General features: G+C 36.3%; 21 protein-coding genes and 1 pseudogene across 21 annotated transcripts; 18 read left to right on the plus strand and 4 right to left on the minus strand.

Moving 5' to 3' along the window:
- The first annotated feature begins 9523 nt into the window (after nucleotides 1–9523).
- On the plus strand, nucleotides 9524–12029 carry LOC148929492 (uncharacterized). The gene is made up of 5 exons (XM_089056867.1): nucleotides 9524–9610; nucleotides 9706–9833; nucleotides 10083–10709; nucleotides 10803–11493; nucleotides 11988–12029. Exons 1-5 carry the CDS (start codon nucleotides 9524–9526, stop codon nucleotides 12027–12029), a joined length of 1575 nt encoding a protein of 524 aa, XP_088912993.1.
- Nucleotides 12030–12252: 223 nt separating this feature from the next.
- LOC148929493 (secreted RxLR effector protein 161 pseudogene) lies at nucleotides 12253–12948 on the plus strand (annotated as a pseudogene).
- A 4038-nt stretch (nucleotides 12949–16986) lies between these two features.
- Nucleotides 16987–20163, minus strand: LOC125192256 (putative late blight resistance protein homolog R1B-16). Its single transcript, XM_089069936.1, has 2 exons — nucleotides 17452–20163; nucleotides 16987–17315 (listed from the first exon to the last, which is right to left on the minus strand). The coding sequence occupies exon 1, from the start codon at nucleotides 20091–20093 to the stop codon at nucleotides 17472–17474; it is 2622 nt and encodes an 873-aa protein (XP_088926062.1). The 5' UTR covers nucleotides 20094–20163; the 3' UTR covers nucleotides 16987–17315; nucleotides 17452–17471.
- An 8537-nt stretch (nucleotides 20164–28700) lies between these two features.
- LOC125193721 (tyrosine decarboxylase-like) lies at nucleotides 28701–30430 on the plus strand. The gene has a single exon (XM_048091586.2). It carries the CDS (start codon nucleotides 28745–28747, stop codon nucleotides 30278–30280), a length of 1536 nt encoding a protein of 511 aa, XP_047947543.2. The 5' UTR covers nucleotides 28701–28744; the 3' UTR covers nucleotides 30281–30430.
- Nucleotides 30431–37689: 7259 nt separating this feature from the next.
- Nucleotides 37690–42640, plus strand: LOC125195468 (protein BREAST CANCER SUSCEPTIBILITY 1 homolog). The gene is made up of 14 exons (XM_089069999.1): nucleotides 37690–37834; nucleotides 37932–37985; nucleotides 38092–38162; nucleotides 38555–38668; nucleotides 38810–39198; nucleotides 39359–39469; nucleotides 39539–40498; nucleotides 40596–40690; nucleotides 40933–41119; nucleotides 41204–41304; nucleotides 41389–41521; nucleotides 41602–41767; nucleotides 41881–41999; nucleotides 42097–42640. Exons 1-14 carry the CDS (start codon nucleotides 37779–37781, stop codon nucleotides 42415–42417), a joined length of 2877 nt encoding a protein of 958 aa, XP_088926125.1. The 5' UTR covers nucleotides 37690–37778; the 3' UTR covers nucleotides 42418–42640.
- Nucleotides 42641–47215: 4575 nt separating this feature from the next.
- Nucleotides 47216–48719, plus strand: LOC148929494 (putative F-box/LRR-repeat protein 9). Its single transcript, XM_089056868.1, has 2 exons — nucleotides 47216–47604; nucleotides 48203–48719. Exons 1-2 carry the CDS (start codon nucleotides 47216–47218, stop codon nucleotides 48717–48719), a joined length of 906 nt encoding a protein of 301 aa, XP_088912994.1.
- Nucleotides 48720–49389: 670 nt separating this feature from the next.
- On the plus strand, nucleotides 49390–50184 carry LOC148929495 (F-box protein SKIP19-like). The gene is made up of 3 exons (XM_089056869.1): nucleotides 49390–49564; nucleotides 49670–49754; nucleotides 49893–50184. Exons 1-3 carry the CDS (start codon nucleotides 49390–49392, stop codon nucleotides 50182–50184), a joined length of 552 nt encoding a protein of 183 aa, XP_088912995.1.
- A 2569-nt stretch (nucleotides 50185–52753) lies between these two features.
- Nucleotides 52754–53907, plus strand: LOC125195469 (F-box protein SKIP19-like). Its single transcript, XM_048093616.2, has 2 exons — nucleotides 52754–53115; nucleotides 53766–53907. Exons 1-2 carry the CDS (start codon nucleotides 52754–52756, stop codon nucleotides 53905–53907), a joined length of 504 nt encoding a protein of 167 aa, XP_047949573.2.
- A 5873-nt stretch (nucleotides 53908–59780) lies between these two features.
- LOC148929496 (putative F-box/LRR-repeat protein 22) lies at nucleotides 59781–60982 on the minus strand. Its single transcript, XM_089056870.1, has 2 exons — nucleotides 60633–60982; nucleotides 59781–60307 (listed from the first exon to the last, which is right to left on the minus strand). The coding sequence occupies exons 1-2, from the start codon at nucleotides 60980–60982 to the stop codon at nucleotides 59800–59802; spliced, it is 858 nt and encodes a 285-aa protein (XP_088912996.1). The 3' UTR covers nucleotides 59781–59799.
- A 614-nt stretch (nucleotides 60983–61596) lies between these two features.
- LOC148929497 (F-box protein SKIP19-like) lies at nucleotides 61597–62765 on the plus strand. Its single transcript, XM_089056871.1, has 2 exons — nucleotides 61597–61895; nucleotides 62218–62765. Exons 1-2 carry the CDS (start codon nucleotides 61597–61599, stop codon nucleotides 62726–62728), a joined length of 810 nt encoding a protein of 269 aa, XP_088912997.1. The 3' UTR covers nucleotides 62729–62765.
- Nucleotides 62766–66689: 3924 nt separating this feature from the next.
- Nucleotides 66690–68519, minus strand: LOC148929498 (putative F-box/LRR-repeat protein 22). The gene is made up of 2 exons (XM_089056872.1): nucleotides 68172–68519; nucleotides 66690–67287 (listed from the first exon to the last, which is right to left on the minus strand). Exons 1-2 carry the CDS (start codon nucleotides 68517–68519, stop codon nucleotides 66718–66720), a joined length of 918 nt encoding a protein of 305 aa, XP_088912998.1. The 3' UTR covers nucleotides 66690–66717.
- Nucleotides 68520–69185: 666 nt separating this feature from the next.
- Nucleotides 69186–69905, plus strand: LOC148929499 (putative F-box/LRR-repeat protein 22). The gene is made up of 2 exons (XM_089056873.1): nucleotides 69186–69310; nucleotides 69443–69905. Exons 1-2 carry the CDS (start codon nucleotides 69186–69188, stop codon nucleotides 69903–69905), a joined length of 588 nt encoding a protein of 195 aa, XP_088912999.1.
- A 1915-nt stretch (nucleotides 69906–71820) lies between these two features.
- LOC148929500 (F-box protein SKIP19-like) lies at nucleotides 71821–72842 on the plus strand. The gene is made up of 2 exons (XM_089056874.1): nucleotides 71821–72218; nucleotides 72299–72842. The coding sequence occupies exons 1-2, from the start codon at nucleotides 71821–71823 to the stop codon at nucleotides 72840–72842; spliced, it is 942 nt and encodes a 313-aa protein (XP_088913000.1).
- Nucleotides 72843–80308: 7466 nt separating this feature from the next.
- LOC148929501 (F-box protein SKIP19-like) lies at nucleotides 80309–80683 on the plus strand. Its single transcript, XM_089056875.1, has one exon. It carries the CDS (start codon nucleotides 80309–80311, stop codon nucleotides 80681–80683), a length of 375 nt encoding a protein of 124 aa, XP_088913001.1.
- An 853-nt stretch (nucleotides 80684–81536) lies between these two features.
- On the plus strand, nucleotides 81537–82729 carry LOC148929502 (putative F-box/LRR-repeat protein 9). The gene is made up of 2 exons (XM_089056876.1): nucleotides 81537–81907; nucleotides 82204–82729. The coding sequence occupies exons 1-2, from the start codon at nucleotides 81537–81539 to the stop codon at nucleotides 82727–82729; spliced, it is 897 nt and encodes a 298-aa protein (XP_088913002.1).
- A 4193-nt stretch (nucleotides 82730–86922) lies between these two features.
- Nucleotides 86923–88366, plus strand: LOC148929503 (putative F-box/LRR-repeat protein 9). The gene is made up of 2 exons (XM_089056877.1): nucleotides 86923–87311; nucleotides 87907–88366. The coding sequence occupies exons 1-2, from the start codon at nucleotides 86923–86925 to the stop codon at nucleotides 88364–88366; spliced, it is 849 nt and encodes a 282-aa protein (XP_088913003.1).
- Nucleotides 88367–88991: 625 nt separating this feature from the next.
- LOC148929504 (putative F-box/LRR-repeat protein 23) lies at nucleotides 88992–89930 on the plus strand. Its single transcript, XM_089056878.1, has 2 exons — nucleotides 88992–89356; nucleotides 89495–89930. The coding sequence occupies exons 1-2, from the start codon at nucleotides 88992–88994 to the stop codon at nucleotides 89928–89930; spliced, it is 801 nt and encodes a 266-aa protein (XP_088913004.1).
- Nucleotides 89931–97681: 7751 nt separating this feature from the next.
- Nucleotides 97682–99138, plus strand: LOC148929505 (putative F-box/LRR-repeat protein 22). The gene is made up of 2 exons (XM_089056879.1): nucleotides 97682–98082; nucleotides 98544–99138. The coding sequence occupies exons 1-2, from the start codon at nucleotides 97682–97684 to the stop codon at nucleotides 99136–99138; spliced, it is 996 nt and encodes a 331-aa protein (XP_088913005.1).
- A 1078-nt stretch (nucleotides 99139–100216) lies between these two features.
- Nucleotides 100217–101470, plus strand: LOC148929506 (F-box protein SKIP19-like). The gene is made up of 2 exons (XM_089069855.1): nucleotides 100217–100526; nucleotides 100899–101470. The coding sequence occupies exons 1-2, from the start codon at nucleotides 100219–100221 to the stop codon at nucleotides 101407–101409; spliced, it is 819 nt and encodes a 272-aa protein (XP_088925981.1). The 5' UTR covers nucleotides 100217–100218; the 3' UTR covers nucleotides 101410–101470.
- A 1122-nt stretch (nucleotides 101471–102592) lies between these two features.
- Nucleotides 102593–104404, minus strand: LOC148929507 (putative F-box/LRR-repeat protein 22). The gene is made up of 2 exons (XM_089056880.1): nucleotides 104063–104404; nucleotides 102593–103198 (listed from the first exon to the last, which is right to left on the minus strand). The coding sequence occupies exons 1-2, from the start codon at nucleotides 104402–104404 to the stop codon at nucleotides 102629–102631; spliced, it is 912 nt and encodes a 303-aa protein (XP_088913006.1). The 3' UTR covers nucleotides 102593–102628.
- A 4077-nt stretch (nucleotides 104405–108481) lies between these two features.
- LOC148929508 (E3 ubiquitin-protein ligase ORTHRUS 2-like) lies at nucleotides 108482–112852 on the plus strand. The gene is made up of 9 exons (XM_089057692.1): nucleotides 108482–108907; nucleotides 110428–110963; nucleotides 111103–111228; nucleotides 111413–111512; nucleotides 111592–111653; nucleotides 111756–111858; nucleotides 111983–112118; nucleotides 112247–112461; nucleotides 112577–112852. Exons 1-9 carry the CDS (start codon nucleotides 108482–108484, stop codon nucleotides 112835–112837), a joined length of 1965 nt encoding a protein of 654 aa, XP_088913818.1. The 3' UTR covers nucleotides 112838–112852.
- A 10219-nt stretch (nucleotides 112853–123071) lies between these two features.
- Nucleotides 123072–124360, plus strand: LOC148929509 (putative F-box/LRR-repeat protein 9). The gene is made up of 2 exons (XM_089056881.1): nucleotides 123072–123454; nucleotides 123658–124360. Exons 1-2 carry the CDS (start codon nucleotides 123072–123074, stop codon nucleotides 124358–124360), a joined length of 1086 nt encoding a protein of 361 aa, XP_088913007.1.
- The last annotated feature ends 2349 nt before the right edge of the window (nucleotides 124361–126709 follow it).

The raw sequence follows: 126709 nt of genomic DNA on the forward strand, positions 1-126709 counted from the left end.
ACAAGAGGTTTGACAAGAGCTATCTTATCCTGTTATTATATGTTGATGATATGTTGATCGCAGGAGGTGATCCAAAGGAAATGGATAAGTTGAAAAAGCAATTGTCTGAACGATTCTCCATGAAAGATCTTGGAGAGGCTAATCAAATTTTGGGCATGAGAATCGAGCGTGACAAGGCGGCAGGAAAATTGTATCTTTCGCAAGCTGCTTACATTGGTAAGGTTTTGGAAAGATTCAACATGGATAATTCGAAGCCAGTAAGTGTGCCTTTGGGCAGTCACTTCAAGCTATCGAAGAAGGAGTCGCCGAGTACAAAAGAAGAACGTGCTGAGATGAAGAAAGTTCCTTATGCTTCAGCAATTGGCAGTATTATGTATGCAATGGTGTGTACGAGGCCGGATATTGCACAAGCAGTTGGAGTAGTGAGTCGGTTCATGGGTGATCCGGGCAAGCAACATTGGGAAGCAGTTAAATGGATCCTTAGATACTTGAGAGGTACTACAGAAAGAGTCTTATGTTTCAATGGCAAGAATGTCGAGTTGGCAGGTTATGTGGATGCAGACTTGGCGTCCAATGATCTTGATGGGAGAAGAAGCACAACCGGGTATGTATTTACTTATGGTGGTACTGCTATTTCATGGACTTCTAAGTTGCAGAAGACCGTTGCTTTGTCTACTACGGAGGCTGAATATGTAGCCGCGACGGAGGCAAGCAAGGAGATGGTGTGGTTGCAAAGTTTCTTAGATGAACTTGGTAAGGAGAACAAGAGTAGCAGACTCTACAGTGATAGTCAGAGTGCTATTTTCTTGGCAAAGAATCCAGCGTTTCATTCTAGGACAAAGCATGTGGAGTTGAAGTATCATTACATTCGACACCTAGTGGAGATGAAAATCCTGCAACTTGAGAAGATACTTGGAAGTGAGATCCAGCAGACATGTTTACTAAGGTGGTGACCTTAGAGAAATTGAAGCTATGCATAGCTTCAATTGGCCTTGAAACTTGAAGAGAAGGTTAGGCGATGCTAAGCGGATGCAGGGATGACATCACGAGGATATGGTGGCGTAGGAGTTGTTAGTCTCCAAGTGGGAGATTGTTAATTATGGAGTCTAATCTCCTACCATATTTAGGATTTGTTTCCTAGAAGTATATTTCCTTGTGATAGATTTATTCCATAGAAGATATTTCCTTATGGAATATGTTTCCTATTTTGACTAGAATTAGGGTTCTCTATTTTGCTTATAAATAGAGGTGTCCCCTCATTGTAAAATCATCCTGAAATTTTATAGTGAAATCCCTGGCTTGGCATCGCCCCCAGACGTAGATACACTTTGTATCGAACTGGGTAATCAATTCGTTGTGTTCATTCTCCTTTTATATTCGTGATTGCCCGTGTTTATTTCCCAACACCAGTAACTCCGTCGGGTTACATACCTGTCCGGTTTTTAAAACATTAACGGCAGTACTACCTACCAATACGTTAACTGCAACAATTCCCACCCCTACAAAACGTGGGTGAAGAAGAATTATTAAACTTCGTATTCCACTTTAGAAATCCATTTCGTAATCCTAACTATTCAATTCCACTCTATTCTAAATAAAAGAGTGAAGTGGATCGTATTCATTTTTTTTGTTTCTTTCACTATAAGTACTCCTTCCGTTCCATAGTTATGGATGCATTTCTTTTCAGCACAGAGATTAAGAAAAATTGTGTTAGGTGAGTTAAATAAAGAGAGAATAAAGTGGAAAATGAAAAAGGTAGAATAATTGGAATAATAGAAACGGAAATGAAATAATAGCATTGAGGAAGAATAATATAGTTGGGCCTTTGAGGAAGAATAATATGTTAACAGATTTAAGAATTGATGAAACAACAAATAACGATACAATAAAATTAATTCGTTTAGTTCAAAGAATTATACTCCATATCGACCATTAAAAGTTTGCCAAATTCAGAAAATAATTATATTTCAACCCACCCAAATACCCGGCTATATTTCAATGAAGTCGCGCAATGCTAAACCACGTATGAAATACAGTCTGACTAGAATTAATTCTTTGTCTTTTAAGTTATTTTGGCTTCTATATTTCTTAATTAAGTTATATTAGTATCATATTTAAATTTTATGTATAAATATGAATGTCCTTATTAATTTTACATTTTACTAGTTACATAATGTTAATTTTTATATAAAAATAGATATTATAAATTTATAACAATTAAATTTGTTATTTAATTTTAAAAAATAATGTGATGCATAAAATTTATAACTTGTTAGCAACCAATAAATGGAAAAAGGCTATTTCATTAATTGTCAATAGTAGTAATTACACATTGAATGGAAATCCATACATTTCAACAAAAGAAAGACATTCAAACTAAGAGAGAATCAAAATCACTTAAACGCCGGAACTTTACAGAGGGGGCAGAAGTTTTCGCCGCAGACGAGCCACCGCCGTATGCAGTCGGGATGAAATTCGTGGCGGCAATCCAATGTAGTCACCGATCCCCGGTACAGATCATCGAGACATATGCAACAAACTTCTTCTTCATCTTGATTCGTGTCGTCGCAGCGACGTGTCCTGAAACAGGAGAGAACGTCGTCTTCGGACGAATCCACGTGGCCGCCGGATTGAGGCGACCAGACCCTGACCACGACGTCGTAGCCTTGAAAGTGCAAGACCTTAAGAGTAACTCCATCATGTGCCGCTGCTTGATCCCAACCGTACATCATCGTCGCATACTCCTCTAACTCCTCCACGCCCACTGGCCACCGTAAAATCGCCACCGGCTCAACCTCAAGAGTATATGTCTGTTCCATCGCCATTGGTTTTGGTATGAAATTTGATAGAGAAAGAGAAGCTTTAGGGTTTTGAGAAGTGTGACAAATGGCGTGAGCTTTGAAGATAATATAAGCTTTCTTTAGCTCAAATTAATATTTTGGGAAAAATATCTGATTTTGTGTTTCATTATGGAAATTTTAATTACTGAGACTCACATGGAAAGTAACTTTTGTTTCGATAATTGAAATTGAAATTTGATTTTTCAGGTAGATTCTATCTAATGGAGATACTTTCCTTATTTATAATAATATTAAGAATAATTTATTCAAGTGTGACAATTTAATTGAAGGCCATATCTTACAAAACAAATTTTGGAATAAAAAATTGAAACTTTTTTAATATGGAAGGAAATTTACAATAGCCAAGTCAAGGAGAGAGAGGATATGTGTCGATCGAAAAGATTGCATATAACTAAATCATTGACATTACCATAACTGAAAGTGTTTTCTATTAAATTCGTACTAAATTTTTGTTACTAAGTGGCGTCTTTTACTCAATTTTGACCTTTTGGGATAATTGGCGTCTCCACTATTATTGACATGGTAGATGATGCTATGTTGTTTAGTTGGGTTTGGGTTTGGGTTTGGATTTGGATTTGTTAATGTCAAAGTCGATATAATTTTACCTATTTATTATATCAAGATCAATTTAATCAAACCGTCAACTTATCTTAAGGCCATAATGCCATAGTAGTATTTATTCTACTAAAACAAATTATAACTACATAGTGTTTTATGTTTTATTTTTAATAATTATATTTATTCAAAAATTAAACTACTTTTCAATTCCATCAAACATAGAAATTCTATGAAAATATACTCAAGAATAACGGAGAGCTAGGATTTTGACATTGAAAATTTAAGCAAAAGAGACGTGGTAAGGATCCTTTATATTTTTCCTCATTCTTTTTTTACATAATTTGATTAATATATAGAGTATCAAACATATGCATTGTTGGATAAAATCATGACTTTGATCGAAGCGCATATAATTGTATTAATACATCTCTCAACAAATCCAAGAATCGATGAAACAATAAGATTAAATCGTTTAGTTCAAAGAATTACTATTACATTAGCAATAACAGTTCCCAAATTAAAACAAAAAAAAAAAAAAAAAAGTTGCTATTATAACTAGTTCGTCAATTGATACTAAGAGAATCTAGCATTAAGTGAAGTGGCTCCTTGATTGCTGTGGCTTTGCAGAGGGGGCAGAAGTTCTTGCCGCGGACGAGCCACCTCCGTATGCAGTCCGGATGGAACTTGTGCCCGCAATCCAAACTAGTCACCAATTCTCGGTACAGATCGTCTAGACATATGCAACAAACTTCTTCTTCATCTTGGTCGGTTTCGTCGCAGCAACGTGTCTTGAAACTGGAAAGGACGTCGTCTTCGGGCGAATCCACGTGGTCGTCGGTGTTGGTTACAGTCCAGACGCGGATATGCAAACCGTAGCAATTGGGAAGAAAGGAAGAGAAGCCGGGAGGAGGGGTGGCTTCAAAGGGCAAGATCTCAACGGTAGTTCCTTCATATTGGGCTAATTCATTAAACCTCGTCGCTGTCGTTTCGTATTCCTCCATGCTCCATGGCCACCATAAAATTGTTTCCGATTCAAGAGCGCGTGTCTCTGTCTGTGTCGCATCCATCGCCTTTGATCTTCGGGAGAAATTTGTGAGCTGGAGAATTTGGTGTTTAGAGAAGTATGAGTAATGAGGCGAGAGGTTGATAAGTTATATAGGGTTGCTTCAGCCTAAATATTTTGGTAAGTATCTGATTTTGTGCGTTTTGATTATGGATAATTTCATTATCGAGACATGGAGAGTAGCTTTAGATTAGCTTTGGGAAATTAAACAAACAAAATAAACGAGATCTTATATTTCGATATGATTACTATCCAAGAAATAGTAGTACTACATAAACTACTTATAATTCGAAGTATTTACCAAAAATGTGCTCTTCTTTGCGATATTGATACATTTCAAATTTGCGTTGTGGTTGCACTCTGGCTAATTAGATAAATATTGATTATTTGTCAACTCGATTCTAACTAAGGCGATTAATTCCTTATTTATTATATTAAGATTATTTATTTAATCATAGCGTGACAAACCCAAAATTTTATTTTAAGGCCATGTTTTATAATTTACGCTACTAAAACAAATTCAGAAATAAAAAATTTGGAACTTTTACTCTTATGAAAGGAACTTTATCAATAGCCAGATATTTACCCTAACTACATTTTGCATAGTAAAAACGTTAAAAGATTATTTATTTGGGAGGTAATCAACATCATACTACACAAATCGAATAAATCAAGTGATAATAGAACAAATGTTAGTTTTACAAAAGAAATTTACGTGCCTTGGTACCAGACTTACGGCCGGATGTGGCCCCACATGTACAACCTCGTAGCAATATCGTTGCTCTTGTATCAAGCCATGATGGTGGGCTACTTTGGTGCAAAGAGTTCGTCTACACTCCGGTTCTGATCCCACTTCCTATTTTGAGCCTCCTCTTTATATACTTCTACACGAAGAAGTACTACCGCTTTTTCCAGTCGACAACGCTGGACGTTGCCTGCCGGGAACTGAAGGAGACTCCCAATATGGATGGCGTGTTCAGGTCTTACGTAGCATTTAGCTTGAGTACGGAGAAGACGGCCGAAGTGTGACAAACACGGATTTTGCATGTATTTAAGGATTAGATTTGACTCGTTTTAAATGTCAATCGTGCAAATTATGTTCTTAAATTGCATATGTTATACATTTGGTATTTTTGATGTGTTTGTTAATAAATGATAGAAAAAGATAGAAAAAAGGTGCAAAAAGGCCAAGGTGCAACAGCCTCTGTTCGAGCCCATTCTGCCATCAGATTTGGAGTCCAATCAGTGATTTATGCATACCATTATCTTCCTCTTCGAAAGAGCTTCGTGTGGATATATCGCACGTCTCAATTGGAGTTCTGTGGAGAAAGTTATGTCTATTCTACGAACGTTGCACAGTGCAGTCAAAGCTGGCGGAAATTTAGGCGGAAATTCATGGAAGAAAAGAAATTATTATATTGGGAAGCCAAATCTCTTCTATTTCTTGTAGGCCACGAAATTTATCAAGCTAAACCTTTTCCCACCCTATAAATACCTCTTAACCTAATTTATATTCTCGATCTCGGAGTCTCCAATGCTTCCCCCTCTCTACACTTTCATCCATCCATCCATCTCATATTCCACACATAACGATCCATCTTCCATTGGAGCGGAGCTCTGCAGATCCAGGCAAGAGAAGACTGGAGATTGGAGATTCAACCTTTTGTTTCATCTATTTCTTTCATGTCTTGTACTTTATTTGTAGTTTTTACTTGTCTATGAGTAGAACAACTTTTATGGATTTTTTGGTGAAGATATTAAATTGATTTTCCTTGTTAGCTCTTGCAGTTATTTGTTTATCCTTATGCCTCCTATATTCAATTGATTAGATACCTCTTGAATACATATTAGAGTTGATTAGAGTACTCGAGAGATGAAATAGTTGACTTGGAAAAGGGATAACTCACACTTTAATTCAATAGAACTCGGGAGAGTTGAGGTTTCACGTGAGGTCATTGGTTTTAACGATCTTTTAGGAGTTAGGTCTAAGAATTAGAAGGGGACTTCAATTATTACATCTAATCTACAGATTTCTCACCTCGGGAGGGGGTTTATGAAAGGATATGGGCTAGAATTAGATTAATATGGATTAATTAATTATAGTTGGGCTACAATTATATTAGTCCATAAGCCCAACAATCATGAAACCCTAGTGACTCTTCATCTATATAATGGTTATTTATTCTCCATTGTGGAAGAACAGAAATAGCGTAACATTAGAGAGAAAATACGTAAAGCTTTGTAGAGAGAATTCCTAGCATTCTTCTACGGAGCAATTGTACCGGGATAGTTCCTGCATCGGATTGGATTACACGTGGACCTCGATAGTGGTGGATTCAACTTGCAGGATTCAATCACAGAAGAAAACAACACAACAAGTAAGATTTAGTTTCGTTGTGTTTTACGTGCTCAACTTGCAATATAATTATGAATCTAGATCTGTATTCTTGTATGCAATTTCCGCTGCGCTCATTAGATGAATACAAGAATTCCCAACAGTGGTATCAGAGCCCTGGTTCAGGGCTGGGCCTGTGTCGCTCGGGGTTCGGTGGTTGCGCTTGCAAGTTCTCCGATGTGACGAGCTCGACCAAGACCTGTGGTGACCTGGTGACCTGTAACATGGGGTAGACATGTGGTCTGTGGTCTGGTGGTCTTGGTTTGAGGGGGGGATTGAAAGGGAGCAAACCATATCCCACATCGGAGAATGAACAAGACTTGCAAGTGTATAAATGGGCTACCCCTACTCCATTAGTATGAGGCCTTTTGGGGAGATCCCCAAGAGCAAAACCGTGAGGGCTTTGCCCAAAGCGGACAATATCATACTAATGTGGAGTTCGGGTGTGCGCCACCGAGACCCAACAGTGGTATCAGAGCCCGGGGCTCGATTCATAATTAATTTTGTATTTGCTAATTACTTGTGGATTAATTACATAATTGTGTTGGAATGAGAAATTAAATTTCTTATTTCGTTTCTGGAAATCTACGATCCGAAAACTTTTGGAGTTTCATAATGAAATTTGATTTCATTTAAGTTTTGAACAAGTACATGATGAAAATTACTTGAGTTTTGCAAAATCAAATCATGGAATTAGATTTCTCCTTTCTCGTTTCGAACATGATAGGATATTATGGAAAACATTGTTTATTAGAATTGAGATTTGTTTCTTGATTCCTAAGTATTTCCAAAGAAAATTATATTCTGTCAAAAGGAAACTTTATTATGTTTCAAAAAATTTTCAGTATTAAAATTTGATTCAAAGTTTATAGTTTTTCCAAGCAAGTTGGTTTTGTGAGTAATTATTTCGGATAATTAAAATGACAGAGACATATAATTAATTAGACTAATTATATAAAACCTGTTACAGAAACATAGTTTATTAATTAGATTAATAAATTATTGTATAGTTTTATTAATTTAGAATTAATATTAAATATGCAATTATATTAATTTGGAGTTAATATAATCGATTAATCCACATTTAATTTGAGAATAAAAATTTGATTTTATTTGTTGAGCATTATTTGATGTCTTATTTGATAAGCATGCTATTTGATTTATGCTTATTTATTGTAACTATAGTAGTTAGAGACCGTGTTATACTATGTCTGGGTAGGCGGCGCCCAGTATGTGTAGTCCGTGTTATACTATGTCTGGGTAGGCGGCGCCCAGTATTTGTAGTCCGTGTTATACTATGTCTGGGTAGGCGGCGCCCAGTAATTGTTTGAAATTTAATATTGGATATTATATTCACATAACTAGTATCACACTTTTTCCCCATAAAATATAAGTCTTGTTTTGAAACAAACGCATCGTCCATCACAATTGTTTGATTTTTCTAGCCTTTTTGACCACGAGTTTTACGCCAAAGCGTTTACTCTAAATCCACAAGGCCTAGGTTCATTCATAGATGCATAGTTAGCATCGTGTGATGGGGTTGACTTGCTTAAATTGTTTAGTAAAGCCAAAGCGACCTAAATAGTTTATGGATGCATATTAATTAGATTAATAAACCAAGAATTGCAAAATAGTTGTTGCAATTGGCTTAGAGGCCTACCTTGTAATATTATTGTAGTGATCAGCCAAAGCAGGGGCTGCGATGATATGGACTTGGATCTTGGACCACTAAAATTTATATTTGATATAAATTCGTATTTTATGTTTGGGGGACATAATATATGTTAAAATTAGTGGGAGCTAATCAATACAAAATAAACCCTTGTTTGATTAGAGATACGAATGTGATCTTTATATGCTTTTCTAATTTACTTTTCATTGTATTTTTCTGTTCAGATAAAATGTCAAACTTGACCTACAAGTGTTTGATGGAAACACACAAATTGACTGGGTCAAATTTCACGGATTGGCTCCGTTGTTTGCGCTTGGTGCTAAGGCATGACAAAATTGATTATGTCTTGGACAAACCAATTGGTGTCGTTCCCAGTAAGGAATCTTCTGAGTTTGCTACGTTTGACGCAGCTGCTCATGAGAAACATGTTGAAAATGCAAATGATGCTCAGTGCATCATGCTGTCATCCATGAGTTTGGAACTTCAAAGACAACATGAGCACATGCTTCCATATGAGATGGTGAAACACTTGGAGAGTTTGTATGCTTCACAAGCTCAAACTATGGAGTATGAGATACTTCGCGATCTCTTCAAGTGCAAGCTTCATGATGGAGGCAAGGTTTCTGAGCATGTGCTGAAAATGATTGGTTTGATTGAAAGGTTAGCATCGATTGGAACGGTGCTCCCCGCAAATGTCTCAACAAACCTAATTCTGCAGTCTCTTCCTAGTAGTTTTGAGAATTTCATTGTGAATTTCAACATGAACAACACGAAGGTTGGGCTGCCAGAGTTGCACAACATGCTTAAGACTTATGAGTCTTCCACTACTAAGGTAAAATCTGTGCTCATGGTGAGCTCTTCTGCGAAGTCTTCCAAAGGGAAGAATAAGCAGCAACAGAAGAAGAAAGCATCTAAGGATGCTGTTCTAAAGCCTAAGAGTGGAGGGGCTAAGAAGAAGTCGAAGTTATCAAAGGATGAGTGTCTTTTCTGTCATGAGAAGGGACACTGGAAGAGAGACTGCCCAAAATTCAAGGCACAAGGTGCAGAAAGTGGGAGCTCAGGTATGTTTGTCATTGAGATAAATATGTCTATGAATAACTCACAATCTTGGGTATTAGATACAGCTTGTGGCTCACACATTTGTAATAATGTGCAGGGTCTAAGTGATTGCAGGAAAGTGAGGCCTGGGGAAGTTGATTTGCGTGTTGGGAATGGAGCAAGAGTTGCTGCCGAATGCGTGGGGACTTACAGATTGGATCTTCCCTCAGGACATAGACTAGAATTGTTCAATTGTTATTTCGTTCCAGTTATTTCTAAGAATATTATTTCCATTCCGATGTTAGACATTGAAGGTTTTTCCTTCCATTTTGCAAACAGCAAATGCTCGTTTTCTTTTAATGGATTGTTTTATGGAAACGCCACTCTTGAAAATGGATTATACATGCTTGAATACAAACGAAATATTCTCAATGTGCAAAACAAAAGACCTAAGCTATGTAATACGAATAATACAACTTATCTTTGGCATTGCAGACTTGGTCATATTAATGAGAAAAGAATAGCAAGATTGAGAAAGTTAGACTATCTCACTTCATTTGATTTAGAATCATATGGAGCTTGTGAATTCTGTCTCAAAGGAAAAATGACAAGTAAACCATTTTCCGGGAAAGGGGTACGTGCTAAAGATTTGCTAGAGTTAATTCACACAGATGTGTGTGGACCGTTTCCAACTCAAGCAAGAGGTGGTTATTCGTACTTCATAACTTTTACTGATGATTTATCAAGGTATGGATATGTGTATCTTATGAAACATAAATCTGAAGCCTTTGAGAAATTTAAAGAGTTTAAGTGTGAAGTTGAGAAACAACTTGGGAAAAGTATCAAGACTCTTCGATCAGATCGAGGAGGGGAATACTTGAGCCGAGAATTTCTTGATTACTTGAAGTCACATGGAATCCAGTCAGACTGGACACCTCCTGGTACACCTCAAATGAATGGAGTATCTGAAAGGAGAAATCGAACATTATTAGATATGGTTCGATCCATGATGAGCTTCGCCAGTCTCCCTTTATTCCTATGGGGTCATGCCTTACTAACGGCTATTTACATTCTAAATAGGGTTCCCTCTAAATCAGTCGAGAAAACACCATATGAGTTATGGTGTGGCAAGAAAGCAAGTCTTAACCATATCCGGACCTGGGGTTGTCCAGCTTTTGTTAAGAAAATGATGACTGATAAATTGGAAACTAAAAGTGAGAAATGTTATTTTGTGGGATATCCTAAAGAAACTAAAGGATATGAATTCTACTACCCTGGAGATCACAAGGTGATAATCTCTAGAAATGTGACGTTTCTTGAAGACAATTATGTCTTAAAGGAACAAGGTCACAATATTGTAGATCTTGAAGAAATTCAAGAACCACAAGATAACACTGAGGATGAGGTATTGTCAAATGGTTTGAACAATAACTCAGTGGGAGTTTTTGATGATCTATTGGGAGGGGAAATTACTCTTAGAGAGGACCTTAGAGAGACTCTCGAAGGACCACCTCAAGACAATGAGATGCATCACCTTAGAGAGACTCTCGAAGGACCACCTCAAGACAATGAGATGCATCAAAGACAAGATGATGCAATAGTTGCATCACCTCCACCTCAAGAAAATCATGGGGATATTCCTGAACCTTCTCACATACAGAATGAACAGCTTGAACCAGAGCAAAACCAACTCAATAGGCCTAGAAGGACTCGTCGTCCACCTGAGAGACTGAATCTAATGGTTGAGAACCAAGATGATGAAGTTGATTTAGATGATGATGAGCCTAAGACCTATACCGAGGCGGTGTCAGACACCGATCGAGAGAAGTGGCTTGAAGCCTTGATATCTGAAATGGACTCGATGTACTTCAACTTAGTCTGGGAACTAATTGACTTGCCAGATGGGGTTTACCCTATAGGCTGCAAATGGATCTTCAAAAAGAAGAGAGATGCAGATGGCAAAGTACAAACCTACAAGGCTAGGTTAGTGGCAAAGGGTTATAGTCAGCGCGAAGGCATTGACTATGATGAAACCTTCTCGCCAGTTGCTAAGATCAAGTCCATTAGGATATTACTTGCAATTGCTGCATACTACAATTTTGATATTTGGCAAATGGATGTCAAAACCGCATTTCTCAATGGAGAATTAGAAGGCGATGTCTATATGACACAGCCTGAAGGTTTTGTATCGAAAGAAAGGCCGAATGCAGTGTGCAAGCTAAAGAAGTCCATTTATGGACTTAAGCAAGCTTCCAGGAGTTGGAATATTTGTTTTGACAGAACAATCAAATCGTTTGGTTTTGTCAGAAGCAAAGAGGATCCATGTGTTTATAGTAAACGTGAAAATGGAAACGTCGTATACCTTATCATATATGTTGATGACATCTTGATTATGGGAAGCGATCGTTCCATGATGCAATCCGTGAAAGAGTGGTTGTCTAGATCCTTTATGATGAAGGATCTGGGTGATGCTTCTTATATCCTTGGAATTAAGATCTATCGAGATAGACCAAACAGGATGTTAGGATTATCACAATCCACTTACATAGACAAGTTGTTAAGGCGCTTCTCAATGGAGAATTCTAAGAAAGGTTTTCTTCCTATGGGACATGGCATTGTATTGTCAAAGAAGGATTGTCCTTCTAATGACAAAGAAAGAGACAACATGAAGAGGATCCCATATGCTTCGGCTATAGGATCTATTATGTATGCCATGATATCTACTAGGCCAGATGTGGCCTATGCGCTTAGCATGACAGGCAGATTTCAGCAAAATCCCGGTGAGGAACATTGGAAAACTGTTAAGACTATTCTTAAGTACCTTAGAAGGACTAAAGAATATTTCTTAGTCTATGGTGGACAACCAGAGTTATCAGTTACTGGGTATACTGATGCTAGTTTCCAAACAGACCATGACGACTATAAGTCTCAGTCTGGATATGTTTTTATCCTCAATGGTGGAGCAGTGAGTTGGAATAGTTCCAAACAAGGTACAACTGCCGATTCCACCACCGAAGCCGAGTATATTGCTGCATCTGAAGCTGCCAAAGAAGCTGTTGCTTTGTTAGAGTTCGTTAAGGAACTGGGTGTCGTTCCGAATGCCAGTAGTGCAATACCTTTGTACTGTGACAACACTGGTGTTGTTGCACAAGCAAAAGAACCCAGAGCTACGAACAGGAACAAGCATGTTCCCAGAAGATATCATCTGATCAGAGAAATAATTGAAAGAGGCGACATAAAATTAGAAAGAGTACCCACTGATGATAATTTGGCTGATCCTTTCACCAAACCGTTATGTATAGCAAAACACAACAAGCACTTTGAGAGCTTAGGTGTTAAGCATGTTGGTAGATGGCTTTGAATCAGTGGGAGTTAAAGTTTTATGTGTCTTAGAAACATTTTGTGTTGAGACAATATTACTTGATCACATTCTATGAAATTTAATTTTCTATGGGTTTTGTGCTCTTATTAGAATAATTGTTTTAAATGTTTGTCTTTATTCTAAATATCTGTTCCCTTGAATTATGACTGTCGTTAATGGAGTGAGACATTAATGATATAGTATAATTCTAAAATAGCCCTAACCAATGATCATCAAGAATGGGATATTGATGATATGTTACAGGTTAGCATGGGGTTTGCATCACATTCTTCGAGAATATAGTTGTTCTCACAACTATGAGATATCAGATACTCGTGATGGACACATGGTATACTTTGGAGAGTATTGGTATACCCTACTATTAAACTGTTTTGTTAAGTGTCTACAGTTTATTAGTGCATGAAGTATGTAATAGTCCTTGGATCTGAGGTCATTACACATTTTGTTTGTCGAGTGGTGTGCTTTAATCTTGTCCAACGCTTTGCCTCCCAAAGGAGGATAGAGACACGGACCTGTGTTGGGTATATCATAAGATAAATGAAAATGGTAGTTGAGCCAAGAATGAGATTCATTCCTCGATTAGAATTTCAAGAGAACATTCAAATTCTCTATATTACTTGACCACTAAGTCATTGGCCAATGCAAAGATATATTCGATTAAAGTAATTGAATATGATCGAATGAGTCATTTAATAAAGATGAGATAAAGTGATTGAGCTATTTGGATGACACATAGCAAATCTTAGGCTCAATCGGGTGGTTCGTGAATGAAAGGATATTACTATAAACTTTATGTAGAGGCTTGTTTACCGAATTCACGTAAACGTCCTTCATATATCGAGCTACGCTGCCAACGCAGTCTAGGAGTTTTGTGCAGACTTCGATTAGATCGTCGTCGATAATGAGGGCCTAAAGGGTCACACTATAAGTGTATTTTGATCCGCTCAAGGGTACAAAGTTGGAACTGCGTATTATATCTAATGCTAGTCCAAGTGGGAGATTGAAAGGATATGGGCTAGAATTAGATTAATATGGATTAATTAATTATAGTTGGGCTACAATTATATTAGTCCATAAGCCCAACAATCATGAAACCCTAGTGACTCTTCATCTATATAATGGTTATTTATTCTCCATTGTGGAAGAACAGAAATAGCGTAACATTAGAGAGAAAATACGTAAAGCTTTGTAGAGAGAATTCCTAGCATTCTTCTACGGAGCAATTGTACCGGGATAGTTCCTGCATCGGATTGGATTACACGTGGACCTCGATAGTGGTGGATTCAACTTGCAGGATTCAATCACAGAAGAAAACAACACAACAAGTAAGATTTAGTTTCGTTGTGTTTTACGTGCTCAACTTGCAATATAATTATGAATCTAGATCTGTATTCTTGTATGCAATTTCCGCTGCGCTCATTAGATGAATACAAGAATTCCCAACAGTTTAATCTAGTTAAGTGACCGACTTAATAACTCTAGAGACGGTAATTCAAGGAGGTCGATTGTGTTTTGGATCCTAAAATTCTACATCATTAGCCTGTTTTGTATCATATGTTTTTATGTTTCTTGTTATTTGTTTATTTATTTTATGTCTAGTTTATAAAATCAAACTAAAAACTATGTGTCTCTAGATAGTATGTGATGCTTAATACTCCCTCCGTCCCAGATAATTCGACCCAGTATTTCATTTCGGGTCGTCCCACATAATTTGTCTCACTTCACTTTTACCATTTTTGGTAGTGGACCCCATATTCCACTAACTCATTCGTACTCACATTTTATTATAAAACTAATACTTTAAAAGTAGGACCCACATCCCACCAACTTTTTCAACTCACTTTCCATTACATTTCTTAAAACCCGTGCTGGGTCAAAGTGTGTCAAATTATCTGGGACGGAGGGAGTATATGGCAGTCAGTTGCAACATTATTCCACGTGTTCGATATCCCGTTACTGATCTTTAGCTATACTAGATCTACCATGTATGCTTGCAGGTATTTTTAGTGCTAATAAATAGTACATCAAAGTGGTTCAGATGATTTGGCTCACGTTACCAGACCAGGTTCTACGGTCTGATGTAAGTTATCTTAATTTATTGGGTAATACTACCTCCGTCCCTCAAATTTTGACACAGTTTATCATTTCAGTCCGTCCCTGAAAATTTGACACACTTCACTTCTACCATTTTTGGTAGTGGACCTCATATTCCACTAACTCATCCTACTCATATTTTATTATAAAACTAATACTTTAAAAGTAGGACCCACATCCCACTAACTTTTTCAACTCACTTTTCATTACATTTCTTAAAACCCGTGCCGGGTCAAATCGTGTCAAAATTTGGGGGACGGGGTAGTAGGATTTTGTTTATAGTTTCCACAAAGTTTGTTGTTGAGAGATTCTGTGGTATATATATATCTAGTGGTAGGAAATTTGTATGCCACAATATGGTGTGTATTGTAGGATTTTGAGAAAAAAAAAATGTTATCTACCTTTCTCTTGATTATTATAATGTGTTTTTTTTTGGTTCACAAGTCCAAGATGGTTGAAGTTCATATTACCAGCTAATATTGTAATATACTCTGTGTCTTCTATGTAATATACTCTCTTTATTTTGAATAGTGCCAACTTAATAGACTGATTTCATTTGATCACTTTACAAACTTAAAAATCATCTTTCACTTGGAATAACTATATTAAGTTATGACTGTGGAGTAATGGGGTATGTAAGTCCATCGTTATCCATCATGAAAGTTGGGCCTCATGACCCATCTTTATTCCTAAAGGCTCATTGGACCACCTTTACCAATGTTTTTAAACCCAGCATTACCAAGTCCAAGATGTTTTTATTTTGGTACACAAGTCTAAGATGCTTTAAGGTCATATTTCCAGCTACTAACTCTACCTACTCTCTTTATCATAATTTATTCAGCTCTTTTTGTCCCAACTTAATAGACTGATTCATTTGAATACTATAAAAACAAATACAAACTTAGAAACTTATCTTTCACTATCGCCATTGAAATAATTGTTTTAAGTTAAGACTTTGGAGGGGAAAAAATATGACTTTCAAGGAAGAAAGAAAGACTTTGGATGAATGGAGTATGTACACCCCAATCATTTTATGTTGGATCTAAGGAAATTCAATAAACCAAAAAATGTAGTTGGGCCTCATGAAGTCCATCGTTATTCCTAAAGGCTCATTCGACCACCTTTACCAATGTTTTTAAGCCCAGCACAACAAGATGAATTTTCATATGCTACTAATTTAAGATGATTGTTAAGTGTTAACTCAAGGGGTGTGGTCGAGTGGTATGAGACTCGTTTATTCTTAATTAAATGTTCAGAGTCACTGAATCCGCCGGTGGATACCCTTGGTAATTACTAAAAAAAATAAATTATTATTACTCTCAGTCTTAAGAAAGAAGTGAATAAAGTAGAAATAAAATAATTTCTATTTATAAAAATAATGATAAAATTGTAAGTTATTATAACTATTATCCTTATAATTATAACAATTACTCCCTCCGTCCCAGTTTTATAGTCACATTTTGCCATAAAAGTCCGTCACACATTTATAGTCACATTTAGAATTTTCCATATTTAGACATAAAATTTTACCCCATTATTCACTAAATTTACACCCAAATGCCATTATCAACACAAAAATAAACCAAAACAAAAATAAAAAACCAAAAAGTCAAAAAGGGACCCACCTTCAACCAACTCACTTCATTTATTACACACTCCATCATCTCACTTCATTTATTACACACTTCTCCATCTCACTTCATTTATTACACACTCCACCAATTCCTTAAAACTCGTGTCATAACTAAATGTGACTATAAATCTGGGACGGAGGGAGTATTATTTATTATTACTATAAGTAATTATAATTCATGATATTTAGAGTACAATAAGATTTTCCTAAAATAATAATTAATGATACAAAAAGATTAATTCTCGTAGATTAACGAATTACTAAATTGAACAAATAAAAGTTTTTCCAAATACATAGAAAGCACTATTTCATTCAATAGTTAACACATGAAAATTCATACATCTCAACATAAGCTTAACATTCAAACAAAGAGTGAAATCACTGTCAAATGATCGCCAGTGCTTTTGCTTGAGAGGGCAGAAGTTCTGGCCGCGGCCAATCAATCCACCGTTTGCAATCGGGGTGAAATTGTGGCGTCGTTGCGGCAGCAAATGGGAAGAGAGGAAGAGAGTCGATCAGGCAAGAACTCAACAGTAACTCCTTCATGGCCACCAACTTCATTCACAATCATCATTGTCCTTTGCTCCATAATATTTCTTGAGATTGAACAGCACGGGTCCTAGGCACGACCGAAATGAAATACAACGACTTAAATAACTCGGGACAAATGGAGTAATATTAATAATTTTATAATTAAACTAAGGCACAATAAATTTGAAATGAAGGTCGAAAGAAAGTTAAGTGGAATAGAAGACCTTGAGATGATGAATGGAAGTTATTTGTAACTGAAGAGACGCAGAGACAGATTGCTACTGCTGGTGAGGCCCTCTTCTCGAATCGCGTTATTGAAGCTCTCCATTGTTTCCTCGTCACCCCGAAAATGTATTGTAAGTCGAAGGCTCTCATTACCAAGCTCCTCTTGCTCTACCAATGTTCTCATTGCGGAAATGCTGGAAGATGCGCTGCAAAATCTCAACTCAATATCTTCGAGCGTTGCTATTTCTCCTATGTCTGAAGGGAACTCAACCAGTTTACACAAATCTTCTAGATGAAGATCTTCGAGGACTGGAAAATGGGAGTTGTCTGCATCCCAACAAACTAAATCACCACAACCATCAATAGTCAAGCTTTTCAAGTGACAGAATTTTCCCTCAACAGGGGTCCAAACAGATCCAATGACTGAATTTTGTAGCAATGTAAGCTTTTCAAGATGGGGCAATGATTCAACCATCATAGTCAACTCTTCCCAATCAACACCACATCCAATTAAAGTCAGCGATAGGAGAGAACTTGGGAAAGTGAGGTTCATAGCGAACTTACGCCACTTGGAATTGCCATCGAACTTCAATTCTAGGTATTGCAGATGATGGAGGCAGCCAAGATTACGGGGACAGTAATTCCAACTTACTTCATCACAATAGGATAACTCTAGTTCTCTCACATTCGGGATTCTTTTGCAAACCTCTTCACTAAGCCTTAAATTCTGCACTTTCAAAAGTGTGTATAATTTTCTCATAACCATGCGATTTGCTTTATCCACAGGAAGAGGATCAATGAGACAAATCATGTCGACCTCAATCTGCCTAAGCTGTAGCATCTCCCAAATCCCATAAGGTGCAATTACTTTTGATTGATTTGGTACAAAAATTGTTAATATTTGCAGATTCCAAAGCAATGATATCGATGAGGGAAGATAATAAAGAAACCGGCGAGGGATATAAACAAGATTCACATTAAGATACCGCAAGTTAACTTGCTGAAAAATAGACTCACTTATGAATGTCGTAGCAACGTTACTCAACGTTCTCAACAATTTCAAGTCATACAGATTGTTTATACCGTAACGACCTTCGTTGCATATCAGACAACGGACTGGGGCATTCGAGGTTATTGTTTCATGATTCACCTCTCCATTGATTAAAACCCGACGCTCTCTAGTTATGCCTCCTGAAGTTTCAAATACTGATAAAAACTCCTCTTTCTTGGCAGTTTGTAGGCACAATTCTCTTACTAGATCATGTACTTTAAATTTATATACGTCTCCCTTATAGTCCCAATCATCCACTAATATGAGATTTCTCATATCAAGATCCCATAAATAACCCGCTGCAACCTTTTCCAATATGCGATTATCAAAATGCTCTATAAATCCTTCAGCGATCCAAAGTTTAAAAACATCCTGCGCGTAAATCTCTTCATCTTCTGGAAATGCTCCAAGCAGTAGGAAACATGGCTTTAGACGAGCAGGCAAGTATCTATAACTCAAAGATAACACATTCAAGCAATGCTCATCGTTCCCCGTAGAATACAAAATTGATTGTGCAACATTCTCCCAGTAGGCTAGAGCCGTTGGGGACGTCCTGAGATGGCCTCCGACAACAACAATTGCGAGGGGAAGTCCTTTGCACCGTGCAACTATCTTTCTTGCAGTCTCCTCCAACTCATGAGGGCAACCTTGTTGCTCTGCAAATGCATTTTGACAAAATAGATGCCAACTATTGTCGTCATCCAGAAAATCCATTTCAACACGATCGCCTAAGTGATTGGCTACATTCGCATTCCTAGTAGTCACAACAACTCGACTTCCATTGTTTGTATCCGGAAAAAGGGATTTCACATTCATATCATCCCAGGCTTTGAGGTTCCACATATCATCTAGAACAATCAAGTACCTTAGCCCGAATAAACTCTTGTATAACCTTTCTCGCAGCTCATCAACAGTTCCACTAGTGGATCCCCTCACACAAGACAAGAGTTGTGACAAAATTTTGTGAATGCTATACTCTAGAGATATTGTAGCCCAAAGGCAAACATCAAAGTGTTGCACGATATATGGATGTTTAAATGCATTTATGGCAAGAGTAGTCTTACCGATTCCCCCCATGCCTTCGATGGGGATGACTCGTCGACTCAAGGGGCCTCTGGTGAGCAGATGCAGAAGTTGAAGTAAGATATCATCAAATCCGACCATGGAAGAGGTGAGAAGAGGCGTTGACTTTGTGGATGATGATGAATTTGTGGATGGCTCCAACAATCCACTTTGCGAACTCACGATTAATGCCTTTCTTTTCATGTAATCCATTCCTTGGGTTACTTTCTGTAGATCCAGTAGGAAACGAGATGATCGCGTCTTTCCACAACGGATCTGATCCACCATATGTGCTTCGATCACATCTTCTGCCACTTGAGCTGCACGCAAAATTCGCATCTCTAGAGCTTCTGCTGTTTCTCTTCTGGATCCATGAGAATCGTCGTAGCTTTCAATGAAATTGATCAGGAAACAGACACTATCCCAAAGGGATCCAATCTGTTCTAACTCAAAGGTATAGTTGGGGTGATCGTAGATAAGGCGTAGATTATTTTGAAGAGAAACTAGAGCTCCGAAAGCTGCTGCCATGGATGGATCTCTAAATTTCTGTTTTTTTTAGGGAAGATCAAGAAATGAGAAGGTCGCTTGTTTGATGAGATTATAAAATGACCTCAACATGGCTTGTAGTACAGCAAATAGCCAACTAATACTCCATTCATCCGCAATATTATACTCCCTCCGTCCACTTTAGGAATATCGGTTTACCATTTTTTAATGTCCCACTTTAGAAGTCCCAGTTTGAATACTTTACAAATGATATTAGGCTCCACATTCCACTAACTTATTTCCACTTATATTTTATTATAAAACTAAAATAAAAAAGTAGACTCACATTCCACTATTTTTTTTCACCAACTTTCCTTTATATTTCTTAAAACTCGTTTTGAACTCAACTGAGACTCCTAAAGTGGGACGGATGAAGTAATATTTTATCCATATCACACGGTTGACGGTAGTAAGTTTAGAATATTTTTGAAGAAGAAAACAACGTTTCTACTTCTTTTATTTTTAAGCAATATTGGCCCCTAATATAGAATTTTCTAAAAGTTGATTTTCCTACGAACTTTCAATTTGGTAAATAATATTATGAACTTTCCCTAATTTATTATTTCTCATCATCGAAAACACTTAGGCATTAATGGACTGAAGAACAATTTTAGAGGATGTGCTTCAAAAAAGCTATTCTCAAATATTAAAAAACTTGAAGTTCTCAAATGATTAATTAAAAAATTATTTAAATATACCCTCTAAAATAAATGTTTAAGCCAGACGATAAAATTACTTTATTGTATTACCGTCGTCTAGCAATAGTGATCTCTTTCGCAATTTCATTCGTCTATCAATAGAAATTTTAATTACATCACATTTTGTTGTAACTAATAAGTAAGTCTCAAATTTTATTAATGCTCAAGATTTACGGTTCGGACAGTTAACCGTGAAATCGTAACCATGAGATTTAAATAGAACTAAAACAGTCACTTTTGAAACAGTGATTCGGTTCAGGTTCTAAAGTTTTGGAACAAAAGCGTGCCGCAACCGCAAAAAACCATCAAAAAACCGTGAAATTGAGCCGAAATTGCAAAAAATTGCCAAAAACTCATAACCGTGAAAATCATAAAAAAAAATGGCTTCGGAACTGAAACCAAAACCGAAACCAACGGTTTGGAACCGGAACCATGGGCATCTCTACTATTAACCCATATATTCTATTCATATTTAATACTAAAACTAACATGCAAAACTTTGACCCCCAACCAATAATTTTACCAACTCACATTTAATTTTACATTTTTTAAAACAGGTAATAAGAAAGGGACTCATGATCGTCAACAAGGGAGCAATATTTTCTAAGATAATATTTAAATATTCCATTATATTTAGTATAATTGTACTTGATCCTACGCGTTTTAATTCCCGGATCCATCACCATGTTTAATCTGAAGAATAATAATAAAGTTGGGCCTCATAAAAGCCCATCATTGTTTCTAAAGGGTCATTGCGCCTATGTTTTTTAAGCCCAACAGTGTTCGTTGCAAATTTCAAGTGTTTCAAACTAGTAGGAAAAGAATGTGAAGTATGTAGATTGAGTATAAAATTTAATTTGGACGACAAAAATTCAGACGACTTTGATCAGAATAGCAACGAAAATTAAATGAAGACATAATCAGAATCTTGATCTATCAATAACGGAAAAGCAAATTGTTTTAAAAGAACCCTTACCGGATCTAAGAATTGATGAAACAATAAATAACGATACAATAGAAATAATTTATTAGTTCAAAGAATTATTATATAGACCAAAAAAGTTTGCCTTATTAAAAAAAAAAAGCTAAATGCCAGCCTACCCGAACCCGTATATTGGGTACCCAATACGGGGAAGGATCCCTTGCTGATGATGTCGTGCACAGCATAGCACTTTGTGAATAAAACGCAGGCATGCTTCCTTTTATCCTTTTTCTTTTTTCTTTTTCTTTTATTTATTATGTGTGTGGAAATGGCACAACACCTGTTGTGCAAGCAGGGGATCCATTTCCACCCAATACCTGACCTACGGTTTTCCGATATTCAATAGGGAAACCCTATATGTCAATGAAGGCACACAGTACCAAACCACGCACGAAATACATATCGAATTAGTTTTAAAGTTATTTGGCTTTTGAATTTCTTAAGTTATACTCCAACCGTCCAAAGATAAGTGACTCATATTCCTTTTTGGGACGTCACAAGATAAGTGACCCATTTTCTTTTTTGGTACTCTCTCTCTTATTTTTTCTCTCTACTGTATTAACCGTCTTACTTTATTCACTTTCCACTTTACTAACAAAACCTCATTTCCTTAAATCTCGTGCCGAAAAATTTGTGGTCACTTATCTTGGGACGGAGGGAGTATTAGTATCGTATAGTATTTAATTTTTATGTATAAATATGTGTATATGTGCTTATTAATAATACTCCCTCCATCCCTAAAAATTTGTCACCTATTTCCTTTTTCATTCGTCCCTAAAAATTTGTCAGCTTTCACTTTTACCATTTTTTGGTAGTGGACCTCATACTGCACTAACTCATTTCCACTCACATTTTATTATAAAACTAATATATAAAAGTAGGACTCACATGCCACCAACTTTTTCAACCCACTTTCTATTCGGAGCGGATCACCTCATTCAAATAATACACCATTTCATACTACACTAGTAAAATATTGACACGTGAATATTTTTTAAATTAATAAAATAAAAGAATAAAAGATTAATTATCATGATGAGTACATGTCATCATACACCAACATTAACCAATAAATAAACGTATAATCACACTTCCAATTCCATCTTGTTGGAGGAGAAACACCATATTACTTCAAGTCATGAATGCAAATTTTCGAGCTGCTCATTTTCTGATCAACCAGAACACAAACATCATCAGTTAAGGTGACATTATCGTTCTTGAAATTCCACCTTCACTTTGTTATTTATCATTCTTTTGTTTTTTCCCCTTTTTCTTCTGAACCAAGGTTTAACTTTAGAAGAATGACGGCACGTCGGCAACGCGGAGGATGAATTTGAAAAAAAAAAAAATCAAAGCCCTAATCCCCAAAAAACATTCATTTCAAAATTATGAATCCCATTCTTCCATCTCTGATTTCTTCCATCCCATCCATGCCATAAATTCAGACTTTGTCGAGCTACCGAAAATTGAAAAACTAGAAGCAGCAGCAGCAGAAGGCAGCGAGTGAAGAGAAAGAAATGATTCAGTTGCTTTTCAGCCTAATTTTCATGAGATAAGCTGATTAAAAAATATCCACATGTCATTATTTTACTAGTGTAGTATGAAATGGTGTATTATTTTGAATGAGGTGATCTGCTCCGCTTTCTATTATATTTCTTAAAATCCGTGCGGGTCAAATGGTGACAAATTATAGGGGACGGAGGAAGTATTACATTTTACTAGTTAAATTATGTTAATTGTCATATATTATGACCGTAGACATTTGTTATTTAATTCTACTTAAAAAATTACCACTTGGATGCATAAAATTAATTACTACTACTTGTTACTTGTTAGTAACCAACATATGGAAAAAGGCTATTTCATTGATCGTCAGTAATTACACATGACTATCCATACATCTTAACATAGGCTGACATTCAAACTAAGAGAGAATCACAATCACTTAATCGCCGGAGCTTTACAGAGGGGGCAGAAGTTCTCGCCACAGACGAGCCACCGCCGTATGCAGTCGGGATGAAATTCGTGGCGGCAATCCAATGTAGTCACCGATCCCCGATACAGATCATCGAGACATATGCAACAAACTTCTTCTTCATCTTGATCCGTATCGTCGCAGCGACGTGTCTTGAAACAGGAGAGAATGTCGTCTTGGGGCGAATCCACGTGGCAGTCAGATTGAGGCGACCAGACCCTGACCACGACGTCGTAGCCTTGAAAGTGCAAGACCTTAAGAGTAACTCCATCATGCGCCGCTGCTTCATCCCAACCGTACATCATCGTCGCGTACTCCTCTAACTCCTCCGCGCCCACTGGCCACCGTAAAATCGCTACCGGCTCAACAGTATATGTCTGCTCCATCGCCTTTGATTTTGGTATGAAATTTGACAGAAAGAGAAGCTTTAGGGTTTTGAGAAGTGTAACAATTTGAAGATATATAAAGTTGCTTTAGCTCAAATTAATATTTTTGGGAAGAATATCTGATTTTGAGTTTCATTATGGAAATTTTAATGATTGAGACTCGCATGGAAAGTAAAATTTTGTTTCGCTGACTGAAATTGAATTTTGATTTTTCAGGTGACTCTATCTAATGGAAATACTTTCCTTATTTATAATAATATTAAGAATAATTTATTATTCAAAGTGTGACAAAATTATTTGAAGGCCATATCTTACAAAACAAATTTTGAAATAAAAAATTGAAACTTTTTAAATGTGGAAGGAAATTACAATAACCAATGCAGATCAAGGAGAGAGAGATCAGGATATGTGTCGATCGAACAGATTGCATATAACTAATATTATTAAAATATTACTATGATGGAAAGCGTTTTCTCCAACTTAGTTAAATCTGTACTAAATTTTTGTTACTAATTTGCGTCTCTTACTTATTTTTGAAGTTTTCGGATAATTGGCGTCTCCAATATTATTGACGTAGTGGACCACATTGTGGATGATGATTTTGAAATTTTGGGATAGTTGGATTTGGATTTGGATTTGATGATGTCAAAGTCGATATACATTTTCCTTATTTATTGTATCAAGATTAATTTAATCAAACCATCAACTTATCTCAAGGCCATGATACCATAGTAGTATTTATTCTACTAAAACAAATCAGATAAAAAAAATGTATTAAGTAACTTCTAGTCGTAGATTGCCTTATTTTTTAAAAAACCAATTATAACTATACAGTATTTTATGTTTATTTTTAATACTCATATTTATTAAAAAAATAAACTAGTAGTATTTTTTAATTTCATCAAACATAGAAATTGTACAAAAATATATGCAAGAATAATGGAGAGCTAGTATTTTAACATTGAAAATTTAAGTAAACGAGACGTGGGATCAGAAGGATCCGTTATATTTTGCCTCATTAGTTTTTTTACATGATTTGATTAATCAATATATTGTTGTTGGATAAAAACATGACTTGGATGAAAGCGCATAAATTGTATTAATACATACCTCAACAAATCCAAGAATCGATGAAACAATAACATTAAATCGTTTAGCTCAAATAATTACATAGCAATAAAAGTTGGCAAATACAAAAAAAAAAAGTTGCGATTAATTCGTCAGTTGATACTAAGAGAGTCTAGCATTAAGTGAAGCGGCTCCTTGATTGCTGTAGCTTTGCAGAGTGGGCAGAAGTTCTTGCCGCGGACGAGCCACCTCCGTATGCAGTCGGGATGAAACCCATGCCCGCAATCCAAACTAATAACCGATCCTTGGTACAGATCGTCCAGACATATGCAACAAACTTCTTCTTCATCATGATCCGTATCGTCGCAGCGGCGTGTCTTGAAGCTGGAGAGAACGTCGTTTTCGGGGGAATCCACGTGGTCGTCGGTGTTGGTAACGGTCCAGATGCGGATATGCAAACCGTAGCAATTGGGAAGAAAGGAAGAGAAGCCGGGAGGAGGGGTGGCTTCAAAAGGCAACAGCTCAACGGTAGTTCCTTCATGTTGGGATAATTCATTAAACCACGTCGCTGTCGTTTGGTATTCCTCCATGCTCCATGGCCACCATAAAATTACTTCCGATTCAAGAGTGCGTGTCTCTGTCTGTGTCGCATCCATCGCCTTTGATCTTCCGGAGAAATTTGTTAGCGGGAGAATTTGGTGTTTAGAGAAGTATGAGAGAAGTTATATAGGGTCGCTTCAGCCTAATTATTTTGGTAAGTATCTGATTTTGCGTTTTGATTATGGAAATTTTTTTTATCGATTAGCTTTGGGAAATTAAACAAACAAAAGAAACGATGTCTTCGGTTTAGATTAGAAATATTAAATAAACTAGGAGTACTTATTTTATTTATTTGCCAAAAATAATGCCTCCTTTTCGATATTGATATAGAGTTTGATGGGTGTTGTAACTGCACTACGGACATGCATGTTGGCAGACATTCTCCATCTTGATAACATTGAATATGTGGGGATGTCGCTGATAGTCCACATCAGTGTTGCATGCAACTGGAAGTTTTGTTTTCTGTTTTGGATTTTTCAAACTTGGCACGGTCACAGTGAGATGCATGTATGGATCATTTATGCACATCCACGACGGCAAATTGTATGTACTTAAATTACAAGCCATAATGAGTATTCTGAACCACTTTGACCGAATGCTGAAATCCTTTCGTGCTAAGTGCCAACCTAATATTTCTTGATTCAGAAGCAAATAAGGGATGCTTGTGGAAAATTTTCCAAGCTCAGAATCTGTCGGATGACGCATCTCTCCTGGAGTCTGGGCATGCTTTACGTGCCACCACATGGATTGAGTTGTAACTCAGACAAATACAATTGTCTTAATCTTGGGATCCGAGGAAAATAATGCATCTCCTTAAATGGACTGCTGCTAGTATCCATAAATCTAGCCTAACCACAAACTTTGCATTCGGTCATATTCTTGTCTTGTGTCCAATAGATCATGCACCCTTTCTTGCAACAATGTATCTTCAGATGTGGCATATCTCTAAAGTCCGCATTTGTTTCTTGCACTTGTAGAAACTGTTAGGCATACAATTTGGTTTTGGCAGATGCTTATCTATAAACTGACACAATTCATCAACAGCTCACTGAGGCATTTGAAGTTCGGACTTCATAGTCATTATTCGAGCATTTGTTGACACCTCAGAATAATCACACTCCGCCCACAAATCAGACTTAGACGCTTCTAACAAATTGTAGAAATGTTGCGACTCATTAATGTGGGGCTCTGACATGTATATAGGCGGAACATATTACCAATGCTCTTGAGCACGTGATAGTCCTCACGCATTGTGCACTATATGTTGGTATGGATTCAATGGTGGATCACAATGCATGGATTCTATCCATCTTGAGTTGAACGACGCTTCAACATCGTAGTGAAATATTCGGTGGGATATTTTCTCTCATACATCCACTCTCTTCCCGAAATTTTATTCTTTCCACTATCTATCATATAAAAATAATATAAATCAAATCAAGTATAATACTAGTAATATTTTGAGTTATTTAGCCCATAAATTTCGAATAATATCCAACAAATAAGTATAATAATATTTTAAATTATTTAACCCACAAATATAGAAAAATAGCTAACGAATCAAGTATAATAATTCAGCCCACAAATTTAGAAGAATGACTAACAAATCAATTACAATAATTTAGTCAATAAACTTAGAAGAATAACTAATAAATGAAAGTTGTACCTTTCAATAATTGAAAAATATCAAGTTGGGCCAACCAGATGCAACGGAAACACTTCCAAATCATAGACAAGAAAATGGGAAGAATGAAAAAAATAGGAATTGGGGAATATGAGTTACATGGGTTGTAAAGAGGGTTTAGGGGTTAGGGCATAAAGTTGGGCGTGTGAGAATGGGGAAAATGAGAAAGAAGAAAGCAGGCCTTGATAAGAATTAAAGTGTTTGCAAGCACATGTACTTCTACTCGCAAATTCGCTAGCAAAATAGGGACCCCGGTGTGTATTCTCACAAACCAATGGCGGATAGTAATAAAATTTTCTTATGGCCAAGTGTTCGCAAAACGGAAGAAATTCGACTAGTTGTTTTTCATGGACGGATGGAGAGATGGAGAACAATATGAATATACTAAAAAAGTGTCTGAAGATTCGGATTTAGCACATCCCCATATCGGAGCTAGCTTCTAGCTTTTACCAAAGATCGCTAGTGTTCAAAAGAAAAGACACAAGTCTCTCTCCACCTTGAATCTCTAAACCTGACACCATGCCCGATCCCCACTTTGACAATGTTTTTGGTGCGAGCAAACGGGTCGACACGATTGGAGCGGGGTTTGACCGTCCGAGCGTAGCCATAGAGGTACCCACGGTTCAGGAACTGGCGGTTACGGTTCGGAACCACCGGTTCCGGTTTTGGAAATTGTTGAATCGGAACCGAACCGCGAGGGTGTTACGGTTTCGGTTCCGAACCGGCAGTTTTGTACGGTTTTGAACCGCCGGTTTATGCGGTTCCGGCTTGGTATCACGGTTTTCTAGCGGTTTTAGCGGTTCCGGTTTGGAACCGGCGGTTCGGCGAAGTTTCGGTTCGAAATTTTTTGAAACTGAACCGAACCACGGTTCATCAATTGACGGTTTCGGTTCGAAAAAATTCTCACAGTTTCGGTTTTAACCGCCGGTTCAATAAACCTTGGGCAGGTCTAGCGTAGGGTTTGGATCTTGGGTTTAAGTTGTTGGTGGAATAATCGATAATACCAACGATTAATCAACAAAAGAGAAAAAAAAAACACTAGTGAATAATAATCTATCCACCAAAGCACCAAGCCACCAACCCCCACTCGATTACGACCAAAATCAACCTCAACTTGCCTCATTCCACTCTCTCCTTGTCTCTATATATATCCAAGCATCTCATTACTCATTTAATATCCAACTCCAAATTATCTAACAAAGTGAAACTTCCATTAGTAGCAAAAAAAAAATTCAAATCCATGGGCAGTCTACTCAATCAGAAACCCGAAATCAAAACCGGCTTCCCCGGTTCAATCATCAAGCCCTTGGACCCGGAAGAGTTCCGGCGCCAAGGCCATCTAGTCATCGACTTTCTCGCAGACTACTACAACAACGTCGACAAATACCCCGTCCGCAGCCAGGTGGAGCCCGGCTACCTGAAGAAGCGGTTACCCGAATCCGCCCCTCACGACGCGGAGCCTATCGAGGAAATCCTCCGCGACGTCCAAAACGACATCGTCCCCGGCATCACCCACTGGCAGAGCCCCAACTACTTCGCCTACTTCCCCTCCAGCGGCAGCATTGCCGGATTTCTCGGAGAAATGCTGAGCACCGGTTTCAACGTCGTCGGATTCAACTGGATGTCGTCTCCGGCCGCCACCGAGCTCGAGAGCATCGTCATGGACTGGCTCGGCAAGATGCTCGAGCTTCCGTCGGAGTTTTTATTCTCCGGCGGGGGCGGCGGGGTTTTGCAGGGCACCACCTGCGAGGCCATCCTCTGCACGGTGGTCGCCGCCAGAGATCGGGTTTTGAGGAGGATCGGGAGAGAGAATATCAACAAATTGGTGGTGTACGGATCGGATCAGACGCACTCTGCTTTACAGAAAGCTGCTCAGATCGCCGGAATCAATCCTGGTAATTTTCGGGCGGTGGAGACGTCCAGATCCAGCGAATTCGGGCTCACGGCGGAGGCGTTTCGGGCTCAGATCGAATCCGATTTGAAATTGGGGCTGGTGCCTCTGTTTCTGTGCGCGACGATCGGAACGACGTCGTCTACCGCGGTAGATCCGCTCGCGCCTCTTTGCGCGGTGGCGAAGGAATTCAACGTTTGGGTGCACGTCGACGCCGCGTACGCCGGAAGCGCGTGCATCCTGCCGGAATATCGCCATTACCTCGACGGCGTCGAAAACGCCGATTCCTTCAGCTTCAACGCGCACAAATGGTTCCTCACAACGCTCGATTGCTGCTGCCTGTGGGTGAAGGATCCGAGCGCGCTCGTGAAAGCGCTCTCGACTTATCCGGAATATCTGAGAAACAGAGCCTCCGATTCGAAATCGGTGATCGATTACAAGGACTGGCAGATCACGCTCAGCCGTCGATTCCGGTCGATGAAGCTGTGGCTCGTACTCCGCAGCTACGGCGTCGCGAATCTGAGGAAATTCCTGCGGAGTCATGTGAAGATGGCGAAGAATTTCGAAGGATTGATCGCGATGGACAGGCGGTTCGAGGTGGTGGTGCCGAGGAACTTCGCCACCGTGTGTTTCCGGATTTCGCCGATTGAGATCGGCGGGAATAGGCAGATTGTGTCGAAGGAGGAGGCGGCGAACAATTTGAATGCGAAGTTGCTGGAGACGATAAACGAGTCGGGGAAGATATACATGACGCATGCGGTGATCGGAGGAGTTTATGTGATGCGGTTCGCCGTCGGAGCGAGCTTGACGGAAAATAGGCATGTGATTTTGGCGTGGAAAGTTGTTCAAGAACATGCAAACGCACTCTTGAATAGTTCCTCGTGATTTTTTTTTTTATATATTTCTAAAAAAATGTACGAATCTGACTATATGTGTTTTATTCTAAAATTTATAATATAATCAATATATATTGTGAATCATACGTAATTATATACTCCCTCGGTTCCCTAGTAATAGTATCATTTTTCCACACAACTTTATTTTCTTTTATTTTTTTTCTCTCTTCATCTCTCTGCCTTTTTCATTTTTCACTTTATTCTTCTTTTACTTAACTCACATAACACAAGTTTTCTTAATCTTTGTGCTGAAAAGAAACGCTTCCATTACTATGGAGCGGAGGGTATATATGTGATATATATGTGTGTTGTAACAATAGCGGATTCAAAACACAATTTTAGGGGCAGATATTGTGAACAGAAATGTATTAACGTTAGAAATTTTATGGATCTAGCTCGTTATAATAAAATTAATAACCAATCTAAAATTTTAATACTATACACTAAAATTATTATCAACATTATAGTAGTATATAATTTTATTAATACAGCATGCAGAAACAATTACCATTTGATCACAACCATTTTACAATATACGTAAAAACAACTTTAAAAATTCTTAAAACGACATTGCTTCGTAGACTTTTTAAAAGATATACATATGCAGATCGGAGCCGCCATTACTATTTCCAGCAGCCGCTTCACTCCTAAATCCGGCCCGCCACTAATTATTTATATTTCATGTCGCGTCTCAGCTAGAATAATGATGTAATTAAATAATTAATAGTGACGGTTTAAATTTTAGTTGTTGAAATTAGAGTTTTATTACGCTTAGGAACTTATGAGTTATGACAATAAATATCGATCAAAGATGAAAAAATAAAGTTATTTTAGTGAGTGAATGCCCTCATCCGATGTGGATAGGTCTGTAACCCAACAATCTATAATCAGGATTATATAATTGAAGTGAAGTAAAGCTTAATATTACATTAATTACGGTTTTAAAATTCATGTAAGTTAGGTATATATACAGTATACACATTGTCATGTTTAATAATTTTAATTAATGTTTAGGAGCTAAATCTCTATATCTAAACTATCAAAATTACATGAAACCCTTTGATTGGGTTGGGTTCATGTAGATAGGTTTTAGTAGGAGTAACTCATTCTCCGGATAAATTTAATACATGGTTTGCGGTAGTAGTATCAATTATGTGTGTTTTAATGGAATCCGTGACTTGAATACTTTTTTGTGTCAATGATTGAATTGAAGTGTGAGATTTAATAAATATGGTGGTGCGAATTCAACAAAAATTTAATTAAGGTAGGGACGATTAGTTATATAATTGATTGATGTATTATAATTAGAAACATTGTCGGGTGATAGGTATATACTTAAATTGATTTGATGGTCTTCGTTTTGATACATTAAAATCAAATTTAGTATTGTTTGATGAAAGTAAAATTAAATATAAAAACTACTCAGTTTTGATCAAGCAACATATGATTATGTTTAATTTGTAGGTAACAAAGTTTATGGAGTAGTAAATTTGGATAATATTGGTTCTTTCACATTAAAAAAAGAAGTTATTAATGGAGTAGCTTTAAGTCACTGCAAAATAAAAAATTGTTAAGAATATTTTTAAATGCAATTAAGGACATTAATTGTGTTTTTAAATATACCGTTTCAAAAAAACGTCTTTATTGTTAATGTCCCAACTGAAATTAGATGATGCAAATGGAATGGTCATAAAAAACAAAAGATTAAGTTAATTTGACTTTCATTTAGTAACGTTTTCTTTTGCATCCTAAATTGTTATTATTTTTTTAAAAAAATTAACGTGATTGCTTCTTAATTTTTGTTTCCCTAAAAAATAAGTTTTTAATTTGTAGTGAGTGTTAATCTTTTAATTGTAAATTAGTAATACCTAACTCCTTTTTGATTTCGACGATTGAATTATTTTTTATGAAGTGGAAATATAGTATATGTACACGATATATTGTGTATGTATACATAGAAATTAAATAGTCACCAAACCCATGTGTCATTTTTTTTCTTTTGTTTCGTGGAAACTTTCAACTGAAGGAAGTTGACTCTGAAATTAAATAGTCAGCACAAAGATTTAACTCATAGACTAGTATATAAATTTAGACGTAAACTACATAAATGAGTTTTGGTTTTAATTTATAGTTAGTGAGCACGATATTGCCTGTCAATTTTCGGGGTATTTTCTTTTATCCTTCAATTAAATAGTATCATAGTTTTTTTATTTATTGCTACCTAACATGACGACATTGTAGTATGAAAAGTACCTTTGATCGATTCTTGACTTTATACATATATGAATATAACAATGTCAGCATACGACGTGCCAATTGTTACGTAATTCAAATCGAAAATATTTTAGATTTTTAACAGAATTTATAGAATATCTGTTGTTAATTACTTAAAAATTTTTATACCATTGTATAATTCTGATGTATGCAATCGATATAAATATGTTCCAACGTAAATATAATATAACTGCAAAAAAATCAAACATTTCAACATATCATGTTCGTGTAAATATCAATATTTATCTCAATGTTCGAGCAAAACAACAAATACTTATACTGTAAGCATGCTTACAAATAGTTTTATATATGTTACTAGAAATCGTTGGGACGTTCCAACGATTTCGAATAAAAATTGAACACTAGGTTCAGGATTCAACAACGACAATACCCTCCTCATCCTTTGCGTAATCAACAAGAGCAACGAAGATTAGAAGAGCAAACATGTGATATTCTAGTGCAAGGACGTCGGGGTGTTTTGCATGGTTGTAGGGAGATTGTCGCACTTCCGGGCCAAACGATACGTAGCCAAGAGCGCAGGCTCAACAACCGCTTTGATTACGATTTTATTACTATGTTTATTTGTAATATAAACAAATCAACCAATTTCAATTTACTTGAAGTATATGTATAGTAGTTGACGTTCGAATTTCACCATATATTTATAAACAATTATAACTATACATTCTTGATTGATGAGACACTGAACATATATCAAAGTTAGTTGAACAACATATGTAGTAAATTCAAATATCGAATTGTTTGGAGGTTTGCTTGATAGCTCAAAGAAATGAAAAAGAACCAAGTGTTGAAAGTTAGTCGCATTTTATTTAAAGAGGTGGTATATATTGCTCAACTAACTCATAAAAGTGAGATATAGAAAAAGTCGTGCTTCCCTAATCAATATTCCAAACTATTTTCCAGCCAAGAATATATATACGGATATACTTAGATTGACGATGAGCAAAGCAATACGTCTTAATACGTGAGCACAATTCGATTTTTAGACAATAAAATAACTTCCATTATTTAATAAAAGTGTTCATTTGAGTTGCCTAGCTAGGGTCTTCAGTTGAATTTAAGGATGCAATTACCAACTCTTTTTTTTTTTACAAATTGATTTCCATATCTCATTTCTCAACGAGGTTGGCGTATAATGTAACTATGAGTGTTTTTTTTTTCTTAAGTTGATTTTCTAAAATAGTTTTGGTATATGGAAAAATCAAGTAAACTTTAACATTGACTTATAATTATTTTTAAAAAAAATTAATTTATATATTATGTATCTTTATAGTAGTAGAGCTGTTTGTGCTAGTTTGTGTGGGCTTGTGTGCCTGTGCATGGTATGTATATTATGTGTAGTGCATGTATTGTGTAACATGTGTTGTACTTGTGTACGATGTTTTGTATCGTGTGAGTTTGTATGCATTGTGTGTTGTGTACATGTTGCACGCACAGAGTGTGTAATACCCATTTTTATAACTACTTAGAATTCTAAACATTTACTTTATTATGAAATTCAGATTGTGGAATCAGACAGATTTTGAATTGCAATTTAATTCTATATTCGAAAAATTTTGTGGCACAATACAATGCATTTAGACTAAATGCTCTAAGGGCCGGCCGTCGGGCAGTTTTCGGTTGTTGATAGATGAATGATGGAAGTGAACTCTAACCCAAAGATTTGGATAAAATTGTCATATCTAGGGTTGGTAGCAAGTCAACTGACAAAATTTAAGCAGAATTTTTGTCCCTCCATGGGCTAGCTGCCAATGGAGTCGGTAGACCCCACCTTACCTAGATCAACAATTGAATCAAAGTTTGGAATTATAATTCGAAAGTCTATTAACTCTGCAAACAAACGCGATTTTGAACGAGTAAACCTGATCCATTTTTGAATCACCAACTCTACGAAGTTTCTCAAGTGTCGTTTACCCTTTGGATTTTACTATCAACATGTATTCTTTCCATTTAGACTTGTGGCACAATCCTTGATCAACTAATTTGACTAAAGGATATGTATCCACAATAATATAATTAAATGAAATTTGTAGTTTTCATACACCCGTTACAGTTGAAATATGTTGAAAACAAATCAGTAAATAGACATACATGCATCATTGCATGTATAAAGACAAGATTACTTATTTATTTATTTTTACACTAATGCTCTATATATATTTTAAACAAATAATTAACTAGATGAACTTGCGACTTAAATCTTGTTGTAATTAAATTGGAATGTTATTATATAATATCCTTAAAATTTGAGTTCGTCATACAAAACTCCCACATTAAATAATTTCTATCGCATTATTTTTTTTAGGCGAATTTCTATCTCATGATGATTAGGAGGCTGAAATTTGTGTAATGTCATATTTACAACTTTTTTTTATTGAAAAATCGATTATTTTTATTTTATTTTTGAAATGCCGACTAATTTTTGCAACTGATCACACCAAAAATTGCAGTTGGAGTATTTATTCTAGAATGCATGCACGACATTGCTAGATAATATCGTCACAAAAATAAAATAAAATAAAATAAAATAAATACACATGTTCACGCGGGGGAGTATTTATTCAAGTCATAGCTACTTCCACCAAACTCCCACAAAAATAATCACCATTAATTGCAGTGGAAATGTCATATATCAGTTAGGTTTATTCATATACTCATATAAAAAATTACTTCCTAATTCCTATCATCATTTTGAGATTAGAGATTTATTCTTAGTAGTATTATTTTTGTCAGCATACCTAATACTTTTGAGGGACCCTTTCATTGACATTAATAACATTAAAATTTGGCAATATTCAATTAGCACTTAGCAGCTAACCTTGAAACTTGAAAGGGGACCTTAGTTTCACATATACACAAAATAACACTACCAACAACAAACGACGAAGTCAAGAATAAGTTGGTGAAAAATAAAATACTATGTAAAACATGTTTAAAGTTGAAATATGGCATGATTCCTTTTGCAAGAAGTTTAAGAAGCTATGCTGGATCCATATGTAGCCCAACCAACCCAAAATGCTTTAATTAATTTTTGACATTTGGTTTTAATATAATTATTCACACCAACTTCTTGATGCGAGAGAGATGCAACGAATCCTTTGTTCAATGATGTCATAATTCAAGCTTTCAAAATATATTTAATACGGAGTACAATTCTTAGTTATATTGCTCAAGTCGATCTAACAGTCACGACTCACAAGTCAACACTAATGAAATAGAGGGAGTACATGTTATTTACTCGGTCCACTAATAATGTACAAGGAATTGCACGGTACTTAAGATTAGAGTCAAAACGTAAAAAAAAATTGATGGTTTTTATGTCCAATTTACTCTTCGAAAATTGTGTACAATGTAATGATTTATAAAATGAGATTTATAAAAAAATAAAGTCCAATGAAATACTAAGTAGTACTTCTTCCATCCGTCATTAATTGATTTGATTTGACTCTATTCGAGTTTTTAGAAATGTAATAACAAGTGGCTACAAAAGGAGTTAGTTTGAAGGTGAATTCTATTTTATAAAGTAATTTATGAAGTAATAAAATGTGATTCCACATAAAATTTAATGAAATATGAGATTTGAAAAAAACAATTGGGAGAATTATTCATGGACATGGAACAAAATGTGAGTACTAAAAATTTAAGCACGTGATGTAAAGCCTCCCACGTAAGCAAGTTGTAGAGCTAGTTTTTGACCTGTGGAGTCAATTCCGTACCTAATATAGTCAACGTTGAAAATTAAACACGTAATTTGTCGTAAAGACATCTTTTTTGCTTTCATACGAAAAAGGTCAAAAAATGAAACTTTTCTTAAATAAATTTTATAAGTATCTTTTTTTTTTTTTTTGCTACCAACCCACTGGTTTGTGGTCATGTGCGTAAAGCCGTAAATTTAATTTTAGTTTTAATTCAAATAAAACACATAAATATCTTTTACATTGATTACATTACATAGTTCAATAATGACTTCTCTTCCGGTCTTTGAAATTTTGTCACATTTTCCTATTTTCGTCCACCCTACAAAATTTTGTCACATTTCACATTTTTCCATTTTTAGTAATGGACTCCACATTCCACTAATTTATTCTTATTCACATTTTATTACAAACTAATACTACTTTAAAAGTAGGACTCACGTCCTACCAACTTTTTCAAATCACTTTCTATTACATTTCTTAAAACACGTGCTCGGTCAAACTGTGACAATGTTTAAGAGTCGGGGGAGTATTTTTGAATAAAATATTAATATAAAGAATTTAATCATAATATCGCATCGCAGCTATATACTCATGAAAGATAAAGTAAATAATGTAAGTTCCATACTCAATTAGTTTCTAAATGCTATCATTATGTGCAAACCCCAAGTCACCCTTACTCGAGCACTAGTTACAATCATCACGAGAAGGGGGTATTATTAGAATTTTTTTCTTTAGAACATGATTTAGTTACTCCCTAAAAATTACTATTAATTTCTTTTAAAAAAAAATGATTGAGTTTGCAAGTGCATTGGATTTTGTGGGCCATGGCTGCTTAATTGTGATATGATTAAGTAATTATCTATTACTCCATCTGTCCCATTAGAACTGAAACGTTTCCATCTTTAGGCTGTCCCAATAAAAATGAAACGTCTCCTAATAGAAATAACATTATCTCTATTTTTTCGTCTCTCTTACTTCGCTCTCTTTTCATTAACTCACAAAACAACACTACATAAAATCTCGTGCCGGAACTCAAATGTTGCATATTTATTGGGACGGAGCCCTTTCGGAAAATATTTTAGAAGAATTGTACAAGTAATTAATTACTACTATACTATATGTTGGAATTATGTACTCCACTAAACTGGGCTTGATAGTGGGCTGGGATGTTGCATTTATGTACTCCACTAAACTCCATATGTATAATTGGGCTTGATAGTGGGCTGATATAATAGTGGGCTTTGATAATAATTAATGGCCCATCTAGAAAAACATATGATTAAGAAACGTGCTATGGAATCTACTAGAATGAATTGAAAAATTGGCGGCGCGAAATCAAATTCTTTTTGGCGCGGCAAAGCAAATGATTCAAAAACAAGCATCAAATTCAAAGCAATTAACTTCTCAGCTACTCACAAACAACAGTGTTCATCACTCCCAAAGAAAAAATAGGGATAGAGATTAGAGAGAGAGATCCAAAATCGGAAGAGAATAATGGCGGACGCATCACATCTGGAGCGAATGGGAAGGGAGCTAAAATGCCCTATATGGTACGATTTCTCCATTATCAATGAAATTGTTGATTTTTTCGATTTGATGATCTGAAATTCCAGACCGTTAATTGATTATTGTTTCCTCTGTCGACAGTTTGAGTCTGTTTAATTCAGCCGCTTCACTCACCTGCAATCATGTGTTTTGCAAGTAAGCCGTTTAGTAAATTCATTGTGTAGATAATTTTGTTTTGATTTTAGGGATGATTTTGATATGTTTTTGCTGCCTACTGTGTTGTGTTTACTGATTGATGCAGTGTGTGTATCGAGAAATCCATGAAAGCATCATCGAGTTGTCCTGTTTGTAAAGTTCCATACAGGCGAAGAGGTATATATGTTTTACTTTTAATTGTCATGGCATTTTCCCAATTGTGTTAAACTAATATTAGCTGAGACTGATTCATATGTTAGACCATTCAAATGAGGCAGATTATTTTGTTTGTTTGATGGATAGAATTGTTAAGATTTATCATCGATTTCGTGTTAGGTTGGCGTTAGAATTTATCACTATTGTCTGTGGGGTGTATTTCTGTAATTGTGAGATATGATATTTTCTATACCTTGATACATTATGTATAATATACCTATTTCATAGCAGCTAAAACCTCTTACTTTGTCTGCAAATGGTGAAAATGATGTCTGTTTTGCTTTCCATTCATTAGCTTGTGGAATTCATGACTTATTATTGATTGCTTACATTTTTTTATTTTCATTTAGCAGAAATTAGGCCAGCTCCTCACATGGATAATTTGGTAAGTGTTTACAAAAGCATGGAAGTAGCATCTGGAGTCAGTATCTTCAACACTCAGACTGAAGCTTCAACTGGTCCTTTGGGTAAGGTTACTAGTTAGTTGGGTAATGCTTGATAATCTTCCATATTTTTACATTATACATCTGTTTGACAAACCTGCTTCTATATGTTGTCCTGTTGTAACTCATTGTTTGCCTCATTTTTCTGGTTTAATGTATTCGCAGTCCAAAATGATGGCCAAATTAAACCCGAAGCTTCAGAAACTGGGAATAAAAAACAACTTGGAAAGAGAGGATCAAAGAGTGCATCAGTTTTCCCTACAAATAAAAGGGTTCAGGTATCACCATATACAAGTGCAAGGACAGAAATGGTTCGAGAAAACCAGACTGATAGAACTGCTGAAATCAACAGAAATGAAACTAATAGCAGTCATGTTTTACAAAATAATATGCCTTCTACTTATGAAAGGGGGAAAGCCCATTTACCTCCATTTTTCTGGCTGAGAGATGAAGAGGACATGGAGAAGTCAAGTCAGCAGACGAATGACAATCTGGTTATGTATACACCACCAGAAGCTCCTTGCTTCAGTGACATAAAAGATTCAGATGATGAGGTTTGTTCTTTCTGAGATATAGCTTTTGATATCTTTCATTACGAATATAGTAATTAGGATTATAGAATTTGTTCATACTCAGTGACCTGATATTTCATGATTGGTTCATCTATTCTTCTTCGTGACACACTATTTTTATATTTCATGTTGCTTTATGCAGAGAGGAGATTGTAACTTATCAAAAAATGTGGATTTCTTTGATAGTGAAATGTTTGATTGGACACAGAGGCCTTGCTCTCCTGAACTTTGTTCAACTCCTACAACTATACAGGTAAGTTATGGTTTTAATAATTTCAACAATCCATTATTTACCTAGTTTGATCTAATTATGTTGGTGTAGATTGAAGAACAAGCTGCTGAGGAGGATGTAGCCTTAAAACGTGTAGATGCCACCTCAACAGAAACAGCTGGTCAAAAGAACAGACCTAATAGTGCAGTAGGCAAGCGTAAAAGGGAAAAAATCTCTGAAAGCAAAGGCAGAACGAGAGCTTCTAATAAGAAAGCCAATGCAAATGAGCCTGAAAAGGACAAGAAAGCTAAAAGCATTACTGAAGTAACTGCAGTCTGTGCTGAATTAGGCAATGTAATCTATCAAGATATGCAAGAGGGTACTAAAGACACTCCAATGATTCAAAAAGGAAAATCCAGAAAAGGCAAAAAGGTCCTCTCTGATGCTAGTGTTCATGAGAGAGATGTTCTATCTTTATCTGATGGGGTTGAGCCTCTAGCAAGCAGCAAGGGTGCAGCATTCACTCAAGTTTCAGCACCAGATATTTGTGGAAAGAGCAATGAAGGGCATACAAAGTCAAAAAAGAGTGGTGAACACAACAAAAACTCTAAGAAATCAACTCAGCTACCAACATCTGGTAGTAAAGAAAAAACTAAAAATTCTGAAATTGGAAAAAAGGTCTTAGATACTGAGCAAGACAAAGAGGGGTTGATTTCCCAGCTGCTTACTAATCCACCAGAAATTCATGAAGAAGCTGTGGATGAATGTGTCAAAAGGAAGAAAGGAAAAATCTGTAGAAAGTCACCAAGCTCTGCAAAGAAAGTCAAATTCTCTGTTCAGAGCATGTGTAAGGACAACCATGGTGGTAAAGCTTTAGGTGCTAATGAAAAGGATGTGACCACAGATAACTTATCTGAAGATATTCAAGTTCAAAGGGATCAATCAGACATGATAACTCCATCAAAAGTTGATAAATCATTTCCCTCCCTTTGCGGGCATGCTTTGCTAAAATGTAATACATCTCCCAGTACAATTTGTTGTGCTTTCTGTCAATCATCTGAAGAGTCTGAGGTATGTATGTCTTTTGAAATATTGGTTATACTTTGTATTTATGTTTTCATTGATTTATTCTATGATGTAGTTTGTTACTGAAACATAAAATTTCCAGGCTTCAGGGATCATGGTTCACTACGTTGGCGGGAAGCTGGCAATGGATGATGCAAGAAAGAATGCTATACACGTTCACAAGAACTGTGCTGAATGGTATGCCATTTGGAACAATTTCTGCACAATTATCAAGTTTGTGAACTACAATGGTGGTGGATTGATAAAAATTTATCTAGTGTACTTCATCAACTTGCTGTCTCAGGCTATATCTACTTGTTTATGATTTGTTAGGCTAGTCATAAGTCATGGAAGTTGTTGAGGTAGATTGATAGAGTTTAACTTGTTATTTTCATTGTTATAATAGTATATAGCATAATAAAGCTGGACATCTTTTGTAGGGCACCCAATGTGTATTTTGAAGATGATACTGTTGTCAACCTTGAAAATGAGTTGTCTAGAAGTCGAAGAATTAGATGCTGTTGCTGTGGCATCAAGGGAGCTGCTCTCGGGTGTTATGACAAGAGTTGTCGCAAGAGCTTTCACGTTCCTTGTGCTAGGTTGACTCCAGAATGCCAGTGGGATTCTGTAAGTACTACTCCATAAACTAACAACTTTCCTCGAAAATGAAAAAAAAATGTGATTAATGCTGTGGGTTTTAACACATGGCAGGAAAACTTTGTTATGCTATGTCCAGTTCATAAATCATCTCAACTGCCAAATGGTACGCCTCAATCTCAATCAAGGAAGAAAAGTAAATCTTCTGCTGAAAGGTTTGTTGCAATTTCCAGACTGGCTATTCATTTATTCGTGTAGGTTATATCATGAATCCCTTTTCATTTTTAACTTTCCCCCAGAAAATCTTGCATCCATCAAGATAAAGTGAAAACCAATGAAGAAGGCAAAGACAGATCACCGGTACAGTGGAAGTCTCGGAAGATGTTTAAAAATTTGGTTCTCTGCTGCTCAGCTCTCACCAATACAGAGAAAGTAAGTAAACCAGTAATCACCTTATTTACTATTCTCCATGAAAATATAATAATCTGATAATCACTATGGTTTAAATTCAGGAAACTGTTACAGAGTTTGAGAACTTGTCTGGAGTAACAATACTAAAGAACTGGGACCCTACCGTCACCCATGTAATTGCTTCGAAAGATGAAAATGGAGCATGCAGACGCACACTCAAATTTTTAATGGGTGTCTTGGAAGGAAAATGGATTTTGAGTGTTCAGTGTGAGTAGTTTTCTGTACACAAATGAATTTGAATTGACTCTATATCTTTGTTAGAAGTCCCAAAGAAACAAATTTCAAATATTCATTATATTTCATGTCATCCATGTATTCAGGGATTAGAGCTTGCATTGAAGCTGGAGAGATAGCTGATGAGGAACAGTTTGAGATCTCAGTCGACATTCATGGAATCGGGAATGGACCAAAGCTCGGACGATTAAGGCTTCTAAACAAGGTTGATCTTTTGCTTCTGATGAACCTACCCTCTTCATTATGTCTTCTTTCCAAGTTATTCACATGATTGATGATTCCCACTTTCCATGATTTTGCAGCAACCAAAACTGTTTGATGGCTACACATTTTATCTCATGGGAGATTTCACACCTTCATACAGAGGATTTCTCCATGATCTTGTGATTGCTGCTGGAGGAAAAGTTCTGAACAGGAAGCCCGTTGCTGGAAGCTCTGAGACAACCTTCATCATTTACAGCGTTGAGCTTCCCGAACAGTGCAAGCCATCCAACGGAAGCTCAGTCGTTGACCAGAGACGTGAGGGTGCAGAAGCTTTAGCCTCTTGTGCTGGAGCCCGGGTAGCGAGCAATTCTTGGATTATGAATTCTATTGCAGGCTACAAACTGCAAACAGTTAGTTAATAGTTGTGTTTGATCACCTATCACACTAATAACCGTGACAGGAATAGGTTATTTATGCACTATTATTTCCTTGTGAACTTTGGTAGGTTTTCATTTATATGTATGAGAAAAAGTTGCGAAAACAGAATACTCCCTCTGTCCCATTAGAAATGCAACGTTTTTCTTTTTGGGTTGTCACACTAAAAATGAAACGTTTCCTAAAATGGAAACATCACTCTCTCTACTTTTCCCCATCTCTTACTTTACTCTCTCTTCATTAACTCACAAAACAACACTTGCATAAATTCCTGTGCCAGAAACCAAATGTTTCATATTTATTGGGACGGAGGGAGTATCATCCTTGCCGGATATGTATATTCGCTTAAAAGTTAAAACTAAATATTTTATTCATCAAGTAAATATAGTTTGGTCTGGCAATAAAACAAAATTTTTGACATTCAACTATTATTATGAAGAGGTGATTGTCATTTTAAATCATAAGTTTTCAAATGTAACATCAAGGAACTCTTTCCGTCTTTTAAATATAGAAACATTTTTTTTAGGAAAATTTTCTAATGAGGTATAACTCATTTTCTACTAATTCATTTTTTTTTCTTTTATTTTATCAATTTTGCATTAAAAGTTTCAAAAAATTTTAATTTTAAGAGACAGAAAGAGAAATATCTTACCTTGTGAAGTTGTCTCACAATGATAATATAAAATACAAGTACGAAAGAGTCAAATATTATGTACTGTACCTATAAAATGTCATTGTATGTAAAAATGATAGTATCATAGGAGTATTATTTGGAGTCTTGATGAAAATGATATTGAGTTCATTTTGAGTATTATGGGACAATTAAAAATTAAAATTTTATACTACTTATTTCAATTTGAGAAGATGATTATTCCTATATGGCATTAAAAGGGAAACAACAGTCAACAGTGTTATATTATTAGGCCAAGTCCTCTGTCAACTTCAAACTATGAAATATAGAGCATCTCCAACTATTACATTAAACTCAAATCTATTTTAGTCGAAATATCACACTAAATATTAATTTTACTCCAATCATTTACATAAAACTTAAACTTAAAAGAATATTCTCTACTCATTTACTTTTTATTTTTTTTCAATCACACCTATATACTCTATTTGATCTAAATTACACACTAACCCCGTGACCCTTTGTCGATAACTTAAATTAAATATAATAAGATTTTGTTTAAAATGAAGATTCTGTCAATTTTTAATCTAATTAACAATTATTAATATTGAAAATTATGCATCTGTTGTATTATGAATAATAGTGTACGTGTAGTGGTAGAATGAATTTACTAACTTTTTTCAATTATGCACGGGTAGTGTTATTAATATTATTGATTATTAATACTATTAATTTAACTAGTCATTTTTAATATTATACTAATATGGCCCAGCCCACTAATTAAAAACGAATCAAATATTAGTAGAACTAATTAGGTTATTATTCATATCATCTTCTTCTTCATCACACATCCGCTTCTTCATGCAAGTTTTTCTGTATTTTAATTCTCTTCCTTTCCCTTTTCTATTTTGATAATATAAATTGATTTGGACTTGAATGCAATAAACCAAAATCTAAAATGTATTTTCGGTATATACCTTTAGTGTAGATATGTTTGATTGGTTTTGCAGTACTGTTGGTATTTTTCTAATGCATTTTAAGTTTAACAGTTCAAGAGATGGCCTGAGATAAACCAAAAATTTTCTTTCTTTCTGGAACTATTATAAATATTTTTTGATCAGACTATTTTTTGTTATAATTATTCACAGGGATATGAAGGGTAACGGAGGAGACGTTTATTCAAATGAACGACGACCCATGATATTCATCTTCGCAGAGAAAGCCGAATCCATCAACGCGATGATTCAAGCAAAACCTCCAATTCCCACGGCGGCCTCTTCATCCTCACTGTCGCCGCCATGGACCGAACTGCCCAGTGATTTGACGGCGAATATCCTCCAAAGATTGGACGCTAAAGAGATGCTGATGAGCGCGCAGAAAGTGTGTAGTACATGGCGGAGATTCTGCAAGAATCCTGCCTTGTGGCGTGTCATTGATTTGGATCGTCGAGATTTTGATTTTGCTCACGATTTTGAGTGCACTTTCCGTGGCGCAGTGGATTGTAGCCAGGGACAATTGCTCGAGCTAAAGCTTTCCGGCTTCGAAGGGGCTGCGTTGCTACACTACGCAGCCGAACGGTATAATTCTTCCATTACTAAATCTTGGTTAATTAATCCTCTCTTTTTGTGCTCTAATGTGTTCAAACACAATCTGGTTGATTATGTTTATATCTCCAGCCATTTACATTAAACTCAAACTCATTTCACATCAAATATGATTTATTCTAACCATTTACACTAAACTCAAACTTTAAAAAATATTCATTATTATGTCTTTTTACTCACAAAATTTAAAAAACTTTTAGGTTTTGGTTCAGTGTAAAGCTAAATATTGGTATTTTTTTTCTCAAAAACCAAAAATGGGATTGGTTTTTTTAGTACAGTTGGAGCTAAATACCTATCCCATTTTAGATTTTAGTGTACCTTGGAGATGGTACGATAACTTATCAACTCAACTTTTTGCATATTTGGTTATGCTAGTATAAATATTTCCATTATTGTTTCTAGGTTAACTAGAATTTTATGTGTCTATTAGTATTATCATGGTTAAAAGATCTATAAATTACAATTCTATTAATTGTTTCTTTGAAATTTTGACATTATGCTCATTTTATGTTGATTGTTTTGTTCTCAGTGTTGGTGTTTCTTACTTTGAGAACCTATATTTACTGATAGGGTATGTTTTACTCTTTTGACAGATCACCTCTGCTTCGATGCCTTACACTTGCTGAGTATGACAGAACACAAATTTGTTTGCGTGACAAATTTTTAAAACAACCCGTGCTTGGTATGGTATGGTCTGCATTCCAAAGACCAGACTTATACGATCAGATGCAACACTACACACAAGTAGAGTATGAAAAAGTAGGAAGGAATATAACCGAGGTGATAAAGAAACTCCCACAATTGGAAGAGTTGCACCTAATTAAGATGCCAGCTTTCATGCTCAAAGATTTTAAAACCATTGGCATCTCTTGTCCCGTGTTGAAATCATTTACCTATAGCGACTGTAAGGGTGATAATCTAGATTTTGAAGAGTATGGTGATGCAATTGGAAAGACCATGCCTAATCTGCGCCATCTCCGGCTTTGTAAGCATCGGATGGGAAATAGGGGACAGGAGGCGATTCGCGATGGCTGTCCTCACCTTGAATCACTTGACACTGGGAGTGGGGGATGCTCTAGTGTTGGTGTACGACGGTTTGGGCTCCGAAGATGATTTGAGCAAATAAAAAATCTGAGGACTGATCTAGTTTGTGGGAATGGAAGGATAACTATTTCTGCATTTAGTTCATGTGCATTTTGTTATGGCTTTTGGTGTAATAATTTATTGCTCTAGCACTATGGTTTTTATTTCCTGGACCTATTAGATTAGAAAAAACTCATTAATTCATTCACATTCCCGAACAATAAACCTTAAAATTCTAAGATCTTCGGCCTCTTCACTATCGCCTCCACTATCGCCGCCATGGACAGAACTGCCAGACGATTTGACAGAGGATATCCTGCGAAGAACTGTTTTAACTAAGGCAGTAAAAGAACTTCCACAATTGAAAGAGTTGCATCTTATCAGAAGTAAAAAAACTCATACAAAATATTTCCCTTTGTTCCATATTAGTATAAAAAGTTAAAAGTTTAGGTAAATCATACAAAAAGTAAGAATAGAGAATAATGGGTGGTCAATGATAGAAAATGTCTGGACCAGATTGTTCCATTAAAAATAAAACATTTCCTAAAATGGAAATAACACATTTTTTTATCTCTATTACTTATTTCTCTTTTTATTAACTTACAAAATAACACTGGATAAAATTTTGTGTCGGAAATCAAATGTTTCGTCTTTTTCATTAAATTATTGTCACTTTCAATCTCACAAATCTTCAATCGTTACAATCCCATGCTTGACGTTTGGCCAATGAAAGCCAAACACAATCCCAAATATTTTTTGAAAGAGTAATGATAAACAACCAAATTTTGTACAACCAAAATAAGATTATATTAGTAATTTTGATATGTTAATTAAATATTAAAATAATAGATATAGTTAGTTAACAAAATAAAACCAATTTATTAGTCTTTAGCCTCATTTTCAATTTTTTATTTTTATATTTGAATTATTTTTCTATTATTTTTAAATTTATATTAAAGTATGCATTAATTATATTTTATGGTTCAAAAAAATTTAAAAAATTATACACAAATACCATAATATTATGCACAGTCCCTATACTATATTTGTCTATACTTTTTAATTAACTACATAAATAAATTATTTTTTTATTCAAATAAACCAATTTTTGGTTGTAAAAAATTTGGTTGCATATATTTATTTTTTTTTGAAATTATTGGCTTCGCTTGCTCAATATTGAAATCAGTTGAATTATACCAACAGTTGGATTTCAAATCAAGAATATGTATCGTTTATATGATTCTTCACTTCATTCTATAAATAATCGTTTAATTAATCTTGAAAGCTCAAACTCATTTATTGAATTTGTCCATATTTAAAACAGGAATAAGAAGAGTCGTGGGCAGTTACCGAAGAGCCTCTTATTTCAGTTTTCAATACAATCATGTCAATTGTCATTAGCATGTGTATATATATAATAACATGATATACCTCCAAAATCAACCTAACCTATAATCATTGAAGATGTTGAGCAAGGGCGCAAAATCAGAATCGACCGAGCTGATGATCCAAACTGAGCTTCCAATTCAGACGGTGGCTGCCTCAGCCGCGCCTCCGCTTCCAGTGTCGCCGCCATGGATCGAGCTGCCCGAGGATTTGACAGTGAATATCTTGCAAAGGTTGGATACGGAAGAGATTCTGCAGAATGCGCAGCTAGTGTGCAGTACATGGTGGAGAGTCTGCAAGAATCCCGCCATGTGGCACGTTATTGATTTTGGTTATCTACGTAGTATGGTTGGCAAATCTGACATCTTTTGCCGTGGTCTAGTGGATCGTATCCAGGGACAATTGCTCGAGCTAAAGATTTCCGGTTTTGAAGTGGACAATGGCTGGTTGAACTACGTAGCTGACCGGTACTTTTGTGCTCACTATTTTTGGTGTTTGGTTTAGTTTTTGTGCTTTAATTGATTTTTAACTTCTAATCTAGCTATATTTGGAACAACTACCCTGTTTGGTCCTAGGCATAAGTTGAGTGAAATTTTGGTGTTATGATTGTCATTTTCATGCTTTGAAGCAATGGATGGATAGACCTAAAAGTTTTAAATCTAATTATATAGCCTTAGAGGAACTATTTTTGTGATTGCAAACCAACTTCTTGCAACTGCATTTAATTGAAATTGAGACAATACTTTTCAATTCACTTTTCTGTATATTGTTTAACAATTGCACTTTGTTTGTTTGATAAATTATATATACGCTAAATTATCTTGTTGGATGAATTATAAGTATGCTAAGTAATCATGTTGGATGTAGATTTTCTCATTTTGCTATTTCTTCGCTTCCTCTATGCTCATTATTTATCTTCTTTACTCATATTTCATTGTGGAGGTGGAGAAAAGCTTTATAAAATCTTAGCGTTGTTGCTTTGGTTCCCTTCCTTTCTTTTTACAAGTTTCCTTTGGTTTTTTCTGTTGATATTATTTTCGCATTCTTCTTTCCCACATTCAACAGATCAAGTCAGCTACGATGCCTTACAGTTGAAACGATATATTTAAAAGACAATAGTGTTTTGATTGCGGCGATAAAAAAACTTACACAATTGGAAGAGTTGCATCTTACGATGATGCCAAGTCTCAATCCGCAAGAGTTTGAAAGCATTGGCATCGCTCGTCCCTTGTTGAAATCATTTACATATTGCAATCTTTCTGGTGGTCCATCGGAAGTTACAGAGCATGCGATAGCCATTGGAAAGAACATGCCCAACTTGCGCCATCTCAGTCTTCTTTCACATTGTATTCGAAACCGTGGGCTGGAAGCGATTCTCGATGGCTGCCCCAACCTTGAATCACTTCATCTTCGGCATTTCTCTGGTCTAGATCTACAAGGGGGTCTAGGAAAACGATGTTCTGACCAAATAAAAGATCTTTCTATCCATGCCTGTGAGCCTATATTCTGGGGCCGTAGCTCTCTTGCTAGACGCGACTTATATGACGACAGTGATTTTGAATATGAAGAGTACGAGGATTGAAGATTTTGAAGGTTCTTACTATTTGTCTTGAAAATTCTAAGATTTTGATGGTTCACTTTTATGTTTTAGGCTGGTGAAGGATGATGCTACTACTTTGTTTTTTTCAAGTGGTTTTAGTTGGAACCATACTTGGACTTTGTTTTACCAGCTGTTTACATCAAATGTTATTCATATAATTTGGAGTTTGTTTTTACAGCTATTTACATCATTACTTGGTGATGAAATAATATTTTCAATATATATTGTAAAAGAATAGCCAGGCTCTAAAATCAAAGTCAAATTTACAATTACTACTACTATTAAATACTCTCTCCAGTCTCTTGAGAATTAGAACGGGTGAAGTCATACAATACAAGACTTGGTGCCTAAGCAAGCTATATTTTAGATTTTATTCACTTCCTATTTAGTAGAATTAGTGGATGAAAAATATTAAGAGTAACTGGTTTTCCTTTTATCAATTTAGGTTTTCCTTTTTTGTTTATTTTGTTTATAGTTATTTTCCTTTAAGTTTAGGAACTTCCTTTGCTTGGATAAAGGTTTCATTGTTGAACTAAAAAAAGGCAGATTTTGAACAATAATTTTAAATTTAGTTCTCATACTCATAAATTCTCAATTCATTGAGTTCTTGCGGTGAAGACAATTACTCCTAATGAAAAATCAATTCATAAGTATGGAGAATGAATACCATCATGGAAACCTAATCAACGAAAAATCAAAGATGTTCGCCTCTTCCTACTCAGACGCACCACCATCGCTGCCATGGACCGAACTGCCTGATGATTTGACAATGAATATCCTGCAAAGGCTGCGCATTGATGATATGATGAGAGCGCAGTTGGTGTGCAGTACATGGTGGAGAATCTGCAAGAATCCCTCCTTGTGACACGTGATTGATTTGGATTGTCAACAATGGGGGAACGAGGAATTCGATGACATATGCCGTTTTGCAGTGGATCGTAGCCAGGGACAATTGATCGACCTATTGGTTACTAGTTTCGCTGGAGACTATGGGTTTCTGAATTACGTTGCTGAGCGGTATAACACGATTCTCTTCTCTATATGCTTTGTTATTGCTAATAAACACTTGCTTTTTTTATATCTTGTTGGATGAATATGAACAACAATTTTATGTAATAAAAGCTTCATAATGAAATAGTAATGTGAATTTGCCAGATCAAGTCAGCTTCGAAGCCTTACACTCATAGGGTATGATGAAATAGGAGATGCTTTGAATGATGCATTAGAGAAACTCCCACAATTGGAAGAGTTACACCTTATCGAGATGCCAATGCTCAGTATCGAACAATTCGAGAGCATTGGCATCTCTTGCCCCATGTTGAAATCATTTGTTTATCACGAGTATCCAGAAGCAGTGGCGGATTTAGGGGGGGGGCAGGAGGGGGCGGTCGCCCCTTCCCGGCCGTTCGGAGAGCCTAAACTTTCCCTTGAATCGAGCCGAAAATAGCATATCCGCCCCCTCCGTGGAGTGTAGAAATATATTTTGTTTTCAATTAATGGCATATAAGATGGAGTGGTCTAATGGTTTGTGTGTTGATTTTTATCAAAGAGGTCTAAGGATCAATCCTCAACAAGAGCATATTATTTTCATTTTTTACTCTTTTAGTTTATCATCAAAATAATACCTTTAAATACTTTATAAAATCTATTCATATTTATTTTTTATCATCAAAATAATACCTTTAAATACTTTATAAAATCTAAACTTTTACTAATTTGCCTATATTAGGTTGTTATATTTGTTCTTTAGTTAAAATTGTTTTTAATCTTGTGTTAATGTTTTTTTTGTCCTAAAGTACTTATAATTTGTGATCCATGCATCTTAATTATTCTCTATGTAACTAAATAAACATTTAAATATTTTTGAAATCTAAATATTTACTCCTTTACTTATATCATTTTTGTATATAATATTTATGATGAATTTGAATGTATATAGTATTTACAATAATTTTATATTTTAAAATGAGTAATACATATTTGCAAGATGCATGTTTATATTTTATTAACGAAGCTAGTGCTATTTAAATATTAATACAATATTATTTATTTTATTATTAAAAATAATATTAAATTAAATATTAAATATTTAAATATTAAATTTTCGCCCCCGCCATTTTCGGGGTCTGGATCCGCCACTGTCCAGAAGATGTGGATGATGGAAGATTCAGCATTGAGTATGGTGTTGCGATTGGGGAAACCATGCCTAATTTGCGCCACCTCGGACTTGAGGGGCTACGAACCAAGAATGAGGGGCTGGAAGCAATTCTCGACGGCTGCCCCCTCCTTGAAACACTCCATCTTGAGAGATGCTATGGTCTTGATCTACAAGGCGGTCTAGGCAAAAGATGTTCTGACCAAATAAAAGATCTTATAATCAGTTCTTAGTCTTGTCAATCTGAACATGTTTCATCAAATGATGACTTATTGCAAGGCAACTTCTATGATACTACGTGGTTATGAATATGATCCAGCTGATTTTTATTAGGATTCAAGATTTTGATGGTTATTTCTATATGTCTTGAAAATGCTAAGATTTTGTTGCTTCGCTTTTATGTTAGGTTGGTGAAGGATGATGCTACTTTGTTTTTTAAAATGGCACCATATTTGGAGTTTGTTTTTCCAGCTATTTACATCTCATTGTTAGTTTCAGAATTGACATTGTTATCCTTTTTAATGTATTTAATATTTTTAAAATTTATAGTAATTTACTTGGCTTTTAAGATCAATCAAGCCGTGTGGTGTGTCATTGATTTTTATTTTGATCGTCGTTGTTATGCGGCCAACGAATTTAAGATCATTTTCCATCGCACAGTGGATTGCCGCCACGGACAAGTGCTCGAGCTAAAGCTTTTTGATTTTTAAGTGGCTATTTTGCTAATCTATTGGATGGAATAGGCTTAATTTTAAGGCAATAATAACATACTTTTTTTTGTTTTTAGTCCATTTCATAAGAATATGTATATTTTAAATTTAGAAACTTTTTCTTTAATGAGGCAGACTTTAATTGTTTTTTATTTTTTCTTATTTCTTACTTTATTAATTATACATTAAAAGTGTAAATTATAATGGGACGGAGTTACAATTTTTATTTTCTTGGTTCGTCAGTAGTAATTAGACTCTTCAGTTTCACTTTTAAATAGTAAAAATGGCTGAGTCGATCACTTCAATTTAAAATCTTTATTAATTAACCTTGAATATGCTCAAACTCATTATTCAATCGGTCCATATTTAATTACAATTAAACACATGAATCATAAGGGTCGTAGCCTCGTAGGAGTTACCGAAGAGCCTCTTAATTACTAATTGATGTTGCTTTATTTTTTCTCCCAGCAATTTATTCGACATTCCAATAATGATTTTAAGAATTCAAAAATAAATCTTCAATTTATATTTATAAAATATGGCTTAATGAATTAGAATATTATAAATTTTAAAAGATGTTTTTAATTTTAGTGAAAATTGTTTAATTTATATTTTATCTTAATTACTATATACTTAAATTAGTGTTTTTTTTTAGTGTTTTTAAAACAAGACCAATCATATTTGGTTTTCTATATTGATTCGATAATCTTAAATACATTAAATATTGCTACTACACAAGACCAATCATATTCTGTTTTCATTGTCCATTCAATGTGAAACTCTTACTCCATCCATTGTCCATTTTTCATTAATACAAAGTCAAACAATTTCTTAAAATTTGCCGGTCAATTTCAAATAAACTTTGGCCGAGTAATATTTATATGAGTGTGCTCCATCATTTAATTGATCTTGAAAGCTCAAACTCATGAATTGAATTTGTCCATATATAATTAATCCATAAAACAGGAATAAGAAGAGTCGTGGGCAGTTCCCGAAGAGTCTCTTATTTCAATTTTCAATACATTCATGTCAATTGTCATTAGCATGTGTATATATAAATATATATAACCATGGTATACCTCCAATATTAACCAAACCTATAATTATTAAAGATGTTGAACAAGGGAGCAAAATCGTAATCGAGCGAGCTGATGATTCAAACTGAGCTTCCAATTCCGACGGTGGCTTCTGCCTCTCCATCATCCTCAGCCCCGCCTCCGCTTCCACTATCGCCGCCATGGATCGAGCTTCCGGAGGATTTGACGGCGAACATCCTGCAAAGGTTGGATGCTGAGGAGATAATTATGAGTGCGATGCTAGTGTGTAGAACATGGTGTAGAGTCTGCAAGAATCCTGCCATGTGGCGCGTTATTGATTTGGGTCATCTAGGTTGTGCGGATGATAAATATGAGATCATTTGCCGCCGTGCAGTGGATCTTAGCCGGGGACAATTGCTCGAGCTAAAGCTTTCCGGTTATGAAGTGGATGGCTGGCTAAACTACATAGCTGACCGGTACTTTTGTGCTCACTATTTTTTGTGTTTGGTTTAGTTTTTGTGCTTTAATTCATTCTAACTTCTAACCTAGCTATATTGGGAACAACTTCCATGTTTGGTCCAAGGCATAATTAGTTGAGTGAATACTTTTGTGCTCACTGTTTAAAGTTTTGTCAAAAGTTGAGAGAGAATACTATAAAATGGCTTGCTATAAACATAGAAATTTTGGTGGTATGATTGTCATTTTCATGCTTTGAAGCAATGGATAGACCTAGAAGTTTTAAACTAATTATATAGCCTTAGAAGAACTATTTTTGTGATTGCAAGCCAACTTCTTGCAATTGGAATTTACTTTTCAGTATGTTTCAAAATGAATTTCATTGAGTAACAATAGCACTTTTTTTTTGGCTTTTGATGAATTATAAATATGCTAAATTTTCTTGTTGGATGAATTATAAATATGCTAAAATATCTTGTTGATGTAGATTTTCTCATATTGCTATTTCTTCCCTTCCTCTATGCTCATTATTTATCTTGTTTACTCATATTTCATTGTGGAGGTGGAGAAAAGCTTTATAAAATCTTCGCATTGTTGCTTTGGTTCCCTTGTTTCTATTTACAAATTCCTTTGGTTTTTGGTGTTGATATTCTTTTCCGACATTCAACAGATCAAGTCAGCTACGATGCCTTACAGTTCTTGTGTATTGTATAATGGACAATAGTGTTTTGACTGCAGCGATAAAAAAAACTTACACAATTGGAAGAGTTGCATCTTACGATGTTGCCAAGTCTCTATCCGAAAGATTTTGAAAGCATTGGCATCTCTTGCCCCATGTTGAAATCGTTTACATATAGTAACATTTGGGATCGTGTTCAAAGGGAATTTACAGCCCTAAACCTTAAACCCTAAACCCTAAAAAACATGCCTAACTTGCGTCATGTCGGGCTTTTTTCATATTGTATTGGAAACCAGGGGCTGGAAGCGATTCTTGATGGCTGCCCCAATCTAGAATCGCTTTATCTTCACCATTGCTCTGGTTTTGATCTAAAAGGGGGTCTAGGCGAACGATGTTCTGACCAAATAAAAGATCTTTCTATTATCGATGCCGCTGTGCCGTTTGAATTATCTTCCTTGCTAGGCGACTTATATGACGAGAGTAATTATGAGTATGAAATAAATAAATGGTACTAGGATAGAAGATTATCATGGTTCTTACTATTGTTCTTGAAAATTCTAAGATTTTGATGATTCACTTTTATGTTTTAGATTGGTGAAGTTTGATGCTACTTTGTTTTTTTCTAAGTGGTTTTAGTTGGAACCATACTTGTTCCTCTGAGAGTAAAAACTTTTGAAATGACTTGTATTTTATTGTCAGTGCTATGGTCTGCATTCAAAAGACCAGACTTATGCGATCAGTTTCAACACTACAAACAAGTAAAGTATGAAAAAGTAGGAAGGGATATAACTGAGGTGATATAATAGGTATGGTCCGTCATTGGTCTCATTTTACTATTTTTGTTCGTCAACAAAGATTGTCCCAATCAGAATCTTTTTGAAAATAGACATTAAATACATACCTCAAACTCCTTAATGTGAGACCCTTCTTCCAATACATGCTTTCATTTAATAAAAAGTTAAACAATTTCGTAAAATTCGCGCTGAATCAAACTGGGACAAACTTTACGGCTCTTCATTCTATAAATAATCCTTTAATTAATCTTGAAAGCTCAAACTCATTTATTGAATTTGTCCATATTTAAAACAGGAATAAGAAGAGTCGTGGGCAGTTACCGAAGAGCCTCTTATTTCAGTTTTCAATACATTCATGTCAATTGTCATTAGCATGTGTACATATATAACCATTATATACCTCCAATATTCACCAAACCCAATTTGATCAAGATGACTATACGCACAAAGAAAATAAATACTTAGCCGTTAGATTAATGACTAATAGTAAACAATCTATATATTGGTATCAAATGAAAACTCAGATCTTGTACAAATTAAATTCAAAACTATGATCTGGACCATTGAAAAATTTCAACAGAACAGGAAAATGTCAACAGAATTTTGATATTGTGTTGACATTAAAATCTTGAAATTTTACACTATTGTATTGAAACTGTGTTGAAGCAGTGTTGAGGAGTTTTGAATTTATACAATATATAAGTTTGCATTTTATCACTACCCTAATTTTGTAATTAGGGAATTAATCTCAATTTAGATCACCAAATAATTGTGAATTTGTAATTAATTTAAGTGTCATTAACCCTAAAAAAGATTACTCCATTAATTTCCCTTTGTATGTTGATTGAGAAAGCGAGTATCATGAAAACCCTAGTTAACAAAAAATCGAAGATGCTCGCTTCTTCCTCCTCAGCCAGCCGCACCACCATTGCCGCCATGGACCGAACTGCATGATGATTTGATAATGAATATTATGCAAAGGCTGCGTATTGAAGATATGATGAACTGCCTGATGATTTGTTTTAACAGCTATTTACAATTTTACATCTCTACTTGGTGATAAAATAATTTTTTCAATATATATAGTAAAAAAACAGTCAAGGCTCTAAAATCAAAATCAAATTTACAATTAATATTAATACTACTATTTAATACTTTCTCCAGTCTCTTGAGAATAAGAAGGGTTGAATTTATAGAAGACAAGACTTGATGGCTAAGTAAGTTTTATTTTAGATTTTATTTATTTCCTATTTAGTAGAATTTGTAGATGGAAAATATTAGTATTAATTATTTTTCCTTTTTTGTTTATTATTTCTTTAAATTTAGGATTTTCCCTTGTATGTATAAAGCTTCTTTGTTAAAATAAAAATACAGATTTTGAATAATAATTTTATATTGAGTTTTTATACTCTTAAATTATTGATTCATTGAGTTCTTTTAGCAGGGAAAACAAATACTCCTAATAAAAACTCAATGAAAAATCAATTCATACGTATGGAGAATACTATCATGGAGAGCCTAATCAACAAAAAATCGAAGATGTTTGCCTCTTCCTCCTCATACACACCATCATCGCCGCCATGGACCGAATTACCCGATGATTTGACAATGAATATCCTGCAAAGGCTGCGCATTGAAGATATGATGAGAGCGCAGTTGGTGTGCTGTACATGGTGGAGAATCTGCAAGAATCCCTCCTTGTGGCGCGTGATTGATTTGGATTGTCAACAATGGGGGAGCGAGGAATTCGATGGCATATGCCGTTTTGCAGTGGATCGTAGCCAGGGACAATTGGTCGACCTATCAGTTACTAGTTTTGCTGGAGGCTATAGGTTTCTAAATTACGCTTCTAAGCGGTATAACACGATTCTCTTCTCTATGTGCTTTGTTATTGCTAATATACACTTGCTTTTTTATATCTTGTTGGATGAATATGTTAACAACAATTTTATGTAACAAGTTGTGTTGTTTTTGTTATGGATGCTATGGTCTTGATCTACAAGGAGCCCTGGGTGATAAATGCCGCAAGCGAATAAAACATCTCATGCTCCCTTGATCTTCACTTTTATGTTAGGTTTGTGAAGGATGATGCTACTTTGTCTATTTTTATGGTTTAGTTGGCACCATATTTGGAGTTTGTGTTTCAAGCTGTTTATATCTCATTGTTGTTCATACTATTTCATATAGTTTGTTTTTCCAGCTACTTACATCTCTACTTATTGATAAAATCTCCAACACTTATGCTTTTAGAATATAAATAATTAAGTTATTAAATATGTTGATTTCACCATGTTCTATAAATTTTTCAATATACAGCCCAAGAACATGTAGGCTCCAAAATCAAAATAAAATTCACATTTAATACTATCAAAAATTAACATGCCTTACCTGGGCCATAAAAATATTAATTAGGTCTTTCACTTTCACACAGATTAAAAAAATTATGAGTCTTCTCTTCATTCTAAAATCATGCACTACCCATGCTCCCTATTCTTGGTTCTTTGTTTACTTTTTTATGCTTAAATTTGCATTTTGTTCACATTCAATTTACATACATATGTTCCTATTCTGTTGACAGATCAAGTCAGCTACGATGCCTTTCCGTTGAAGAGTGTGTTACAGCAGAAATTGATGTAACTGATGTGGTAAAAAGACTTCCACTATTGGAAGAGTTGCATCTTATCATGGATCCAATGCTCAGTCCCAAAGATTTTGAAACTATTAGTATCTCTTGCCCCATGTTGAAATCATTCACATATTTCAACAAGCGTAGAGGTTATCCAGGATTCTGATTGGGATGATGACGATGATTCATCAAATGATGACTTATCGCAAGGCAACTTCTATGATAGTGGTTATGAATATGATCTAGCTGATTTTGTTAAGATTCAAGATTTTGATGGTTATTACTAGATGTCTTGAAATGCTAAGATTTTGTTGCTTCACTTTTACGTTAGGTTGGTGGAGGATGATGCTCCTTTGTTTTTTCAAATGAGAATGGCACCACATTTGGATTTTGTTTTTCCTGCTATTTACGTCTCATTGTCAGTTTGTTACTCATATTTGGAGCTTGTTTTTTCAGCTATTTGCATCTCATTGTTAAATTAAGAATTGACATTGTTATCCCTTTTAATATTTTTAAAATTTTAGTATAATTTACTTGGCATTATTTTAAGAATCCAGCCGTGTGGTGTCATTGATTTTGATTTTGATCGTCGAGGCAACAAATTTGAGAGCATTTTCCGTCGCACAGTGGATTGCTAAACTATTGAGTGGATTGGCCTAATCTTAAGGCACAGTGGATAAAGGAACGTTGGCAATTTGCAAGAATATGTTAGGAGTACAGTATACTAGTATCTAATATAGATGGATCAATATAATGATATGTTAATGAGAAGCGACAATAGGAAAAAACAATACTAAAATTTTATGTGGAAAACTCTCTTAAACGTGAAGAGATATGCACTATCACCAAGGTGAGAATACAATAAAAAAGTTTACAATGATATCTTATACAGAAATTATTAGTACAATTTTTATTTTCTAGGTCCTTGAGTAGTAATTAGACCTTTCACTTTCAAATAGTAAAAATGGCATCTTATGAGTCATCTCTTCATTCTAGAATCAATATTAATTAATCTTGTAGTTGTTGAGTAAGGGAGCAAAATCGGAATCGAGCGAGCTGATGATCCAATTCGAACCTCCAATTCCCACTGTGGCTGCCTCTTCATCATCCTTAGCCGCGCCTGTGCCTACGCCTCCACCATCCCCGCCATGGTTCGAGCTGCCCGAGGATTTGAAGGTAAATATCTGAAAAGGTTGAATGTGGAAGAGATTCTGGAGATTGCGCAGCCAGTGTGTACTACATGGTGGAGAGTCTGCATGAATCCCGCAATGTGGCGCGTTATTCGATTTAATAGTTCTCGTTGCACTAGACATTATTGGTTATATTCATATACTATAAAGTATCAACACGATAAATCATAAAAATGAATCGAACAATATCAATACACTATTTTGTGTTCGACTTATAATGTGACTATGTATCCATATTATGTATGTATACACTTAAAGCCATGTTTGGTAGGGGTGATAACTCATCTAGCGATGGAAATCCATGAACAAAAATGTTATTTTTGTTCATGGATTTCCATCGCTAGATGAGTTATCACCCCTACCAAACATGTAAGTAATTAACACAATCTTGAATCTTTCTTCGATATATATGTACACGCGTATCAATACAATCATGCTTAGATATCAATGTACTCCCTCCGTCCACGACTTAACGACCCCTTTTGACTTGCAAGAGTTTCAATGTCTTCGTGTTGATATTCATAGCGTAGGTTGTTGACATAATTGTCAGTTATTAATTTAAGATGATTGTCAACCTAACATAACCCTTCCTAATATCAATAAATATACATCAAAATTATATAGAATCTGCTATCAATAAAATAGAATAATATTGAAACAATGAGAAATTTATGAGATCTACTAATTAAGAATTAACAAATTAAAATTACCTTTTTTCCATTAATTTATTAAATTTTAAAATTAGGCTTAATTATAGACCATTGTATCTTCAAATCTAATGGTTATTAATTTGTAGTAATAGTTGTTATTACCTAATTGTAGTAATTATTTGATTATATATCCATAACCATGATATACCTAGCTAGGAGTTCCTATATTCAAGATGTTGAGCAAGAGAACGAAATCAGAATCGATGATCCAAACTGAACTTCAATTCCGACGTTGGCTGCCTCTTCATGATCCTCAGCCGCACCTACGCTTCCATTATCGCCACCATGGATCGATCTGCCGGATGATTTGAGGGAGAATATCCTGCTAAGATTGGGTGTTGCAGATATTTTGTTGAGGGCGCAGTACGTGTGTGCTACAAGTTGGAGAGTGTGCAAGAATCCCGTCATTTGGCGCGTTATTAATCTGAATTGTCGAAATTACGACACGCCCAATGAATTAAACAGCATTTTCCGACGGTAGACTAAGTCTGAAGTGTTTCTATTGATACATTGGAAATTTAAAGTAGTATAAAGAGACAATACGGGTAAAACGGCCCCGTATCATAGTGTAACTAATTGACAAATTTTGTGAATTTAAATGTCAAGAAACTCAATCGAGATCCAAACAAAGGAATTAGAAGGAGAAAGATAGAATAAAATATGCTGCCAAATAAAGCATTTAAAAAAACAAAGTAGTAAGTAGTATCATAATTCATCAGGTATATTATCTTCATACGCAGGATATTTGATAACCCAATCACTAACACTGTAGTCAGAAGGAAGCCTCAGATGTTTTATTCGGTCAGAACATCTTTTACCCAGAGCTCCTTCCAGATCAAGACCAAGGCATCTCCGAAGATCGAGTGATACAAGATGGGGGCAGCCATCGAGAATCGCTTCCAGCCCTTCATTCGTCATTGGTTGCCCCCAAAGTTCGAGATGGTGCAGATTAGGCATGGTTTCTCCAATTGCAACAGCATGCTCAGTGTCAAAGCTTCCCTCAATAGGGTAATCCGTAAGCCAATGATCTATATATGTAAATGATTTCAACACAGGGCAAGACATGCCAATGCTTTCAAATTCTTCTACACTCAGTGATGGCATTCTGATAAGGTGCAACTCTTCCAACTGTGGGAGTTTTTCTATTGCATCAGTCAAACCAATTTCAATTTTCTCAAACCCTGCGAGTGTAAGGCATCGGAGCTGACTTGATCTGTCAAAAGAGAAATAGTAGAGGTAATCTATATAGTTCATCCAAAATTAGAATGTTTAGCAAGACCTATGCTAATTCAAAATATCCTTACTAGTTGCCCCCTCTGCATATTCCATTTCCTTTATTTAAGGGAAAACTTTATTATGTTTCAAATATTATTCTCTACACTCAACCTATCAATTCCTTAATTTCCATCAAAGCTGATTTAAACTAAATATTCATGAGATAAAGTACTAGTTCGACGGTTTTGTGTTATTAAAATAAATAAATTAAAGAACAAAAAGCAATCGCGAAGCAAGAAAGAGTACAGAATCATGAATTATACCGGTTGGCGATGTAGTTAAGAAACCCATAATCTTGGAAATAACTGAGAAGCTTTAAGTCGACCAATTGTCCCTGGCTACGATCCACTGTGCGATAGCATACGCTAAAGAATTTTCCATAAGCCCAATCTCGACAATCCAAGTGAATAACGCGCCACATCGTGGGATTTTTTATCACTCTCCACCATGTAGTACACACTTTCTGCGCACTAGTCAGTATCTCTCGAATGGGCAGCCTTTGCAGGATATTCTCCATCAAATAATCGGGCAGTTCGAGCCATGGCGGCGCGGCTGAGGAGGAGGCGGCGGCGTTGCTGAAAAGCTTTGATTTTTTGTTAATTAGGGCTGCCATGATTTTCGCCTTTGCAGTGCATACAGAGAGAATCGATTATTAATTTTCGGGTTTCCTCGTTTTTTTAACTATTAATTAATTTATTAGTTAAGTAATAAGTTAATGGCAGAGATTATTTAATTAGTATCGTGATTAATAATAAATAGATTATTATTTGTTTCAGTAAAATTGAATTTTATAATGTTAATTTGGGTGATTTAATATTGATTAATGCTTCTAATAACTGGAGATTTGGCTATGCTGGGTAACTCATTTCACCAGTTTTATGTTTTGTTTCCTTTAATTTATAACCAATGATTTTATAATTAATAACCAATGATTTATGATTTTATTTCCCAAATTAACATTATAAAATTCAATTTGGCTGAACAACTAATAATGAATTTAACTATAAATCACAAAATTAATTACAATTTAAATCAATAATCGTATCTTAATTTTTATTAGTCTAAGTAACTATGCCATTAACTTATTAATTAAACATCGATTCTTCTGTAAAGTTAACAAACTCCATAAAACGAGGAAACCAAGTCAATTATCGATTTTCTGTGTGGACTTATAAGGCGAAAATCATGACAGCCATAATTAACAAAAAAAAATCAAAGATATTGAGCATGGCCTTAGTCGCGCCACCATCGCCGCCATGGACTGAACTGCCCGATGATTTGACGGAAAATATCCTGCAAAGTGAAGAGATACTGAAGAGTGCGCAGAAAGTGTGTACTACATGGTGGAGAGTTTGCAAGAATCCCGCCATATGGCGCGTGATTAATTTGGATTTTCTAGATTGGAAGGACGAAGAATTCCATAAAAAATGCCGTTGCACAGTGGATCGTAGTCAGGGACAATTGGTCGACCTAAAGGTTACCAATTATTGTGAAGACTATGGGTTTCTAAACTACGTTGCCAACCGGTATAATTCCTTCCTTCGTCATCATTCTCTACTCTTGGCAATTGCGTACTTTAATCTTATCTATACTCCCTCGGTTTCAAGCTACTTATCATTTTTATAGACATGAGAATTGTCTCATATGCGTTAAAATGCTAACTAATTTTTAATACATTTTTCAATTTGGTGTATATTAAAATTATCAATACAAAAGACATAAGTATATATGAACACAAGACCTGTTGACATACTTATGTCTTTGTATCGATAATTTTAACACACTAAATTGAAATTGGAAATTAGTTAGCATTTGATTACAACCCATGTTGTATGTCCTCATTGACAGATCAAGTCGGCTCCGATGCCTTACACTCAAAGGGTATTATAGTAAGGAAAATGCTTTGACCGATGCAATCAAGAATCTCCCACAGATGGAAGAGTTACATCTTATCAAAGCGCCATCACTCAGTGTCGAACAAGTTGAAAGCATTGGCATCTCTTGCCCCAAGTTGAAATCATTTACATATGATGAAAATGGCATTGGAAGTGGAAATTTTTGGACCGAGCATGTTGTTGCAATTGGAAAAACCATGCCTAATCTGCGTCATCTCAGAATTAAGACGATGCGGATTGAGAATGAGGGACTAGAAGCGATTCTCAATGGCTGCCCCCACCTTGAGTCACTCGATCTTCGGAGATTGTATGATCTTGATCTAGAAGGAACTCTGGGTAAAAGATGTTCGGACCGAATCAAACATCTGAAGCTTTCTTTTAACTACAGTGAATATCCTGAATATGAAGATAGTGATTATGAACATGAACATGTTAGTGTTGACCTCCTTTGGCCGCCACCTTGATTGTGATCTGTGTTTACTTATTATTGGTAAACTATAACGCTACTATGTTTTTCTAAATGATATATTTGGCAGCATATTCTATTCTATCTGTCTTTCATTCTTTGTTTGGATCTACATTGAGTTTTTTGAGTTTAAATTCACTAATTTTGTCAATCAGTGGCTTTAACAGCCTTATACAAAATACTACTCCCTCCGTCCCGGCTAAGATGACACATTGCTTAGTCGGCACGGGGTTTTAGGAGTTATTGGTTAAAGTGTATAATTGGAGAGAGAGAAGGTGGGTGTAAGTATTAAAGTAGAGAGATAAAGAAAGATGAATATTTTAATAGGAGTGAGAAAAAGTGGTTGAGTGTATTAATTGGAGAGAGAAAGTTACCAAAAAAGGAAAACGTGTCATCTTAGTTGGGACAAACTAAAAAGGAAAACGTGTCATCTTAAGCGGGACGGAGGGAGTACTAGTAATTTTATAGTTGCGTCTTAACATGATGTCGGCTGTGTTCAATCCCAAAGATTTTGAAACCATTATATTCATATAGAGAAAAATATCAGCACAATAAATCATAAAAATGAATCGAACAATATCAACACACTATTTTGTGATCGACTTATATATAATGTGACTATCACTACAAAAAAATGCCAGTTTACCGACAGAATTACCGACGAAAAATTTTCGCTACGAATTACCGACGGAATTTTCCCCGGGTGAAATATTTACTTAGGGATATGATCAGTACTACAAAAAAAGCGGCTGTTTGTGACAACTATTTTTCGAGCACCGACTTGTGCTCGCAAACTTGCGAGCATAATATCGAGCATGCACGAAAACAACATCCGTTTACCCCTATTTTTTGCCAGCTGGAATAAAATGAGGGATTTTGCGAGCACACTTATAGTGCTCGAAAGTTTGCGAGCAAAGGGATCTCTCACAAAATATACATGTGCTCGCAAATTAGTGAGCAATAATAGCTGCTAGCAAATTAGTGAGCAAAAATAGGTGCTCGCAAACTTTAATTCTCCACACCCTCCTGCCATCAGCTTCCACTCATTGCAAAAACTTTGCAAGCTCATTAAAAGTTGGGAGTAGAGAAATATGGGAAGCAAGCTCATTAAATTTTGATATTTTCACATTATTGAAAGTTGGGGCAGAGAAATAACTATATAATAAAAATGATAACTATAATTATCATTTTTAAAATAAAATATTTCAAAAATGATAACAACAATTAATTAATGTTAGTAAAATTATAAAATGTAAATATACACTTAATTGTATTGGGAGAAAGCAATTGTGAAGTCCAATATATTGAAAATGCAATTCTGAAGTCTTGGAAATGAAAAAGACTTAAATTCCTTGAAAGTGGTATTCTCATAAATCTCTCGATATAATTCTCTCCTCTCCTCCCCCAATTCTCACAGATTCTCCTTCCCCAATTCTCACCTCCTGCCCCTAATTCTCACCGATTCTACCGTGATATGGAAAACGATACCGATAGTTTTCTGGTCTTCGATAGATTCTCACAGTCACGGAGCAGATTTCACTGACCTCGTTTCCCTGCTCGATCATCTGCAATAGGTGATTCCTCTCTTCCTTTTCACGGCTTGCTTACGGAATTCTCCACATTTTTCTGTTTTAATTGTTACAATTTCCGGAAAAGTGTTTGTCGGCATTTGCTTGCTTATTTTCTATTTGCAACTGTTTAACTTGAAAGAGGTTTTTGATTCTCTCACCGATTCACTGATCCTCACCAATACATAATAGTTGCTGAATTTGATTTTGCAGATCGTAATCAAACATTCATAGTTCTGTGTGATATTTTTAGTTAGGCTACCTGTTTAGCTTGAAAGCCATTAGCCTATAGATAAAAAACTAAAATGCAGCTGGAAATTTATTTCTGAATTGCATAAGTAAAAAATTATTGTTGTACTTACTACTGTTTTGCACAAGAGGGGGGCTGTTCAGGCAGGGAGAATCGATTGCTGCCTTTCGTTTAACATCTCAATCTCAGCTCAGCGTTTAACATAACTCAGGTAACAACTCATATATACTAATTTTAATTTTACATCTCTGCTTTCGTTTGTTTGTTAAGAATTTTACTAGATCTTGCTATTATTACCACAAGGCTTTGGGAAATGAAAATTTTGATTTCTTGTACATGCAAAATAAACGAGATTTTGAATAATTATCTGTATTAGACTCAACTCTAACATCATGCTTGTAGTAATTATGCTTTTCATCTTCTAAATGTGGTTGTATGTTAAGTTCCATTTTGACTTTTGTTTTCAAGTTTTTAATTTTTTCTTACTTGCTACATGTTTAAATATAGTGATGATGCTGTTTAGAATTAGAGGAGAATGGAAGTGGATCATTGCATATTGAGAAGGATGGGTAGTTTCTATATGCCTCTTGTAGTTTTTTGTTTGGTTGAAACTGAAGTAATTGAAATGGACCCTCAAGTTGTTGAAACAGCAGCTATAGAAGATTTCGTTTTAGGTTGCGTTCGAGTTTGAGATACGCAAAGGATATTATATCAACCAATTGTCATTTGGACTGTATAGATGTCTACCTGAAACGTACAGTGTTTGATGCTCTAGCTTGATGTTTTGCACCCATCTTCTTAGTTTTCTAGCTATGATCTTGATGAGTCATTTAATCAAGCTGATTATGGTTATTATGTCTTATATATTGCTGTTTCCTTTTTAATTTGCTCCTCACAAAGTGGATACAATCTTGTAATAATAAAAAAAGATAATCCTACATTGGCTGCTCTACTTGCCTTTTCTGTTGCCCTACTTTATATGCTTTATTTTCAAAAGTAGACAATAACATCCATTCAGAATAAGATATGAAATTTTCTCTGTTTATAGGGTACATCTGGTACTTTATATGAAATATTAATTTTGTTCTTTATTAATTGTCAATTTCATTATAATTTTTATTTAATAAATTATCCAGATAATAATTAGAAAAAAAAATATTAAAATTTTGTTCTTTCACTGGCACTTTTGCTAGCACAATGTTGCTAGCAGAAAGAGCTGAAATTAAATAGTCGAGCACAAGAGGTGCTAGAAAATTTGCGAGCAAAATGGAGTAGAAAATTTGCGAGCAAAATGGATGTGCTAGGAATATTGCGAGCACATACATAGTTTGGTCGACATCAACCATTAGCGAGCAAAAGGGTGGTCGCAAAGAACTTCTGCTCGCAAAAACTACTCAAAAATTTGCTACAAGCGCTATAGCTAGCAGGGATGGTGCTCGCAATCTGCTAGCAAAATTTACTTTTGCGAGCACTTTAATACAGTTTTGCTAGCACTGTTGTGCTCACAAATGGGCGCTTTTTTTGTAGTGGTCGTTGATTATCTTAAATTGATAACTGGCAACTGTGTAGATGTCAACTATATTTGATTGTCAACCTAATTGAACCCTACGCTTGGCTGCCTATCAATTGTCAGTCATCAATTTAAGATGATCCAAATTGAACCTCCAGTTTCGACATTGGCTGCCTCTTCATCATCCTCAGCTGCACCTAGGCTTCCATTATCGCTGCCATGGATCGAGCTGCCGGATGATTTGACAGCGAATAGCATGCTAAGGTTGGGTGTTGCAGAGATTTGTTGAGGGCGCAGTACGTGTGTGCCTGCAATGTAGACAGTCTGCAAGAATCTAGCCATTTGGTGCGTTATTAATCTGGATTGCCGAAATTACGATAAGCCAACGAATTTAACTGCATTTTCCAACGGTAGACTAAGTCGAAAGTGTTTCTATTGATACATAGGAAATTTAAAGTTGTATATAGAGACAATATGGGCATAATAGGGTCTCGGGCTCATATCATAATGTCACTAATTGAAAAATTTTGTAAATTTAAATGCCAAGAAACAAAGGAATTAGAAGGAGAAAGATAGAATAAAATGTGCTGCCAAATAATTAAGCATTCAAAAAAACCAAGTAGTAAGTAGTATCATAGTTCACCAACATGACATAAAAGTTATAAAAAACACATATTCTTTATAATCTTATAATAAGCCAAATGACAATCATATCCTAGTGGAGGTATATTATCTTCATACGCAGGATATTTGATAAACCAATCACTAACACTATAGTCGGAAGGAAGCCTCAGATGTTTTATTTGGTCAGAACATCTTTTACCCAGAGCTCCTTCGAGATCAAGACCAGTGCATCTCCGAAGATCGAGTGATTCAAGATGGGGGCAGCCATCGAGAATCGCTTCCAGTCCTTGATTCGTCATGGGTTGCCCCCAAAGTCCAAGATGGTGCAGATTAGGCATGGTTTCTCCAATTGCAATAGCATGGTCAGTGCCAAATCTTCCAACAATGGGGTAATCCGTAAGCCAATAATCTATATATGTAAATGATTTCAACACAGGGCAAGACATGCCAATGCTTTCAAATTCTTCTACACTCAGTGATGGCATTCTGATAAGGTGCAACTCTTCCAACCCCGGGAAATTTTCTATTGCATCAGTCAAACCAATTTCAATTTTCTCAAACCCTGCGAGTGTAAGGCATCGGAGCTGACTTGATCTGTTAAAAGACTATATCAGTGATTTTGTAGTAGTGTCAATCTATAAGACGCTTTTCCTTCACCCAAAATTAGAATGTTTAGCAAGACCTATGCTAATTAAAACTCCCCAAAATATTGTCTCACTTTGACACGACACCAGTTTTAAGAAATGTAATGAAAAGTGAGTTGAAAAAGTTAAGTGGAATGTGAGTCCTACTTTTATATATTAGCTTTATACTCCCCCGTCTCACAAAGATTGTCTCACTTTGACCGGGTACGTAAGAAATGTAATGAAAAGTGAGTTGAACAAGTTAGTGGAAAGTGAGTCCTACTTTTATATATTAGTTTTATAATAAAATGTAAGCAGAAATGAGTTAGTGGAATATTGGGGTCCGCTAAATGAAATGTGACGAACTTTGTGGGACGAACGAAATGGAAAATTGAGACAATCTTTGCGGAACAGAGGGAGTAATAAAATGTGAGTAAAAATGAGTTAGTGGAATATGAGGTCCACTACCAAAAATGGCAAAAAGTGAAATGAGACAAATTTTGTGATCCGAGCGGAAATAGAAAAATGAGACAAACTTTCAGGGACGGAGGGAGTACAATCATTACAATCTAAAAAATTGAAAATATAATACTTACTAGTTGGGGCCTTGCATATTCCATTTCATTTTAAGGAAAAACTTTCTGTCTCCAGTATTATGTTTCAATCTTCATTCTCTACACTCAATTTCAAACTATCAATTTCTTAATTTCCATCAAAGATGATTTAAACTAAATATTCATGAAGTTAATTACTAGTTCGACGGTTTTGTGTTATTATATCAAATTAAAGCACACACAGAAAAAAAAAGAAAAGAAAGCAATCGCCAAGCAAGAAAGAAAAGAGAATCATGAATTATACCTGGCGACGTATTCAAGAAACTCATAATCTTGATCATTATAACGGAGAAGCTTTAGGTCGACTAATTGTCCCTGGCTACGATCCACCATGCGATAGCATACACTATCGAATTCTTCGTCAGCCCAATCTCGACAATCCAAGTGAATAACGCGCCACATGGTGGGATTTTTGATCACTCTCCACCATGTAGTACACACTAGCTGCGCACTCGTCAGTATCTCTCTAATGGGCAGCCTTTGCAGGATATTCTCCGTCAAATAATCGGGCAGTTCGAGCCATGGCGGCGATGGTGGCGCGGCTGAGGAGGCGGCGGCGTTGCTGAAAAGCTTTGCTTTTTTGTTAATTAGGTCTGCCATGATATTCGCCTTTGCCAGTGCATACAGAGAGAATCGATTATTAACTTTAGGGTTTCCTCGTATTTTTAACTTTAAAGAGAATCGATGATTAATTAATTAGTTAATTAATATAAGTTAATGGCAGAGAATTTAATTAGTATCGTGATTAATAATAAATTAATTATTATTTGTTTAGTAAAATTGATTTTATAATGTTAATTTGGGTGATTCAATATTGATTTTGTATATTATTTTGCTCTAATTTTCACTGATAAAGATGTATACCCACAAAAAATTACCGTATTGACCAAAAAGGTAATTGCTTTAGTTCTTTGCATTTACCGTTGTGTTCGAATTTAACATTATAAAATTCTATTTTGCCGAACTAATAATCATCAATTCATCATTAATGAATCAAATAAATAATCAAATAATTTCCAATGTTTAAATTAATTTAATTAACCATGCTGTTTCTTATTAATCACGAAATCTGCTAACTGATTCCACATAACAAGGAAACCTAACAAACTAAATTCCTTCAATTCATTGACATAAATATGCACCGAACCCTAAAAATCTAATATGTTGAGCATGACCGCCTCTTCATCCACAGCCGCGCCATGGACCGAACTGCCCGATGATTTGACGGCGAATATCCTGCAAAGGTTGGACATCGCAGACATAGTAATGGGTGCGCAGCTAGTCTGCAGTACATGGTGGAGAGTCTGCAAAAATCCTGCATTGTGGCGCATGATCGAGCTAAAGTTTTATGGTTTTGAAGTGGATAACTTCCTAAACTACATAGTTCAGCGGTATATAATATATAACCATTCTTTCCACCTGATGTTTGCTTTACCTTTTTGTGTGATTTAGTATTTTTTTTATTTTAAGGTTAATTGCCAAAAAAAGCCTTGAAGTTTTATTCTAATTTATTCTTTTGACAGATCGAGTCAGCTTCTACGCCTTACACTCAAAACCAATTATACAATAATGACTGCTGAGGCAATAAAGAAACTCCCACAATTGGAAGAGTTGCACCTTATCACGACGCATCGCCTCAGTCCTGAAGATTTTGAAACCATTGGCTTTGCTTGCCCATTATTGAAATCACTCACATACACCAACCGTTGGGTCTCAAACGACGAATATAGTTTAATCAGGACTAGAAGCTCTAGGTGTTATCAGGATATCGGATTTTCACAACAAGCTGTAGCAATCGGAAAAACCATGCCTAATTTGCGACATCTCCGACTTTCTGGATATTTTTGTTTGGGGAATAAAGGACTGGAAGCGATTCTCGATGGATGCCCCCACCTTCAATTGCTTCATCTCGGGGAATGTCCTGGTCTTATACAACGTGCTCTATACAAAAGATGTTATGAGCAAATAAAAGAGTTCTCACTTTGACAATTAGTATACTATAAGAAAAATTATTGAGTTAAGATGATTCAAACTTATGTAGTGAAAATGTAGAATGACTTTTGTATACGTTTACTCGAGATAGAAAAATTAAGAAAATTGGATTGCTTCGATTTGTGAGTTTCACTTTCGGGTTTTCGATTTGTGGATTTTATTACTAGATTTTTTTATTGTCGAAAATTTCTGTTCCAGTTATTATAATCTTGTGACTTGTTATCCATGACAATTGACACGAGCAATCATTAATTAGACGCTGCCCGATGATTTAGATTGGTTCATTGTACAAAGTGCAGCTGAACTGCATATATATTTAAGGTGAAGCCTCTGAACTTCAATTTGTGGCTCTATCAGTTTTATGGATTGGATAATGGAACGGATGGATAACTATGATAGTGATTCTGAATTTGTTCATGGTTGCTTTTGCTGTGATGATATTCAAGGTGAATATTATTAGTTTTTCTGTGATGATTTGATGGTTATTACTATTTGTAGTCTTGAATGTTATAATGAGATTTTGTTGGAGGTTTCATTGTATTGTATCTCCCAGTTTGCTTGGTATGTAGTGAGATATTAATGAACCCCTTTCTGTTTTTTATTAGTAGCATTGTACAGCATTGTACAGCTTATGACTCTCTCCTTATTTTTTATGCACTTGGAGCTATTGTACATTTTTGTTGGGGATAGTTTCATCTAAAATGTTTCACTAATGTTTCAAATTAGTTAGTGTGTCAAGTTAGTACATTTCATCTAAATCACTCTAATGCCGTTACATTTCTTCTCAATTCTTTCCCAGCAGTGCAGTTTGTACAAAAGGGCCGGATTCATACCCAAGCTTCGCAGCCAGACAATGAATTGTCTTCCCTTCACTGAGAGATAGAGCTCTCGATTTTGCTTTGAGAAATGGCGGAAATCTGAACCTGCCAATGGGGAATGATTTGGAAAAACCTTTGTGGGGGATGCCTGAGCGGGTGAGGTGTTTGAGGATTTGTTGGGGAGCTGGCGCGGGCGGTCTGTCTGCAAGGATTAAGGTGTGGGATTATGTTTGAGATTATGTTTGAGGTGTGGGTTATGTGCAAGTAATTATGTATTAGTATACTAATTGGGTTAAAATATCACTAATCGGGCATTGACGGTCAATTTTTAATGGAAGTGTAAAAGAAGGACCACTCCAACGACGATTTTATTAGTTTAGGAATCTATTTTCAAAATATGAATGTTTGGGTCAACTTCGTATTGTGATTATATATTTAGGATCAATTTTGACCTTTTCTCTTAAATAATCTCAATTTAGGTCAATAACTCATACTACATTCGTTCCATAGTAATAGAGTCATTTTGTCATTTTGTTAGGTTCCATAGTAATAGAGTCATTTTCTTTTTTAATAAAATTCAATACATTTTTCCACACTTACTTTACTCTTTCTTCCTTTATTCTCTCTTCATCTCTCTACTTTTTTTTATTTTCCACTGTATTCTTCCTTTACTTAACTCATCTAACACAATTTTTCTTAATCCCCGTAACGAAAAGATACATCTCCATTACTATGAGGGAGTACTATCTAGTTTTTAAAATAATGTAAATCGTAAATTGGATAATAACTAAAATAAAATTATTATAATAGAGATATGAGATAATAGAAGTTGTGGGCTGAAATAAAAATCGATCGAGAGTTATGAGTACTTGATGTATTCAATGAAAGGAAGGTTGTCTATCATTATAAAGTACAGGAATCGAAGGATCGTGAGAAGATACCATTATCTAGACGTTAGATTTTCTGATTATTATTAAAAACACGAATGTGAAAGGTCATGAAAAGATGAACCGAAAAGCCTCTTAGCTATTTACTTCTAATCACTATATAAATGGACACACTGCAACACCAGCTGTATACTAAAATCGAAAATGTTGAGCAGAGTAAAGAAGTCCGAATCCAGCAAACCCGTAATCGTAACTGAACCTTCAATTCCCACGGTTGCATCTTCATCATCAGTCCCGCCTCCGCCTCCACCATTGCCGCTGTGGATTGAACTACCCGATGATTTGACGGCGAATATCCTGCAAAGGCTTCACACGGAAGAGATAATGATAAGTGTGCAGGAAGTGTGTAGTAAATGGTGGAGACTCTGCAAGGATCCTGCCATGTGGCGCGTCATTGATTTGGATCATCAACATTGTCGTTGGTATGGCTTCAATGAATTTAAGAACATTTGCTGCCGCGCATTAGATCGTAGCCAGGGGCAATTGGTCGAGCTAAAGCTTACTGGTTTTGCAGTGGATTTGATATACTACGCAACCGAGCGGTAAAAGTCTTCTATTCCCTATCATGTATTTACTCAAAATCAGCTCCAACCAATTTATATATGATCTAATCTTTTGACAGATCAAGTCAGCTGCGATGCCTGACACTATCAGAGTCTCAAATAACGGGGTATGCTTTGCCTGAGGCAATCACGAGACTCCCGCGATTGGAAGAGTTGCATCTCTACGTGATGCTAATCCCTAATCCCACAGATTTGGAAACCATTGGCATTTCTTGCCCAATGTTGAAATCATTCACATATAGAAACCATTGGGTTGTGAATCTAGATGTTTCAGAGCATGCTGTAGCAATTGGGAAAACCATGCCTAATCTGCGCCATCTCCAACTTTGTGGAATGCGGATAGAAAATAGGGGACTGGAAGCAATTCTGGATGGATGCCACCAACTCGAATCACTTGATCTTGGGAGATGCAAAGGTCTTGATATGCAAGGGGCTCTAGTCAAAAGATGTTCCGAGCAAATAAAAGATCTGAGGCTCCGTCCGGTGTCTCCACCCTCTATCAGCTATCAAGATGGGGATTATGACAGTGATTGGTCATATGATATCTATAATTCCAGTGATAGTGATCTAGAAGATGATAGTATTCATTATGAATATCCTTAGTGGATCCAAACCGAGTTGATGATATTAGGTTAACCATGTAACCAATCTGTTAGAACTGATCACTAGTTGTTTTGTGGCCAATACCCCTACTTGGAGTTTGTTTTTATAGCTATTTACATTCCATTGTTTAAAAGTTGATTTTGTAGCACTTGTGCTTCTACTTTTTAGATTACTGTTCTACCATCTTAACTTTTGAGTATAGTGTTGGACCTGTTGTTGTGCTACTTTTACTCTTTTAGTGTGGTAATTGCTTTAGTTCTTGTGGTGTTTGTTGTAGGAACTATAAATATTTTTAGTTAATGCTTGTTTAGGATGAGAAAAATATTGAATTTAGGTTACTACTTTTCAACCTAGAGTATAGATGTTCACAGTTCAAGTCAATGTTGAATTGATTAATTCTGCCAAATATAAAGAGTACTTATGATTGAAAATTTTTAATTTGATAAAATCTCACCCCGGTTAGTTTGAACATGATTAGACTCCAATTTGAAAAAAATCAGAAAATAAGCATTACAATTTCTAAAATCATGCATTTTAAAACATTAACATGTTATGCTGAACTAATAATTAACAATCAATTTATCAAAGCAATTGATTAACCACATAATTTCCAAAGTTTTAACTAATTTAACTTATTAAACATGAATTCTGCTAACAAAGTCCAAAAAAAGAGGAAACCTAACAAACTAAACTCCTTCATTTTATTCCCAACATTAATATACATATATATACACTGAACCCTAAAATTCGAAGATATTCAGCATGGCCACCTCTTCATCCTCAGCCGCGCCTCTACCATTGCCGCCATGGACCGAACTGCCGGAATATTTGACGGAGGATATCCTGCGAAGGTTGCACACTGAAGAGATAGTGATGAGTGCACAGCTAGTGTGTAGTACATGGTGGAGAGTCTGCAAAAATCCGGCCATATGGCGCGTGCTACATTTGGAACATCGATGTTGCAATTTTGGGTACATTTGCCGTTGTGGGGGCTGCAAACTTGGGCGCTTTTGCCTATGCGCATCTGACAGATTTTGGAAAGTTTGCTGCATCGCAATGGATCGTAGCCAGGGACAATTGGTTGAGCTTACGCTTGCCGGTTTTAAAGAGGATGGCTTCCTAAACTACGTAGCCCACCGGTATATATCATTCTTCCTTTTGCTGTGTTTGCTTTAATTGACAACTTGTAAGGATTGAATCAGATAAACATTGTACTATATTATTTTACTCTTTTGACAGATTAAGTCAGCTACGTTGCCTTACACTCGACAACTATGGTGCAACAACAGCTGCTTTAACATTGGCACTTAAAGAACTCAGACAATTGGAAGAGTTGCACCTTATCACGAGGCTTCGCTTTTATCCCGGAGATTTTAAAGTCATTGGCTACTCTTGCCGAATATTGAAATCATTCACATATTCAACCCGTCGGATTCCAAATCAAGAATCTAGTACAATCACATTTAGCTTTAGCAACTGTTGGGGCGAGAAACGCGAAATTTCTGAACATGCTGTAGCAATTGGAAAAACCATGCCTAATCTGTGCCATCTCCGAATTTTTGGACACCGGATGGGAAATAAGGGGCTGGAAGCGATTCTGGATGGCTGCCCCCACCTCGAATCACTTGATCTCCGGGGATGCTGTAGTTTCAATATACAAGAGTGTTGGAAGGAAGACCAAATCAACGAGAAGATATTGAAGATTATAAATTGATAATTGATTGATTTGTTATTTATTTATAATTGATCCTTACCATATAGGTTCTAGGGTAAATATTTACCATATGTATTGATCTCTATACCTATTTAAGGGGGCTTGATGAATGATATACGACAAGTTGAATGGAAAACCTATACTCCTGTTCTAACATGGTACCAGAGCAGTTGGCTCAGAAAAAATTCATATATACCTCTCTCGACCAAATTGGCGAGAGACCAAAACCCTACAACCAAAGATGGACGATGATAAATCCAAACCAGTCGAGTCAAAATCAAAAATGAGTAAGAGCGTTACCCTGGCAGTCCGACTAAACGGAACCAATTACCCGTTATGGTCAAGGCTGATGAAGATAGCAATCGGGACCAGGAAGGGATATCGGCATATCACCGGACATCCCCCTCCGCCGCTGCCCAAAACCCCCGAGTATCCCGAATGGGAAGAGATGGATTTGATCGTTTTTTCGTGGATCATAGACAATATCGAAACCGATATTGTTATGGATTTTGCACATCACCAAACGGCACAGGCCCTATGGGAGAGCCTGACCGTCACTTACGAAAGTGTATCCGATCCCTACCTTATCTATGATCTGGATGAAAAGGTAGGGAAGATTGTTCAAGGCGAACAGGGTCTGGAGACATATTGGCGTCAATTGCACGGCGCGTGGACGGAGATAGATCGAAGCCAAGCAAAACCGATTACCTGCTGCGACAAAGGCGTCGGGCAGCATCGGAAAGATGAAGGAGCCCGCCGGCTATTCAAGTTCCTGCACGGACTAAATCCGAAATACGAAAGCGTTCGGCGAGAGATTCTAAGAGAAGATCCATGGCCCTCAGCTGAGGCCGCGTACGGATGGGTAAAAAAGGAAGCACTGCGACTCAAGATTATGGAGCCGGCAACCCCTGACCACTCCGTCGCAACCAACGGAGAACTCACATCATCGGGCGGTGTCGGATACGGCTTTGGAGCCAGAGGGCAACGACCACAATCTCAACAACAAACTGGACCTCCGAATCGACCCGTCGCCTCCAACCGCCGACAGGGGAACTTCAAACATGACAAATCAAAACTTTGGTGCTCCCATTGCGGGATGAACAAACACACCCGGGAGACTTGTTTTCAACGCATCGGCTACCCGGATTGGTGGGAGGAGAATCAGAAATCGAAAGCCAAAATGGCAATCGGCGTTGAGGATGTTGGAACGGCATTGTTTGCGCCGTCCGGAGCGGGAAACCTTGAGACCACCAGCGCTCGCGGACGGGGGACAGAACCAAACCATGGCGGCGGTAGTGGCAGACGAGACGGAGGAGATGTAGGAGAAGCAGCCTTCGCCGAGTTTCGGCGAGCAGAATTCAGCGGCGCAAATGGAGGTAGTGGATTGGGGTTGAAAGGCCCTAATCCAATTTATCTTTTGCATAACAGCCCCTCTAAATTTTGTGATTCCTATAAAATACCCCGACCTAGGAATTTTGTGCAATTTGGTACCCAGATCCCCCTTGTTTCGAAATCTGCCCCTAAAATTGATAATAATTGCAGATTGACCCCAAAACAAATTGAAAGTCCCTTGGTAACTCATAATAGTTTTTCCCCATTAGAAAAAATTTCTATTGCTTGTATGGCTCAAAGTAAGACCACATGGGGAGGGTGGATATTCGATTGTGGTGCTACAGACACTATGACATATGATAAGGGAGATTTTTCTATGTTTAGTGAAACTACAAAAAATTGGATACAAACTGCTGATGGAGAATCAATTCCTGTGGGTGGGAGTGGAACTGTTGAAATATCACCTACTCTTAAACTATCGAATTGCCTCTATGTCCCCAAATTATCTCATAAACTTATGTCAATCAGCCATGTGACCAAAGAGTTAAATTGTACTCTACTTATGCATCCGAATTTCTGTGTATTGCAGGATATCAGGACGAGGAGGATAATTGGGCGTGGCACTGAGCGTCAAGGTCTCTATTACGTGGATGAGATAGCTCAACAAGGTGGCACCGCGATGCTTGCTCACGGATCTGCTACTCGAGAAGCTTGGTTGTGGCACCGAAGAATGGGTCATCCTTCATCTGGTTATTTTAAATTACTTTTTCCAAATTCCAAGTTAAAAGACATTACATGCGAATCTTGTGTTTTGGCCAAGAGCCACAGAAAATCTTTTAAGTCCAGTGAGACTCGAGTTAAGGATGTTTTCTATTTAGTACATGCTGATGTGTGGGGCCCTGCGCCCATTACTGGTGATCATGGTTTTAAATATTTCTTGATATTTGTGGATGATTGCACTAGGATGACTTGGGCGTATTTTTTGAAAAATAAATCTGAGGTTTTTGAAAAATTTGTCTCATTTTTTAAACTTGTCCAAACTCAATTTTCAACCACGATTAAAATTCTGAGGTCCGATAATGGTAGAGAGTTTGTCAACAAGGAAATGAATGAGTTTTTCAGGGAAAAAGGATTAATCCACCAAACTACTTGTCCATATACACCCGAACAAAATGGGGTAGCAGAGAGAAAAAATAGGATAATCCTAGAAATTACTCGTGCCTTATTTTTTGACTCAAATGTTCCAAAGTTTATGTGGCCCGAAGCTGTTGCTACTGCAGCGTACTTGGTAAATCGGCTCCCTACAAAAATCCTTAGTATGAAAACACCCATCCAAACTCTTTCTTCTCTAACTAAATTGCCTGAACCCCTTACACTTCCGCTTAAGATTTTTGGGTGCTCTGTGTATGTGCATGTTCCAAAGCATGAACGAACCAAGTTTTCTGCATGTGCTATTAAATGTGTTTTCTTGGGATATGGGATAAACCAAAAAGGGTATAGGTGTTATGATCCAACCTCAAGGAAAATAATAACCACTATGAATTGTAATTTTCTTGAGAGTGAGTATTTCTATCCTAATCAACTTAGAGGTCAGGGGGAGTGTGAACATAGTCGACCTATAAGTTGGTTTGTGCCATGGTCAAGTGGATCGACGGTGGAACCAACAGAACAAGCTAGTGTCACCGCCGAGCAAGTTTCGGCTGCTATGGAACCTCCTCTGGTGTCATTGCCCGAAGAAACTCCTCCAGTGATATCTGAGGTAATTTCAGAAACCAGTCTCGATAGTAGCAATGTTGTTTCTGCTACTAACCATGACACAGTTGAGGAAAATGCTGCGATTGATGGAGATACGGGCCGATACATTCTGCCATTCCGAAGTACTCGTGGAATCCCACCAAAAAGATATAGTCCGGAGAAGATAGGGACCAAGAGCCGATACTCTATAGCCAATCTTGCAAAAGTAAATTTGACAGAGATGGCTAGAGCATTCGCCACAGCTCTATATGAAGAAGAAGAGTTGCCTCGAGATGCAGAAGAGGCAATGAGGATTCCCCACTGGAGGCAGGCAATGATGGTGGAAATGAAAGCACTAATGAAGAATAACACTTGGGAGAAGTGCCGACCTCCTGATGGTGCACGGCAAGTGGGATGCAGATGAGTCTTTACCATTAAGCGAAAGCTAGATGGGTCTATTGAGCGATACAAAGCAAGATTGGTAGCCAAGGGCTACACTCAGACCTATGGGGTAGACTATGCAGAGACGTTCTCACCTGTAGCAAAAATGAGCACGATCAGAGTGTTGTTCTCCATTGCAGCAAACAAAGGGTGGCCACTACATCAGTTTGACGTGACTAATGCGTTTCTGCACGGAGAATTGACAAAACCGATCTATATGGAAGCACCGCCCGGCTTCTCTGAAGAATTCAAAGGAGGGGAAGTTTGTAAGCTGAAGAAAACACTATATGGCTTGAAGCAATCTCCCAGAGCATGGTTTGGAAGGTTTACTGAAGTAATGAAGAAGCATGGCTATCAGCAGAGTAATTCAGATCATACTTTGTTCCTGAAAAGGAAGGGCGGAAAGATTACGTGTCTAATCATCTATGTAGATGATATGATACTCACGGGAGACGATGAGGAGGAAATAAGCCAGTTAAAGAAGAATCTCTTTGCAGAATTTGAAATGAAAGATCTTGGTCTACTCAAGTATTTTCTGGGGATTGAAGTCTTTAGATCACCAAAGGGGATATTCATTAATCAGAAGAAGTACATTCTGGACCTACTGGCAGAAACAGGAATGCTCGACTGCAAGCCTGCTGACACGCCAATGGTTCAGAACCATGGACTCCAGCTTATTGAGGGAGCTGAACTCACCAACCGCACGAGATATCAACGTTTGGTTGGAAAACTGATATATCTTTCTCATACTAGACCTGATATAGCTTACGCAGTTGGTGTAGTCAGTCAGTTTATGCACAAGCCTCAAACTGATCATTGGGAAGCGGCATTGAGAATTGTTAGGTACTTGAAAGGAACATTTGGACATGGTCTGTTGTTTGAGAAACATGGACACATGGAGATACATGGATTTACTGACGCAGACTGGGCAGGAAACCCCAATGATCGAAGATCAACCGCTGGCTACTTCACATTTATTGGAGGTAATCTTGTTACATGGCGAAGTAAGAAGCAAAGGGTGGTGGCACTATCAAGTGCTGAAGCTGAGTTTAGGGGAATTAAAAGTGGATTAACTGAGATCCTGTGGCTAAAAAGGTTGATGACAGAGTTGGGCTTGTTCTCTCACAAAACATGTAAGTTGTTCTGTGACAACAAAGCCGCCATCAGTATATCTGAGAATCCAGTACAACATGATCGGACGAAACATGTTGAAGTGGACCGACACTTCATCAAGGAGAACATAGAAGCAAAGATCGTTGAACTCCCATTTGTTAGATCGGAAGATCAGTTGGCAGACATTCTCACCAAGGCAGTAGATACAAAGAGCTTTCAAGGAGTATTGGGCAAGTTAAGGATGAGTGACCCCATCGCCTAACTTGAGGGGGAGTGTTGGAAGGAAGACCAAATCAACGAGAAGATATTGAAGATTATAAATTGATAATTGATTGATTTGTTATTTATTTATAATTGATCCTTACCATATAGGTTCTAGGGTAAATATTTACCATATGTATTGATCTCTATACCTATTTAAGGGGGCTTGATGAATGATATACGACAAGTTGAATGGAAAACCTATACTCCTGTTCTAACAAAGAGGATCTCCTCAAAAGATGTCATGAGCAAATAAAAGATGTGAGGCTCTGGTCCAAAGATTCTTCCTATATCAGATTCAGGGAGTATATGTATTGGATTATGAAAGAATCTAATCGGCCTCATCTTCGTACTCTGCTAATTGCTTTAGTTCTTGGCATTTATCGTGTTTGTTGTATGGCTATTTTCAAATGCTTGTTTAGGATGAGAAAAATATTGAATTAGCTTTCAAGGTTCAATTTTTATAAATTTTAATCTGACAAAATTTGGCTTCGAATTCGAAAGTTGTTAACCCAATTTTTTTTTTTTTTTTGCTTCACTGTTGTGTTCTTAATTGACATTATAAATTTATATTTTTCCGTACTAATAATCATTAATGAATCAATTAAACAATTAATCTCTTTTAGATCACAGAATAATTTCCGAAGTTTTAATTAATTTAACTAACTTTGCCACGATGAAGATACTGGTTCGTTCGTGGGGAAATTTCCGTCGATTAGACAATTATCGTCCAAACTAATTGATTGAATAAAATAAAGGTCTCGTACACATTTATAATATGCGGAAATACAATAATATCCTAACAAAGAGAAAAGATATAAACTAAACTCCTTCAATTCACTCCCAACCCTAGAAATCAAAGATTTTGAGCATGGCTGCGCCTCCACCATCGCTGCCATGGACCGAACTGCCCGACGATTTGACGGAGAATATCGTGCAAAGGTTGGACACCGAAGAGATAGTAATGGGTGCGCAGCTAGTCTGCAGGACATGGTGGAGAGTCAGCAAGAATCCTGCCATGTGGCGCGTGATCGATATGATACAACAAAGTTACACGGCCAGGAACATTTGCCGCTGCGGGCCCCACAAACTTGGGGGCTTTTGCGATTGCGCAGCTGACAGATTTTGGAACATTTGCCGCTTTGCAGTGGATCTTAGCGAGGGACAATTGGTCGAGCTAAAGCTTGCCTGTTTTGAAATGGATGGCTTCCTAAACTTCATGGCTCAGCGGTACCTTTTCGTGTGATTTTAATTTTATATTTTGAAATTGGTCGAGCTAAAGCTTGCCTATTTATATACATTTATTACATTTCAAATTCATATAATTATATTATGATGTTAAATTGCATGCTAGTTACCTTAAAAAGGAAAGCTTGTCTGCTAAATTTTAGTTTTCATATGAGAAAATTTACATAGAAAAATAAATTAACTTAAAAAGGAAATCTTATTGGCCTTTTTCTTTTTAGATAAGAAAATTTTAAATTATATCAATATTGAAATTTAATAATTACTCCTACTAATTTATTCTAAAATAAATTTAACAAACATTTGATACAGGTGTCATGTTTTGCTAGCTAGTTTAAATTTATTCTATGAAAATTTCATTCTTTTATAATGAGATAGGACTTATTTTCTACTAAAATATTTTTCTTTTTGTAGATATCTTATTTTATTAATTTTGTATTAAAATTTATGTAATTTCAAAAGTGTTTACTTTTAAAGAGCGGAGTGTGTAATATTTTAACTTTTGTAATTGTCTCACAATGAATGATAAGTTATAAAATACCAGTGTCAAATATTATGTACTGTACCTATAAAATGTCATTGTTTTGGTAAAAATGATAGTAGTATCGATTATTTGGAGTGTTGATGCAAATGATATTGAGTTAACTTTGAGTATCATGGGACAATTAAAATTTTATACTTCAATTTGATAACTTTGATTATCCTATTTTGAGAAAACCGAAACCACCAATAATTTTGATTTGACTATATTTAATTTTAAATACTCAGAGGAATATGAAGGGTCGTGCCGTGAGCCGTTTATTTAAATGTATTATACTCGTCCAATATCTACACGACGAGCTAAGAATTTTAGCATGGCAAACAAAACCGAAACCACCAAGCCGATGATTCAAACAAAGCCTCCAATTTCCTCGGCAGCCTCTTCATCCTCAGCTCCACCTCCGCCATGGACCGAACTGCCCAAAGATCTGACCGAAAATATCCTGCAAAGATTGGACGCTAAACAGAGACTGGAGAGTGCGCAGAAAGTGTGTAGTACATGGTGGAGAGTCTGCAAGAATCCCGCCATGTGGCGCGTCATTTATTTGGATCGTCGAGATTTCGCTTCTGCCGACCAATTTGAGTGCATTTTCCGTGGCGCAGTGGATCGTAGCCAGGGACAATTGCTCGACCTAAAGCTTTCTGGCTTCCAAGGGGCTGCGTTGCTACACTATGCTGCCCAACGGTATAATTCTTCCATTGCTAAATCTTGGTTAATTAATCCTCTCTTTTTGAGATGTAATGTGTTCAAACACAATCAACTCTACAAAATATTTGTATATGTTAGTATAAATTGAAATTGTATTCATTGTTTCTTTGGAATTTTGACGTTATGCTGATTTTAAGGTAAGTATTATGCATATATTCTTCCAACCTTACTGCTTTTTTTAAATATATGATGATTGTTAAGGTCCGAGTGTTGGTGTTTCTTACTTTGAGAAGCTATATTTACTGATAGGGTATGTTTTACTCTTTTGACAGATCACCTCTGCTTCGATGCCTTACACTTGCTGAGTATGACAGAACACAAATTTCTTTGTCTGAAAAAGTTTTAAAACAACCCTCGCTTCAAATGGCACTTGTATGGTCTGCATTCCAAAAACCAGACTTATTCAATCAGTTTCGACGCAACACACAAGCAGAGTATGAAAGAGTAGGAAGGCATTTAACTGAGGTGATAAAAAAGCTCCCACAACTGGAAGAGTTGCACCTAATCAAGATGCCAGCTTTCATTCTCAAAGATTTCGAAACCATTGGCATCTCTTGCCCCATGTTGAAATCATTTACATATAGCGATTGCAAGTGTGAGAAACTAGATTTTCAAGAGTATGGTGTTGCGATTGGAAAGACCATGCCTAATCTCCTCCATCTCTGGCTTTGTGAGCATCGGATGGGGAGTAAGGGACGGGAGGCGATTCGCAATGGCTGCCCTTGTCTCGAATCACTTGATGCTGGGGGATGCTCTGGTAAAGATCTACGACGGTTCGGGATCCGAACATGGGCTTGATCCAGTTTTATGGTAATGGTATGATGATTGGGAAAACTCTTTTTGCATTTAGTTCATGTGCAAGTATTTAAGATTAAGCATGGGTTGAAAGCTTGTAGTTTTTGGTGTATTAAGTTATTGCTTTAGAATTTTGGCTTTTATTTCTTGGAGTTGTACATTTCTAACAATTTAACTCTTTGGTTGATAGTATTGGATCTTTTGTTCTGCAACTTTTAGCGTCTTGGTTGCTTTAGTTCTGTGGATTTTATTGTGTTTTTTTATGTGGATATTTTCAAATGTTTTTAGGACAAGAAAAATGTTGAAATAAACCTGATTAGATTGCAATCTGTGTATATGCTCAACTTGAAATCCTAATCTTGCTCGATAGATGATTGGTCTTGGTTTATTTTGCTTTTTTTTTTTTCTTCCAGCAATTTATTCGACATGTTAATATTGATTTTGGTAATGAATAAATAAATCTTCAATTTATATTCAATGTATTTGCTTAAAATTTTTTATTAATAAAATATAGCAATGGATTAATCAATTAGAAAATTCAACTCTTTCATGCATTATTATAAATTTGAAAATATGTTTTTAATTATATTGAATTTGTTAATTCATATTTAATCTTAGTTACTTTATAATGTTAGTTTAGGTAATTTAGAGTGTCCACAGTGGGGAAGCCGCGGCTCTCGACCCGGGCTTGGGCAGCCCGCGGCCCCCCACTACTGAGCCAAGAGGAGGACGCGGCTCTGGGTGGTGGACGAGAGAGAGCCGAGCGCTCGGCCAGGCCGAGGCTCTTGGGCAGGCGGCTCGGCCCGCCACTGCAAGGGCCGAGAGCAGCGGCCCTGCCCACAAAATTTTAATTTTTTTTTTTTTTTTTAAATTCGAAAATTATATTTATAAATACTATATTCATTCCATTTTTTTTATCTTCCTCCATTTTAAAACCCTAAAAATTCCTACCATTTTCAAAGTACAAAATGCAAGGTGGAGATGATTCTTCCGGCTATGGAGAATCGGGATTTGCTGCATTTTCGTCTTCCCAACCGTGGAGATGGAGTCCGACTCCCCCTCCAACGAACCTGTGGAGTCCACAATCGCCGCCGCCGTGGCATCAGACACCCCAACTCCGGGGTCAGTCCTCCTCTCAGCCGCAGAGGAAGGTGGGTCGTCCCCAATCGGGGTTCGGCGACTACCGGCCCAATATGGACGCGATAAACAACCCTTCTCAGCAATTCCAATTCTCCCAATTCCAATACACCCAATCCCCTCTATCTGAATCTGATAGATTCACGTGGGAACAGTTGATGGGAACACCACCAGATACTCCGGTGTCCGGTACTCAAGGCGGTCGCGGGTGAAATCAAGGCGTTGGGGGGCGAAACGGCGACGGAGGTGGGCGAAATGGCGGAAATGGTGGGGGGCGAAGCGGCGGCGGTGGTCGAACCGCCGGCCGCCGTGGAGAGCAGGGCACCGGAGGAGGTGGCGGCCGAAGTGGTCGGCGAGGCGGCGGACGCGGCGGCGGTGACGGTGGCGGCGGCGGCGATGGCGGTGGCGGCGGCGGCGATGGCGGTGGCGGCGACGGTGATGGCGGTGGCGGTGGTGGTGGAAACCGGCGGTAGACCTACTATAGCAATGCAGAATCCATTGCTGTAGCCAGAGCCTGGTATGCGGTCACGACCGATTCTATAGTCAGTACCGATCAGACCGACGTTTGCTTTTGGAATCGTGTTCTCGATGTGTACAACGAATTCAAACCAGATGGGAGCGTCGAGCGTACGGCTAGCCAAGTCCGGAAGAAGTTCGGACGGATTACTAAAGCGTTGAAGAGGTTCAGTGGCATATACGAGACCCAACTCCTTGCTGAGAGCGGCCGCAACGAAGCCGACGTACGAGCGTTGTCGTATCAGTTTTTCAATACTGAATCGTGGCCGAAGTTTACATACTGGGACGAATACCTCGTGCTGCGTGACTGCCCGAAATTCAGGGTCCTCATCGACAAAGATCCTGTTCCTGGGCCGAAGCGGACTAGACTGGGCGTCGCCGGCAACTACAGCAGTAGTAGTGACTCACGCGCCTTCGACCTGAACGATGATGCTTCGGAGGAGGAGCCCCCCTACAGACTCTTTCGGCGCTCACGTCCGCAAGGCCAGCGTGCCGCAATCCGGGAATTTAGAGCCGGCTCTAGTTCTCCGCTGCGACCTCTTCAGCAATGCCCGCAACACCGCGAGCGGCTTTGGCTCATACCCTAGAGGTGCAGATGATGAAGCAACTTCAGGAGAATTTGGCCTTGTACGAGAAATCAACTGATCCGGAGACCAGGAGATTCTACTACGACCTCATTATTCGACTGAGGTCGAAGTTGGGATGGTCGGAAGGGTCGCAGTCGGGCGGTGTCAGCGGCAGTGGGGTCGGTGCAAGTGGCAGTGGCGGCGGTGGAGGCGGTGGAGGCAGTGCCGATGATGTGATGGATGACGATGACGATACCGAGTAGTCGGGCGGTGTGCGTCATTTTTTTTTTATTTAAAACATTGTCGTTGTATAATTTTACCCTATCTATAATACTGCGACAATCTGGTTTCAAATGTTTTTAGTAATTTTTAAAGTATGAATTTTTTTTATTTATGCATTTTTTACTTATTATATGAATATAATTTTTATTGTAGGAATATTAAAATATACCAAAAAAGTATAAAAACAATTTTAATTGTTGAAATAAAAAAAAAATGGTGGCCCGAAGGGCCACCATTGTGGTGGCCAAGTTTTGAGGGCAAGGGCCAAGTTTGTTGGGCATGTCCAAGAAATGGTGGCTTGGGCATGCCCAAGAGGGCCACCATTGTGGACACCCTTAATGACAATGGATGTGACGATTTGACTGCTAATATCCTGCAAGGAACTGTTTTTAACTTTTGACTGAGACAGTCAAAAAAAACTTCCACGAAAGAGTTGTATCTTATCAGAGATAAAATACATAACTCATACAAAATATTTTTACATTTACTTTATATTAGTATAAAAAAGTTTGCATGTTATTACAAAAAGTAGAGAATAATGGGTAGTCCATGATAGAAATTGTCTCTGAATGGGACCTTGATCTAGCATATGTCGCCGAAGTTAGTATCACAATAATCTCTAGTCATTAATGAAATTTTCCTTTTCTCTTTCTCTTTGTCGAAGATTTCTCCCAATTTCTATGGCAGTTTCCTCCATTACCAATGGAGTTTTCGTCATCCATTATAATGAGTATTAGAGCGAGCACAAGTCTAGATTTTATTTTTTAATCTCTTTTTCTTGCCTTCTCATGTGATAAAAGTGTGATATGTTATTTCGGCCACACATGAAGGGCATGTTAAAACTTCTATATATTGTCTTCCATGACTTGGTTAGGATCCTAGCTCATTATCTTTCCCGTAATATAATAGCACATCTTTTATTTTGGTCTTTAATTAGAGTATAGTTAGTATAAATTGAAAGTCAATGTTATCTTTTATTATTTATTTAGAAATAATATACTCCTTCCGTCCCATTAAAAGTATAATATTTTTCTTTTCGTGTTGTCTCATGCCAAGATTCAATTAAAACAAATGAAAAAAAAAAAGAAAGAGTAATAATAAACAACCAAACTTTCTACAATCAAAATAAAGCTATATTACTAATTTGATGTATTAATTATATATTAAAATAATAAATATATGACCACAATATTATGCACTTTCCATATTCTATATATGCATTGATAGGGTCATATTCTAATGCTTATAGCATCCTAATCCAAAATCAAGACTAAATCTCCACCCTTGGATTTAAAAATGAGTGGATGAGATTAAAACTCACAAATCTCAATAAATAGTACACAAAATATCAATAAAAGGGTAATATCGTCATTATGTTATCATATGATAATTTTCGTAGGTGTTTTTTTATATCAACATTGTGTAAAATATGATCAAATAGATTTGTTGAAAACAAAATAGTGATATTCATATGAGTCTTCTCTTCGTTCAATAATCGTTTAATTAATCTTGAAAGCTCAAACTCATTTATTGAATTTGTCCATATTTAAAACAGGAATAAGAAGAGTCGTGGGCAGTTACCGAAGAGCCTCTTATTTCAATTTTTAATACATTCATGTCAATTGTCATTAGCATGTGTATATATATAATAACATGATATACCTCCAAAATCAACCTAACATATAATCATTGAAGATGTTGAGCAAGGGCGCAAAATCAGAATCGACCAAGCTGATGATGCAAACTGAGCTTCCAATTCCGACGGTGGCTGCCTCAGCCGCGCCTCCGCTTCCAGTGTCGCCGCCATGGATCGAGCTGCCCGAGGATTTGACAGCGAATATCTTGCAAAGGTTGGATACGGAAGAGATTCTGCAGAATGCGCAGCTAGTGTGCAGTACATGGTGGAGAGTCTGCAAGAATCCCGCCATGTGGCGCGTTATTGATTTGGGTTATCTACGTAATTTGGCTGGAAAATCTGATACCTTTTGCCGTGATTTAGTGGATCGTAGCCAGGGACAATTGCTCGAGCTAAAGATTTCCGGTTTTGAAGTGGACAATGGCTGGTTGAACTACGTAGCTGACCGGTACTTTTGTGCTCACTATTTTTGGTGTTTGGTTTAGTTTTTGTGCTTTAATTGATTTTAACACCTACTCTAGCTATATTTGGAAAAACTTCCCTGTTTGGTCCTAGGCATAAGTTGAGTTAATACTTTTTTGCTCATTGTTTAGAGTTTTGTCAAAAGTTGAGTGACTACTAAAATGGCTTGCTATGAACGTAGAAATTTTGGTGGTATGATTGTCATTTTCATGCTTTGAAGCAAAAGCAACTTCTTGCAACTGCATTTAATTGAAATTGAGACAATACTTTTCAATTCACTTTTCTGTATGTTTAACAATAGCACTTTGTTTGTTTGATAAATTATATATAGGCTAAATTATCTTGTTGGATGAATTATAAATATGCTAAGTAATCATGTTGGATGTAGATTTTCTCATTTTGCTATTTCTTTGCTTCCTCTATGCCCATTATTTATCTTCTTTACTCATATTTCATTGTGGAGGTGGAGAAAATCTTTATAAAATCTTAGCGTTGTTGCTTTGGTTCCCTTCTTTATACAAGTTTCCTTTGGTTTTTTGTGTTGATATTCTTTTCCCATTCTTCATTCCCAAATTCAACAGATCAAGTCAGCTACGATGCCTTACAGTTGAAACGTTTTATTTAAAAGACAATAGTGTTTTGATTGCGGCGATAAAAAAACTTACACAATTGGAAGAGTTGCATGTTACGATGATGCCAAGTCTCAATCCGCAAGAGTTTGAAAGCATTGGCATCGCTCGTCCCATGTTGAAATCATTTACATATTGCAATGTTTCTGGTGGTCCATCGGAAATTACAAAACATGCGGTAGCCATTGGAAAAAACATGCCCAACTTGCGCCATCTCAGACTTCTTTCACATTGTATTCGAAACCGTGGGCTGGAAGCGATTCTCGATGGCTGCCCCAACCTTGAATCACTTCATCTTCGGCATTTCTCTGGTCTATATCTACAAGGGGGTCTAGGAAAACGATGTTCTGACCAAATAAAAGATCTTTCTATCCGTGCCTGTGAGCCTATATTCTGGGGCCGAAGATTTTGATGGTTCACTATTATGTTTTAGGTTGGTGAAGGATGATGCTACTACTTTGTTTTTTTCAAGTGGTTTTAGTTGGAACCATACTTGGACTTTGTTTTACCAGCTGTTTTCATCAAATTGTTATTCATATAATTTGGAGTTTGTTTTTACAGCTATTTACATCTCTACTTGCTGATAAAATAATATTTTCAATATATATTGTAAAAAAAATAGCCAGGCTCTAAAATCAAAATCTAATTTCCAATTAATACTACTATTAAATACTCTCTCCAGTCTCTTGAGAATAAGAACGGGTGAAGTCATAGAAGACGAAGACTTGGTGCCTAAGCAAGTTATAGTTTAAGATTTAATTTATTTCCTATTTAGTAGAATTAGTAGATGAAAATATTAAGAGTAATTGTTTTTCCTTTTATCAAATTAGGTTTTCCTTTTTTGTTTATTTTGTTCATAGTTATTTTTCTTTAAGTTTAGGAACTTCCTTTGCTTGGATAAAGGTCTCATTGTTGAACTAAAAAAAGGCAGATTTTGAACAATAATTTTAAATTTAGTTTTAAAATTAATAAATTCTCAATTCATTGAGTTCTTGCGGTGAAGACAATTACTCCTAATGAAAAATCAATTCATACGTATGGAGAATGAATACCATCATGGAAACCTAATGAACAAAAAATCGAAGATGTTCGCCTCTTCCTACTCAGACGCACCACCATCGCCGCCATGGACCGAACTGCCTGATGATTTGACAATGAATATCCTGCAAAGGCTGCGCATTGAAGATATGATGAGAGCGCAGTTGGTGTGCAGTACATGGTGGAGAATCTGCAAGAATCCCTCCTTGTGGCGCGTGATTGATTTGGATTGTCAACAATGGGGGAATGAGGAATTCGATGACATATGCCGTTTTGCAGTGGATCGTAGCCAGGGACAATTGATCGACCTATTGGTTACTAGTTTCGCTGGAGACTATGGGTTTCTGAATTACGTTGCTGAGCGGTATAACACGATTCTCTTCTCTATATGCTTTGTTATTGCTAATAAACACTTGCTTTTTTTATATCTTGTTGGATGAATATGAACAACAATTTTATGTAATAAAAGCTTTATAATGAAATAGTAATGTGAATTTGCCAGATCAAGTCAGCTTCGAAGCCTTACACTCATAGGGTATGATGAAATAGGAGATGCTTTGAATGATGCATTAGAGAAACTCCCACAATTGGAAGAGTTACACCTTATCGAGATGCCAATGCTCAGTATCGAACAATTCGAGAGCATTGGCATCTCTTGCCCCATGTTGAAATCATTTGTTTATAACGAGTATCCAGAAGATGTGGATGATGGAAGATTCAGCATCGAGTATGGTGTTGCAATTGGGAAAACCATGCCTAATTTGCGCCACCTCGGACTTGAGGGGCTACGGACCAAGAATGAGGGGCTGGAAGCGATTCTTGATGGCTGTCCCTACCTTGAAACACTCCATCTTGAGAGATGCTATGGTCTTGATCTACAAGGCGGTCTAGGCAAAAGATGTTCTGACCAAATAAAAGATCTTATAATCAGTTCTTAGTCTTGTCAATCTGAACATGTTTCATCAAATGATGACTTATTGCAAGGCAACTTCTATGATGCTACGTGGTTATGAATATGATCCAGCTGATTTTTATTAGGATTCAAGATGTTGATGGTTATTACTATTTGTCTTGAAAATGCTAAGATTTTGTTAGGTTGGTGAAGGATGATGCTACTTTGTTTTTTAAAATGACATGCACCATATTAGGAGTTTGTTATTCCAGCTATTTACATCTCATTGTTAGTTTCAGAATAGACATTGTTATCCTTTTTAATGTATTTAATATTTTAAAAATTTATAGTAATTTACTTGGCTTTTAAGATCAATCAAGCCGTGTGGTGTGTCATTGATTTTTATTTTGATCGTCGATGTTATGCGGCCAACGAATTTAAGATCATTTTCCATCGCGCAGTGGATTGCCGCCATGGACAAGTGCTCGAGCTAAAGCTTTCCGATTTTCAAAGTGGCTGTTTTGCGAGACTATTGGGAGGATTGGCTTAATTTTAAGAGAAGAATATTTAATTTTTTTTTTTAATTCATCTATAAAAATATGCATTTTTTAAATTTAGAAACATTTTTTTTAACAAGGGGAGACTCATTATTCATTAATAATACTTTAATTATTTTTTTTTTACTTTTCTTTTAGTTACTAATTGTATATTAAAATCTGTGCTCAATCAAAAGTTGTAAATTTTTATGGGTTGGAGGAATATAGGGCAAATTTTGTTTTCTTGGTTCGTTAGTTGTAATTATACTAAAAATGGCGGAGTCGATCTCTTCAATTTAACATCTTTATTGATCAACCTTGAATGCTCAAACTCATTATTCAATTAGTCCATATTTAATTACAATTAAACACATGAATCATAAGGGTCGTAGCCTCGTAGTAATTGATGTTGGTTTATTTTTTCTCCCAGCAATTTATTCGACATTCCAATAATGATTTTAAGAATTCAAAATAAATGTTCAATTTATATTCATAAAAATATTTCTTAATAAAATATAAATATGGATTAATGAATCAGAAACTTCAAGTTCATGTATTATTACAAATTTTAAAAGATGTTTCTAATTTTATTGAAAATTTTCTAATTTATATTTTATCTTAATTACTCCCTCCGTCCCATAAAAGTTGAGACAAAACTTTTGGGCACGGAGATTAAAAATTTATATTAAATAAATAGGAAAGTTGAAAAAAGTAGGAAAGATAAGAGAGAATAAAGTAAATGATGGAATAAAATAAGAGTGATTGGATGTTTTCTCTTTAGTTAAAAAAGGAAATGACTCAACTTTTTTGGGACGGACTAAAAAGGAATACGACTCAACTTTTATGAGACGGAGGGAGTACTATATACTCCTACTACTTAAATTAGTTTGTTTAAAACAAGACCAATCATATTCTGTTTTCTACATTCATTCGATAATATTAAATACAGTAAAGATTTTCTACATTCATTCGATAATCTTAAATACAGGAATAAGAAGAGTCGTGGGCAGTTACCGAAGAGCCTCTTATTTCAATTTTCAATACAATCAAGTCAATTGTCATTAGCACGTGTATATATATAATAACATGATATAGTTCCAATTTTAACCAAACCCATACTCATTGAAGATGTTGAGCATGGGAGCAAAATCGGAATCTAGCGAGCTGATGATCCAAACTGAGCTTCCAATTCCGACGGTGGCTGCCTCTCCATCATCCTCAGCCGCGCCTCCGCTTCCATTATCCCCGCCATGGATCGATCTGCCCGAGGATTTGACGGCAAATATCCTGCAAAGGTTGGATGTTGTAGAGATACTAGAGAGTGCGCAGAATGTGTGCGCAACATGGTGGAGGATCACCAAGAATCCCACCATGTGGCGCGTTATTAATTTTACCAGTTATCGCTGCGCAAGCTACAAGGTGAAGAACATTTTCCGACGTGCAGTGGATCGTAGCCAGGGACAGTTGCTCGAGCTAAAGCTTTCCGGTACTAGAGTGGATGACTTGCTAGACTACGCTGCCGAGCGGTACTATTCTTGGTGTTTGTTACCTTTTTGTGCTTTAATTCCTTAAAACTTCTTACCTACCTTAATATATTCTGTATGATAACTTATGCCTTGAAACAATTTGTTGGATGAATATGCTAGTTTATTTCCTACTATGTAGGTTTTCATTTTGCTATGTCTTCTGATTCCTCTGTGCTCATAGTCATTGTTGTTTCTGTAGTTCCCATTCTTTCTTTTAACAAGTTTCCTCTAGTTTTTTGGTGTTGATCTCTTCTCCCAATCTGTATTCCAAACAGATCAAGTCAGCTACGATGCCTTACTCTTGATTTGCATCTTACACTAACACACTTGTTCGTGGCGATAAAAAGACTTACACAATTGGAAGAGTTGCACCTTATCATGAATCCATGGGTCTGTCTCAAAGATATTGAAACCATTGGCATCTCTTGCCCAATGTTGAAATCATTCACATATACCAACCGTCGGACTTATCTCGGAGACTTTTCAGAACATGCTGTAGCAATTGGAAAAATCATGCCTAACCTGTGCCATCTCCGACTTTTTAAACTTTCGATTGAAAATAAGGGACTGGAAGCGATTCTCGATGGCTGCCCCAACCTAGAATCACTTCATCTACGCCAATGCTCTGGTTTCGATCTCCAAGGAAGTCTAGCGAAGAGATGTTATGACCAAATAAAAGATCTGATTCTTGATTCTGAGTCTTCTCAATCTGAACATGATTTTGAGTCTTCTCAATCTGAACGTGATCAGATGGATTATTATGATTCCGATGATGACAATGATTCATCATATTCTCGTTCTGATGTTGATAACTATGATCTATTATCTATCCTCCGAGTCAACTTCTGTTATAGTGATTACTATGATTCAGATCCTGATTTTTATTAGGATTGTTTTGATCATGCTTCTTACTACTATTTGTCTTGAAAATGCTAAGAGTCACTTTTATGTTAGGTTCTTGAACAATTAATGATGCTATTTCCTTTTTCAGATGTTTGGTTGGCTTGGCTCCATATTTGGAGTTTGTTTTTCAAGCTATATTTAGCTCTCATTGTTATTCATATTTGGATTTCGTTTTTTCCAGCTATTTATATCTCTACTTGTTGATAAAATCCTGACCACTTAATTATATTAAGTGTAAATGTTTTTAGTTTAGATAATAAGCTATTGAATCTATTGATTTCAGGCTCCAAGATAAAAGTCGCGCCACCATCGCCGCCATGGACTGAACTGCCCGATGATTTGACGGAAAATATCCTGCAAAGGCTGCACATTGAAGAGATACTGAAGAGTGCGCAAAAAGTGTGTACTACATGGTGGAGAGTTTGCAAGAATCCAGCCATATGGCGCGTGATTAATTTGGATTTTCTAGATTGGAAGGACGAAGAATTCCATAAAAAATGCCGTTGCACAGTGGATCGTAGTCAGGGACAATTGGTCGACCTAAAGGTTACCAATTATTGTGTAGACTATGGGTTTCTAAACTACGTTGCCAACCAGTATAATTCCTTCCTTCGTCATCATTCTCTACTCTTGGCAATTGCGTACTTTAATCTGTCTATACTCCCTCGATTCCAAGCTACTTGTATCATTTTTATAGACATGTGAATTGTCTCACACGCCTTAATGATTACCTCCAAAAATCACTAATATGGTTTATGTTGTATTGGGTCGCGTTAAAATGTTAACTAATTTTTAATAAATTTTTCAATTTTGTAGTATATTAAAAATATCAATAGAAAGATATAAGTATATGAACACAAGACTTTTGTGTTGATAATTTTAACACACTAAATTGAAAGTTCTGGGTTCTAGATTGAAAATTAGTTAGCATTTGATTACAACCCATGTTGTATGTACTCTTTTGACAGATCAAGTCAGCTCCGATGCCTTACACTCAAAGGGTATTATAGTAAGGAAAATGCTTTGACCAATGCAATCAAGAATCTCCCACAGATGGAAGAGTTACATCTTATCAAAGCGCCATCACTCAGTGTCGAACAAGTTGAAAGCATTGGCATCTCTTGCCCCAAGTTGAAATCATTTACATATGATGAAAATGGCATTGGAAGTGGAAATTTTTGGACCGAGCATGTTGTTGCAATTGGAAAAACCATGCCTAATCTGCGTCATCTCAGAATTAAGACGATGCGGATTGAGAATGAGGGACTAGAAGCGATTCTCAATGGCTGCCCCCACCTTGAGTCACTCGATCTTCGGAGATTGTATGATCTTGATCTAGAAGGAACTCTGGGTAAAAGATGTTCGGACCGAATCAAACATCTGAAGCTTTCTTTTAACTACAGTGAATATCCTGAGTATGAAGATAGTGATTATGAACATGAATATGTTAGTGTTGACCTCCTTTGGGCGCCACCTTGATTGTGATCTGTGTTTACTTATTATTGGTAAACTATAACGCTACTATGTTTTTCTAAATGATATATTTGGCCGCATATTCTATTCTATCTGTCTTTCATTCTTTGTTTGGATCTACATTGAGTTTTTTGAGTTTAAATTCACTAATTTTGTCAATCAGCGGCTTTAACAGCCTTATACAAAATACTACTAGTAATTTTATAGCTGTGTTCAATCCCAAAGATTTTGAAACCATTATATTCATATAGAGAAAAATATCAGCACGATAAATCATAAAAATGAATCGAACAATATCAACACACTATTTTGTGATCGACTTATATATAATGTGACTATGTATCCATATTATGTATGTATACATTTTATCAACACAATCTTTCTTCGATATATATGCACACGCGTATCAATACCATCATTCTTAGATATCAAAGTACTTAAGTTATCAATTAATTCAAAGAATAATACGTAGAAACAGTATAAATATATCTACTTACTTAGGGATATGATCAGTCGGTGATTATCTTAAATTGATAACCGGCAACTGTGTAGATGTCAACTATATTTGATGGTCAACCTAATTGAACCCTACGCTTGGCTGCCTATCAATTGTCAGTCATCAATTTAAGATGATCTAAATTGAACCTCCAGTTTCGACATTGGCTGCCTCTTCATCATCCTCAGCCGCACCTAGGCTTCCATTATCGCTGCCATGGATCGAGCTGCCGGATGATTTGACAGCGAATATCATGCTAAGGTTGGGTGTTGCAGAGATTTTGTTGAGGAAGCAGCACGTTTGTGCCTGCAATGTAGACAGTCTGCAAGAATCTAGCCATTTGGTGCGTTATTAATCTGGATTGCCGAAATTACGATAAGCCCAACGAATTTAACTGCATTTTCCAACGGTAGTCTAAGTCTAAAGTGTTTTTCTATTGATACATAGGAAATTTAAAGTTGTATATAGAGACAATATGGGCATAATAGGGTCTCGGGCTCATATCATAATGTCACTAATTGAAAATTTTTGTAAATTTAAATGCCAAGAAACTCAATCGAGATCCAAACAAAGGAATTAGAAGGAGAAATATAGAATAAAATGTGCTGCCAAATAATTAAGCATTTAAAAAAACCAAGTAGTAAGTAGTATCATAGTTCACCAACATGACATAAAAGTTATAAAAAACACATATTCTTTATAATCTTATAATAAGCCAAATGACAATCATATCCTAGTGGAGGTATATTATCTTCATACGCAGGATATTTGATAAACCAATCACTAACACTATAGTCGGAAGGAAGCCTCGGATGTTTTATTCGGTCAGAACATCTTTTACCCAGAGCTCCTTCGAGATCAAGACCAGTGCATCTCCGAAGATCGAGTGATTCAAGATGGGTGCAGCCATCGAGAATCGCTTCCAGTCCTTGATTCGTCATGGGTTGCCCCCAAAGTCCGAGATGGTGCAGATTAGGCATGGTTTCTCCAATGGCAATAGCATGGTCAGTGCCAAATCTTCCAACAATAGGGTAATCCGTAAGCCAATAATCAATATATGTAAATGATTTCAACACAGGGCAAGACATGCCAATGCTTTCAAATTCTTCTACACTCAGTGATGGCATCCTGATAAGGTGCAACTCTTCCAACCGTGGGAGTTTTTCTATTGCATCAGTCAAACCAATTTCAATTTTCTCAAACCCTGCGAGTGTAAGGCGTCGGAGCTGACTTGATCTGTTAAAAGAATAAATTAAACTAAATCACACAAAAAGGTAAAGCAAACACATCATATGAAACCATGCCTAATTTGTGCCACCTCGGACTTGAGGGGCTACGGACCAAGAATGAGGGGCTGGAAGCGATTCTCGATGGCTGCCCCCACCTTGAAACACTCCATCTTGAGAGATGCTATGGTCTTGATCTACAAGGCGGTCTAGGCAAAAGATGTTCTGACCAAATAAAAGATCTTATAATCAGTTCTTAGTCTTGTCAATCTGAACATGTTTCATCAAATGATGACTTATTGCAAGGCAACTTCTATGATACTACGTGGTTATGAATATGATCCAGCTGATTTTTATTAGGATTCAAGATGTTGATGGTTATTTCTATATGTCTTGAAAATGCTAAGATTTTGTTGCTTCGCTTTTATGTTAGGTTGGTGAAGGATGATGCTACTTTGTTTTTTAAAATGACATGCACCATATTAGGAGTTTGTTATTCCAGCTATTTACATCTCATTGTTAGTTTCAGAATAGACATTGTTATCCTTTTTAATGTATTTAATATTTTAAAAATTTATAGTAATTTACTTGGCTTTTAAGATCAATCAAGCCGTGTGGTGTGTCATTGATTTTTATTTTGATCGTCGATGTTATGCGGCCAACGAATTTAAGATCATTTTCCATCGCGCAGTGGATTGCCGCCATGGACAAGTGCTCGAGCTAAAGCTTTCCGATTTTCAAAGTGGCTGTTTTGCTAGACTATTGGGAGGATTGGCTTAATTTTAAGACAAGAATATGTAATTTTTCTTTTTTAATTCATCTTAAAAAATATGCATTTTTAAATTTTAGAAACTTTTTCTTTAATAAGAGGAGACTCATTATTCATTAATAATACTTTAATTACTTTTTCTTTACTTTTCTTTTAGTTACTAAATTGTATATTAAAATCTGTGCTCAATAAAAAGTTGTAAATTTTTATGGGTTGGAGGAATATAGGGCAATTTTTGTTTTCTTTGTTCGTTAGTTGTAATTAGACTTCACTTTTAAATACTAAAAATGGCGGAGTCGATCTCTTCAATTTAAAATCTTTATCGATCAACCTTGAATGCTCAAACTCATTATTCAATTAGTCCATATTTAATTACAATTAAACACATGAATCATAAGGGTCGTAGCCTCGTAGTAATTGATGTTGGTTTATTTTTTCTCCCAGCAATTTATTCGACATTCCAATAATGATTTTAAGAATTCAAAATAAATGTTCAATTTATATTCAAAAAAATATTTCTTAATAAAATATAAATATGGATTAATGAATCAGAAACTTCAAGTTCATGTATTATTACAAATTTTAAAAGATGTTTCTAATTTTATTGAAAATTTTCTAATTTATATTTTATCTTAATTACTATATACTCCTACTACTTAAATTAGTTTGTTTAAAACAAGACCAATCATATTCTGTTTTCTACATTCATTCGATAATCTTAAATACAGGAATAAGAAGAGTCGTGGGCAGTTACCGAAGAGCCTCTTATTTCAATTTTCAATACAATCATGTCAATTGTCATTAGCATGTGTGTATATATAATCACATGATATAGTTCCAATTTTAACCAAACCCATACTCATTGAAGATGTTGAGCATGGGAGCAAAATCGGAATCTAGCGAGCTGATGATCCAAACTGAGCTTCCAATTCCGACGGTGGCTGCCTCTCCATCATCCTCAACCGTGCCTCCGCTTCCATTATCGCCGCCATGGATTGATCTGCCTGAGGATTTGACGGTGAATATCCTGCAAAGGTTGGATGTTGTAGAGATACTAGAGAGTGCGCAGAATGTGTGCGCAACATGGTGGAGAATCACCAAGAATCCCGTCATGTGGCGCGTTATTAATTTTACCTGTCGTCTCTTCGTGGGCTACAAGGCGAATAACATTTTCCGATGTGCAGTGGATCGTAGCCAGGGACAGTTGCTCGAGCTAAAGTTTTCCGGTATTAGAGTGGATGTCGACTTGCTAGACTATGCTGCTGAGCGGTACAATTCCTTGCTCACTATTCTTGGTGTTTGGTTTACTTTTTGTGCTTTAATTCCTTAAAACTTCTAACCTACTCTTAATATATTCTGTATTGTAACTTATGCCTTGAAACAATGTCCATGTTTGTTCAAGTATTCTTTGAGTAATGAGTCATTTTAATGCTTTGAAACAGTGGATCGAGTTAGTTTTATGGGTAATTACTCAAATTATTAAGTAGATTTGTTGTTTATTATGCTTTATGGAAGATTTTCTTATACATAGTATTATTTGCTTTTAACCTGTTGGATGAAATATGCTAGTTTATTTCCTTCTATGTAGGTTTTCATTTTGCTATGTCTTCTGCTTCCTCTGTGCTCATAGTCAATGTTGTTTCTGTAGTTCCCATTCTTTCTTTTAGCAAGTTTCCTCTAGTTTTTTGGTGTTGATCTCTTTTCCCATTCTGTATTCCAAAAATCAACAGATCAAGTCAGCTACGATGCCTTACTCTTGATTTGCATCTTTCACTAACACACTTGTTCGTGGCGATAAAAAGACTTACACAATTGGAAGAGTTGCACCTCATCCTGAATCCATGGGTCACTCTCAGTCATTTTGAAACCATTGGCATCTCTTGCCCAATGTTGAAATCATTCACATATACCAACCGTCGGACTTATCTCGGAGACTTTTCAGAACATGCTGTAGCAATTGGAAAAATCATGCCTAACCTGTGCCATCTCCGACTTTTTAAACTTTCGATTGAAAATAAGGGACTGGAAGCGATTCTCGATGGCTGCCCCAACCTAGAATCACTTCATCTACGCCAATGCTCTGGTTTCGATCTACAAGGAAGTCTAGCGAAGAGATGTTATGACCAAATAAAAGATCTGATTCTTGATTCTGAGTCTTCTCAATCTGAACATGATTTTGAGTCTTCTCAATCTGAACGTGATCAGATGGATTATTATGATTCGGATGATGACAGTGATTCATCATATTCTCGTTATGATGTTGATAACTATAATCCATTATCTATCTTCCGAGGCAACTTCTATTATAGTGATTACTATGATTAAGATCCTGATTTTTATTAGGATTGTTTTGATCATGCTTCTTACTACTATTTGTCTTGAAAATGCTAAGAGTCACTTTTATGTTAGGTTCTTGAACAATTAATGATGCTATTTCGTTTTTCAGATGTTTGGTTGGCTTGGCTCCATATTTGGAGTTTGTTTTTCAAGCTATATTTAGCTCTCATTGTTATTCATATTTGGATTTCGTTTTTTCCAGCTATTTATATCTCTACTTGTTGATAAAATCCTGACCACTTAATTATATTAAGTGTAAATGTTTTTAGTTTAGATAATAAGCTATTGAATCTATTGATTTCAGGCTCCAAAATAAAAGTCGTAATTACATTTAATACTTGTATTGGTTAGTTGCAAGTTATAAATTAAATTCTAATCTCTAATAGGGATTTATATATTCAGAAGATTATATACCAACTTAAAATTCAATTTAAATCACCAAAAAGTAAGAAACATGATTCTGTATATAATTTGTGTTGATGCTGGAAATGAAGAGAAATGTATAATTAAAAAATAGTGATGTCAGGTAGAATCCCAAATTAAGAGGAGAAATCGAATCATAATGGTGTTATCGTTATATAATGATTTGCTTTTGCATGCTTTAACCGATAAAATTGGTTTTTTATTAATATTGAATCACTGATTTCTTTTAACTTTATAATTAAAAAAATATTTTAAATTAACATTATAAATTAAAATTCCGTTACAGATTTATAATTAAATCGCCCAAATTAGTGATTATAACCAATGATTTTATAATTAATAACCAATGATTTATGATTTTATTTCCCAAATTAACATTATAAAATTCAATTTGGCTGAACAACTAATAATGAATTTAACTATTAATCACAAAATTAATTACAATTTAAATCAATAATCGTATCTTAATTTTTAATAGTCTAACTGACTACGCCATTAACTAATTAATTAAACATCGATTCTCTTTAAAGTTAACAAACTCCATAAAACGAGGAAACCAAGTCAATTATCGATTTTCTGTGTGGATTTATAAGGCGAAAATCATGACAGCCATAATTAACAAAAAAAAAATCAAAGATATTGAGCATGGCCTTAGTCGCGCCACCATCGCCGCCATGGACTGAACTGCCCGATGATTTGACGGAAAATATCCTGCAAAGGCTGCACATTGAAGAGATACTGAAGAGTGCGCAAAAAGTGTGTACTACATGGTGGAGAGTTTGCAAGAATCCAGCCATATGGCGCGTGATTAATTTGGATTTTCTAGATTGGAAGGACGAAGAATTCCATAAAAAATGCCGTTGCACAGTGGATCGTAGTCAGGGACAATTGGTCGACCTAAAGGTTACCAATTATTGTGCAGACTATGGGTTTCTAAACTACGTTGCCAACCGGTATAATTCCTTCCTTCGTCATCATTCTCTACTCTTGGCAATTGCGTACTTTAATCTGTCTATACTCCCTCGGTTCCAAGCTACTTGTATCATTTTTATAGACATGTGAATTGTCTCACACGCCTTAATGATTACCTCCAAAAATCACTAATATGGTTTGTGTTGTATTGGGTCGCGTTAAAATGTTAACTAATTTTTAATAAATTTTTCAATTTTGTAGTATATTAAAAATATCAATAGAAAGATATAAGTATATGAACACAAGACTTTTGTGCTGATAATTTTAACACACTAAATTGAAAGTTCTGGGTTCTAGATTGAAAATTAGTTAGCATTTGATTACAATCCATGTTGTATGTACTCTTTTGACAGATCAAGTCAGCTCCGATGCCTTACACTCAAAGGGTATTATAGTAAGGAAAATGCTTTGACCAATGCAATCAAGAATCTCCCACAGATGGAAGAGTTACATCTTATCAAAGCGCCATCACTCAGTGTCGAACAAGTTGAAAGCATTGGCATCTCTTGCCCCAAGTTGAAATCATTTACATATGATGAAAATGGCATTGGAAGTGGAAATTTTTGGACCGAGCATGTTGTTGCAATTGGAAAAACCATGCCTAATCTGCGTCATCTCAGAATTAAGACGATGCGGATTGAGAATGAGGGACTAGAAGCGATTCTCAATGGCTGCCCCCACCTTGAGTCACTCGATCTTCGGAGATTGTATGATCTTGATCTAGAAGGAACTCTGGGTAAAAGATGTTCGGACCGAATCAAACATCTGAAGCTTTCTTTTAACTACAGTGAATATCCTGAGTATGAAGATAGTGATTATGAACATGAATATGTTAGTGTTGACCTCCTTTGGCCGCCACCTTGATTGTGATCTGTGTTTACTTATTATTGGTAAACTATAACGCTACTATGTTTTTCTAAATGATATATTTGGCCGCATATTCTATTCTATCTGTCTTTCATTCTTTGTTTGGATCTACATTGAGTTTTTTGAGTTTAAATTCACTAATTTTGTCAATCAGCGGCTTTAACAGCCTTATACAAAATACTACTAGTAATTTTATAGCTGTGTTCAATCCCAAAGATTTTGAAACCATTATATTCATATAGAGAAAAATATCAGCACGATAAATCATAAAAATGAATCGAACAATATCAACACACTATTTTGTGATCGACTTATATATAATGTGACTATGTATCCATATTATGTATGTATACATTTTATCAACACAATCTTTCTTCGATATATATGCACACGCGTATCAATACCATCATTCTTAGATATCAAAGTACTTAAGTTATCAATTAATTAAAAGAATAATACGTAAAACAGTATAAATATATCTACTTACTTAGGGATATGATCAGTCGGTGATTATCTTAAATTGATAACTGGCAACTGTGTAGATGTCAACTAAATTTGATTGTCAACCTAATTGAACCCTACGCTTGGCTACCTAAATTTGATTGTCAACCTAATTGAACCCTACGCTTGGCTACCTATCAATTGTCAGTCTTCAAGTTAAGATGATCCATATTGAACCTCCAGTTTCAACATTGGATGCCTCTTCATCATCCTCAGCCGCACCTAGGTTGGGTGTTGCAGAGATTATCGCTGCCATGGATCGAGCTGCCGGATGATTTGACAGCGAATATCATGCTAAGGTTGGGTGTTGCAGAGATTTTGTTGAGGAAGCAGCACGTTTGTGCCTGCAATGTAGACAGTCTGCAAGAATCTAGCCATTTGGTGCGTTATTAATCTGGATTGCCGAAATTACGATAAGCCCAACGAATTTAACTGCATTTTCCAACGGTAGTCTAAGTCTAAAGTGTTTTTCTATTGATACATAGGAAATTTAAAGTTGTATATAGAGACAATATGGGCATAATAGGGTCTCGGGCTCATATCATAATGTCACTAATTGAAAATTTTTGTAAATTTAAATGCCAAGAAACTCAATCGAGATCCAAACAAAGGAATTAGAGGGAGAAATATAGAATAAAATGTGCTGCCAAATAATTAAGCATTTAAAAAAACCAAGTAGTAAGTAGTATCATAGTTCACCAACATGACATAAAAGTTATAAAAAACACATATTCTTTATAATCTTATAATAAGCCAAATGACAATCATATCCTAGTGGAGGTATATTATCTTCATACGCAGGATATTTGATAAACCAATCACTAACACTATAGTCGGAAGGAAGCCTCAGATGTTTTATTCGGTCAGAACATCTTTTACCCAGAGCTCCTTCGAGATCAAGACCAGTGCATCTCCGAAGATCGAGTGATTCAAGATGGGGGCAGCCATCGAGAATCGCTTCCAGTCCTTGATTCGTCATGGGTTGCCCCCAAAGTCCGAGATGGTGCAGATTAGGCATGGTTTCTCCAATTGCAATAGCATGGTCAGTGCCAAATCTTCCAACAATAGGGTAATCTGTAAGCCAATAATCTATATATGTAAATGATTTCAACACAGGGCAAGACATGCCAATGCTTTCAAATTCTTCTACACTCAGTGATGGCATCCTGATAAGGTGCAACTCTTCCAACCCTGGGAGTTTTTCTATTGCATCAGTCAAACCAATTTCAATTTTCTCAAACCCTGCGAGTGTAAGGCGTCGGAGCTGACTTGATCTGTTAAAAGACTATATCAGTGATTTTGTAGTAGTGTCAATCTATAAGACGCTTCTCCTTCACCCAAAATTAGAATGTTTAGCAAGACCTATGCTAATTAATACACTCCAAAATATTATCTCACTTTGACCCGACACGAGTTTTAAAAAAATGTAATGAAAAGTGAGTTGAAAAAGTTAGTGGAATATGAGTCCTACTTTTATATATTAGCTTTATACTCCCTCCGTCCCACAAAGATTGTCTCACTTAGACCGGGTACGTGTTTTAAGAAAAGTAAGTTGAAAATTAGTCATACTTTTATATATTAGTTTTATAATAAAATGTAAGCACGAATGAGTTAGTGGAATATTGAGATCCCCTACCAAAAATTATAAAAAGTGATATGTGAAAAATTTTGTGGGACAAACAAAAATGGATAAATGAGACAATCTTTGTGGGACAGAGAGTAATAAAATGTGAGTAAAAATGAGTTAGTAGAATATGAGGTCCACTACCAAAAATGGCAAAAAGTGAAATGAGATAAATTTTGTGATCCAAGCGGAAATAGAAAAATGAGACAAACTTTCGGGGACGGAGGGAGTACAAGCATTACAATCTAAAAAATTGAAAATACAATACTTACTAGTTGGGGCCTTGCTTATTCCATTTCATTTTAAGGAAAAACTTTCTGTCTCCATTATTATGTTTCAATCTTCATTCTCTACACAAACTATCAATTTCTTAATTTCCGTCAAAGATGATTTAAACTAAATATTCATGAAGATAAATTACTAGTTCGACGGTTTTGTGTTATTAGAACAAATTAAAGCACACACAAAAAAAAAAGCAATCGCCAAGCAAGAAAGAATTGAGAATCATAAAGTATACCTGGCGACGTATTCAAGAAACTCATAATCTTGATCATTATAACGGAGAAGCTTTAGGTCGACCAATTGTCCCTGGCTACGATCCACTATGCGATAGCATACACTATCGAATTCTTCGTCAGCCCAATCTCGACAATCCAAGTGAATAACGCGCCACATGGTGGGATTTTTGATCACTCTCCACCATGTAGTACACACTAGCTGCGCACTCGTCAGTATCTCTCCAATGGGCAGCCTTTGCAGGATATTCTCCGTCAAATAATCGGGCAGTTCAAGCCATGGCGGCGCGGCTGAGGAGGAGGCAGCGGCGTTGCTGAAAAGCTTTGATTTTTTGTTAATTAGGGCTGCCATGATTTTCGCCTTTGCAGTGCATACAGAGAGAATCGATTATTAACTTTAGGGTTTCCTCGTATTTTTAACTTTAAAGAGAATCGATGATTAATTAATTAATTAATTAGTTAATTAATAGTAAGTTAATACCAGGGATTATTTAATTAATATCGTGATTAATAATAAATTGATTATTATGCTTATAGCACCCTAATCCAAAATCAAGACTAAATCTCCATCCTTGGATTTTAAAATGAGTGGATGAGATTAAAGCTCACAAATCTCAATAAATAGTAGACAAAATATCAACAAAAGGGTAATATCGTTATTATGTTATCATATGATAATTTTCGTAGGTGTTTTTTTTATATCAACATTGTGTATTACAAATATCAACAATATGATATTAGAATATCAATACGAGGACAAGAAAATATCAACACATTTTTATTGAGATTGGACATGCATAATATTGAGATTTTGCCTACAATATATTGAGATTTTTTGTTGCATTTGTTGATAAAAGCTGCTTATCAACAAGTACGAAAATTGAAATATAATTTATCAAATTTCATCACCCGAATATCGTCGGAACATATGCAATTGAGATCTCGTTAGAATCCTTATTAAATTATTTTTAATTTGATATATTTTTGGCGAAAAAATAATTTAAATTGAGAGAGTTACGTAAAATTAAAGATTTGAGATGATTTTGAGGAGAGAGAAAGTAGTTAGTTATAATTACTACATTTAGAATTTGACATTAATACCATTTTAATTTAATTAATAATTATTTACATTTAAAATATATTACACTTGGATTATATTAACCACAAGATCCTAATCTAATAGTTAAAAATTGGTCTCAATTTTGGATTGGTAATTAGTTAGCAATTGATTACATCCCTGATTTTGTATATTCTTTTGCTCTAATTTTCACTGATAAAGATGTATACCCACAAAAAGTTACTGTATTGACCAAAATGTTACTCTCTCCGTCCCCCATTAGTAGTCACAGTTTAACCGGGCCCGGGTTTTAAGAGATGTAAAGAAAAGTTGGTTGAAAAAGTTAGTGGAACGTGGGATCCACTTTTTTATATTGATTTTATAATAAAATGTGAGTGAAGTGAGTTAGTGGAATGTGAGACCTACTACCATTTATGGTAAAAATGAAGTGTGACTCTTAATTGGAGACAAACCGAAATGGAAAAAAATGACTCTTAATGGGGGACGGAGGGAGTAATTGCTTTAGTTCTTCGCATTTACCGTTGTGTTCGAATTTAACATTATAAAATTCTATATTGCCGAACTAATAATCATCAATTCATCATTAATGGATCAATTAAATAATCAAATAATTTCCAATGTTTAAATTAATTTAATTAACCCTGCTGTTTCTTATTAATAACGAAATCTGCTAGTTTGGGCCTTGCATATTCCATTTCATTTTAAGGAAAAACTTTATTCTGTCTCCATTATTATGTTTCAATCTTTATTCTCTACACTTAAACTATCAATCTTAATTTCATTTTAAACTATATATTCATTAAGATAAATTACTAGTTCGACGGTTTTGTGATATTAGAACAAATTAAAACACAACAAAAAAGAAAGCAATCGCCAAGCAAGAAAGAATAGAGAATTCTTCGTCAGCCCAATCTCGACAATCCAAGTGCACAATCTCTTATTATTATATTTCAAATTCATATAATGATAATATGATGTAAATTTAGTTTTCAACAAATTAAGTAAATCATGGGACGGGGTGGATATTAGTTAACTTCAAAAGATAAGAAAAATTACATAGAAAAATAATAAATTAACTTAAAAAGAAACCTTATTTGATTTTCTAACTTCCAGATAAGAAAATATTAAATGATATCAAATATTGAACTTTAGTAATTATTTTATTTATAAAATAAATTTAACAAACATTTGGTAGCAATTAACGCAATTTGCCATCCGAATTGATGTGGCATATACCATTTAATGAAATTTGCCATCCACAGTTCCACACTGAAGTGGCATATATCATTTAATGAAATTTGCCAACCATACTTATGCGTCATATAACATTTAATGAAAAACTGCCTCTTAATAAAAAAAATTCTTCAATCATCATTTCTACATTCCATTATTGATTCAAACTTCCACTTTAATTCATGCAGTATATCCTACATGAAATTTTAGATTAAAATACATTTTTTCCCGATCTAATACTTCATGACTCCGCATTATTCTCTCTCCTGTGTCAAAATTCTAAATCGATTAAGAATTTAATTTACCTTACTTAAACAATTACACAAATTACCTTAAATACATGAATAATTAAAATCAGCAATATGAAAAATGTATTATTAATATTATCATTATTATTATGCATGCCATGTTTACATTACAAAAATTATCTAATTGGAGTCGGTTACCCGAAATGCGCAGATACATGAACAACGAGGTGAATTTGATAGCATATTCTACATGGAACCTTGTTGGAATAAGTGAGCTTCGACAAGTTCAATTATACATTTGTACATTCAAATATAATATCTGAAATTAAGAAAATGTCATGCACCTTGTTGTTCTAAGTAACTTTTAGTTCAAATATACTTACTTTCTAAGTAATAATCAAATCTGATATAGATTTTATAACATGTCCAACATTTTATCCTAAGAGTTCAACAAGAACATATGATATCTCAAGTCTTTATAGTTTTTATAAGAATATTGAATTATAACATATTGTATGCATCAACAAGTATATTAATTACTGAATAATCTATATTGATACACATGTATTAATTAATAAAAGCAAGGTGAATGTGAAGACGTCAACGACATGCGTGCGACAATTGAGATTTCATACGAATGATGACGACACTTGACCAAACGATGCACACATATCAACATGTCTATTAAATAGTGGATAATCATGTAATTTAACATGTGTACTAAGTAATGGACAACGACAGTTAGACGCAAGACAAAAGGAACTACACCAACCACAAGTAGTGTGACAACCGAGATCTCATGAGAATGATGGCAAAACATAACTAGACGCAACACGTAAAGATTTTTTTAACAATTATTGATTGTGAAATTGAGCATCGCAAGGAGCATTTGTCTTACCATAAACATGATACCAGAATGACCTAAGTTTTACTTGATCATACGACTATGTAAGAAGTTTTTAGTAGCTATTGACTGTAAACAGAGCATTGTAAATATTAGTTGTCTCGACGTAAAAATGATATCATAATGTCATAGATTGTACTCGATCATATAATTCAACACATGTATAATCATACCGACATGTGTATTAACTAATGGATAAAAAGACAGTTAAGCGTAAGGTGAGTTAGAAGACGCCAACCCCATGCAGTGCGACAACATGGGATCTCATGCTAAAGGCGACGACACTTGAATAGACGACACATACACATCAAAAATGTACTATTAAAAATGGATAATCATATAATCCAATACATTAATTAACGAATACATAAAAACAACTAAACAAAAGACAAAAGGGAAGACACCAACCACTAGCAACACGACGACATGAGGTCTCATGACAACAACTAACAACGACACTTCGTTAGATGCATGTACGTAAAGAATATTTGTGAGAGCTAATAATAGTGAAGTTTCGCGACGTAAAGCATGATGTCATTATGTCTTCAGTCATACTCGATCACATGAGTGTGACATCTTTTCTACGACAGAGGGGAGGGAGTATACTATAATTAGGTGATTTTATTTCGGTACAAGAATTAATAAAAATCATAGCATTTTTTTCGATAAATTCACTATTGAATCAATGGAATTATGTAGTACTTACTACCTACTAGTGCTTAATTAGGAAATGAATCTTGGAAGCAAGAGGGAAATTTAAAGAAATTGAAAAAAATTCAAAAAGTTTCCTTAAAAAAGTCCCGTTTTCAAGTCCGCGCCAAAGCCCCAAATTCCTCTTCTATAAATTTGAGAATCCAACAACCAAATTCACACTATTATTCATCACTTTCTCTCTCTGTGTATATTCACACCTGTCTTCATTACTCAACAAGCAACCCTCAAATCTCAATCAAACCATCGGAAATCATGTCTTCAAACCAGCTCCCGTGCGACGGCGACGGCGTGTGCATGGTCTGCAAGCAGAAGCCTGTGGAGGCGGAGATCCTCTCGTGCAAGACGTGCGTGACGCCGTGGCACGTGTCGTGCTGCCTCACATCCGCCCGGCCACAAACCCTAGCGGACACGGCGGACTGGGAGTGCCCCGACTGCTCCGATCTCTCATCCTGTGCGGCGCCGGCCGTCTCCGGAGGCGGCCTGGTGGAGAAGATCCGCGCGATCGAAGCCGATGCGTCGCTCACGGACCTGGAGAAGGCGAGGCGGCGCCAGGAGCTGCTCGGAGGGGCGAAGGAAGGCGAAGAGACGGAGGGTAAAGGCGCTGGGGGTGTCTTGGGGATTTTGGGGGATCAGTTCAACTGCTCCATTTGCATGCAGCTTCTAGATCGACCTGTTTCGGTACCATTTTTTCGGAAGTTTGATTTCTGTGGCTGATTTGGGGTTTTTTTTTTTTTTTTTGAAGGATCTGAGATTTTTGATGTTTATTAATTTGAATGGGGTCTGTTTTTGGTAGTTTCACTTGGACGGCGTCGTTTTTGCTTGTGTGAAATTTTGATTTTGGTAGTTTGCATTTTGATTTTGATATGCTGAAAATGATTATTGATCTGAATGAGTCTGTGTTTGGTAGTTTTGTTTGGACGGAGTAGTCTTGCTTGTGTGTTAATTGGTGTTTTTGTTTTTTTCTACATATTCAAATGTTTTTTTGTTGCTAGCTTTGATAAAATTTTGTTGTTGTTTGCGATTTATTGCTTTGCATGAATGTTCTTACGATTTCCGAGTTTATTCAAATGAGAGGCAATCTCTGATACCACGTTGATGAAGTATGGATTGGTTTTGATCTGCTTGAAGTTATTGAATGTTGGGAAAGTTCTCGATTTTGGTGATTTTATAAAAAAAAGTTTCCCTTAATGACGACATATTTTTTGCATTCTATGAAAGGGGTAACATGCCAATGCTATTGTTGTGTGTTTAATTTTCATAGGATACAAAGTGAGGTTACATTGTGGGAAACTTTTCTTTCTAAAATCACCCAAAACAAGAATTTTTCTAATGTATGTGTGAAAAATTCTCTTCTTGGGTGCTTTAAAAAAAAAAGGTTCCATGAATGAGCACCTTTCTTTTTTGTATTTTATGAGAGGGTAATACGTCAATGCTAATGACGTGTTAAACACACCAATTTTAACGGAGTTCACCCGCCGTTAGAATTGGCATGTTCAATCTTTTAAATGATGCACTGGTGTGTTTCCCTTTCATAGGATACAAAAAAGTTCCTTTCAGGGAACCTTTTTCCTTAAATCACCCAAAATGAGAATTTTGCTGATGAATGTGACTATGTGTAGATGTTTTTGTTGCATATTCAATGCGGTTGGGTATGCTATTAATTGCTTGCTTTGTGTTAATATAAAATGGAAGAACATTTAAAGATTACATACAAATCCTTTCTTTGATGATTTCCTAGTTTTATGTTAACTTATGTTGTACTTGGGCTTTTGGAAATGGAATTGGAGCATTCAATTCCAAATCCAATGTTTGTTACCGAAATATATTTGGATTTTGAATTAAATTACATATTTTTCAACTGCTCTTAATTCCACAATTTGAATTCCATATCAAAATAGATAATTGGATATTCAAATAGTCACAAAATTGGAAAAATTCACACACACACACACTCACACGCATTGCACACACAAAGCACATAAAACTGCGCACATAGAGCAAACTACACACACACTGCACACACACTTCATATCAGTTACATCACTTTTACCAAACAAAGGATTTGGAATTGAATCCAACAAATTCAGTTCCATAGAATTTGAATTCCAGTTCTGTTTACTGAATGGACCCTTAGTTAAAAAGTTTGATAGATAATAAATCTTCTAAACTCATCCTTGTACTCTTGATTCTGTTTTCAGACGCCGTGTGGTCACAACTTCTGCTTGAAATGCTTCCAAAAATGGACCGGGCAACAGCGCATGAAGACCTGTGCTATTTGTCGGAAGATGATTCCGGTCAAGATGGCTAAGGAGCCTCGGATTAACTCTGCCATTATTATGGCAATCCGAACAGCTAAAGCAGCCCAGTCGAACTGCTCGGGAGGCCCTGCGAAGGTATCCCATTTCATCCACAACCAAGATCGTCCCGACAAAGCATTTACCACAGAACGTGCGAAAAAAACTGGAAAGGCCAACGCATGCAGTGGGAAGATATTTGTGACGATTCCCTCAGATTTTTTTGGTCCAATCACTCCAGAGTACGACCCGACAAGGGGCTTAGGTGTGACAGTTGGAGAAACTTGGGAAGACAGGATGGAATGCAGGCAATGGGGCGCTCACTTCCCCCATGTTGCAGGTATTGGGGGCCAATCTAATCATGGGGCCCAGTCGGTTGCACTGTCGGGTGGTTATGAGGACGACGAGGATCATGGAGAATGGTTTCTCTACACGGGGAGGTATTAAATGCTGCTTCTATTTGGCATTATTACTTAAGATTAAGATGATATTATCTTGTTAGCAATGAAATCTGTTTGAACTTAATGCAAAACGGGATGTGCATAGTCTGCGCCAATACTAACTTTATAACGGTTACAGTGGTGGGCGTGATCTTACTGGAAATAAAAGGACGAACAAGAAACAGTCCTTTGACCAGAGCTTCAAAAGTTCCAATGAGGCTCTAAGAGTTAGTTGTCGCGAGGGCTATCCTGTACGGGTTGTGAGGTAAGCTAAAATTAATTCTTAATTTTGTTGTTAGTAACTCTGTGCAAACTAGTGCTGTTTAGTGCTTGAATTAGACGACGACACTTTCTTTAACTTGTTGAGTTTTCTTGAAATTAAACTGTCTTACAAAAACTCCAATACTTTTCTATGTATTGTTTTGTCATAATTCATTTTATTGTTGCAGGTCCCACAAAGAAAAGCGATCTTCTTATGCACCAGAGACGGGTGTGCGTTATGACGGGATTTACAGGATAGAAAAGTGCTGGCGCAAGGCGGGGCAACAAGTAAATATCTGCCAAATAAAAATCTCACCTGCGATTTTTATTTGTATCCTCTCATGATATTCGTTTTGAATTTTTACAGGGATTTGTGGTCTGCCGTTATCTATTTGTGCGTTGTGATAATGATCCAGCACCATGGACCATGTGAGTTGCTGTATATTAGTCTTGCAATGGCCTTTCTACTTAGTCCTCTACTATCTGTATTTCATGATATATGCTTAAACTCTATGTACTTTTGGCTTGTAGTGACACCCAAGGAGATCGTCCGAGGGCTCTACCTTCAATTCCCGAGCTGAACCAAGCCAACGACATTACCGAAAGGAAAAAGAGTCCTGCCTGGGATTTCGATGTAAGAGACTTAGACTAACTTGTGTTGCATTGGTGATTGTTTCTTGAGGTTTGCATGACTTTACGTCTAGCATTCTTAGGATAAAATTAGTTTGAGACTCATCCGTCTAAAATTTTCCGTATAGGAGCAGAAGGGCATCTGGACATGGACAAGACCTCAACCACCCAGTCAAAAAACGCTTGTTGATGGTGATAAAGTAAAGATCACCAAGAGGAAAGACCGAAGCGGGACTGGATCAGTTAAACAAAAGCTTCTGAAAGGTAATTTTCCCTTTCCTATTCAAACACTGCTTTGATTATCAATTGCGGACATTCTCATGAAGCATCGTTTTTTTGCTTCAATTCTCAATTTGTTTTGTATTTTAATGCTTTTGATAACCGTAATGCAGAATTTGGCTGCCTCATCTGTCGGAAAGTGATGGTTCAGCCACTCACTACTCCCTGCGCGCATAATTTCTGCAAGGCGTGCTTAGAGGGCGCCTTTGCTGGCCAATCTCACATGAAAGAGCGAAAAACGGGAGGGAGGACGCTTCGTGCACAGAAAAATGTTATGAAGTGCCCTTCTTGCACACAAGACATTTCTGACTTCCTTCAAAATCCTCAGGTAAATGCATTATATTTTGGATTTTCATCTGGCTGTATGTTCTTGGTCTTGGATGTTAGATGTGACATGAAATGGCCGTGCTAACGATTCAACTTGAATATGATTATGTGCACAGGTCAACAGAGAGTTGATGAACGTGATTGAAACGCTGCAGAAACAGTTGGAGGAGGAGAGCTCCAAGGCTAAGGAAAACGAGGATGCCCAAAGCTTGAATTCGAGCGAGAATGCTGAAGAATTGGGCTCAGAAATGGAAGTGAGAGCAGATGCTGACAGCATAGATGAAGATGCTGTTAGTGTTTCTAAGCGAAGGAAGCTTAGAAACGATGCTGCCCAAGCCGGAGAACCAGATGCGTCAAATGACGATGAGATAGCATGATGCGAACTCGCATGGGAGGCCCGTGATGATTCATTCAAATTTATTGACGTGGGTTTTTGCTTGATTAACATTTAAAAATGCAATTTATTCAAGTGAGTTTATTACTTCATTCAGGAATGTTATTACTTCATTGGATAACATTTTTACTTCATTCCAGTAGGACTTCAACTGCTTCTACACATACTTCATTCCAATAATTTATTACATTATTCCATGTGTTTATTAAACCAATATTAGCGACATGGCGTTGGTGATAGATATTGTAGAGTGAAAGAACGGCACGCGACGGCGAAACCACATTTACGTACTGGAATGAAGTAAAAACCTACTGGAATGAGGTAAAAACCTACTAGAATGAAATAATATATTCTGGAACGAAGTTAAATCTTCGTAACATGTTAGTATGACTTATTTACCTTCAGATGAATTAAAATAGGCTCGTGATGAAGGCGAAAATAATTTATAAATTTCTGTATCTTATCCATAAAAAACTAGATCTATAAGCCCTAATTTGGTAGAGTTCGATGGTTCGGTCTTTAAGAGTGGATTTGTGGATAATGGGACTTTATATATATATATATATATATATATATATATATATATAGGGATGTGATCAAATGAAAACTCTAAATATGGTACAAACTCAAAACTTTGATCTGGACCGTTGAAAAATGTCAACAGATCACAAAAAAACATCAACAGGAAAATGTCAATAGAATTTCAACGGCAGTCATGATTGATGTTGTGTTGATATTGTGTTGATACTGTGTTGACATTAAAATCTTGAAATTTTACACTATGTTGATATTGTATTGAAACTGTATTGAAGTTGTGTTGAAGAGTTTTGAGTTTGTACAATATATAAGTTTGCATTTTATCACTACCCTATGTATATATATAAATATTTTTGTAATTATAAACTCTATCTCTTTAAATATTTCAAGTAATTCAATTTCTAAATAAATTACTAAAACTAGTATTTTATTTAAGTAGAGAGGGTGGAGGAGAGATGTAGTGTGGGGAAAGAGTTTTATTTTTTCAAATAGGATCCACTTGTTCACTTTATATAAATAGTGTATTAGGAGATGTTATAGGAAATATTGTAGGCGATTCCTTCCAACGTTCGGGTGTGGGTTTGATGATATGAATTTATTGAAAATTGAAATAGTCAAATTTAATTGTAGTCAAATTTTGAAGTTAACCACCATTGATTTGGCTCAACATTGTTTTGAGACGTTACTAGGGATGAAATTCGAAACAAAATCTAACACCTACTGAAACTCGAAAATCAATTAATTATAAGAATATATGATCAGAAGGGAGTATACACTATTTATAGACAAAGAAGTCATTCCAATAGGTGTTTGAAAATAGAAAAATAGACAATAACAAAAGCAAAATCATCAAGATATATTAAAGTCATTGTATAACTAAAGGAGTTAGGTAGGCTCAAAATGATGGCAGCGTCATAAGCTGTACATTGATACTAATAAAAGACAAAAAGGAATTCTTTGATATCTCACTACATACCAAGCAAAATGGGAGATATAATGAAACCTCCAACAAAATCTCATTACAACCTTCAAGACTAGATATAGTAATATCCATCAAAACCTTTACAAGAAAACTAATAATACCCTCCTTCAATATCATCACACCAATAGGAATGATGAACATTTTCAGAATCAATATCATAGGTATCCTTCCGTTTCTCTATCCAATCCACTAAACCGATAGAGTCGGTATGGAGCCACAGATCTTTTCTTTCCCGAGCAGAACTTCTTTGGCCAGAATCAGAGACTCTTTTAAATGCGGAGCATAGCCGAAGATCAAGTGATTTGAGGTGGGGGCAACCCTCGAGAATCGCTTCCAGTCCCTTATATCCCATCCGATGTTCACAAAGTCGGAGATGGCGCAAATTAGGCATGGTTTTTCCAATTGCTTCAGCATGCTCTGAAAAATCAAAACATGCTGATGAAACTTTGCTCAAACAGTTATGATATGAAAACGATTTCAACATTGGGCAAGCGATCCCAATGGTTTCAAAATCATCGGATATGAGAAATGGAGTCGTCACAAGGTGCAGCTCTTCCAATTGTGGCAGTTTTTTAATGGCTACAATCAACTCACTTGTATCATAATCAACACCACACTGTAAAAATTTAAGGCTTTGAAGCTGAGATGACCTGTGGAAAAAGTAGAACATATATAGAGCATATTAGAGACTACTGGAAATCAAAATTCAGTAAGGTTGAAGCGCAAAGAACAACACAAAAAATGAAAGAAAACTCAATTAATTAAGGCACTTAGAGAATATGAAATGAAAGAATTGTACCGATCTGCTGCGTAGTTTAGCAAGTCATACGAATCCCAAACGCCAAGCTTGAGGTTGAGGAGTTGTCCCTGGCTTAGATCAACTGCGCGACGGACAAGGAACGCGAATTTGTTCTCCCAACAACAGCAAACGTAGTCATGTGTGCAGGCCCCGCAGAGACAGATGTTGCCGAAATCGCGGGCGGCGGGACGTCGATAGTGCAAATCAATAGAGCGCCACGTGGCCGGATTGTTGCAGACTCTCCACCAGGTCTTGCACACGCACTGCACACTGTCAATTATCTCCTCCGGATACAGCCTTTGCAGAATATCTGCCGTCAGATGCTCCGGTAGCTCGATCCACGGCGGTGAAGATCCCCTTTTCAATTTCTTCGATTTTTTTGGCTTCATCGCGTGAGTGTTGATTTGGGGAAGATGGTTTGATTGTATTTTAATAAGCGCTCAATTTTTACGAATAGATAGTTGACAATTTTATTTTATTTTTTTTTAATTTCTCCTATTCGCTTATACTAGTATTTGGAGAACAGTGTCGCATTTTGTAAGAAACAGAAATGCAAAATCCATAATTTATTTATAATGGCCATTAATTTTAATAAAAAAAATTTGGCTTTTAAATTATACTTCTACATAATAGTAGTATTCTATAAATTTAAACTAATGAGGCAGTTAAAAAGATGTTAAAATTAAGATATACTCCCTTCGTCCACGAATAAGAGTCTCATTTACTTTTTTGCACTTGTTTTGTAAAAATGATAATAAATATTTAAAGTGGAGAAATAATATAGTAAAATGGAGAATAATGTAGACAAGACTCTTATCTACATTATTCTTTGTCTTACTTTATCATTTCTCCACTTTAACTATTTATTATCATTTTTACAAAATATGTGCAAAAAAGTGAACGTGACTCTTATTCGTGGACGGAGAGAGTACAAATCACTTGGCGGAGCTACGGTGGGGGCGCCATTCTAGTTTTATCTATAATACATATATTCAGATACATTCATCAAAAGTATTGATAGCGCAGTTGGCAAGTGCTCTGATTTTGAGATCATGCTTGCACTCGGTTGCTGAGTTCGATTCTCAGCTGCCATTATTTTATGATATCATTTTTTTCAATATCTGCTCACAAGAGTACTTAGTAACTCCTTATTTCTTGTCAAATCATTGTTGCAATATATAACCAATGTCTGTTAAAGATCATTTTCAAATATTTATGCAATATTATTCTAATTTATTTGTTGTCAAATTATATTTTAGAGATGTGCTATATTTATTCAATAATTTTTACGTCAAATCACTTTTAAGCAAAGGTGTTAAATTTAATCAATGACCTTTTAAATTATAGTTTGAAAGGATGTTATTTGTTCAATGACTTGTAAATAATGTAATATACATATTGTAAAATATTGTATTTTAAATTACTTTTTTATTGGTATTGTAATATGGAGTAATTAATAGCTTTATCAAAATTTTATAGTATGTATAGTTAAACAATTTTGCTCTACTTGTGAAAAGCTTAACTTTATTAGTAGGTAGAATATTTTTAAGATCATCACAAAGTGTTTATATCAATTATTCTCGCTTAGATTAAATTTGCTGAATATGCATTTAATTCTTGAGTACTAGTATATATCTTGTTATAGCATACGCTAGCGAATTGTTCGTCATTCCAATCTCGCCAATCCAAGTGAATAACGCGCCATATCGTGGGATTTTTTTATCACTCTCCACCATGTAGTACACACTAGCTGCGCACTCGTCAGTATCTCTCAAACGGGCAACCTTTGCAGGATATTCTCGGTCAAATAATCGGGCAGTTCGAGCCATGGCGGTGATGGTGGCGCGGCTGAGGAGGCGGCGGCGTTGCTGAAAAGCTTTGCTTTTTTGTTAATTAGGGCTGCCATGAGATTCGCCTTTGCAATGCATACAGAGAGAATCGAATTATTAAGAGCATCTCCAATAGCAATAGGCTAGCCACTCTCTCTCCTTACCACGTCATCAGCACTAAAAATCATGCCTAATCTGTGCCATCTCCGAATTTTTGGACACCAATGGGAAATAAGGGCCTGGAAGTGATTCTGGATGGCAGCCCCCACCTCAGATCACTTGATCTCCGGGGATGCTGTAGTTTCAGTATACAAGAGGATGTCATGAGCAAATAAAAGATGTGAGGCTATGGTCCAAAGATTCTGGCTAAATCATATTCAGGGAGTATATGTATTAGATTTTGAAAGAATCTAATCAGCCTCATCTTCGTATGCTAATTATTTTTCTTGTTTATTTATTTAGTACCATAAAAGATGTCACGATTTCCTTTTTAGTTTGTTCCACAAAAGATGTCACATTTTCCTTTTTGAAAAAAGTTCTCTCTCACATGAATATAAAAATTATATTTTCTCTCTTCATTTAACACACAAAACAAAACCTCCTAAAATCTCGTGTCGTCCCCCACAAGTATGACAACTTTTGTGGGACAGAGGAAGTATTTTTTTATGGAGATGGAGTAAAGCTTTATAAAAAAAAACTATCATTGCGTCTGTGGTTTCCATGCTTTCTTACAAGTTTCCTCTTGTGTTTTGGTGTTGATATTCTTATCCCGTAATCTACAGATCAAGTCAGCTACGATGCTTTACAGTTCATCTGTATCGTATAATAGACAATAGTGTTTTGCCTATGGTGATAAAAAATCTTACACAATTGGAAGAGTTGCATCTTACGATGTTGCCAAGTCTCAATCCAAAAGATTTTGAAAGCATTAGCATTTCCAAAACTATCCAAGTAAAGAAAAACTGATGGATAGAAGAGATGAAAGGTCCAAATAACGATACAAAATAAACCATTTGGAAAAACAAACAAAGAAGAGATGATAGTTAGACTTCACATTGATTCAGCTTATCACATAACTCAATATCCATCGATAGAGCATCCATCAATTTCCTAGAGGCCTTCAATATCAAAAAATCGCCAGACTGATGAAGCTGAAGGACCTCGAGATGGGGGCAGCCATCGAGAATCACTTCCACATCCTTATTTCCTTCCCAACGTCCAAGAAGTCGGAGAAGGCACAGATTAGGCATGGTTTTTCCAATTGCTATAACATACTTTGAAATATCTGGATGCTGTCTCCAACTGTTGCCATATGAAAATGTTTTCAACATGGGGCAAGAGACGCCAATGGTTTCCAAATCTTCGGGTTGGAGCAATTGGTTCAAGAAAAGCTTCAACTCTTCCAATTGTGGGAGATTTTTAATTAATTCCTCAATCAAAGCAGGACCTATAACATCACGGGATGAAAATTCAAGGCGTCGAAGCTGACTTGATCTGTTGAAAGAGTAGAACATAGACCATATCAGTGGTTCTGGTAAATGAAATACTGGGAGAATTACCACACCAAGTATACTTAGGTTGTACAAAAGACAGAGAACAAAACAATCAATGATATGCCAAAAATAAAAAACCACACCAAGTATACTTAGGTTGTACAAAAGACAGAGAACAAAACAATCAATGATATGCCAAAAATAAAAAACCACACCAAGTTACTTATGTATACATTTCACACACACAAGATATCTTAAAATGAGCATAATGTCATCGTACAAAGAAGAGCCTTTTATGGAGCTTTTCTCCACCTCCAACTCCACAATCATCATTGTGTATGAATGGAGCTCTTCTTCTTCTTCTTCTCTTTTACTTTATCATTTCCACTACACAATTTCAACTATTTTTTCTCATTCTCTCTTGTTTTACTAATCACGCATTAAAATTCGTGTCAAATACTATAGGACATATTTCTATAGGACAATAGGATGAAGGGAGTAAGATTTTTTAAAAGTTGGGTAATAGTTTTGTTATTAACATTTGTTTTTTGAGTAATGATAAACAACCAAATTTTGTACAACCAAAATAAAGTTATATTAATAATTTGATGTATTAATTGTATATTAAAATTATAAATATAGTAAGTGGATAAGTTAAAAAGACTTATTAGTATTTAACCTCATTTTTTATATTTATATTTGAATTTTTTTCTATTATTTTTAAAATTTAAATTAAAATATGCATTAATTATATATATAGTTATAAAAAAATAAAAAATATATAATAAATCATAAATATATAACCACAATATTATGCACTTTCCATGTACTATATATACATTTAATATTTTAATTAAATTTATAAATAAACCTATTTTTTATTAAATAAATTAGATTTTAATTTTACAAAATTTAGTTACATAGATTTGTTGTTATTTTTTTTACGATATAAAGAAAAATAGAATCCCTAAGGACCCGACGTTTGAGAAAATTTAAAAAGAGTCAGTTCATTTGTTTCGATTTGACAGTGTGAATAAGAAGCGTTTCTTGGGGAGGTGAATAGAGAATCCTCTGATTTCAATTTTCAATGACTCTTCATTCCATTTGACAACTTGATTTTTAAGGGATCGAGGCAGAGTAACCGAGGAGCCACTTATTTCAATTTTCAATACGTACAATATTAATAGCAACATTATTTAAGCATATTTCTTTTTATAAAAAAATTCTCTCATATATTAAAAAATTATATTATCTTCTTTCTTCACTTAACACACAAAACAATATTCCCTCGGTACCATAGAAATATGTCACATTTTTTTTTTCATATATCCCATAAAAATAGTTCATATTCACTTATGGCAACTTTTTTCCTTTTTTTAAATTTTATTATTTATGGGCCTCATCATCCATTACATAATTTCAAATACTTAAACTCTTTTTTCTCTTACTTTATCAATTGCACATTAAAATCCGTGTCAACCCTAAAAGATCTATTTCTATAGGACAGAGGGAATATTTCCTAAAATCTAGTGCTATTACCCAAATGTGTCATTTATTGTGGGATGTAGGAAGTAGACTTTTTCCATAGCTTACGTGTTTTCTTTATCACCTTGGTTAATCTTCCATGCAAAAATTTGTTCTAACATGTTAGAGCATCCATAACGGCTCAATTTTTGTCCGGACGATCGATCGTCTGCGACGTCGTCCGAGCTCATTCAATTTCATTTTTTTTTAATTAACTTCATTAAATAAAATAAAATTACAATTTAAATACCTAAAAAAATAAAAAAGACATAATTTAAACGACTAGAAATACAAATTGCACACTTAAATTCAAATCACAAAAAAATGGAGGCAAAGAAACAAAAGAAGGAGTTCTCTAGTGACGATCATCTAACGGTGGCCAAATTTTGCCCAGATGTGTTCCATTAGATTTTCCTGGAGTTGGGCGTGGCGGTAGAATCACGTGTCCTTGCCCGAATAGACAACCGTTCTTGCAAAGACGGATGCACTCCACTTCGAGGCGGACTACTTGCAGTAGAGCTTTCCCGGGTTTCAGGGTTGAACAAATTTCCCGCCTCAGGTCCTTCGTCGGCGACAATCATGTTGTGCAATTATACACGTATACATGATGTCGACCATATTATCCATAAACCACGTACGAGCCGGGGATTTGATAATGTTAAATCAAGCTTGGAGAACCCCGAACGCTCTCTCCACATCCTTACGAGCAGCCTCATGCTTCTGCGCAAAAAGAGACTGCTTTTCGTTCGCAGCCCTGTTGAACGTCTTCACGAAGGTTGGTCACTTCGGATAGATGTCATCGGCAAGATAGTACCCCATTTTATACTGACAATTGTTAGCGATGAAGTTAATGGCCAGCACTTTACCATTCAGAACTTCTCTAAAGAGGTTTGAATTGTTGAGCACGTTGACGTCGTTGTTCGAGCCGGGGACCCCGAAATACGCATGCCAAATCCATAGCCGGTAGTCGGCGACGGCCTCGAGTATAACGGTGGGGTGGGTGCCTTTTGTGGCCGCTCGTGTATAACCCCTTCCACGCCACAAGGCAATTCTTCCATTGTCAATGCATGCAATTGACACTCCCGAGCATCCCGGGGAATCCGTGTGCTTGTTCGTGAAGTTGGAGCATAAACTGACAATCTGCGGTGGTTGGCTTCTTCAGAAATTCGTCGGTGAAGGCTGCCCATACGCCTTTGCAGAAGTTCAACAAACAAAGTCTCTCGGGGGATTCTCCGACGAGCAGGTATTCGTCGAACGAATCCGCCGTTTGTCCAGTAGCAAGATGACGGAATTGCTGCAGTACATTTTTTTAGCGTCGTGTGGCTAGGACGGCCAACAGCGTCGAACCCTTCTCTGAAGTACTCTTCCCGTGCCGCCAATGTATTCGCGATATGCAAAAATAGCGCGCGTGACATACGGAAACGACGACGGAAGTAGATATCTCCCCATACTGGGTTTCGACTGAAGTAATCACGTTCCAACCTTGCGGCAGCTTCCTTCCGGTTACGATGGATGTAAGTTCGGGGTCGCCTTTGAGGAGGCTCGACGGCTTCCTCCCCCCTACGTTGATCTTCCTCTAGCGATTCTTCCATTATTCGACGCATTTGCTCAAATGGATCCATGAATGGATTAAATTTGGGAAATGAAAAAAATAAATGAATGATTTATAGAAGTGATTGGAGAGGAAAGAAAGAAAAATGAGAAAAGAATAGATGTGTGTTTGTGTGTAAAATGGAAAATGAGAAGAGTATTTATAGAATAAAAAAAAAATAAAAAAATTTAAAAATCGACCGTTGAACGATCACATTACCGTTTTTTAATTTTTTAAAAATCGAATTATGATGTCATTATTACGACGCCCACTCGCGTGCCGGAAAGTGGGCGTCACGCCGCACGCCAGCGTGTGCCACGTGGCCCGCGCGCGTGGCGAGACAGCTCGTGGCAGCCTCTTATACGCGCGACGCGCGACGGGATGTCCAATCTCGTCGGGACGAGATATCTGTTGCAACACGGTCTCGCCGCCGTCGCGTCTCGCCGGGACGAGACCAAACCGGTGGCGAGCCGCGCTGCGGATGCCCTTATCATGTTCTCACGTGACTTTTTTTTTCATAGTAGTACTACTAAATGGAGTAAAAGTTAGAATTAGACGGTTGACATAAAAGAGTAATGATAAACAACCAAATTTTGTACAATCAAAATAAGACTATATTAATAATTTGATGTATTAATTATAGATTTAATAATAAATATAGTAAGTGGACAAGTTAAAAAGACTTAATAGCCTTTAACTTTATTTTTTATTTTTATATTTGAATTTCCTTCCTATATTTTCAAAAATTTGAATAAAAATATGCACTAATTATATTTATGGTTCTTAAAAAATAAAAAAGTTATACACAAATCATAAATATATGACCAAAATATTATACACTTTGCATATACTCCCTCCGTCCCGCTTAAGATGACACGTTTTCCTTTTTTGTTTGTCCCAATTAAGATGACACATTTCCTTTTTTGGTAACATTCTCTCTCCAATTAATACACTCAACCACTTTTTCTCACTCCTATTAAAATATTCATCTTTCTTTATCTCTCTACTTTAATACTTACACATACCTTCTCTCTCTCCAATTAAATATTTTAACCAATAACTCCTAAAATCCCGTGCCGGCTAAGCAATGTGTCATCTTAGCCAGGACGGAGGGAGTACTATATATGCATACATATACTTTGAATAAATGCATAAACAAACCTATTTTTTAGCAAATAAACTAGTTTTTGGTGGTATAAAATTTGGGATTTGTTGGACATAAAAACCATTGATCTCAATCTCAATAATTGAAGTCAAACCGAGGTGCTTCATCTTAGTTAAATTTGACCGTTGTTAACCATCATTCACTTCAAAAACTACTCCGTTTGTTCACTTTCATCATTTCTTAACTCTGATTTAGAACACGAAGGGTCGTGTCTTTGTGAGCACTTGAATCGAGGAAACATCAGTCACCCCTATAACCATCCAATTTATACACCTGAAAAATCCCAAGATAGTGAGCATGGGAACGACATCCGAATCCAACGAGGCGATGATCCAAACAAAACCTCCAATACCGACAGCCGCCTCTTCATCCTCAGCCCAGCCTCCACCACCATCACCGCCATGGACCGAACTGCCCGAGGATTTGACGACAAATATTCTACAAAGATTGAGTGCTGAAGAGAGACTCGAGAGTGCGCAGCTAGTGTGTAGTACGTGGTGGAAAGTCTGCAAGAATCCTGCCATGTGGTGCGTTATTCATTTGGACAATATGCGTTGCCGCCAAGACAACAAATTTGAGGCCATTTGCCGTTGTGCAGTGGATCGTAGCAAGGGACAATTGGTCGAGCTAAAACTTTCTTATTTTGATGGGCATGGGTTGCTAAACTACGCAGCTGATCGGTAAAATTCTTTCATTTGCTATAATGCACCACACATCATTCTCACTTAATTGTTTGTGATTTAATTTGTTCTAACACAATATTCTCTTGCTCATAAGTCACAACACTTGTGTTTTACTTTTATCTTGTTAATTGAATATGTTAACAATAATTTTCCTCATTCATTGTTCTCCAAGAATAACAGATATTGTACTCTTTTGACAGATCTAGTCAGCTCCGAAGCTTGACACTTGCATACTTTGAGATAAAACCATCTGCTTTGACTAAGGTAATAAAAAAACTTCCACTATTAGAAGAATTGCACCTTATCATGCCAACAGATCTCAATCCCAAAGATTGTGAAACCATTGGCATCTCTTGCCCCATGTTGAGATCTTTTACATATAGCAACTGTAGCAACTCTTGGGGTGTCGGTGTAGTCGAAGACATGACATGGCAAGTTGTAGCAATTGGAAAAGCCATGCCTAATCTGCGACATCTCCGACTCTGTCAACTTCACTTTGAAAATAAGGGACTAGAAGTGATTCTCAATGGATGCCCCCACCTTGAATCACTCGAACTTAGTGGATGCTCGGGTCTTGATCTACAAGGGGATCTAGGCAAAAGATGTTCTGAGCAAATAAAAGATCTGAGGCTGCATCCTAAGTCTTTAGATCAAGTCAGCTACATCTTCGGGCAGTTCGGTCCATGTTCTGACCAAATAAAAGATCTTTCTATCCATGCCCCCAACCTTGAATCACTTCATCTTCGGCATTTCTCTGGTCTACATCTACAAGGGGGTCTAGGAAAACGATGTTCTGACCAAATAAAAGATCTTTCTATCCATGCCTGTGAGCCTATATTCTGGGGCCTTACCTCTCGCTTGCTAGACGAAAGTGATTATGAATACGAAGAGTACGAGGATTGAAGATTTTGAGGGTTCTTACTATTTGTCTTGAAAATTCTAAGATTTTGATGGTTTACTTTTATGTTTTATGTTGGTGAAGGATGATATGTTGGTGAAGGATGATGCTACTACTTTGTTTTTTATAAGTGGTTTTAGTTGGAACCATACATGGACTTTGTTTTACCAGCTGTTTACATCAAATTGTTATTCATATGATTTGGAGTTTGTTTTTACAGCTATTTACATCATTACTTGGTGATGAAATAATATTTTCTATATATATTGTAAAAGATAGCCAGGCTCTAAAATCAAAGTCAAATTTACAATTAATACTACTATTAAATACTCTCTCCATTCTCTTGAGAATTAGAACGGGTGAAGTCATACAATACAAGACTTGGTGCATAAGAGCATCAGCAACGCGGGCTCGATTTTGGCTCCAATGACGGATCCAGGAATCGAAACTCGTGGGGTCGAATATAATACAAAAATAATAGTACTATAATTATTTAAAAAAATACTCCCTACGTCCGCGAATAGGAGCCCATTTTTTCTATTTTAGTCTGACCGCGAATAGGAGTGCAGGTTCACTTTTACCATAAATGTTAAATAGGGTCTCACCTTCACCTAATTCATTTTTACTCATGTTTCATTTAAAATTAATATATACAAGTGAGACCTCTATTCCACTAACTTTTTTCCACCCATTTTTCTTAACATTTCTTGAAACCCGTACCGCCAATGAATGAGACTCCTAATGGCGGACGGAGGGAGTATACTATTATAATTTAAATATTTATTTTTAATGATATATTTAAACATTTTTTAAATAAATACTTTCATGTTTAGCAATAATTGAAAAAAAAATCAATAAATAAAATAAAATATAAATATAATATAATTATCTTCCATTAATCAATGGATCTATCTTTTATTATCATAGGGTAGCAACGAATTCAATAATGGGCCCATATATTTAGCCCATTTAATTAAATAAAATAAGCATTAAACGTATCTTCTTCTTCGTCTAAACTCTCTGCTCTTTCTATGTGTTCATCTCTCTCTCCATCTCTCTCATCTATTCTATTTTACTCACGAATTTTCTTTATCTCCCATTTTATTTACTGCAAAGGCTGAAGGATTGTGGTGGAAGTCCGTCGCTCGCGGTCAAGGCGGAGCTCGGTGGGGTCGAAGATGGAGTTGTGCGGGATCTCCGAGGTCCAAGAATGCAGTTTCCGGCAGTGCTCGTAGGACCACGGTGGGGTCGGTCGACCCCACTCGACCCCACCTGGGTCCGTCAGTGTTTGGCTCGGTCTTGTCTCGACGAGACGAGCCAGCATCGAGTCAGCGTTGCGAGGCTCGTCTCGTCTCGACGAGACGAGACATCTTGTCGTGCGACGCGACACGGCGAGACGCGCGCGCCCACGTGGCGCGCGCTGGAGCGTTGCGTGACGCCCACTCGCCGGCCCGCGAGTCGGCGTCGTATTTATGACGTAATATTTTTTTTTTATAAATTCGAAAAAATCGAATTTAATTAAAAAAAAAAATAAAATTCAAACGGTCGAATTTTTCAAATTTTTTTTTTTTTTTTTATTCTTCTATAAATATACTACACACACCATTCACCATTTTACACTCAAACACAACTTTCATTCCTCATTTCTCTTCCATTTTACACACAAACACTACTCTCAAATTATTGAAAAAATGTCCGGCGATGGAAACTCCAGCGGCGGCGGCTCCGGCAGGCGGCGCTCCGGCGTGTTCGACTTGAACTCGTTCGACGATTGGGCGAGCATGTACAACTGTTTGGGTACTCCCGGTTCGTTGCCGGGCACCCAAGGCTCGACCACCCCGCCGGCGTACCAAACACCACATTTTGATGTGGATGCATACTATCGTCCCTCCCCCTAGAGGTACGGCCAATCGCCGGGATTATCCCAAATTCCGGAGAATTTTATGGCGCCTGATCGCAGTTTGCCCGACTGGCCAATTGGTGGAGGCTCCGGTTCCGGCTCCGGCAGGATCAACCTCATTCTCGGCGTCAATGCCGAGGAAGAAGAGGAGGAAGAGGAGGCAGCGGCTGCAGAGGTTGGTAGAGACGGCAGCCGTCATGCATACAGCCAAGCCGAGACGTTGGCTCTGTACGACGCTTGAATCAACGTCTCATACGATCCTGTCGTCGGGAATCAACAAACCCACAAGTGCTTTTGGCAAAAAGTCACCGAAGTTTACAACGCCCGAAGGCCGACAAATACCGTTCTCCGCAACGTGAAGAAGCTCCGCAATCATTGGGACCGATGCGACAGAGATGTCAAAAAATTCTGCGCCATATACAGGGAAGAAGAGGCGAATTATCAGAGCGGAGCC

The sequence above is a fragment of the Salvia hispanica genome, chromosome 4 (assembly GCF_029641045.1).
Source record: "Salvia hispanica isolate PSC_SH4W2 chromosome 4, Shi_PSC_v1, whole genome shotgun sequence".
Taxonomy (NCBI): domain Eukaryota; kingdom Viridiplantae; phylum Streptophyta; class Magnoliopsida; order Lamiales; family Lamiaceae; genus Salvia; species Salvia hispanica.

Bases quoted from the DNA above. Each gene is read 5' to 3' on its own strand.
- LOC148929503 (XM_089056877.1), top strand. From the start codon at position 86,923: ATGTTGAGCAAGGGCGCAAAATCAGAATCGACCAAGCTGATGATGCAA. The intron at 87,312-87,906 runs GTACTTTTGTGC...CAAATTCAACAG, and splicing joins TTGAACTACGTAGCTGACCG to ATCAAGTCAGCTACGATGCC.
- LOC148929507 (XM_089056880.1), bottom strand. From the start codon at position 104,404: ATGGCAGCCCTAATTAACAAAAAATCAAAGCTTTTCAGCAACGCCGCT. The intron at 103,199-104,062 runs GTCGCCAGGTAT...TCACTGATATAG, and splicing joins ATTATGAGTTTCTTGAATAC to TCTTTTAACAGATCAAGTCA.
- LOC148929492 (XM_089056867.1), top strand. From the start codon at position 9,524: ATGAGTGTCTTTTCTGTCATGAGAAGGGACACTGGAAGAGAGACTGCC. The intron at 10,710-10,802 runs GTGTGGCAAGAA...GGAAACTAAAAG, and splicing joins AAAACACCATATGAGTTATG to TGAGAAATGTTATTTTGTGG. The intron at 11,494-11,987 runs GTTTACCCTATA...GATTATGGGAAG, and splicing joins TAATTGACTTGCCAGATGGG to CGATCGTTCCATGATGCAAT.
- LOC148929496 (XM_089056870.1), bottom strand. From the start codon at position 60,982: ATGGCAGCCCTAATTAACAAAAAATCAAAGCTTTTCAGCAACGCCGCC. The intron at 60,308-60,632 runs GTATAATTCATG...CTCTTTTGACAG, and splicing joins CTTAACTACATCGCCAACCG to ATCAAGTCAGCTCCGATGCC.
- LOC148929504 (XM_089056878.1), top strand. From the start codon at position 88,992: ATGGAGAATGAATACCATCATGGAAACCTAATGAACAAAAAATCGAAG. The intron at 89,357-89,494 runs GTATAACACGAT...TGAATTTGCCAG, and splicing joins CTGAATTACGTTGCTGAGCG to ATCAAGTCAGCTTCGAAGCC.
- LOC125192256 (XM_089069936.1), bottom strand. From the start codon at position 20,093: ATGGCAGCAGCTTTCGGAGCTCTAGTTTCTCTTCAAAATAATCTACGC.
- LOC148929499 (XM_089056873.1), top strand. From the start codon at position 69,186: ATGGGTGCGCAGCTAGTCTGCAGTACATGGTGGAGAGTCTGCAAAAAT. The intron at 69,311-69,442 runs GTATATAATATA...TTCTTTTGACAG, and splicing joins CTAAACTACATAGTTCAGCG to ATCGAGTCAGCTTCTACGCC.
- LOC148929508 (XM_089057692.1), top strand. From the start codon at position 108,482: ATGTCTTCAAACCAGCTCCCGTGCGACGGCGACGGCGTGTGCATGGTC. The intron at 112,119-112,246 runs GTAATTTTCCCT...ACCGTAATGCAG, and splicing joins TAAACAAAAGCTTCTGAAAG to AATTTGGCTGCCTCATCTGT. The intron at 112,462-112,576 runs GTAAATGCATTA...TTATGTGCACAG, and splicing joins ACTTCCTTCAAAATCCTCAG to GTCAACAGAGAGTTGATGAA.
- LOC125195468 (XM_089069999.1), top strand. From the start codon at position 37,779: ATGGCGGACGCATCACATCTGGAGCGAATGGGAAGGGAGCTAAAATGC. The intron at 41,768-41,880 runs GTGAGTAGTTTT...CCATGTATTCAG, and splicing joins ATGGATTTTGAGTGTTCAGT to GGATTAGAGCTTGCATTGAA. The intron at 42,000-42,096 runs GTTGATCTTTTG...ATGATTTTGCAG, and splicing joins GATTAAGGCTTCTAAACAAG to CAACCAAAACTGTTTGATGG.
- LOC148929506 (XM_089069855.1), top strand. From the start codon at position 100,219: ATGGCCTTAGTCGCGCCACCATCGCCGCCATGGACTGAACTGCCCGAT. The intron at 100,527-100,898 runs GTATAATTCCTT...CTCTTTTGACAG, and splicing joins CTAAACTACGTTGCCAACCG to ATCAAGTCAGCTCCGATGCC.
- LOC148929497 (XM_089056871.1), top strand. From the start codon at position 61,597: ATGGCCTTAGTCGCGCCACCATCGCCGCCATGGACTGAACTGCCCGAT. The intron at 61,896-62,217 runs GTATAATTCCTT...CCTCATTGACAG, and splicing joins CTAAACTACGTTGCCAACCG to ATCAAGTCGGCTCCGATGCC.
- LOC148929495 (XM_089056869.1), top strand. From the start codon at position 49,390: ATGGAGAATGAATACCATCATGGAAACCTAATCAACGAAAAATCAAAG. The intron at 49,565-49,669 runs GTACATGGTGGA...GCCGTTTTGCAG, and splicing joins GAGAGCGCAGTTGGTGTGCA to TGGATCGTAGCCAGGGACAA. The intron at 49,755-49,892 runs GTATAACACGAT...TGAATTTGCCAG, and splicing joins CTGAATTACGTTGCTGAGCG to ATCAAGTCAGCTTCGAAGCC.
- LOC148929498 (XM_089056872.1), bottom strand. From the start codon at position 68,519: ATGGCAGACCTAATTAACAAAAAAGCAAAGCTTTTCAGCAACGCCGCC. The intron at 67,288-68,171 runs GTCGCCAGGTAT...TCACTGATATAG, and splicing joins ATTATGAGTTTCTTGAATAC to TCTTTTAACAGATCAAGTCA.
- LOC125195469 (XM_048093616.2), top strand. From the start codon at position 52,754: ATGATTCAAACTGAGCTTCCAATTCCGACGGTGGCTTCTGCCTCTCCA. The intron at 53,116-53,765 runs GTACTTTTGTGC...GACATTCAACAG, and splicing joins CTAAACTACATAGCTGACCG to ATCAAGTCAGCTACGATGCC.
- LOC148929505 (XM_089056879.1), top strand. From the start codon at position 97,682: ATGTTGAGCATGGGAGCAAAATCGGAATCTAGCGAGCTGATGATCCAA. The intron at 98,083-98,543 runs GTACAATTCCTT...AAAAATCAACAG, and splicing joins CTAGACTATGCTGCTGAGCG to ATCAAGTCAGCTACGATGCC.
- LOC148929500 (XM_089056874.1), top strand. From the start codon at position 71,821: ATGTTGAGCAGAGTAAAGAAGTCCGAATCCAGCAAACCCGTAATCGTA. The intron at 72,219-72,298 runs GTAAAAGTCTTC...ATCTTTTGACAG, and splicing joins ATATACTACGCAACCGAGCG to ATCAAGTCAGCTGCGATGCC.
- LOC148929494 (XM_089056868.1), top strand. From the start codon at position 47,216: ATGTTGAGCAAGGGCGCAAAATCAGAATCGACCGAGCTGATGATCCAA. The intron at 47,605-48,202 runs GTACTTTTGTGC...CACATTCAACAG, and splicing joins TTGAACTACGTAGCTGACCG to ATCAAGTCAGCTACGATGCC.
- LOC125193721 (XM_048091586.2), top strand. From the start codon at position 28,745: ATGGGCAGTCTACTCAATCAGAAACCCGAAATCAAAACCGGCTTCCCC.
- LOC148929509 (XM_089056881.1), top strand. From the start codon at position 123,072: ATGGGAACGACATCCGAATCCAACGAGGCGATGATCCAAACAAAACCT. The intron at 123,455-123,657 runs GTAAAATTCTTT...CTCTTTTGACAG, and splicing joins CTAAACTACGCAGCTGATCG to ATCTAGTCAGCTCCGAAGCT.
- LOC148929501 (XM_089056875.1), top strand. From the start codon at position 80,309: ATGGCTGCGCCTCCACCATCGCTGCCATGGACCGAACTGCCCGACGAT.
- LOC148929502 (XM_089056876.1), top strand. From the start codon at position 81,537: ATGGCAAACAAAACCGAAACCACCAAGCCGATGATTCAAACAAAGCCT. The intron at 81,908-82,203 runs GTATAATTCTTC...CTCTTTTGACAG, and splicing joins CTACACTATGCTGCCCAACG to ATCACCTCTGCTTCGATGCC.